The sequence below is a fragment of the Tenrec ecaudatus genome, chromosome 7 (genome assembly GCF_050624435.1).
Source record: "Tenrec ecaudatus isolate mTenEca1 chromosome 7, mTenEca1.hap1, whole genome shotgun sequence".
Taxonomy (NCBI): domain Eukaryota; kingdom Metazoa; phylum Chordata; class Mammalia; order Afrosoricida; family Tenrecidae; genus Tenrec; species Tenrec ecaudatus.
The window spans coordinates 133,347,221-133,474,962 of NC_134536.1; the positions used below are offsets into that span (position 1 = coordinate 133,347,221).

At 48.8% G+C, this 127,742-nt stretch overlaps 2 protein-coding genes across 2 annotated transcripts; one reads left to right on the plus strand and one right to left on the minus strand.

The window, feature by feature from the left end:
* Nucleotides 1-7,793: 7,793 nt before the first annotated feature.
* Nucleotides 7,794-26,138, plus strand: SAYSD1 (SAYSVFN motif domain containing 1). Its single transcript, XM_075555164.1, has 2 exons — nucleotides 7,794-8,072; nucleotides 22,426-26,138. Exons 1-2 carry the CDS (start codon nucleotides 7,899-7,901, stop codon nucleotides 22,789-22,791), a joined length of 540 nt encoding a protein of 179 aa, XP_075411279.1. The 5' UTR covers nucleotides 7,794-7,898; the 3' UTR covers nucleotides 22,792-26,138.
* A 35,953-nt stretch (nucleotides 26,139-62,091) lies between these two features.
* GLP1R (glucagon like peptide 1 receptor) lies at nucleotides 62,092-107,068 on the minus strand. Its single transcript, XM_075554112.1, has 13 exons — nucleotides 106,991-107,068; nucleotides 98,835-98,931; nucleotides 97,138-97,245; nucleotides 81,376-81,494; nucleotides 80,988-81,094; nucleotides 75,981-76,134; nucleotides 75,189-75,348; nucleotides 70,093-70,153; nucleotides 69,222-69,291; nucleotides 69,012-69,100; nucleotides 68,573-68,711; nucleotides 67,721-67,762; nucleotides 62,092-62,259 (listed from the first exon to the last, which is right to left on the minus strand). Exons 1-13 carry the CDS (start codon nucleotides 107,066-107,068, stop codon nucleotides 62,092-62,094), a joined length of 1,392 nt encoding a protein of 463 aa, XP_075410227.1.
* Nucleotides 107,069-127,742: the final 20,674 nt, after the last annotated feature.

A 127,742-nucleotide genomic window follows, 5' to 3' on the forward strand; every position in this document is an offset into this window, starting at 1 on the left:
GGCATGCAATATTGATATTATCGATGCTTTTTTTGGCATTCTGTTGGGTCACTTTTCTTGGAATGGACATAGATTTGGTTCTCTTCTAGTCAGTTGATCAAAGAGCTGGCTTCCAAATCTCTTGGCATAGATTAGTGAGTGCTTCCAGTTTTTTGGAAACATCTCAATTGGTATTCCACCAATTTCTGGAGCTTTGTTTTGGTGAATGCCCTTGATGGAGCTTGGACTTCTTGCACTACCATTAGTTCTGGAAATGGTTGACTGTTGACCAATTATTTTCGATACCATAGTTCTCTGTATTCCTTCTTCTGCTGCTGCTTCCTGACTTGTTCAATATTTTCTCCATAGAAACTTTCAATATTGTAACCTGAGGCTTAATTTTAAAAAATCATTTTATTGGGGGCTCGTACAACTCTGATCACAATCCATACATACATCCATTGTCAAGAACATTTGTTGCCATCATCATTCTCAAAACATTTTCTTTCTACTTTAGCCTTTGGTATCAGCTCATATTTTCCCCTCCCCCCAACCCTCCCTCCCTCACGAACCCTTGATAATTTATAAATTATTACTATCTTGTCATGTCTTACACTGTCTGATGTCACTCTCCACCCACTGTTTTGTTCTCCATCCCCTAGGGAGGGGGTTATATGTAGATCCTTATAACGGGTTCCCCCTCTCTACCTCACATTTCCTCCACTCTCCTGGTATCACCACTCACACCACTGGTCCTGAAGGGTCTTCTCTCCTGGATTCCCTATGTTTCCAGTTCCTATCTGGACCAGTGTACATCCTCTGGTCTAGCCAGATTTGTAAGGTAGAATTGGGTTCATGATAGTGGGAGGGGAAGAAGCATTAAAGAACTAGAGGCCCAATAAAATGATTTTTTAAAAACTAGAGGAAAGTTGTATGTTTCATCATTGCTACACTGCACCCTGACTGGCTCGTCTCCTCCCTGCAACCCTTTCATAAGGGGGTCCAGTTGCCTACAGATGGGATTTGGGTCCCCACTCCGCACTCCCCCTCATTCACAGTGATATGACTTTTTTGTTCTTTGATGTCAGATACCTGCGACACCTCATGATCACACAGACTGGTGTGCTTCTTCCATGTGGGCTTTGTTTCTTCTCAGCTAGATGGCCGCTTGTTTACTTGAGAGGCTTAATTTTTTTCCTTCAGTTGGGAAATTCTGAGTATGTGTTTTGTTTGGCTAATTCCTTTGCATATTATAATACTTAAATTTGTCAGCTCTTTTATTTCATCATTTCTTCCATTTGCATTAGCCACCTGGGAAAGATGAAGCTTTCTACTCCTGTGAAGATTTAGAGTCTCGGAAACCCGTGGAAACAGTTCTACTCTGTCCTATGGGGTTGCTGCGAATCAAAATCAGTTTTATGGCGGTTTTCTTGATGTCATCCCAAAACTCATTTGGTCTTCAGTCAGTAGTGTTCAATGTGTCAAATCTGTTGAGAAAGTCTCTAAATTCAGGTGGGATATAATCAAGGTTGTAGTTTGGCTCTCATAGTTTTCTTTAGCTTCAACATGAACTTGCCTAAGAGCAATTGATCTATTCTCCAGTTGGCACGGGCCTTGTTTGGTCTTGTATTGAGCTTCTCTATAGTCTCTTCCCATAGATATAGTCACTGATTACTGTGTGTTACATCTGGTGAGGCCCATGTGTATACTCAAAACACAGTACTCATGGCCATCCAGTTGACTCTGACTCATCGTGACCTTACATAGGGTTCTCAAGGCTGTAAATCTTTAGGGAAGCAGATATCCTCACTTTCTCCCAGGGAACAGCTCATAGGTTTGAACCCACGATCTTGTGTTTAGCACTCCCAATGTTGACTTGACAGTGCCACCAAGGTATTGGCAGTAAGTTGCTGGTCTTATAAAATTCTACTATGCGATCTCCAGCTTAGCTTCTATCACTAAGGCTCTATTTTCCAACTAGCTATCTTTCTTCATCTCCAATTTTCCCCTTCCAATTACCCATAATTATCAATGCAACTTCATTGAATGTTTGATCAATTTTAGATAGAAAAGCTGGTAAGCTCTTCAATTTCTTCATCACTGACTTTACCGATTAATGCATACATTTAAATTATAGCTATATAAATTGGTCTCCTTTTCGGCAAACAGATATTATCCTATTACATTCAGCACTGTATTTCAAAATAGATCTTGAAATTTGATACTGTTATTCTTGAGTTTATCATTCTCCACATAGTAAATTTAAAAAAAAAATTTTTTTTAATTTTAACAATTTATTAGGGGCTCATACAATTCTTATCACAGTTCATACATATACATACATCAATTGTATAAAGCACATCTGTACAGTCCCTGCCCTAATCATTTTTTTCTCCTCTTTTCTTTTTTTACATTTTATTAGGGACCCATACAACTCTTATCACTATCCATACATATACATACATCAATTGTATAAAGCACATCCATACATTCCCTGCCCCAATCATTCTCAAGGCATTTGCTCTCCACTTAAGCCCCTTGCATCAGGTCCTCTTTTTTTTTCCCCTCCCTCCCCTTTCCCCCCTCCCTCATGTGCCCTTGGTAATTTATACCTCATTATTTTGTCATATCTTGCCCTATCCGGAGTCTCCCTTCCCCCCTTCTCTGCTGTCCCTCTCCCAGGGAAGAGGTCACATGTGGATCCTTGTAATCAGTTCCCCCCTTCCAACCCACTCACCCTCCACCCTCCCAGCATCGCTCCTCACACCCTTGGTCCTGAAGGTATCATCCACCCTGGATTCCCTGTACCTCCAGCCCTCATATGTACCAGTGTGCAGCCTCTGCCCTATCCAGTCCTGCAAGGTAGAATTCGGATCATGGTAGTTGGGGGGAGGAAGCATCCAGGATCTGGGGGAAAGCTGTGTTCTTCATCGGTACTACCTCGCACCCTAATTAACCCATCTCCTCTCCTAAACGCCTCTATGAGGGGATCTCCATTGGCCGACACTTGGGCCTTGGGTCTCCACTCTGCACTTCCCCCCTTCATTTAATATGGTATATATATACATATACACATATATACACACACTTATATCGTTGTTGTTTTTTTTTTTGCATGATGCCTTATACCTGGTCACTTGGCACCTCGTGATCGCACTGGCCGGTGTGCTTCTTCCATGTGGGCTTTTTTGCTTCTGAGCTAGATGGCCGCTTGTTCACCTTCAAGCCTTTAAGACCCCAGACACTATCTCTTTTGATAGCCGGGCACCATCAGCTTTCTTCACCACATTTGCTTATGCACCCATTTGTCTTCAGCGATCCTATCATGGAGGTGTGCAGTCAATGATATGACTTTTTGTTCTTTGATGCCTGGTAACTGATCCCTTTGGGACTACTCGATCACACAGGCTGGTGTGTTCTTCCATGTGGACTTTGTTGCTTCTGAGCTAGATGGCCGTTTGTTTATCTTCAAGCCTTTAAGACCCCAGTCACTATCTCTTTTGATAGCCGGGCACCATCAGCTTTCTTCAAAATGGTCAATATCAGTTCATTTCTGTTCATTAATGCCTAGAATATTGACCTTTATGTGTTGTATATCATTTAGGGGGATTTCTTCGATTCTTACTTTGTGTATTCTATATTTTGGTTACTAATGGATATCCACGGTTGTTTCTTCTCAGTTTGAGTCATGCTCCCTCAGCAAATGACGTTTTACAAGCTCCGCTCTATCCAGATCTTGAGGCTGCCTCTGCTCTGAAGAGGCAGTGCTTCGCCCGTGGCATTTTGAATGCCTTGCAACCCGAGGGACACATCTGTCTGATCTCAACAATGTTCTGCAATGAGTCATAAATCTTTCAGTGGTGAAGCCCTCAGAATTAGACCACCTCTTCCTTTTTCCTAGTATCGGTCTGGAAATTCTGCTGAAGTCTGTACAGCAATGGTGATCCTATTGGTATTTGAAACACTGGCGACATAACTTCTGGCATCACCGTCACGTGGAAGCCATGAGATTATGACAAACAACTGTTGGATGGGTGGTAGATAAACGAGCCTGCTTGATCTCAGGATTGCAAGGACTGTTTAACAATACAACATCTAATAATGAAATTGACCACATTAATGAAGAAAACAAGTCAAGCTCAATGCAGGAAAAAACATTTAGTGACATGTTCACATATGATAAAGAAAAGTTTAGGAACGGAGAATCAAAAGCTCTTCTTTAGCTACAGCAAGCCTCATACTTAACTTGTAAAGTTCCCTTGAAAATCAGTGATAAGAAAAAGATGTCCGCTGTGGAAGCGCTGGCAAGGGCAGTGATAAAACAAAACAAATAAAACCTTTAGTTGCTTGAAAAGAGTAAAGCAAAGCTGTCATTATTCATGGATGATATTATGCCTTCCTAGGTACTTCAAACTTTCTATAAGTTATTATAGTTAATAGGCATTTTAATAGGGTACTAGAATAAAAATCAATCATATTACTAACACATGATTGGGAATTCAATACAGAAGTTATCACTTAAAATTATATAAAAATATATGGCACATAGAAACATATCTAACGATATATAGAAGTTGTATAAAAAATAATTTTATTGAAAGATGTTATATAAGAAGTAAGTTAATCCAAACACATCATGTAAATAAAAAGTCAGTACTGTAAAACTGTCATTTCTTCCCAAAGGAACCCGTTTATTTTAATGAAATTAGATAAGCTGACTTAAAACTATATATATATATCAAAAGGTCAAGAACAGTGAATATACTCATGAAGATGAACTACTACAAGGGAGTAGTCTCCTTGCTAGATACCAAGCCAATAAATCCATAATAATGAAGACTGTGAGCTTTAGTATATGGATAGAATAGACCTAAAATAAAACTATAGTTCAAAAACAGCTTCTTGTGTATATGGAAGCCGAATACATGAAAACCTGGCATTCTCGATCAGTGGGAAGATGGGTAAATGATAGGCAACTCAATAGGCTACCTCACATCAAGAAGGATAAGAAAGAGTGTGGTCGTTTGGGCTAGACTGGTATCAATAAGTCAGTTGGTGATAATCTGTCAGATTAGACTCCTATCTACTCAACACCACTGATGTTGTTGTTGTTAGTTGATGTCAAGTTGATTCCAATTCATGACCTTCCATGTGTGCAGAGTGGAAGTGCTCCAGAAGGTTTCCAAGGCCTTGACCTTCTGGAAGAAAATCATCAGGCATCTCTGGGTTGGTTCAAATCACACATTTTTGGCTAGCAGTGGAACACTTAACCATTTTCCCCACCCAGGGACTCCTTCCTCGCATTGTAGGCAAAAATAAACTTTACATGGATTTAAAAAGATGAAGAAAATTTAAAAGGATATTAGACATCTAAGTAACAAAAACATAAAGAAACGAAAAGGTGTGATGAATATGATTGGCAATAGTAGTTACTTCTGAAGGTAGAGGTGGAGGAGGAGTCAGGAATGGGCATACAAGCACACAGAAGCCTTCAAAGAAAGACATTCTACGGGTTAGGATTAAGGTTTTAGGGTTAGGGTTACAGTTAGGGGGAAAAAGACATTCTAGGGAGACCCCATTAAAATTAACATTCACTTCTCAATGAAACAATGGAGGAAAACATATTAAAATTGCTAAAAAATAAAACTAACCCTATATTCACACCACAATCCTCTCTTCCTAGTCTTCCCTCAGCCAATGCATGGCTCCAGCCATCAAATGATGGATTCATGTACACGTAGGAGGGAGATCTGTCATTCTTGATTCCTATTTTTCTCATTCCACATCTTCGCATCCTATTGACAGTACCCTCAAAACATATTCAGAATCTGGTCAGTTATCACCAACTCATAACTAACAATCAAGCCCCTAACTACCATAGTCTCTCTTATATGACTGTATTTGCTAACTGTTTTCCCTTCTTCTTCTTTTTTTTTTTTTTTCCTGAGCCAGAAGTTTTATTATGATGGTAACTGGGTATCTTGGTGTTCATCACTAGGTGACTGAGCCTAGTCTTCTGCACATGTTCAGATGGGAAGTGATGAATGGAAAGTTGTCATAAAGATAGAATCTTGTTCAGCTTAGGAGCATAGGTGGAGTTATGGTTTGGGCCTTCTGATGTCAGAAGTTTAGGTAGAGGATCACTTGTGTGCATCTTACGGGGGCAGGTCTAATCCCAGTTGCATGACCCAGCTCCTTTTCTCAGTTAAGCAGGCTGTTGGTGGTTGTCCTTGGACGCACGGAAGAATACGACCAGTTGAGATGCAAAAGCGGCAAAAGGAGTTTATTAGCTAGCTCGAGCTAGGGCTTCTTCCCTTGGCTGCCCTGCGCAACTGGGATGCAGCGTCCAAAGGGAATCAGCCGCTTTCCCTTCTTCTAACCTTACATTCTTCCAGCACCCCATTCCTAGCAGGCAGTGTGCTTCTTTTAAACTATTTCCTATCTTGTCACCTGATAAAAAGCATCCAATTGCCTCATTACACCAAGAATAAAATGCAGGATTTCCCTCATGGTCTGTGTTACACGATCTGCTCCCTGGTCACTTGGGCATCTTATTTTCTCTCCTTCTCTTTTTCCCTCCCTTCCCTGTGCTCCAGGATCACTGGCCTCGTCAAAGTTCAATGAGCAGGCCACGCATACTACTTACAGTCTTACGGGTCTTTGTGCTTGCTGTTTTCTTTGAGCATCCCACTCCAAGTATCCACACCTGTCTCACTTGTTTCATTTCATTTAAGTCTCTTGTCTGAACGACTTTCCTTGGTAGTGACTATAAACAGCTCCACAGCTTCTGTCCTTTATATTACTTTGTGGCACTAATCAATACATTCAATATATGGGTATGCATTGTCTTGACCTGTCCCTTTAGGATAAACCCTAAGCGAAAAAGGCAGTTTCCTTCACTGAGGCACCCCCAGAAGAATACTTAACACTGCATCTACCCTTGGTGAATATTGGGTTAATTGGGGCACCATTCTAGATCTAGTTCTTAATTCAAACTCAGCACGATCCAATGAATTATGTGAGATCAGAAGCTAGCTGTTTAGCTCAAAAGCATATAAAACCTACCCATACTACCATGAAAAATAAAGTGCATAAAACAGCCCCTGAGCTGAGTTGAATGGTGGCTACCTTTTGGGTGGTGAATGATCAGTAGGGAGCCCTAGGATGTAAGAAACAATCTTTATCTAGGTGTTGGTTATTCACAGGGGTTTCAAAAAGTTCATGGAAGTGAAAGATCATGGAGTGCGTACAGGACCGCAGAGCCTGCTACCTGAGCAGTGGGAAAGCCACCTTCCAAAGTCCTAGGAGGAAAACAGTAGGCGGTTTTCCTTCTAATGCCCGAACTTCTCCGAGATCATGGCCTGTTTCGGGAAGGCTTTCTACGTGAAAAGTTTCAAACCCATAGGGGCAGTTCTCCCTATGCAATAGGGTCGCTATGAGGCGGATCGAGGGCAGCGAGCTTGTCTTTTTCTTTCTTGCTTAACTCTATGTTTCCATTGCTACCTGGGTTTTTTATTTTTTAATTATTTGGCTCATACAACTCTTATCGCAATCCACATACATCAATTGTGTAAAACACATTTGTTTATTCATTGCCCGAGCTTGTCTTTTTCATTTTGGGATCTACTGCGCCCCTCCAGCGTCCCCCCAGGGAGCGGTATCGCCCACTTCGGGGAACTGTTCTACAGCACGAGGTGGTGCACGCAGTGCTATTATTACGGGTGCTAATATGCCCGAATGGACGTCACAACTACAGAAAACCAACCCTGAACCACACTCGGCCCAGATCCCGAGTGCGCACGCGCAGCCAGGAGCCGCCAACGCGCAGGCGCACGACGGCCCGGCTCCGTGTCAAGTGGGAGAGAAAGTGTCCCACGGACGCGCGAACTCCCGGATGCGCGGGGAGAGGGGCGCGGGCCATGGAGCAGCGGTTAGCCGAGTTCCGAGCGGCTAGAAAACGGGCCGGTTTGGCGGCCGGACCCGACGCCCCAAACTCGGGCGAGAAGGCGGAAGTAGCCCGGCGCTGGCTAAAACGGCTCCTGGTGTGGAAAGCGAGGCCCGCAAGTCCGAAGGCCCAACCCAGCCACACTCAGGTGAGAGAAAGAAGGCTGTTCCCCCTCCCCGCCCCGCTAACCTGCCTTCCGTGCCACCGTCACGGCCTCACTGGACAAGGCAGCCGAGGCCCCGCCCCCGACCCAACCCGCAGCCCCGCCCCCGAGGCCCGGCCCCGAAGCCCCGCCCCGATGCCCGCCCCAGCCTCGAGGCCCCGCCCCTGACCTCGCGTGAGCACACTCAGATTCCGCCCCCTCTTAGTTCCCGGTGGGGCCTTAGCTGCTGGGGGCGGGGCCTCGCATCTCCTGCCTTTTTAGGGGCCGGGCTTAGAGGAGAGTTCTACCTCCGGAGTCCGCAGGGACACGTGGCACTCACTGCCAGTTTCTTTCCAGCCGGCCACTGCTGCAGCCTGCGATTTCAGGGAGGAAGCTAGGGACTCACTGCTGTTAAGTCGATGCCAACTCATAGCGACCCTAGAGGGCCGGGTGGAACTGGTCCCCGTGAGTTTCTGAGACCGTCACTGTTTACGGGAATAGAAAGCCCCGTCATCTTTGAGCTAGGACCCAGGGTCCTGGAAGAAGTCATGTTCACTTTTGAATTATCTATGGCAAGTTGAATTATCGTCGTGATGTGCTATAGCTTTGGAAGGGTCAAGGTAGAATCGAATACTAATATATTTTAAATGGCAGTAATTAAAGCTTCACATGATTCGCTCCTGGGACACATGTCCAAATAGCTTGTGTTCCACAAACTGGATTTAAATACAGTTTCCAAAACTGTCGACCATGGCTTGTTTATGTCTCTCAGACTAAAACGCAAAACCTCACTGCCATCGCGTGGATTCAGATTCATATGACCCTATGGGACAGGGTAGAATTGCCCCTGTGCATTTCTGAGACGCTAGCAGTGGTTCTCAGCCTTCCTAATGCCGGGACCGATTAATACAGTTCCTCATGTGGTGATTCCCTCAACCATAAAATTATTTTCGTTGCTATTTCATAACTGTCATTTTGCTACTGTTATGAATCGGGCGACCCCAGTGAAAGGGTCATTCGCCCGCCCCCTCCCCCAAGGGGTCGAGACCCACAGGTTGAGAACCGCTGCTCTACAAGAACAAACAGCCTCATCTTTCCCCCACAGAGATTGGTTGGTGGTTTTGAACTGCTGACCGTCTGGTTAGCCCAATTCATAGCCTTTTCCTCCACCAGTGCTCCTTATGCAGTTTCTGGAATGTGTATCTGGGGAGAAAACCATTGGGATCAGTACTCTAGCGTGTTAGCCCTTAACTTTTTAGTATGGTACTGTGGGCTAGGCTTTGGGCTGCTAACTGTAAGGCGGGCAATTCAAACGCAGCAGCCAACCAGGGAATAAAATGAGCTGTCTGCTCCTGTAAAAATGGACAGCCCGAAACCCTATATAGCGTCCCACCGGTCGGCATCCACTGATGCGAAGGAGTTTGGTTTGCATCGTACAAAAGAACATTATTCACATCTCTTTGCGTCTTCATTTAGTTTCCACGAGTGCAATGGCAAGATGATCACTAGGTGCGCTTGTAGTGTCACTGGGGGCATGCAGTACAAAACCTATCAAGAGAAAATGGGTGCTTTGAAATATGTGTTTCTTGTAGGCGTAATCAGAGCTTAAAAGCGCCTTTTCATAATAGAAATGTGCCACCATAAAAGCACATTGCGCCCTTAAAATCATTTCCCTTAATATCATTTATTATTAAATTATGTAATTTCAGGAAAAACATTTTTTAAATTGAGGGGAACTTAGAGCTACCAATTTTTATTGGTATTATTCTCCATGATATCCAGCGTTCCAACAGCCTTGCAGAGAAGGGAAAGAGTGGCACAGGGTTCAAACAATCCATTTCCTTGCGTGCAGTTTGTCACAATTGTCTTTGGGGAACTTTATTGTTGATTAGAACTCACTGAGCATAACAATTGCTTTAAGACTTTAGAATTCATTTCCCCTGCTGTTTCCCACTGCAGTTAAAAACAATGTCAGGCCCACACAATGTGTCTTTGACTCTGATGTCTCACTGCCAAAGGAACATGAGATCATTGAGTTAGACGCAGACACAGCAGCCTATCTAGGGAAATAGCACCCATGGCAAATTAGTTTTATATTCCGGAGTGATTTCTCCCAGCTGGCAATGGAAATGGTTCATTGGCCAACCCCCCTCAAATGTGCCATACCTGCCCTACCCCAGACAAGCCGAACTTGGAGAGAGCTGCTTAACATCCGAACCCCCAAAGCTGACAGCCTGACAAAGGGGAGAGCAGAACTACTGGACTGCCAGTGGTTATTGTTAGATGCCATCAGGAGGTTTCCAACTCAGAGCGACCCATGTACAACCTAAGGAAACACTGCCCGCTCACACTCCATCCTGGCAAACTGTTGCTGTGCTGGAGCCCGTTGTTGCAGCTATTGTGGCAGCCTGCTGATAAGATGTCCAAAGCCCGGGAGACCTTCCAGCTAACAAGTATCCTGGCTGTACTTCTTTCCAAACAGATTGGCTTTTTGCTTCCAGCAGTCCACGGTGTGTTCAGCATTTTTTACCAACACCGTAATTCAAAGATCCCTTCTTCAGTCTTCCGTCATCGTAGTCCCGCTTTCCCAGGCATATGAGGTGATGGAAAATACCATGGCTTGGGTCAGGCCCACCCCAGTCCTCAAAGCGCTAGCTCTGTTCTTTAACTCTTTAAAGAGGTCTTTTGCAGCAGGTTTACCCAATACAGTACATTGTCTGATTTCTTGACTACTGCTTCCTTGGGCATTGATTGTGGATCCAAAGAAGGTGAAAGCCTTGACTCCAATATTTTATCCATTTGTCATGATACTGCTTATTGGTTCACTTGTGAGAGTCCTCGTTTTATTTTAATCTAGATATAATCCATACGGAGGTCTGTAGTCATCAGTAAGTGCTGCAAATTCCTTTGGCTTTCAGCTGGTCAGGTTTCTAGCATTTGGATATCATGGGTTAATGAACCTTCCTCCCATTCTGATGCCGTGTTGTTTAGAGGATCCAGCTCCTTGGATTATTTGCTCAACATATAGATTGAGTCTGTGTAGTGAAAGGATACACCTTGACACCTTTTCTGAGTTTAAGCCAATGACAACTTCTTGGTCTATGCACTGATTCTGTATGAGCACAATGAAATGTTCAGGAATTCCCATAATTTGTTAGGAGCCACACTGTGAAGTGCTTTTGCACAGTTACAGGTAAACATCTTTTGGTATCATCTGTTTTAAGCCAAGATCTATCTGACATCAGCAGTGATATCCCTTGGTTCACATCTTCTGAATCCTGCTTGAATTTCTTGAGGTTCCCTGTTATTGTACTGCTGCAACTGTTTTTGAGTTATCTTTAGCATTCTACACGCATTCTACTGGATCACCTTTCTTTGAAACGGACACAAGTATGTATCCTACTCAGTTGGCCTGATCGCTGTCTTCCCGTTTTCTTAGCACAGACTAATGAGTGCTTCCTGTATTGCATCAGCATGTTGCAGCGCTTCATTTTGCGCCCCGTCAATTCCTGCAGCCTTGTTTTTATTAATGCCTCCAGTGTATTAATGAACTTCAGTGCAGCTTGAACCTCTTCCTTCAGTGTCATTGGTTCTTTATCACATGCTACCTCCTGAAAAGGTTGACGATCGACCATACATTTTTTATACAGTGACTGTGTATTCCTTCCATCGTCTTTAGATGCTTCCTGTGCCAGGCAATATTTCCCCATCAAACAAATAATAATAATTCTAAAAAATCTCACTGTCATCACGTAGATTCTGACTCCTAGAAACCCCCTTGGATCCTTCATAATTGCAACCCGAGGCTTGATGTTTTTCTTCCGTCTGTTCAGCTTGAGGAAACCACGCACGGCCTTTAGCTTTCTAACCCCCGTCTGGGTACATTTCAGTATAATGCTTTCTGCTCTCTTCTCGAGCTCCCCTGTGAAATCTCCCATTCAGCTCTCGGACTTCATCGTGTCGTCCATGTGCTTTAGCTACTCCATGTTTAGTAGTACGTTTCAGAGTCTCTCTTGACATCCACTTTCTTTTTGTTCTTTCCTGTCCTTTTAATGACCTTTCCTTTCTTCATGGATGATATCTTTAATGTTGCCCCACAATCATCTGGTCTTCAGGCATGAGTGTTCACTGCACCAGATCTATTGAGATAGGTGGAAGGTATTCAGAGTCATACTTTGGGTCTCACGGATTTGCTTTAGCCTTCTTTGGCTTTAACTTGAAATTGCACACAAGCAATTGATCATCTATTCAGAAGTTGGTCCATGGCGTTGTTTTGACCAGGGCTCCACCCCACTAATTTCCTGTTTGGGCTAGCATTCCAGGCCCTCACATTTTGTAAAGTTTAGCCCTTCCTCATTTCACTTTGCCAACCATGTCTGAGCCAGGTTGAACCCCAGGTTCTGACGGGTGATAATCAGCTTCTCCATCTTCTCTTTTAACAGATGTAATACAGTTGGTTCCTGTGTGTCCTATCTGGTAAGGTCCATGTGGATAGTTGCAGTGTGTGTTAGTGGGAAAAAATATTTGTATTAAATAGGTGGTTAGCCTTGCAAAATTGTGTCATTTCAACTTTGATATTATTCCTATCACCATACCATATTTTACAGCTACTGCTCTTTCTTTGTTTCCAACTTTTACATCCCAATCACCAGGCATTTTCAATGCATCTTGATGGTATGTTTCAATTTTAGACTGCAGAAGTTGGTAGAAATATTCAGTTTCTCTGTCTTTGGTGTTAGTGGTTGGTATGTACATTTGAATAATAGTTGTATTAACTGGTCTTCCTTATAGGTATGTGGATCTTATCCTTGACAAATGACATTGTACTTCAGGATATAACTTGAATGTTCTTTATTACAGTGATTGCAACACCATTCCTCTTGAATTTGTCATGCCCTAGTAGACCATATAATTGTTTGACTCAGAAGAGCTCTTGCCAGATCCATTTAAGCTCATCAATGCCTAGGATAGCAATCTTTATGTGTTCCAGTTCCATTTTGATGACATCTAAATTTCCCTGGATTCATACTTTCTACATTCCACATTCTGATTATTCGTGGAGCTTTGCAAGTGTTGCTTCTTTGGGGTCACATTAGCAAATGGAGGTGTCCAGTGCTTTGCTCCATGCACATCACTAAGGGCAACTCTACTTTGAGAGGCAGCTCTTCCCCAATCATATTTTGAGCGGAGTCTTCCTACCCCCATAAAGAGTCAGTCCCAGAAACCCACAGGGGCAGGGCTACCCTGCCCTATAGGATCACCACGAGTTGGAATGTGCTTGATGGCAGTGAGTTTGGTTTGGCTTTCCAACATGAGGGGCTCAACTGCCAGGGGAAGCCAGCCCCTAACACATCATTACAGGTCCGGTAAGTGAAATTGTGCAGCAATAATAAGTAAGGATTATAGCATGAGAGCATGAGAGACAGAAGAGAAATATTGAAATAAATGGAGTCAGACACAATTCATGGTAGCATGTTCACCTCAGCCCCACTTGGTGGTCCACGTGGAGAGAGAGAGAGAGTCTTTAATGCTAGCCCAGGCTTTTATATTCTCTGGGGACATATGTCATAGGAGGGGGTTGTGCTATAGGTAATACAGTAATGGGAGGGGGTGATCTAGGGGTATCCTCGTAATAGGAAGAGGAGGGATTGGGGGTATACATGTGGCAAGATGGGCGGATCCTAGATACAGAATGGCAGCCTAACTGCTCAACTGATAGAGACCATTATTGTCTCCAGCAGTAGGGAGCAGGCCCACCCCTGTGATGGGGCGAGACAGCAGTCTGGCAGTGATTGCCTTCAGGGATGTCTGTCAACATCTGACCTCCCCCACACACTCAACCTCCGACACGAAATCAGACAGCGTTCCTCTGCTTTCCATAAGGGTTTTACAGGACTTTTTTTTTTAACCTTAGACCTCAACTCCTTTTTCTTAGTCTGTTTTCGTCTGGAGGCTCCACTGAAACTTGATGACCCTGCAGGTGTTTGAAACACTGGTGGCTGAGCTTCCAGCATCACACTACCACACAAGCCATCACAGCACCCCCAGGTGGTGGTAGGACTGCACGTTGGTCCTTATTGAATGCTACTTTTCCTGAAGGCAGTGGTTCTTAACCTTCCTAATGCTGCAGCCCTTTAATACAGTTCCTCATGTTGTGGTGAGCCCCATATGTGGCGTATCTGCATGTGGGCCGACCCGCCTGGAGATGGATAGAGGAGTGGTGTCTCAGTTCCTAAGACCATCGGCAATAGGCGACACCCAGGTAAAGAGTCGTTGACTCCCAAAGGGGTCGCGACCTCCAGGTTGAGAACGCTGCCTTCAGAGCATCTGTCTTGAGCTTTTGTGACCGTTATTGTTCCTTGGTTTGCTCTGGTGTGAAAATTCTCATTACTTTGGTTTTTTTTTTTCCTCTACTTTTTCATCCATCTCCCAAACTTGTCATCCTGGAGACGCACTGTGGCTTGCCAGGCATTTCTCTAGCCTCAGCCTGTGGTTGTTTAGATTGGCTATTCATTAACGGGAAACAGCCACAGCCCTTCCCACCCCGCCACCTGGCAGTACTTAGTGAATCACGTTCGGGGAAAAGCAGCATCTTGCAACATAAAATTCCACCACTTTAGGGAGAAAATGCTGGTGGCAGTTCTTGTTTGTTTTAAATCCTACTGCAGCCCTCCACCTTTCTCCAAGGTCACATGCCAGCCAAACACCCGGTGCTCTGTACCTCGGGATATGCAAGCCTACTGTCCCTCTTCTCCAAGTCACCTGCTGTGTCGTCGCTTCAAATTTAAGAGTCATCTTTAATTTCTCCATTTCCCACCCTCCATTCATCTTTCCCTTACATTCATTCATCTGTCAGTTCATTCATTCATTAGAACCTCAGAACCCTATTGTGCAGCCTTTACAGTCCAGCTATGGCCCCGTATCCTGGGAGACAGGGTGTGAAACACAGATTAAAGCCGTGCACTGGGTTTGGTGGTGGTAGTGGGAGGCCGCTAGGAAGAAGGCACTTCAAGAACCAGATGTTAAATGCCACCAAGGAAGAAAACAAGGAGAACATCTAGGCTGTTGTGATATTACATTTGGGGCGAAGGCGGCAGAGTGCTACTTTAACTGGGGCCTTTAAGGAAGGGGACCCACTAAGGTGACATTTGACAAGAAAGAGCCGGTGTGCAAAAACATGGGAGCATCGATGTGGTTCCAACACCTAGTGCCCCTGTGCCCAACAGAACCGAACACCGCCCAGTCCCACGCCATCCTCACAAGTATCGTTCTGTTAGAGCCCATCGATGCAGCGACTGTGTCAGTCAAACTTGCTGAGGGCCTTCCTCCTTGTCACTGTCCCTCTGCTTTACCAAGCATGCTGTCCTTCTGCAGGGACTGGTCCTGCTGGGAACATGTCCAAAGGACATGAGATGAAGTCTCCCCATCCCCGCTTCTAAGGAGCATTCTGGCTGTACTTCTTCCGAGGCAGATTTGTGTATGCCTTTGGCAGGGCACGGTACTTTCAATATCCGTCCATCACCACACCACACAAGTAGTGTGGCACACTGACAAACAAGTAGTGGCTGGGTGACATGTTTTGCTGAGGGGCGAGCAGCTTGGTATCAGGGATGGGAAGGCCTTCCCCAAGCTCTACCCGTGTGCACCGTCAAGATCACAACACAGTTGTTACTGGTCCCAGCGGCGCGGGAGGCAAAGTGGTCTTGGGACTGTCCCAGAGAGGAGAGGAGTTTCCGTCGCCCTCCTTGACCTCATTTGTTCCCTTTCCAGTTGATCCCCTCCCGTCGCCCTCTGCCTCCCCCCCCACCCCCCACACACATTAAAAACAAAAATGCCAGTGGCCGTGGAGTGGACATTGACTCGGGTGACCCCATGTGGGTCAGCACTGTGTTTCTCAGGGCTCTCAGTGACTGACTTTCAGAAGGAGAGCCTCAGGCCTTTCTTCGGAGGTGCCTCTGGGTGGACTCCTGTTGGTTAGCAGTTAGTTCATGGTTTGCACCACTCAGGGCCTCCCTAACTAGAGGACGAGGGCTGGAGCGGGGTGCTGCCATAAGATTAGAACCTCGTCTCTTCCTGGGACCAGCTGCATGACTGTAGGGCAGTTCCTTCAGCTCTCAGAAGAGGCTCACCTGTAAGCTGGGAACAGTGCCTATCTTTCCGGATTATAGGCGATGAAGCATGTTGAAGGATCATAAAGTCAATACAGTTTGTTGGGCGTTTCAGGCCAGACCGGCCCCTACCGTGTCTGCTGGGTCCATCGGTTTTCTCCAGTTTCTCTGTTGCCACGCTTATCTCTGTGTGAACGTCTCTCACAGCGTCTGACGCTCTGTTTCTACTCATTCGCCACTTGGCAGCCAGGGTCGTCTTAAATATGCATGACACTCACGCCTCACTGACCGACGTGGTCATTATATCAAAATTGGCAAACTGGAGGATGTGGGTGTGGAGGATGGTGGCGTCATTATAGCTTCCACATTGCATGTTTGCATAACCCACTGCCAAGCCACGTGAGAACCATAGCCCAGCCAAACTGACTCATGACCTTAGCGGTCACAGCCAGCGTTTCTCTCCTCCACCACCTGCCAGATATACTTGGCTAAAGATGTAAGTTGTTTTGTTTTTTTACTGTTTTTGTAAATAACAATATTGGATAATGAGATAGTCAATAATGAGTAGGTGTCCCCTCCCAAAGCCTTCAACATGGCTTCCAGTTTCCAGAATCCTGATTGCAACTGCCTGGTTCTAGCTTCCTCCCCCTGCTTCCTCCTTCCCACTCTAGCCTCCTGACCCCATGACACTCCACTCACTTTGTCTGCCCGCTTCTCAGACAAGACAGCCTTCCCACCTTGTTGCAGCCCTCTTTAGGGAGGAGAAGTCTTAACAGGAGACTCTGGTCAAATGTCTGGATGTGAGTGGTGATGCTAATGATACGTTCAGGCCTTTTCCAATCAGCATTCCCTAGCTAACAAGACGATCGTTACAGGGTTGATAAAAAATGGTCTTAACCAAATACAAACTCGCAAGCAACATACAGCAGCTGACCATTATTTTTTTATCAGGAGATCAAATACTTTGCAATTTCTCATGTCCAGAAGAAGACGGGCTCCAAAGGAAGGCATGAACTACATGACCAGCTGTGTGTTGAGTATTTGTGTGGGGGGTGCTGTGTCTGCTCGGGAGCTACCAAAAGAGAGAAACAAAGCAGGCTGTGACCTCACAGTGCACTTCCAGACAACCCAGGGATGCACGTGGCACATAGAAAGAGAGAGCCACTTCTCGGCGTGCTGGCTGGTGCCCTGGAAGCAGGTGGGAAGAGCTCAGGGGACACCGCTCATGAAAGGCGCTGGCCTGGAAGGAAGGCAAGGAGCTCATTGGAGAAGAGACTGAGGCAATGGCAGATGACAGTTGGGAATGTCTTTGGGTAATCAGACCGGTTTAACTGGAGATGGGGGAGTAAACATTGACGGTGCTCAACAGCCAGCTAAAGGTTGGCAGTTTGAGTTCTTCCTGAGATGCTGTGGAAGAAAGACCCAGAAATCTATTTCTCAGTCAGCTAGAAACACTCTTAGGGGCTCAGTTCTACTCTCTGTAGGAGCACCATGATTTGGCAGCAACTCCACGGCACCTGATGGCTAGCCAACTGGAGGAAAGGGTTCATTTATGGAGGAGCAGTAGATTATGGACTGTTTTGTACATAAAATCTATCTTTTAAAAATCATTTTACTGGGGGCTCGTACAACTCATCACAATCCATATACACATCCATTGTGCATTAAAGAACTAGAGGAAGGTTGTATGTGTCATTGTTGCTACACTGCACCCTGCCTGGCTCTCCTCCACCCCACAACCCTTCTGTAAGCGGATGTCCAGTTGCCTACAGATGAGCTTTGGGTCCCCAATCTGCACTCCCCTCATTCACAATGATGTGATTTTTTGTTCTTTGATGCCTGATACCTGATCCTTTCGACATCTTGTGATCACGCAGGTTTGTGTGCTTCTTCCATGTGGGATTTGTTGCTTCTAAACTAGGTGGCCGCTTGTTTACCTTCAAGCCTTTAAGACCCCAGATACTATATCTTTTGATAGCTGGGCACCATCAGCTTTCTTTACCACATTTGCTTATGCACCTGCGTTGTCTTCAGTGATCATGTCGGGAAGGTGATGGCATGCCAATTTAATAGAGCAAAGGGTTCTTGTATTGAGGGAGTACTTGAGTGGAGGCCCAATGTCCATCTGATACCTTAATACTAAACCTATAAGTATATGCACACAGATCTATTTCCCCATTGTCATATGTAAATATTGTTACATATGTACATGCCTGTATTTAAACCTCTATATAAATGTCCTTAGCCTCCTAGTTCTTTCCGCTATTTCCTTTGCCTTTCCTCTTGTCCCACTATCATGCTCAGCCTTCATTTGGGTTTCAGTAATTCCTCTCAGTTACATAGCCCTTGATCAAGCCCCATGAAAGCTTTCAAACCATTGTCTTTCTTTTTTTACATTTTATTAGGGGCTCATACAACTCTTATCACAATCCATATATATACACACATCAATTGTATAAAGCACATCCATACATTCTTTGCCCTAATCATTTTCAAAGCATTTGCTCTCCACTTAAGCCCTTTGTATCAGGTCCTCTTTTTTCCCCCTCCCTCCCTGCTTCCCCCTCCCTCACGAGCCCTTGATAATTTATAGATTGTTATTTTGTCATATCTTGCCCTGTCCGGAGTCTCCCTTCCCCCTCTTCCCTGCCGTCCATCTCCCAGGGAGGAGGTCACATGTGGATCCCTGTAATCAGTTCCCCCTTTCCAATCCACTCACCCTCCACTCTCCCAACATCGCCCCTCACACCCCTGATCCTGAAGGTATCATCCACCCTGGATTCCCTGTGCCTCCAGCTCCCCTATGCACCAGTGTACAACCTCTGCCCCATCCAGTCCTGCAAGGTAGAATTCGGATCATGGTAGTTGGGGGGAGGAAGCATCCAGGATCTGGGGGAAAGCTATATTCTTCATCGGTACTACATCGCACCCTGACTGACCCATCTCCTCTCCTAAACCCCTCTATGAGGGGATCTCCAGTGGCCAACAAAAGGGCCTTGGGTCTCCACTCTGCACTTCCCCCTTCATTCACTATGGCATACACACACACACACACACACACACACACATAGTCCTTTTTTTTGCATGATGCTTATACCTGGTCCATTTGGCACCTCGTGATCGCACAGGCTGGTGTGCTTCTTCCCTTTGGGCTTTATTGCTTCTGAGCCAGATGGCCGCTTGCTCACCTTCAAGCCTTTAAAACCCCAGACACTATCTCTTTCGATAGCTGGGCACCATCAGCTTTCTTCGCCACATTTGCTTATGCACCCGTTTGTCTTCAGCGATCGTATCATGGAGGTGTGCAGCCAATGATATGATTTTTTGTTCTTTGATGCCTGATAACTGATCCCTTCGGGACCACCTGATCACACAGGCTAGTGTGTTCTTCCATGTGGGCTTTGTTGCTTCTGAGCTAGATGGCTGCTTGTTTATCTTCAAGCCTTTAAGACCCCAGACACTATCTCTTTTGATAGCCGGGCACCATCAACTTTCTTCACCACATTTACCTGTTCACCCGCTTTGGCTTCAGCAGTTGTGTTGGGAGGGTGAGCATCGTAGAGTGCCAATTTAATTAAAGAAAGTATTCATGCATTGAGGGAGTGCTTGAGTAGAGGCCCAAGGTCCTTCCGCCACCTTAATACTAAACCTATAAATATAGACACATAGATCTATTTCCCCATCCTCATATATATATTTGCCTGTACATGTCTTTGTCTAAACCTCCATAAATGCCCCTTGACTCCTAGCTCTTTCTTCCATCTCCCTTGACTTTCCTCCTGCCCTACTACCATGCTCCGTCCCCACCTGGGCTACAGCTATCCCTCTTCTCTACGCATCCTTACCCTTGATCATTCCCCACCAGGCCTGCCACTCCCCCCTCACTACCATTTTGGGTCCCATGTTGTTCCCTTGTCCCTGTGTTTGTTGACACCACTTCCTTACCCCCCTACTCCCCCTACCCCAAGTCCCCCCCGGAATTGTCGGTCCCATTGTTTTTCCTCCAGATAGTTCATCCAGCCTGTCCTATTCAGACAGACGTGTGGAGACACTAACACGCATGAAAACAAGAGAGGAAAACAAAGCAACAGTATATAACCAGACAACAAAACAACAAAAACAAACCACTGACAGAGAACAAAACAAAACACTTCACGAAAAAGCTTGTAGTTAGTTCACGGATCCTTTGCTGGCCCTTAGGAGTGTTTTCCAGTCCTGTCTGTTGGGGCACCACGCCCTGACCCCAAAGTCCACTTTCAGGATTCCCTGGGGACCTTGCCACTCCATTCCCTTGCTGTTCCGTTGCACTTCCCCAGTGGTTTGCCTCGGTGTGGTGGGATCAGGTCAGGTGCAATTCCCACACTGTGTCTCCGGTGCTATCCCCTGTATCGCCCTTAGTCACTGATTGGCATCATTTCTCATAGTGGGGCCAGCCATGTTGTTCTCTCTGTGGACTGGCTGCTCTACTCAGGAACATCATCCTCACAGCCTGGTGGGCCAGGCTGTGCTCCACTGTCTCCTCCTGCCCCTTCATCTGCTCCCGTGTGCTCTGATCAGATATGTCCATCTTCCGGAGCTGCAGAATCAATGTCGTTCTTTGAAACAAATTCTTCTTGGGGGAGGGGCAAGCCATTGTCTTTCATGCTGCACGTTGGGACCTATTAGCAGGTGGCAATGTCCATTTAATCTTAAATTCCATTAAACATAATTTTAAAAAACTAAAATAGAACAGAAAATATGAGTGCTGAAGGGTAAGTAAAGGGTAAGTATTGCTATAGGAAACACTTGTTTCTGATATATTTGTATGTACAAGGGGCTTCAAAAGGTTTGTGGATAAAGAATGAAAACGACAATATAGGTGAATATAAAATATATTTCTTATCAAAGGTCATGGTCGGAAGCTTTGGGAGATACCTGACGAGATCAAGGGATCAAGCTACGTCACAGAACCTCAACCTCACTGCCATCATTTCAATTCCAACTCCAACCGACCCTATAGGACAGGATAAAATTGCCCCTGTGCATTTCTGAGACTTTCTAGCAGTGGTTCTCAGCCTTCCTAATGCCGGGACCTATTAATACAGTTCTCATGTGGTGGTGACCCCCCCAACCATAACATTATTTTCATTGCTACTTCACAACTAATTTTGCTACTATTATGAATCGGGTGACCCCTGTGAAAGGGTCATTTAACCCCAAAAGGGTCGAGACCCACAGGTTGAGAACCGCTGCTCTACAAGAACAAACAGCCTCATCTTTCCCCAACAGAGCTTCTAGTAGTTTAGAATAGCTGCCCTTGCTGTTAGCAGCCCAACAATTAAGCACTATGCCGCTAGGGCTCCTATTCAAGTTACATAAAGCTACCTTAACACCCCTGTCTCCTGATAGCACCCATCACAGGGCCCTGGGTACTGGCATTTCTATTTGTTGATGAACTTGTATGCAATGAAAATCTGGTGTAGGTCCGTGAGCAGGCAGTAATGGGTAGTGTTTAGAAAGTTGAATTAGTAGCCGGATGGGTTAAAGGACCCTAGTGGCACAGTGGTTAAGTGCTCAGCTGCGAACTGAAAGGTGGGCAGTTCCAGCCCATTCAGCAGTTCTGTGGGAAGGAGACCTGATGATCTGCTTCCGTGGGAGTACAGCCCAGAAGACTCCATGGGGCGGCTCCCCTCTGTCAGATGGGGTCGACACGAGGCAGAATGGCTTGGGGAGGCAAAACCAGGTCAGATGCATGCCTAAGCCCAGGTTTGAGTGGCGAGGGTCTGTGCCGGGTATTTGCAGCATTAGGAGGTGGTGGGAATGGAAGGGGACCCAGGAATGGCTATAGCAGTGCTTCGTTTTTTTAAATACACAAAAGGAATTTTTGTTTCCATTTTAGAATCATGTCACGGCATCTTAGCCCAATGAATCAACGCCACAGTGTTTATTGACACCGTCTGTGAAGCAAATGTTAAGGCCGGTGTGTTATCAATGCTGGGGAGTTTTTGTATCGGGCACAAACGAGCTCATGTTGGCAGCAGATTAATCCGAGGAAATGTCTCTCCCAGGCATGGGAATCCAGCCTAATGTCATGAGGTGGTGATCAGTTCTGAGTCAGAGCTAGAGAAGGGCACATAAGCTCTTAGGAGATGATGGGTTGAGAGAGTAGGGCAAGGAACCAGAAATCAGTGAGCCGCCGACAGCCTTCCCAGAGCACTGAGACCTGTCCCTTCATACCTACACTTAACTTTGCTTTGCCCCGTCTACCCTAGGCAGCGGCTCAGCCTGGGGGCAGCACGACACAGCCACCACAGCAGACCTCAGCCAGCCCTCCGCCACCCTGCCAGGACCCGCCACCCCCCCAGGACCCATCTTTCCGGACGCAGATCACCCTCCTGAAGGTTCTTCTCTGGTTGGTCCTACTGGGACTGTTTGCAGAACTGGAATTTGGCTTGGCCTATTTCGTCCTGTCCTTGTTCTACTGGATGTATGTCGGAACCCGCGGCCCGGAAGAGAAGAAGGCCGGTGAGAAGAGTGCCTATTCGGTGTTCAACCCGGGCTGCGAAGCCATCCAGGGCACCCTGACAGCAGAACAGCTGGAGCGGGAGCTACTGCTCAGACCCCTGGAGGGCACATAGGGCCCCGTGCCGCTGCCACGAGGCCAAGCCCCGCCACAGCCTTCCGAGCCTCAGGCCTGGACTTGACACCGCGTGTGCTCAAGACGGAGCTGTGGTGACCCAGCAGCTCTTCAGCGATCTTTCCCTCATCGGCTGGGATTTTTCTCTTGGGTTTTGGTGAAGCTAAATCACTGGCTGGAACAATCTTATAAACATGTCATACTCGAGAAGGGGCCTTGTTTGTCTCATTCAAGAGAGATGATTTCAGATCTAAAAAGGCATTGTGGAAATTAGCTGCTAAAAATATCCTGCTATGTGAAGTCGTGGTTAGGCACATAAGGGTTGTATTAAAAGGAAAGCTCTCTCTAGGCCTTATATACATATATGTATATGATATATATGTGTATATATGTATGTATATATATTAAATAAATACAAGTTATCATCCAGTTGACAGCTCCGACTCAAGGGGACCTCCACGTGGGTCAGGCTATAATTGTACTCCATGGCGTTTTCAAGAGCTGGAGTTTGGTAAATAAACTGCCCGGCCTCTCTTCTAAGGCACTTACTTCTTGAGTGGGCCTAGTTGCATTCACCATGTTCACCACCCAGGGCCTCCTTGACCATTTCTAGCATGTGGACAGTTGTAAGCTGCAAGAGGTTTTGTGTATTTGTCCTTGTTTTTGCTGCCAGCGGCCATTCTCAATTTTCCTCCCCCCATCATATTGAGAAATAGTAGAAGATCTATTTTTTTTCAGAAGCGGGTCCCCACTGCCCACCACTATCTCAGCTCTCCCGTTCTTCTGCTCCGACTCAAAGAGGCAGCCAAGTCCCAAGTGCCAGGTTTAGGGAGGGGTCAATAGTCAATATGAACGGAGCTGATAAGCAGTTATTCGTGATACGGTCAGCAAGGAAAAAAAGATGAGTGTGTACACAGGGAGGGCTAGGAACGGTGTTCAGACCCATCAGCTGTTTGGCTTGTTGCTTATTTTCCTAGGACTTTAGAGCGAAGCAGCCCCTTTGCCCCCAGCCTCCGGTGTGAGACTCTGTAAAGAATGATAATAGACATGATTTCTATGCTGCTTTGCCTTTCAGCACGAAGGGGAAGTTTGGGTTGGTTGGAATCGGGCCAAGCAAACCATTACGACCTTTTTTCTGGCTCATACTGATGAATGCGAGGACTGGAGTTTTGAAAGCACTAGACTGCCCCAAGCCTGAGAGTTTAAGAAATGAATGATGCTTTCAGTAGGCTGAGCAACTTCAGAGCCCATCTATCGATTCTTATATTGTGAAAGAGACTTTCATCTCCGTGAGGCATTACTAAGCCTAATGGTGCCCCAGGGTGACAGAGCAGTGACTGCTCTTGGCTGCTGACTGAAAGACTGAAGGCTCAAGCCCACTCAAGGTGGGCTGGCAATCTACACCCCCCAAAGCCTGCCTTTGAAAGGAGCGCAGTTCTGCTCGGCGGGGCACCCAGTTGGGGTTGCCATGAGTTGTTGACTCAAGGGGACCTGGTATTGGTAGTAAGTCTAATCCAAACTCACTCTCATTAGGTGGTCATGTCATTCCAACTCATGGCAACCCTAGAGGACAAAGCAGAACTGCCCTGTGGGTGTCCGAGATGGTGGCTCTTTAAGGGAGCAGAGAACCTTGTATCTCTTCCACTAAGCCCAGTACCCGAACCAAACCAAACTGCAGCCATGGAGTCCATTCGGACGCCTAGCACGCCTGTAGTTCATGCTAGAACTGCCCTGTTAAGTTTCTGAGACTATATTCTTTTAAGGGAGTAGAAAGCCAGCCTCTTCCTCCTGGTTAAGCCCATTGGAATCTTATATTTATTTATTTAAACAGTTTTATTGGTACTTCGTCCACATATATAATTCGATAGTTCAACCATATAATGAATAGTTGTACCACAATTTTTACCACAATTAATTTTAGAACATGTTTCTTTTCTCCCATACTCATCGTTAGTCATGTATTTCTTTTAAATTTTGGCAAAAACATGCACAACAAAACATTCTCCAGCAACTTCTACAGGCATGATTCCGAGTCACCAATTACACTCCTCGTGTTGTACCCCATGATTGATAGCCCTTTCAAATTGTTCCACTGCCATTAAAATCAACCACTGCCCTTGAAGCAAGAACTCTTCCTCCTTCGTTTGTGGTAACCATAGGTCAAATGTAGTTTATTTTTTTTAAGTCGTTTTCTTGATATAATATTCACATATCTTACACTTCCATGGTTAAATTGCTTTTAAAAAGAGTTGTATATCCTTTATCACCATTGTTTTTTTTCTTTACAGTTTTATTGACACATAGTTTACATATCCTAAAATTTAATAGTTCAGTCATTCAATCATATCAAGGAGAATTGTACAATCATGACCACATCTATTTTAAGAGTATCCCCCCCCCATGGTGAAACTGCCTTTAAAATGAGTTGTGCACTCACAATCCAATTTAGTGCTCCCTCCCTCCTTCATTATTTACTCCCCAAATCCCCTTGCCCTCCCTGTCACCCACCGCACACCCTTGTAATCCCTGCTTCCCTCTGTACCAGTTGATATCACGATGCATCTATTCCTCCTGTGCTTTGCAGCTGAGAAACCCAACAGAAAACAATCTAAAAGATGCACTAAGGTGGCAAGGATAAAGTCATAATAGTGTAAAGACAAAAATACAAATGATGTGTAAGAAAGGAAAGCCCCCCTCCAAAAAGCTAAGGAAGCACTTTTAGTCCTGGAGCAAGTAAGAGATACTTGCAACTTGCACTCAGAACAAATTTAGGTCGAGTCAATAGGGTGGTCAGGAGGCCAAGTGTTGAGTTTGATCCTGCATAATCAAGATTACAATGGTCTCTGCCTGATAGGAAGGCTGTTTGAGGCCTTGGCCTGTGGCGAGAGAGGATCTTAGTGGCTGGGTCTGACTAGATACTCTTTAGATGGGTTTTGGGTTCCCACTGTCCCCCATAGCCCGATACAAATTGGGAGTTCATAATTTTTGCTCGGATGCTTTGCTCCTCACCATATTCGAGGCTTGTAATTGTCATCTTTGGATCACACAAGCTGGTGCGCTTCTTCCATCTGGACTTAGTTGACTCCTCACTCAGATGGCTGCTTGCTTGAATACAAGCCTTTAAGACCCCAGACACTATTCTGCTTGATAGCCAGGCACCATCTGCTTGTTTCACCATACTTTGCTGTAGCACCCTTATCTTCAGTGATAATTTCATGAAGGTGAGTATTGAGTGGGGCCCTGATTAAGTTGAAGCTAGGATTTATTGTGAGCCCAAAACCCATTCATGAATATTTTGGGGGTTTTTTTGTTTTGTTTTAATTTGCTTTAAATTGGGAGTTAATACATGTCATATCATTCCATAGTGTAATCATGTCAAATATAATTGTATAATCATAGAGGCCTATTATTAATTGTTTTGTTCCTCCTTGTCAGATTTACTTATTTTAGCAAAAAAATTATTCATCTCAATTAAAATTTGGCTTTCAAAGCTTGAATACCAGGTTAACACCCCCCTCCCACCCAGCCATTTCAGATGTGATCATGAAACAAAGCAGACTGACTGAGTTCCAGTTTTTTGAGCATGCAGTTGTAAGTGGTATGGGACAGCTGAAGTAGTGTGAGAGGTGTTTAGACAGACTAAAACCCACAATAGCAAGAGGGAAGGTGTGGGGAGACAGGGGGAACTGATCACAATGATCTACATATAACCCCCTCCCAGGGGGACAGACAATAGAAAAGTGGGTGAAGGGAGACAGTGGTCAGTGTAAGGCATGAAAAATATAAACAAACAATTTACAAATTATTAAGGGATCATGAGGGAGGGAAGGTGGTGTAGGAAGGGAGGGAAAGAGGAGCTGATATCAAGGGTTCAAGTAGAAAGAAAATTTTTGAAAATGATGATGGCAACATATGTGCTTGCCACAATGGATGGATGGATGGATAGATGGATGGATGGGTGGGTGGGTGGTGATGAGAGGTGTACGAGCCCCCAATGAAATGATAAAAAAGACAGAGTTGACCCTGGCCATAGGAGGAGCATGGAAGAAGAGTTATTATTCTCGTTCTGTGTCAGACTCACTCTGTTTTGTCTCAGGCCGAGTGGAAGTCTGCTGACCGGTGTGGCTGCCCATCCCAACCCTTTGCTGCTCGGGAGGTTGGCTGTGTCTCAGGTCCTCCTTCCTGCGCTAAACGGTCTTCTCTTCTGCAACCGCTCTTTGAACTAGCTATGCAGAAAGTAAATGCTTAGATGAATGATGGCAGCATATGGACAAATACGCTCGATGCAGTTGATGCCTGGATTGTTAGAAGAGCTATAAGAGCCCCCAATAAAGTGATTGTTGAATTTTAAAAAAGAAGTCATTTAAAGTTAAATGGAAACTTCCCCACCAAAAAAAATGCCCATAACTCTGATCCAAGGAGGTTTGGTTAAACAAGTCCCAGAAGAAAGGTAGAGACTTCTTATAAGGAGAGAAGAAATTTATCCTCTGTGGGGACCACTTCAACAGTATTCTTTGAAAACGTGGTTGTTGTTTTTTTCAATCATTTTACTGGGGACTCATACAACTCTTATCACAATCTATACATCATGTATCAAGCACATTTGTACATTTGTTGCCATCACCATTCTCAAAACATTTGCTTTCTACTTGAGCCCTTGGTATCAGCTCTTCATTTTTAAAAAATCATTTTATTAGGGGCTCATGTAATTCCTATCACAATCCATACACACATCAATTGTGTATAGTATATTTGTACATTCCTTGCCCTCATCATTCTCAAAACATTTTCTCTCCACCCAAGCCCCTGGCATCAGGTCCTCTTTTTTCCCGCCTCCCTCCACACTCCCCCTTCCCTCATGAACCCTTGATAATTTTTAAATTATTATTTTGTCATATCTTGCTCTGTCCCACGTCTCCCTTCCCCCACTTTTCTGTTGTATGTCCCCCAGGGAAGAGGTCACATGTAGATCCTTGAAATAGGTTCCCCCTTTCCAACCCACCCTCCCTATGCCCTCCCAGTATCGCCACTCTCACCATTGGTCCTGAGGGGATCATCCGCCCTGGCTTCCCTGTGTTTCCAGTTCCCATCTGCACCAGTGTACCTCCTCTGGTCTAGTCAGACTTGTACGGTAGGATTCGAATCATGACAGTGGGAAGGGGATAGGGTGGGAGGAAACATTTAGGAACTAGAGGAAAGTTGTATTTTTCATCGGAAAATGTGGTTGTTGACAGCCAAGTGGAAGCCCTCACCCCCCCTTTGCCCCTTGCTTATAACAACAGCATTAGCTGCTGCACACAATAACAGCATTAGCTTCTAGGCAATGTGGGCGTTGAACCGTTTACATGCCTGGAAGGGAGGACAGGAAAGGACAGTAGGCATTTGCTGTTCTTATCAGACCATTAATCTTTAGGTCCAGTCTTGATTTCCTGACCTTGGAAATGCTGACTGGATCCCAGAACTTCCACTGGGGGTCTGACCATCCATTAGCCCAATCAGTAATGCCCATGAAAGGCTCCTCCTGTCACCAGGGAACTTGCCAGCCCAGGGCTTGTTTGGTCCCTGTGACAGCTATGGACATGCTGTGGCCATTTCTGTTGAAGCTGTACGGGTAAATTGGTTTTTGCTTTTATTCACATGATCCCTTCTTGTATACCCACAGGGACAGCTAAAGAACCTGGGCTGGAAAGCACCAGGTAATGCCATCAAATGTGCACCCCACTGCTTCAGCAGGGCCATATTGATTCCTTACTAACCCAACCTAAGTCCACTGCCAGCTGGCCAGCTCCGTGTCCTGACAGAGCAGAACTGCCCCAGCCAAGGCTGTCACCGCTGCAGAGGCAGACTGCAATCTCCATCTGTAACCTTAATTCTTAACATATTGATATGAATACATACTTCTATTCCCTTCTCATTATATACATATATTTACATATGCATATGTCTATATTTAGATCTCTAGAAATGTTCTTTGCCTCCTGATTCTTTCCTCTATTTCCTTTTACTTTCCTCTTGTCCCACCATCATGTTTGGCCTTCATTCTCTTTGAGTAATTCCTTGCTGCTACATTGCCCTTGATTAAGCCCCACTAGACATCCTACGCCCTTCTCTCCAATGATTTTATTTCATTTTTGTTCCCTTATCCCTAGGTTGGTTTCTCCCCAGCCCCTTCCTTTCCCCCACCTCCCCTTCTCCCATACCCCCCAGAAACATTCATCCATTCTTTTCATCTCCGAATTATTTATCCCACCTATCTTATCTAGATAGAAATGCAGATGCATTAATAAGCACAAAAAACTGGCAAAGCCAAATAAAACAACAAAGGAAGTCAAGACCAACAAAAACAACAACAACAACAAAAAGAAAGTCACTGGTAAAAGTGGAAAGACCTGTAAATAGTTCAGTCTTTTGGCTTTTACGAGTGTTTTCCAGTCGAGTCTGATGGGATGCCACACTCTGTCTCCAAAACCTATTTTTGGTATTCCCTGGGGATTTCATTATTTTGCTCCCCTTGCTGCTCTGTTGCATGCCCTTAGTGTTTCGCCTCAGCATGATGGGTCAGATTGTGCACAGTTCCCACACTGTGTCTCCAGTATTGTCCCCTTCAGTGCTATGGTTTAGTGAGGGACGCCGGGTCTCATGGTGGGGCCGGCCTTACGATCCTCTCTGTGTGTTGTCTGCTCCAAGCAAGATATCATCCTTGGGCTTGGTGGGCTAGGATGTCCTGCCCTTCCTCTCCATCCCTTTTCGTTTCTCCCACGTGCTCTAATCAGTTGCACCCCTCTCCCAAAGCTGTAGCCCCAGTGCTGTCCCCTGAAGAACATTATTCTGAGGGTGGGGTGGGGTGTCTACATAGTTGGTATTGAGGCCGGCCCTGCAGACCTCTCTATTGCTTCCCTGGTACATGCAGGTATGTGGTATGTTGTATTCACATCCTGGAGCATCTCTCTCCGTCTCCTGTGAAGATATAAACAATACCCTCCCCTTGGGTGGGTTAGTGCCCTTCTCCCACCCACCCCCTCTTACCAATGACTTTTTCCCCCATCTTTCTTTCCCTCTCTTATTATTTGGCTGCCATATGTGTCCCTGGATTGGGTTTGACCCATGCCATAGTTGCTGGCCATCACCCCAGGGATATATGTGTGTGTGTGTGTGTGTGTGTGTGTGTGTATCCCCTATGCCCAATTTTTTTTAAGCTTACCTCAGTGGACTCATGTTGTACTTGTACTTTTGTGCTTGGCTTACTTTGCTTAGCATGATTTCCTCCAATTCTTCCCATGCAGCAGTGTGCTTCATATGTTCATTGTTGTTCAAGGATGCATAATACTCCATTGTATTTATGTATCACAGTTTTTGATCCATTCGTCTGTTGGTGGAAATTTCGGTTGTTTCCAACTCCTTGCATTTGTGAACTGTGCCACAATGAACACTGGAGCACAGATGTCTAGCCTGGGGTTGTTTCTTGCTTTTTCTGGGTATATGCCCAGTAGGGGGATTGCTGCGTTGTATGGTAGCTCTATTTCCATCTGTTTTAGATATCATCAAATCTATTTCCATAATGGCTGTATGTACCTACAGGTCCACCAGCAGTGGGCAAGAGTTCCTGTCTCCCCACAGCCCCTCCAACACTTGTTACTTTCTGATATTTTGAATTGGGCTGTCTTTGAGGGTATTAGGTGGTATCATAGCTTCTTAATTTGCGTTTCTCTTATGGCTAGAGATATGGAACATTTTCTCATAAGTTTATCAGCCATTTGGATTTCTGCCCCTGTGAAACTTCTGTTCAGGTCCTTTGCCCTCCTCCTTAGTGGGCAGTTATTTTTTTTCTTATTGTAAGCTTGCAAAGTATTGTAGATTTTAGTAATAAGGCCTTTGCTTAATGTGTCATTGCTAAAGATCTTTTCCCAGTCTGTGGGCTCTCTTATTACTCCCTTGGTGAATAATTTCGATGTACACAGGTGTTTTATCTTCAGTATATCCCACTTGTCAATTTGTGACTCCTCTGTGTTTGTGTCCTTCCCTATTTCTGATAGCCTGTGTATTCCCTGGGCCAAGGTTCTCAGGTTTGTCCCAACTCCCTCATTGATGGCCCTAATAGTGTGGGTTTTATCTCAAAGTCTGTGATCCACCTTGAGTTTATTCTTAGAGTGAGGGTAAGAGTCTTGCTTAATTTTTCTGCAGGTAGATATCCATTTTTTCCAGCACCGCTTATTGAAGAGGGCATCCACTTTCCATTTGATATTTTAGAGCCCTTATCAAAAATCAGTTGTTTGTATGCTGATGTTCTTATTTCTGGGTTTTCAGCTCTTTTCATTGGTCTGAATATCTGTTGTTATGCCAGTACCACACTGTTTTGACCACTGTGGCTGTATAATATATGCTAGAGTCAGGTAGAGCAAGCCCTCCCATTTTGCCCTTCTTCTTGAGTTCTGTGCCAATTCTGGGGTTCTTCCCTCTCCATATAAAGTTGATAATCAGTTTTTCCAGTTCTTTGAAGAAGGATGATTGTATTTGTATCAGTATAGCATTAAACTTATATAGTGTGTTGGGCAAAACTGACATCTTTACTATATTGGGTCTTCCAATCCACGAGCATGGGATATTCTTCCATTTGTTGAAACTCTTGGTTTATTGTAATAGTGTTCTGTAGTTTTCCTCATACAAATCTTTTGAGTTTTTTTAATCAGGTATATCCCCAGATATTTCAATTTGTGCTTGGCTATTGTAAAAGGTACTACTTTTAAATTGATCTTGTGATGTGATCTTGCCTCTTTTGTGATCTTGCCTGATGTGAATAGCAATCCGATAGACTTCTGTTCCTGCCACTCTGCCATATTCTTCTATCCCTTCCAACACTCCACTCGTGGAGTTTTGGGGATTTTCAATATATAATCATATCATCTGCAAATAACGATAGTTTCGCCTCTTCCTTCCCCAGATGAATACCTTTGATGTCTTTTTTTGACTTATGTTGTTAGCTAGGACCTCCAGTACAATATTAAATTGGAGTGGGGACAAGGGGAAACCTTCTCTGGTCCCCTTTTTCAGTGGAATTGTTTTCATCTTTTCTCCCTTGATTACAATGTTGGCTGTTGGTTTTTCATATATAGCTTGTATAATTTTGAGGAATTTTTCTTCCATTCCTATATTATCAGGTGATTCTTATAATTTTTCATATCAATGTGACAAATACTACTAATGGTCTTTCGTATGTTGAACCATCCCTGCATCCCTGGTATGAATCCCACTTGGTCATGATGAATTATTTGTTTTATATACTTTTGTATTCTATTGGCCAGTATTTTGTTATCGTAGTTCTGTATCGTAGTTCTGTATCGTAATTCTCAATTCTTGTGGAAACCTTGCCTGCTTTAGGTATCAGAGTTATACTAGCTTCATAGAAAGAGTTTGGGAGTTTTCTGTCTTTTTCTATATTCTGGAAGAGTTTGTGTAGGATTAGTGTCAGTTCTTCTCTGAATGCTTGTTAGAATTATCCTGTGAAGCCATGTGGCCCAGGGGATTTTTTTTTTTTTTGGTAATCCCTTGATAACAGTGTCTATTTCTCCTATTGCTATGGGTCTGTTGAGATTCTTGATGTCCATCTGGGATAGGCTAGGGATGGATTGTTTTTCCAAGTATTTGTCCATGTCTTACAAGTTGTTGAATTCCTTAGAGTACAGGCCTTCAAAGTACTGTATAATTATCCTTTTCATCTCATTAGGGTCCCTTGTAATGTCCCCTGTCTCATCTCTCCTCCTTGCTGTTGAAATTTGTTCCTTTCTTTGGTTAGGTTTGCCAGCAGTTTATCAATTCTGTTAATCCTTTCAAAGAACCAACTTTTAACTGCATTAATTTTGTGCATAGTTTTCTTGTTTTCCCTCTCCGGTATCTCTGCTCTGATTTTTATTATTTCTTTCCTTTTGCTATTAGTTGGATTGTTCTCTTGACTGCTCTAATTGGTGTAAGTTTTGTGTCAGCATGTTAACCATAAGTCTCTCTTCCTTTTTCATGTGTGCATGTATTGCTATCAGCCTTCCTCTGATAAATGTCTTTGCTGCATCCAAAAGGTTTTGGTATGTCATATTTTCATTCTCATTGGTTTCTAGAAACTTCCTAATTTCATCTCTTATCTGGACCAATACCCATCCTTTTGCAATAGTTATTCATCCTCCAATTGTTTGCCCTTGTTTTCTTCATCATCCTTTTGTTGATTTCCAACCTTAAGGCATAGTGGTCAGATAGAGAAATCGGTATAATCTCTATGTGTTTGAATTTACTCAAGTTCGACTTGAGTCCCAGCACGTGGTCTATCTTCAAGTATGTGCCATGTGGACTTGAAAAGAATGTGAAGTTTTTGCATTTGGGTGGAACGCTCTGAAAATATCTATCAGGTCAAGTTGTCCAATTGTGCTGTTTAGATCTGTAACTTCTTTGTTAAGTTTCTTTCCCTGTGATCTGTCTTTTTCAGAGAATGGTGTATTAAAGTCACCTACTATAATTGTTGAGCCTGTGATTTTTTTTTGTTCATCTTTTGGAGTGTTTGATTTATGAATTTCATGGGTCTCATTGGGAGCATATATATTTATTATGTTCACTGGTTCTTGGTCTACTGTTACCTTGAGCATTACATAGTGCACCTCTTTGTCTCTTGTTATGGCCTGTACCTTGAGATCAGGTTTGTCAGAGATTAAGATTGCTGTCCCTGCTTTTTGGCAGTGCCATTTGCTTAGTATATTTTTCTCCAGCCTTCAATTCTCAACCTGTTTTTGTCTGTAAGCTTGAGATGTGTCTTCTGTAGGCAGCAGATCAATGGGTTATGTTTTCTAAGCCAGTCTGCTAGTCTCTGCCTTTTAATACCTGAGTTTAGTTCATTGATATCCAGTGTTATTACATTCATCCATTGACTCTGTGATGTCATCTTGTACCTTTTGTGTTGAGTGTTTTCCTACCTACCTATCTTATCAGTTTGTGTTGTGTGTGTGTGGTTCATTCTTGCCTTCTTTCCACTATTGAGCCAATGCTATCTTGGGGGCTGTTTTCTCTTTGTCACCCTGTGGGTGAAGTTGTTTTATGTGACGATCTTATTTGTGCTCTGTGAGTGTTGATCTTCTGCCCATTCTGGGTTGGCAAGGATCTTTTGTAGGACTGGGTTTCTTTTTATGTATTCTTTGAGTTTTTCCTTGTCTGGGACGACTCTTACTACTCCATCTATCTTAATAGATAATTTGGCCAGATATAGTATTCTTGGGTTTGTGTTATTTTCCTTAAATTTTTGGAATACATTACTCCACTCCCTCCTCTTTTTCATGTGTCCATGGATAAATCTGAACATATTCTTATTTGGGTACCTTTATAAGTGACTATTTGTTTTTCCCTAGCTGCTGTTATGATTTTCTCCTTTTCCTCATAGTTGGATAATTTAACAATTATGTGTCTTGGTGACTTCTTGGGATTCAGTATGGCTGGTGTTCTTTCAGCATCCTGAATGTTTGCCTGATTTTCATTTATTGTGCTGGGGAAATTTTCCTCTAAGAATTCCCTTGTTTTTTTTTTGCTGTTGACTTCTTTGTTGTGTCTTGTTCTGGTAGTCCAATTATTCTAATATTATTCCTCTTCATAGCATCAGACAGGGCTCTCAGCTTTTCTTCTCAATCAGCTTCACTGATTGTCTTATTTGACTGCTTTTCCTGTTTATTGAAGTCTGCCCGGTTATCCTCTAGGTCACTTGTGCGATTCTCTACTTCCTCACATCTGTTGGCAAATTATATTAATTTGCTATTGGATTTTATTTCATCCCTTAGATCTTATATTTCCCTTTGGTGCGTTGCCTTTATCTCCTGTATCATTTTATCCTTTTTCTGTATTGCTTCCCTCATATCCTGTATGATTCCAAGAAGCATTCTGAAGCTTTATTTCTGTGGCAGGGAAATGTCTGCTTCTTTTATGTACATCGTTAGGTTCATGCCTTCTTCTGGAATTGTCTTCTGTTTCTCCTGCTTTTTTGTTGAGGCTGTTGGGGCTGGTTTCTGTTTACATGTTGTTTTAGAGGAGCCTGGCACCATCTTCCAGAGTCGAAAAGCATAGGGCTCTCTCGTGGGGTACTCTTATGAGTGCTTCTTTGAACTACCTGTAGCTAGCTGCACTTGCGGGCAGTCAGGCTACCACTGTATCTTCCTGTGATTTCACTCTTACCCTAGTCAACCAGTATTCTGTTATTTGGAATGTGAGTTGGATAGTCCTCTCATGGGACGCTGGTCGGGTTATTGTGGGCCCACGAGGAAGGTGCTTCACTGGCGGATCTCCAAGGAAGTCATGGTAGTGTGTCTCACGGGGCTTGGAGCCCCTCAAATGGTGTTTCCCTTTGAAACTGGAGTTCCATGGAAAGCACTGTGGATGAAGGCGGAATTACCCTTGTGGGAGAGATTTGTGGAAGTTGGATGGATGTACCCGGAGTAGTGTGGAGCACCACAAACAGTGGGCCGGAGTTCCCCCAGTCACTTGTAGGGCCTTGGGGTGTAGGTTGGAGTTTCCCCAGCCATTTAAAGGGGAGAACCCCAAGCTGCTTGGGATATAGTGGAGGGTGGCCGTGACTGCGTGTAAAGCCAACAAGTATGGGTGGGAGCTCCCTCAACTGGGCCGTCATAGTTGCCCTAGGCAGAGGGGAGTGACCTGGAGGCCAGTAGTGGCTTGTGAAAGGAAAGAGAGGGAGAAGAGAAGAAAAAGATAGAAAGGAGAAAACAAAGACAAGATCAAGAATAAAAGCCAAACTAATACATATACACCCAAAAAAGCAAAGACAACAACAAAACAAGTCAAAAAAAGAAAATAACGAAAAGAGAACCTGAATCTGCTGAGACTGTGGTGGTAAAGAGAGATGAGATAGAAGAGGAAAAAAGAAGAAAAACCGAAAGAAAAAGAATAGAAAGAAAGGGAAAAATGATAGCTGAACCCTGTGCCATGCCGTGTGTAGCACTGCCACAGGGGGCAGGTTGGAGCTCTCCCTGCTGGGTGGGCAGAGTTGCCTTAGGCAGAGGGTAGTGGGCTGGAAGCAAGCAGTGGCATGTGGGAGGGAAGAGAGGGAGAGGAGAGAAACAGAAAATAAGAAAAAAGAAAAAGGAGAAAGAAAGAAAAAGAAACAAAAAAGAAAGAAGGGGGAAACATAACTGCTCTCTGAGACAGACTGTGATGGGAAAGCGAGAAGACAGAGAGAAGGAAACAAAGAGTAAGGAGATAGCTGAATCCTGAATGTGGGGCCAGAGGGGTTTAAACCCTGCCCCATGGTGGCAGGTTAGTGTGCCCTCTTGGTGCAGGGTACCACCGGTCCTGGGTGAAATTGCCCTAGTTGGCAAGATCACCGTAGAGGCCAGACAGAAGATTCCTCAGCAGCGTGGAGCGCTATAGAGGGCCACCACAGCTGCCTTGCATGGTGTACACTGCTCCCACAGATGGCAGGCTGGAGTTCCCCCTGATGTTTGGGCGCCGTTCCCCTAGACAGAGAGTTGTGGCCCAGAAGCCAGCAGTGGTGTGTGGAAGGAAAGAGAGGGCAAGAAGGGAAAAGAAAGAAGAAAAAGAAAAAAAGAGAAAACAAGAAACCAGAACTGGGCTCGCTGAGACTGACTGTGGTGGGAAAGATAGAAGGGAGAGAAGAAAAATAATAGTAAGTAAAGAGATCGCTGAGAACTGATTGCCTCACCGTGTGGCTGAAGGAGTTCCAACCCTGCCTCAAGGTAGCACGATGGTGTGCCCGCTTGGTGTAAGGAACCCATAGATGCTGGGGAAATTACCCGCAAAGGCAAGATCACAGCGGAGGCCAGGCTGAGGTTCCCTCAGTGGTGTTGAGCACTGGAGATCACTGGTATAGATGCCTTGTGACGTATGCAGCACTGCAGCAGGTGGGGGAGTTCCCTCAGCCATACATAGGGTCCCAGGACAGGCAGGGGATCCCCCAGCCACACGGAGGACAGGCAGGGCCTCCCCAGATGCGTGTAGGATCACTGAGGGCGGACAGTAGTCCCCCACACCACCACCACCCATTCGGCTTGTGGAGTTGCCTCCGCTTGTACCAAGACCTCTGATGCCCCAACAGCTCAGAGTTTTTTGGTTTTTGCTCCTGGTCAGCTGGCGCTGGATTAAATTGGACCCCAGGCTCTGGACTCTGGGTATGTACTCATTGAGATATTCTGAAACTGAGGCTCAAGCCAGAGGGTCTTTCTTATGTTGAAAGCCTCTGGGCTCAGTAGCTAACTTCTGGCATTCCTTAGCATTGGCTCCATTGTTATGCTAATGTATGTCAAAAGACTCCTTCTGCCAGTTTGTCTTGGAGTTAAACAGTGAGCCTGGGATTTACAGTTTTCACTGAGAAAAATATTTTTCTCTTTTCATATTGGGCTTACGGGGTGCCCTGATTTCAGGGCTGTCATGCTGACCCCCAGAGGAGGAGATCTAGCTTATCAGAGAAGTTGCTTCTTTATCGGCCAACTGGAACTGACTTTGCCACCCCCACACCCCTTCCTGGCTATGGCTACTGCTTCTGCTCTGCCACGTGGCGAGCTGACTTGGGTAAATTTCCTGCCGTCTTTTCAATTGCTCCAAATCTATGGCTTCCTGTGCGGACCCTGTGCCCCAGGCTGTGCGTGCAAGGCAGCTAACAGTGGGCAGCTCTGGGGTGGGGTCCTGTAACTAGCTTTCAGAGGTTCTCCTCGAGTCTGGGATGATGACCCCTTTTGGACATCAGCCTGGGGAAATCGCTGCTCACTGCCAAACTAGAGCACCGGTGGCTGCTCTGTCTGGATCCCATGATTCCAGCCCAATGAACTTAGAGTGTTTCAGTGAGTTCTTGGTTCTGTTAGGTAGCTTAGCCTAGGGAATTGGGAAGTCCCTTTACGCATGCCCAGGAGAGCCAGCAAAGGACAAAAGCTGGATTTTCCCGCCGGTGGGCTCCAATGGGCCTTACACCTGGAGCAGCCCACCTGGGCCAGGTGATTGCAATTCAGCCAATGGGATCGACCTGGGGTAGTTCACCACACCTCCCCCGGGAACCCTTGAAAAGGCAGGGACCGGAAGGGAGAGGGGCTCTTGGTCTCTTGGTCTTGGCTTGCTTGTGCGGTCTGGTCGTCTTCGTGGTTGGGGAGAGATCCTTGCGTGTCCCAGAGCAGTCTCTGCCAGGCCGCATGGTCAAAGGAATCCTATGGGTGCCGCGTAAAACCTGAAGCTTCTTTAACACTCATTAAATTCACTTGGATCACGAGCCCGGCTTCGGCGTGAAATCTTTCTCGCGCGGAGCCAAGAACCAAGGCTGAGATTTAGGCTGGAGAGAGAAACCTAACAGTTCATTTTGTGATTGAAAATTTTTTAAAAACAGGGTTCAGGACTCCGCCTCCAAGTCTCCTTCACCTTACTCCCAATTTTCTGGCCTGGCAGCAGGACCTCCAGGTGGGTAAATCTAACTGGATGCCATCTTCTTCGTCTTTCTCGCCCTTCGCTCCGTAAGGTGTTCAACGGCTGGTTTTGTAAGATCTCTGTCTCGGGGCTAGAGTTACACCTTGGTCGTTGGCTCTGCACCAGAAAGAATTCACGCCGAATCCTGGCTCGTGATCCAAGTGAATTTAATGAGAGTTAAAGAAGCTTCAGGTTTTACTCAGCACCCATAGGATTCCTTTCGATCATGCAGCCTGGCAGAGACTGGTCCGGGCCATGCAAAGATCTCCCAAGTTTTCCTCCAAAAAAAGACTGTCTCAAGTTCTTTCTCAAGTTCTTGTTAGGTAGCTAGCATCAGGGACGGGAAAGTTCATTAACGCATGCCCAGGAGAGCCCGTTTAGGACAAAGCTGGATTTTCCCGCCGGTGGGCTCGGGTGGGTGTTACACCTGGAGCAGTCCACCTGGGCCAGGTGACTGCAATTCAGCCAATGGGATCAACCTGGGGTCGTTCACCACGCCTCCCCCGGGAACCCTTGAAAAGGCAGGGACCGAAAGGGAGAGGGTTTTGGCTTGTCTGGTCCTCTTCTTGGGAGGAGAGAGATCCTTGCGTGACCCGGAGCAGTCTCTTCCAGGCCACATGGTCAAAGGAATCCCGTAAAACCTGGAGCTTCTTTTAACTCTCATTAAATTCTTTTAACTCTCATTAAATTGGCGCGGAGCCAAGGACTGAGGTTGGAATTTAGGCCGGAGAGAGAGAGACCTAACATTCTCTCCCCAGTACCTCCTCACCCCCCTTCCCCCTCGTGCCTGCCTTTTCAAGGATTCCAGGGAGGAGGTGTGGTGGACGATCCCAGGTCCATCCTGTTGACTGAATTGCAATCACCTGGCCCAGGTGGGCTGCTCCAGGTTTAACACCCATCCGTGCCCACCGGCGGGAAAACCTAGGCTTTTGGTCTATGCTGGCTCTCCTGGGCATGCGTCAATGGACATCCCATCCCTACCTATCTGCCTAACAGTTTCCCAAATAGATCACCAGGCCTTCCTCTCCAGGCACCTCTGGGTGAACTTGAACTTTGAACCTTTTGGATGGCAGCTCAGCACATTAACCACCTGTGCCACTCAGGGACTCTGATTAGGCCCAAAAGTTCTGAGCTCCCCCCTCCCCGCCAAAAAACAACCTTAGGAGGTAAACATGATTTTTTATTTATTTCAATAAATCATTTTATTGGGGGCTCTTACAGCTCTTATAACAATCACACATCAGTTGTAGCAAGCACATGTATACACATGTCACTCACCATTTCCAAAACATTTTCTTTCTACTTGAGCCCATGGTATGAGCTCCCCTTTTTCTCCTCCCTCCCCTACCCTCCATCTCTGGTGAACCCTTGATAATTTATAAATTATTTTTATTTTCATATTTTACCCTGTCCACTGTCTCCCTTCACCCATGTTTCTATTTGTCCTCCTGGGGGTGGGGGTTGTATGTTGATCATTGTGATCAGTTCCCCCTTTCTCCACCTTCTCCCCCTACCTTCCCCTGACCCTCATGGTATTGCTGCTCCCATTATTGGTCCCCAAGGGGTTTATCTGCCCTGGATTCTGTGTGTTGAGACCTCTTATCTGTACCAGTGTACAGGCTCTGGTCTAGCCAGATTTGTAAAGTAGAATTAGGGTCATGATAGTGGGGAGGGGAGGGGAGAGGAAGAATTAAAGAACTAGAGGAATGTTGTGTGTTTCATCAATGCTATACTGCACCCTGGATGGCTCATCCCTTCTTTGAGGGAATTGGACATCCCCTCACAGAAGGAGGTAAACATTATTGGTAGAGACTATTGCTCCTCAGCTGCGCAGGAGAGAATAAAACTGTCTTTTGTTTGTTTGTTTGTTTGTTTGCCTGCCATTCACACTGTTAGCAATCTACTAGGGCAGATTTGGTGGTCCCCTGAGCTTGGCACTGCTGGGGATACAACAGTCAGCCTGAAGAGCTCCAAGAGCCAGCCAAGCACAGGGCTGGGCCAAGGGTGCCACGGAGCATCTTACCACCAGGGGATAGCATAGAGCTGCTGGGACCCAGGCGAGGGTGGGGGAATTGGCACCACTCTCTGCATGTTTCTTAGACCCATTCGGGCAGCTTTTGCAGGTCTTCCTCCCACTCTATGATTCTCAAAGACTAGAGCTCATCAGTTGTTGGTCGGTGCCACGGAGTTGGTTCTGACCCATAGTGACCCAGTGCACCACAGAAGAATGCGCTACCCAGCCCTGCACCCTCCTCGTGATCATACCTACATCTGGGCCCGCTGTTACGGTCACGGTGCCAGTCCACTGGCAGGCAGCATGATGCCTTCTCCAGGGGCTGGTCTCTTCTGACAACATGCCCAAAGTACGTGAGACGAAGTTCGTACCTTTGGTTCTAAGAAGCACTCTGACCATACCCATCAGAGGTCTCGGGAAAGACATAGGAAGTCTTCCAGAAGAGATCTGTACACACCTTTCAAAATGAAACAAGGTCCCCTCTCTGGACTGAGCAGGCGGTGTAGGACACAATACTGTGCATCGGAGTTCAGGTAAGGGGCGGGGGGCAGGAAAACACTAGAGAGTTACACGGGTGTCAGAGAAACTTTATCCCTGAAGCAGTTGGTTTCTCCCCCACACTCTCTCGTCACAACATTGGTGCATGGGACTAGCTGGAGGTTGAGGGAGAAGACAAGGTGCAGGCACCTAAAGAATTTGTCACACAGGATTTTCACTTTTCTGTGGGAAACGCCAGGTGTTCTTAACCACAAGACATGGATGAATGGTTTACGAAGGGGCCTGTGGACCACCGGCACTGGAATTGCCTGTACTCCAAACACCGATCCCAGCTGTGACGCTGGAATGCAGCCTCCTAGAATGATCTTCAGCTGGCTGAAGATTAGGAGCTACGGACTTAATTCATAAGTTGTAAAATCAGAACAAAATTTAGTGATCATTCAAACTCAAAAAACCCTCAAACTCACTGTCATGGAGTCGATTAACTCTTAGTGACCCCACAGGATGGGGTCAAATACTGCCCATGTTGGTTTCTAAGACTGCAGGGAGCTCTTTATGGGAGTAGAAAGTCTCAGCATTCTCTCCCAGAGGGGCTGGTGGTTTCAAACTGCTGAGCTTGTAGTTAGGAACCCAGTGCATAACCCACTATGCCACCAGGGAGCTTGGACCACTAGATCCAAGCAAAGAATTGGTATGTGTTTTAAAAGATGAGGGCACCAAGGTTAAGCTACAACTGCTAATCCCAAACACCCAAGTCTCTCTCTCTCTCTCTCTCTCTCTCTCTCTCTCTCTCTCTCTCTCTCTCTCTCTCTCTCTCACACACACACACACACACACACACACACCTTAAAAGTAATAAGCAACAACTATCTCTAGAGGGTATACAGTAATTAAAGTTGCCTTCTTTTTGAAGTTTCTCTTTAAAAGCACATGCTCATTGCAGAACGTTTGGGAGATACAGAAAGGAATTATAGAGAAGACTACATTTGTACTTTATTGCATGTATGTAAGAATTGGGCGTATAGTGAGACAGCTTTCCTCCACTCGCTGAAGCCCCCAAATGATAGCAGAGTATATGTATACACTTCTGCCCTTGGCTTTTCTCTTTTTCTAGGACTTTGGAATTTATGGATGTGCATTTGAAGAGTTTAAGTAAGGAAATAGCGTAATCCAATATTTATTTATTTTTAAATCACCCAGGTTATCAATGGACATGGATTCGTGGTGCCATCCATTCATTCATTCATCCATTTTTTATGGAGCCCTGTTCTCTGCCAGCCCCCATGCTGCACTCAGAGCCCACAGAAGTCATGTACTAAGCTTGCTGTCTTAAAGGAGCTCACAGTCTAATCATGTGTGTGTGTGTGTGTGTGTGTGTGTGGCAGGGCGGCAGTGGGGCAGCGGCAATAGTTGGACAGACTTGGTATAATGTGATAGACCACTATCAGAGAAGGTATCTAGACAAGGCATCTAGAACAAGATATCAAAACATTTGGGGATTCAGGGAAGGCTTTCTGGAGGCTGTGGCACATGCTGAGTTTGAAGGAAGATGGGGCATTTTCCAGGGAGAAAGGTGGGGCATGAGGCTGTGGCATCTCCATCAGAGAGCGCTGCCTGGGAAAGAGGTGAGAGTCGGGAAGGAGAGTAGCTTGCTTGCACCAGGGTGATGCACCACCAAGGAGAAAGATGAGGGCATTAAGGAGAAAGAACAGGAAGTTTAAAATTTGATCTGTGCCATTTACTGCTGTTCTCGTGTGTTTGTATCTACTTTGGACCTCCTGAGCCTGTTCTGTTGGACTTGCTTCTTCACTTTCCACTAATGTAGCAGCAGGGTATGTTCTAAATCTGGGCGACACACCTCTATTGTTCTTATATTTGTTAGTTTTCTCGTTTCCTTTTTTAACTCATTCTTCAATATTTGTTTTTCATATGAATTTTAAATTTCAACTGATTGGAATTGAATAGGTGGAATTTCTGCTGGTCTCACATTAAATTTACAGATGACTTGGGAGAGAGACCTGTAAGCTGTTGCATTGCTATCCAAGAATAAGGTATGCCTACCACTTATTTTTGTTTTTATTTTTAAATATACAATCATAGAACCCTTTATTGAACCAACTATCAAAATATGAAGCCATTGTCTCTCACGGTATCTTCTATCTAGGTCGATACGGTTTTTTATTCATATATCATACGATTTACATAATTCACATATCAGACAACTCAGTAGTTCAATCATATTATTAAGAAGAGTTGCACGTTCATCACCACAATCAATTTCAGAACATTTTCTTCTTTCATGTACTCATTGTTATTAGCTCCCTCTTTTTCGCCAACCTCTCCTGCGATAACCAGAAAGAACCATTAATCTGGTTACTGTCTCTATAGATTTACCTACTCTGGATCTCATCTACAGAAAAACATACAGAAAACAATATAAAGCGAAACCCTAACAACAATAACAAAGTAAAACAGAGAAAACCTTCCATCGAAAAGACAGCAGAAAATGTATTTTAAATAGAACAAATTTAAAAGAAGTCAAAAGGGAGACAAGAATGATGAAGTGTTACATTTTAATCTAATTGCAGCTACAATAACCCGCTCTCCAATGCACTCTGAATGACAGTAGGACTATTCACATCCCCAGGTTGTGGGCAGAGGGGATCCACCAAAGACTAGATCCAGGTGTGTTTCCCCTTCACTGTTTTTTTTTCAACTGTAACAATTTTAAAATGAGTCAAAAGAGAGAGAAAATGATAGGACATTACATTTTAACCTAACTGCTTCTGCCACAGCCCATGTGACAGCGCTCGCTGTCTGGTCACAAAGCTGTTGGCATCCCTGAACGATGACCAGAGGAGGCTCACCGGGGCTTAATCCTTGTGTGACCACTCTTTAGTGTCCTTCAACAACACTTGCAAGTTTGCTTTATCTTGCTCTTGCTGCTTCCTGTTTATTCCCGGCTATGTTTCCTTTTATGAATGCAAATTGGGTCTTTTCTTCATTCTTCCAACCAATCGCTATTTTTGTCTAAGAGAGTTATTGATTTTGCCATAATAATTTTGTACTTTGCCGAGTTCTCTCGCTAATTATAATGCGTTGATTCCCCTGGGCATGCCACATAGCTATTATTTCATTTCAAAGCAATGTAAAATTGGGTCTGATTATTTTCAATCGTTGTACCTCTTGTTTTGTCCCTTTGTCTAATTACATTGACGAGAACACTCAGAAACATTAAATCAGAAGAGTAAATGGACTCGCTGTGCTCCATGCCCCACCCTGAAGCCCGTGCTAGGTTTGAGCCCATTGCTGCAGCCACTGGGTCAATCTGTCTCATCGAGCATCCTCTTATTTTGATCCACTCATACTGGGCTGCTTCATTTCCTGTTTTTCCATTAAGCACGATGCTGGCTTTGAAGAAAGTGGATAGAGAGATGGATGGAAGACTGGTGTATATATATATAAAATCATTTTATTGGGGGCTCATACAACTCATCACAATCCATACATAACAGACTGATATTTCAAAGAATCATTCCCTTCAACTGTTCCTTTACATGACATTAAGAATGGATATTAAATTTTGTTCAGTTTTCTTCTAGTTACAGTGATGATTGATCATCTGCTTATTCTCTTGGATCAATAAATATAGTCAATTATGCTATCGGTCTCCTAATGTCAGATCATTCATCTAATGGGTGACAGGTTCTGTTTGTGGATATTTTATGTTCAGCAATGATTTTTCATGAGTTTAGAGTATTTCTGAGCTTAGTTTTCTCTCTGATTTTCGGACCTAGAGACAGCATATGGACCACCTGGGTACCAGGGACATGTACATTCAGCCGCAAACAAATGAGAAGCAAATAGGAAATATCCCTACTGCCCCGGCTTGCACTGAGGAGGGATTCTTCTTCTCGTCCAGCATGAAGCTGCAGGCCTCCACCCAAGATTGGAGCGGTTGCTTAGGCCTGTCTGGGAAGACACAGGCTCTTTCTTCCATCTCATTTCAATTTTTTTAGCATCCTCAAGACGATGGCTGAAGTTTCAGGTTCCTATTCCTCCCAAGAAGCTGGCAGGCTGGAGGGGGCAGAAGGAGGTGGGCCAGGCAGACCTGGCCCCATGAAGACGCTTTCCTGGGACCCACCAGGAAGCTCCATCGTCACACTGTTAGCCACCTCTCAGCCATGACTGGAAAGTGACCACCGCGTAAGGCTGGTGACTAGCAACACCTGCAGCAGGCCTTTCTTGCTTCCCTTCCATGATCTGGAGCCTGAAAGGCTCTGGCTCCTGGCTTTGGTGGGGAGGTGAGGGGGGAAAGGCAAGAGGGAGGTTAGCTTTGCCTCGGTGGCAAACCCCAGCTGCTCCTTGGGAGGAAGTTGAGTCTGTCTACTCCTGCATAGATTTAGTCTGGGAAACCCAAAAGCAACAGTGTTTATCTGCCCGGTAGGGTCATTATAAGTCTGAACCCACTTGTTGGTAGTGACTTTTCTTTCTTTTTTTTTTTTTAAATTAATAAATCTTTTTATTGGGGCTCATACAGCTCTTATCACAGTCCGTATATACATCACTTGAGCAAAGCACCCTTATACATTCGTTGCACTTGTCATTCTCATAATTCATCTTCCACTTGGGTTCCTGGAATCAGCTCGGTTTCCCTTTTTTTCCCCCTCCCCCTCCCTCCCCACTCCCTCCTTCCCCATAGTGACTTTTCTGCTGGTGCCATGAAAGTGCTCACACAACAGGTTGAGTAATGTATTGCCACAAGGTTGGTAGTTCAAATCCATCCAGTGCTCTGGGCATAAGGGGATAAGATGAGGCTCCCTGCACCTGGAAAGTTTACAGTCTCAGGGATTCTTGTTTTGTTTGAAACACTACCCTGTCTGTCAGTTTGTTGTCCTGTGGCTACTTGCATGTTGCTGTGATGCTGGACACGATGTTCCCAGTATTTCAGCAGAGTTTCCAGACAGATCTGACTGGGAAGATTTAGTCTGTCACCTTCTGAGGGATTAGTCCCTGAAGGTCTAATGAATAGCAGCAAAGCACTGTCAGCTCCTCCGGTTGGAAGGCACTCACATACGACGACTGGAGAAGAGCTGACTCCTCAAAGTAGACTCGACCTGAATGACGTGGATGCAGCAAAGGTTTAGAGGGGAGGGGCATAGGGAAAAAGGGAAACCCGCAGTGAGAGGGTTGACACAGTGGCTGCAACCATGGGAGGGGATCAAGCACGAAAACATGGAAATGGCACAGGACCGGGCAGTGTTTTGTTATGTTCTGCACAGGGTTGCTATGAGTCAGAATAGACTCAGGGGCACTGCGTTAGTCTGGATTGACCAGAGAAACAAATTCATAGACACTCACATATGCACAAGAAAGAGCTTCAGATAAAAGAGCAGTTATATATTGAGAAAACATCCCGGCCCAGTCCAGATTAAGCCCATAAATCCGATATGAGCTCATATGTCCGATACCAGTTGTGTTAGTCTGGGTTGACTAGAGAAACAAATTCATCGACACTCATATATATGTAAGAGAACTTTATATCAAAGAGTAATTATATATTTAAAAAATCCCAGCCCAGTCCAGATCGTCCATGAGTCTAGTATGAGCCCATATGTCCTATACCAGTCCATAAAACTCTTCAGGGTCACACAACACATGCAGTGGAAGATCACAGGCCAGTGGGTGGAAAATCTTGTGGATCCAGTGGCAGTGGAAGCATCTCAGTGCTGCTGTGGGTCTCCACGTGGCTCCTCCAGCTCCAGGGCTTTGGTTCCATCAACATAGCTCTATGTGGCTTGTCAGCAGGAGGATGAGCAGAGTGTGTCCCGCCTCCAGGGAGGAAGACAGGAGTTCCCAGAATCCTCAGGAGAAGGCCATGCCCACACAGAGATCTCATTGGCTCTGACCTGATTGACAGACTAAACTCCACTCCTTCACTCAAGTTCATAAAAAGATTATGTAACTGCCACACCAGTCTATAAATTCCTCTGCAGATTCATGAAAGACATGCAATGATGCCGAATGCAGGATGATCACAGGCCAGTGGGTGGAGAGTCTCCTGGGTCCAGTGGCAGTGGGAGCATCTCCATGGTGGTGTGGATCTCCACGCGACTCCTCCAGTTCTCTGAGTTCTGGCTGAGGTCAGCGTGGCTCCATGTGTCTTGTCAGCCAGATGATGAAGCAGTGTGTGCGTGTGCGTGTGTGTGCGTGTGTGTGTGTGTGTCCCACCGCCCAGGAGGAAGACAGGAGTTCCCAGAATCCTCAGGAGAACGCCATGCCCGTGCCGAGGCCTCAATGACAAGCTAGACTCCTCCCTTTCCTTCAAGTGGACAGTAGATCATGGAACTGCCACAGGCGCCTAAGAGCACCATAGAGCTGCTAAAGGAGCCCTGGTCATGAAGTTGAGTAAGTGTTGGGCTGCTAACCTCAAGGTCAGCAGTTTAAAAACACCTGTCTCTCCTTAAGAAAAAGGTGCAATTCTCTGCTCCCATAAAAACCGACAACCTTGGGAGCCCTGTACAGGGTCCCCGCGAGTCAGGATCAACCATAACAGTGGGGCAGGGCTGCTATGAGATGGACTTGACTCCTTGGCAGTAGGTGTGGATGGTGGCAGGGGATCCCTGGTGATGCAGAGGTTAAGCACTCAGCTGTCAGCCCCAAACTAAGCCATTCCAACCCACCGGCCCTTCCATAGGAGACCTGGCAGTCTGGTTCTGTGAAGCTGTACAGCCTCGGCCACTGCACAATCAGAATTGTTCGGTGGCAGTAGTTTTGGGTTTGGTGGAACCGACCATTCAGCTGCTCCCCAAAAGGTTGGTTGTTGGAATCCACCCGTCCACTTCTCCGGAGAAAAGTCCTGGTTATCTGCACCTTTAAATATCACAGCCAGGAAGCCCCAGGGGGAAGTTCTCCTTGGCCACTCGGGATGCCTATGATGGAGACTGACTCATGGGCTCCTATTTCCTTGAACGGGGTTAATTTCATCCAGTTCCTCAAATGTATTTGCATTGAGTTGACTTTGCATACTTTCTGTATCTCTGATTATTATCATCATTCCCTATTTGTACATTTGGTGCAATTTCCCCCCAAGAGTCAGTTTGTGGATTTATTTATTAGTTCTTTCATCTTTATGCTCTCTAACTAATAGGTTTTTATTGTAATTACTCCACCCCTTTTTAAATGTCCTTATAAGGGGTGTGTGTGTGTGTGTTTGGGAGAGGGAGGCATCTTTTCTGCAAGTTTTTCTTGAGTTAAATGCTTGATATAGTTATTCTCATTCTTATTTTTAAAATATAATTATTTAAAGTCATGGAATTTAATCTGAGCACTGCTTTATTGATGTCCTCTAGTTGCGATATTTAATGAATACTTGCAGTACCATTAGTCTTTCCTGGATAATCTTTAATTTCTGTTTTGATGTCTGATTTAATCTAAAAGTTGCTAAGGGACAATTTTAATTTCAAGGTTTTCATGTTTTATTGCATTACAATCAGAAATTGTCCTATCTATATAATATTTTACATTTAGGATTTATTGAGATTTATCTTTATGGCCTAATCCAAGGTCAGTTTTTGTAACTGATCAACAGCCCTTGCAGAGAAGGTGGAGTCTCTAATTTCCGGGTATAGCTTTTGATCAATGAGAAGCAAGCCCGTTATTTCTTCTGGATCGGCTTCCTTTGTTCCTATTTGTTTTTCACCTGCCGGATCGGTGGATGGGGAGGCGAAGGCTCTTCTGTGTCTCTCTCTTTCCTTTGCTTTTTCTTCATGAACGTCAACGCTGCTTTTCCGATGAATCAATATTGATATTAGTAGCTGCGAGAGCTTCATTATGGATTGCCTCCTTGATAAAGAGCCCTTCTTTCTTTATTGCTTTTGCCTTGGATTCATCCATATCTGATATTACAATTATTCTCCTGATTAATTTTTGTTTGTATTTGCTAAGCGTGTCTCCGTCCAAACTGTGTTTTCATCTGAGTAGCTTTTATGAGTTGCTTGTATATAGAGAAAAGTTGAGTTTTGCTTTATAGTCCACTTGAAAATATGTTTCTTTGGTAGTTTAGTTTAACTCATTTATCTTTTTTTTTAAAGAAATAGTTTTATTGGGGACTTGTGTTAGTCTGGGTACTTTAGAGAAACAAATCTATAGACACTCATGTATAAGAGAGAGTTTTATATAAAGGGTAAGTGCACATCAAGAAAACATCTCAACCCAGTGCTGCCCAAGCCCACAAGTCCAACATTCACCCCCAGGGGTCCTCAAACTTTTTAAAGAGGGGGCCAGTTCACTGTCCCTCAGACCTGTTGGAGGGCCAGACTATAGTTTTAAAAAAAACTATGAACAAATTCCTATGCACACTGCACATACCTTATTTTGAAGTAAAAAAACAAAACAGGGCAAAAACACCCGGCAGGCCAGATAAATGTCCTCGGCAGGCCACATGTGACCCACGGGTCATAGTGTGAGGACCCCTGTGTATTATCCCATATGTCCAACACCAATCCACAAAGTCCTCCTCCATCTCACAAAACACACGCAATGATGCTGACTGCAGGAGGAAAGTCGAGTCAGTGAATGTGTAAGCATCTCAGCACTGGCAGGGGTCTCCACACGGCTGCTCCAGCACCCAAGGCTGCATCGGGGTAGGTCCATGTGGCTTCTCCTAGGGTATGTCTTGCAGGAAGTGAGCCTTGTTAGCTAAAGCAGGGAACTGGCTAAGGCAGCTGTACCCTTGTCTGACCATCAGAAAGCAAGAGACTGAGAACTAGAAAGGTGAGGCTCACTGAGCCATTTATCCCCTCACCCTTCAATTAACCCCACATGTGTTTATAGGCCAGGTTGGCACAATAAACTAACTACCTCAGGACTCTTACAGCTCTTATATCAATCTATACATCAATTGTATCAAGCACATTTATACATATGTTGCCATCATCACTTTCAAAACATTTTTTTCCTACTTGAACCCTTGGTGTCAGCTCCTCTTTTTCCCCTCCCCCCAATTTACCTTTTTTAAAAGTTGCATCTCTCCTTTTCTTTGTGTGTACAAGGATATATCTATTTATTTTCAATAGCAAATATAGTTGTCTTACTCAGAACATTCTTCCTCAAAACATCAACATAGCAACTGTTTTGTTGTGCCTCTCTCTCTCTCTCTCTCTCTCTCTATCTCTCCCTTTCTTTCTCAGAGGAAGCCCTCATCAATGATGGCCTTCATATTCCACCCCCCCCCCATAAATTTTTTATTGTGAATTGGCTTACAGAGCAGGACCGGTTCTCCATTCCACAATTCAGGTCCCATGGTGTTTCATCTCATTGCCTGAAATCCCCACAATGCAACATCACTTATCCTCTCTGTATCCTCAGTTACGGTTTCTCCTTCTTTCCTAGCCCTTCTGAACGCTGTCCTTGGGCCAATGCTGTCCTGTGGATCGCAATGGTTGATGATTCTAAGGTGTGCCCACCTCCCCCATGTTACTGTTTTCCTTGTAGAACTTTCCATTGTTTGGCTAGAAGCTGAGCCACAGGGCAGATTCACTTCCTGACCTGGATGGTCACTAGGGGCCATATACTCAGGGATTCTTCCAGTCCATATCCAACCAGTAAGCCTGGTCTTTCAAAAAATGAATGTGAGTCTTGTTCCAAATGCTTCTCCCACTCTGACCAGGATCTTCCAAAGTGATTCCTTCAGAGTGGTGGCAGCAAAGCAAGCTTTACATTGGAAGGAGGCCCCACCCTTGGGAGACTTCCTTTCAATTGCATCAGGGCCATGTGACCCGAAAAAGGGTATTGCATTCCACTCATCCCATCATGGAGGCTTACAACCAATTGGCTGTGATTACACTGTGTTAACTCAGGTCTCAACTGCCAAACCACTGAGGATCCTGGCCCAGCCAAGTTGACACAAAACCTTAACTATCACAGCCTTGGCAAACTTTTTTTTCCTGTTAAAGGCCGTGAAAGCTGCACTGAGGCTTAGCTGACCACCCTGGTCTATACTATCTCTGTTGCAACTACTTACCTCTGCTATTATACAGTGTAAACTGCTGTAGGTGCTATGTAAATGCACAAGTGTGCCAATAAAACTTTATTTGTAAAAAAGAAATTTTAAAAATTTATTTGTAAGCCAGGTAGCAGGACATTGAACTCTGACACCCCCCACCCCTACACAAAAATATACTTTGTTCAAGGGACTTTGCACCAGCTGTTAGTTCGGTTTATAGCTCCCTTCCCCTAGATGGCCCCGCAGATACCGTTTCATCAGAAAGGCCTTACCTTCCACATTCTCACGATCCTCTCCCTCCCACCGTTCGATTCTATTTAATTACTTTGTCTATAGCCTTGTTGTGTGACTGAATATAAATATACTTAAACCAGTTGCCATCGGGTTGGCTCAGCCTCACGGTGACCCCACTGCGGTATCAGAGCAGAACTGCACTGCTGCATAGGGTTTCCTTTCGTGGCGTTTAGTTTGACTGTTGCTGAGAATATGTACCTCAGAACACACACCTGCTCAACCGCTCTTCCCTGTACAACGGACTGAAGTGACATTGAGCACCGTCACCCAGGGGAGTGAGCATTCCCGGCCCCTTCTGAGTTGTTCCTCACTTATTAGCATAAACTCACTGACCCTTAAGGGTCCCCTCTCATCTTTTGAGAGGCTGTTGTCAATTTGACCCTGGGTAAATTGTACTTAAAAGAGCAAAATGCTCAAGGCAGACCTTTTTTCATCCAGGGATATTTTGTAGTTGTTGTTTAAGTTTTAAAGATGATCTCAGGGCAGTTACTTTCAGGAATTCATCCACCCTCCATGACCCCAGAAAGTCTAGACTCAGAGAATGTGAAATTCTGTTGTGTGTCCCCCCCACCCCCTTTTGATTAGGATTCTTATATGGAATCTATGGTTAAATGGTTAATAATGGTAGCCAGTCAATATCCAGTCTGGGTCTCATGAAAAAGAAGGTGATTAGCCACATGTTTCATGTCCTTCTCCTAGTCCTGACTCTCCTTCCTTTCTTGTTACAGGGGAGTAGAGGTCAATTGTTATGCCCATGATGGCCACTTTCAAGATTTGGAGACCCCTGGCACGATACAATGGACTGGGCGGTAGAACACGTTATTATGCCAATTAACTGGGATGGCCCATAAAACCATGACCCTAGACCTCCAAACCAAGAACCCAAACCCCATGTGGTATTTGTACATCGACAGGCTCATTAACTACCCTTCGTCTTGGTCATCGTTGTAAATATATCTAACGCACAACTCTTGTCAATTCAACTGTTCACATTCATAGGGTTTCGGCGACTGACTTTCGGGTCGCGACCTTCCAGGCCTTTCTTCTGAGGCACTTCTAGGTGGGTTCAAACCTCCAACCTTTGGGTTAATAGCCAAGCTCATTAATTACTCATACCACCCATTTCCTTGAACATAATGCCGTCTTCTAAAATAATATCCCTCCCGCACCACTCCATGTCTTTTTCTGTCTCTCTGCTAAGTACTCTAATTGGTGCTTTTGTTAATATTCCTGATGTTATTTTAATAATTCCTCAGGGGAAATTGCCATGTTTTTATAAACAGCGGGGTTTTTTTGCTTTATTTTACATATATAGCAGTACATTTACAATGTGCTATCTCTAGGGCCAAATATAGTTTGAGGATTTTTTTCCCAGCGTTTAAATCATACCCATTCTAATGACGATTCCCCTGAGACTTAGACGAGGCTGGCAGTGCTAGTTAGATACATCGGTCACCCCAGGAAACAGTACTGGCTGACATGCTCAAAATTGCCTTCTTCTGCTTCCTCGTCGCTGCCAAAGTTCCGTCTTTTACTCTTGCGGCTTTTCTCACAGATTGTACCAAGTGCCACCCCTACGTGTGATTTCCAAAGAGCTGCTCATGGAACGAACGGGAGTGTTTCCTACACACACTGTATCTTTTCCGAAGAAGCCTCCTGGCCTAGTGGAAGGCTGATCAATAGAGATTGAGTGACGGCACTGGGTGAGAGAGTTCCTGAAGGAAGATGATGCTTTTGGAGGATCCGGACTCAAGGAAAAGAGAGAGGTTGGATTCTGAAGTGTCCACAGAGGGTGTCTGTGATCTCAATTTGCAACTCCATGTCACCGCATCGTTTGAATGCAGCCGAGCTTTTTCTCCACGCCGGTGGGCTTATAGAGATAGTGCATGAGCCCCACCTGCCATTGGAGGGGCAGAGTCCTAATTTGGGGCCATTACTAGGGAGTGTTGGGTGTGTTAGGCTGGGTACTTTAGAGAAACAAATCCTTAGACACTCATGTATAAGAGGGGGTTTTATATAAAGGGTAAGTGCACAGCAAGAAAGCATCCCAACCCAGTGTTGCTCAGGCCCACAAGTCCAACATTAACCCATATGTCCAACACCAACCCACAAAGTCCTCCTCCATCTCACAAACCAGACGCAATGATGCCAACTGCAGGAGGAAAACCGAGTCAGTGAATGTGTAAGCATCTCAGCGTTGGCAGACATCTCCACACAAGTGCTCCAGCACCCAGGGCTGTGTTGGCGTAGATCCATGTGGCTTCTCCTTAGGGGATGTCTTGCAGGAAGTCAGCCTTGCCAGCTGAAGCAGGCAACTGGCTAAGGCAGCTTCACCCTGATCCAACCATCAGAAAGCAAGAGACCCGAGAATTCGAAAGGCGAGGCTCACCGAGCCATTTATCCCTCTACCCTTCAATTTAACCCCACATGAGTTTATCGGCCAGGTTGGCACAATAAACTAACTACCTCAGTGGGGTTAGGCATGCTCTTAGTGGGTCTTCATGGAGCTCTTGCATTTCTAATGTGATGTACGACTCCAAAACTAACCTTGAGAAGGTGCTAAAAGGCAATTCACTCCACCTATTAGAACAGGGGCTCTAACTGAGAAGCAGCAAGAGTTCAAGGTCAGGAGGTTGGGCAGGAGAGAGCTGCTGGTGCTGAGAGTCTGTGGCTGGAGCGCCTTTCCAGGACTACTGACCCCATCATGCTTTTGTTGGTAATATACGATCTTTATAGATTTCTGGAAGGAGGCATTTGTAAACATCTTGTATAAGCAGTGGTGATCTGGATACCCTTCTTGAACGCCAAGGGCATTTCAATACAGTGCAATTCAACAAGATCTGTGCTTCTGTTATGTAACCTGAGCACACACAAGATATCTTTTCATCGAAATTGTCAGTCAGTCTATTTAGTCTCTGTTTTTTAAGGGTATCTTTCCTTTGGACAGAGGACACTGGCTTATTCAGCCAGAGTGAGGTGTCTTTGATTTGGGGCATGGCCCCTGAACCTTAGCCTTCTAACGGCCACTTCCTACGTGAGTATGGCAAAGACGAACCGCTTGAAGATGTTTCCCTGGGGAGGTGGCATCTAATTGTGTGCCCTGATGAGGTTTGTCTTACAACTTCAAGTTCAATGCCCCAGGAATGTAGATGCTTCTTCAGCTTGCTGGAGGGGGAACCATGCTGTCTCTGTAAGCTGGGACTAGACACACATCATATCAGGTGACAGAAGGTTGGGTTTAAAGCTAGCGTTGTCACCGCCTTTGTGGTGGCAGCCGTTAAGTTTGTGTAGTCAAATGTTTTCGAGTTCTGAACTCTTTTTTGGATTCCACGCCTGGGGTCACTAGGGCTGAGAAGTAAGTCCTCTGTAAACATCATTTACTGTCTGGAGTCCTTGCCCTATCACTCAGGGGATGTGCAAAAACAAAAACAAGAGCAAGATTTTAATGGCCTGCCAATCCCCTCCAGCTGTTACCAGCCAACCTCACCTCTAATCCAGCCTGTCTCCTGGCATGGGGCGGCCCAGCGTCCCTGATTCTCAGTTATTGATTTACTCGTGGAGGCTGTAACAGAGATAGAGGCTGGTCCTTCATGAGGAGGGACCGCAGTAATTCATTCTTATACTAGTGCCTGATGTTGGTGGGGAAAAAAACGAACAATAGGTTTTGTTAAATTTATGATAGGCTGTGGGATTCCCCACCCCCCTCTTTTCTCTCTCTCTTGAAAATCACTGTGTTAGTTAAAAGAAGCCTTTACACCAAAGAAAGGATCCATCACAGCTTGAGATCAGAGAATCCTACAGGGAAGAGTTCAGATTGATGGAAGAAGGACTCTGTACTTTTGCTGAGAGGCGGCCTCCCAGCCTGGTTGCCTGTAGCTTGTCATGTGTAATTCTCATCAGTTTTTCCACCTGGACAACTTCTTCTTCTCCCTCAAAGCAGCTCTTTTCACTTGTAAACACTCTATTTTGCCTTTTTTTTTTTTTACACCCTGTGTCTATTTCTGGTGTCCTGGCCTCTTCATCCTCCGTTTCCCATTCACCCTTCCTGACCTTGGGGTCACTCAGTTCCCACACCTCGTTGGGTCCCTTTTGCTGTTCTCGCCAAGTGCCTGCCTGTATTTGTTATCTATGCCAGCCGGTGCCGTTACTTGGAGATTTTTTCATTACTCCTGATGAGAGAGGGAGATGATACTTTCAGTTTTCCTCTTTTCTGTATAAGAGAAAGGGGGGTGGGGGGAGAGACAGACAGAGAGACAGAACGGTACACGCTCGTGGCATGGGATTTTGAGAGAATGGGGGAAAGTTTCCTAACCATTCTCAACTCACTGACATTGAGTTGATTCTCATAGTGACCCTAAGATGAGGCTTTCTACTCCCGTAATTCAGTGGAATTTCCAGACTAAGACAGACTAGAAAGAAAGGGCTGGTGTTCTTCCCCACACCAGTCAGTGGAAACCCTATGGAGCTCAATGGTCCAATCTGACCACTGGGGGCGGTGCAGGGTCAGGCGGCATTTGGGGTCACCAGTAGTCAGGGGCCTGCTTGATAGCATTGAACAACAAATGTGGTAACAATCCATTGATTTGGGGAAGAGATTTTTCCTAGGGGCGGGATGGGCACGAGAACAATCCCCGAGTTTTAGTTGGCTCTTACTGAGTGGCTAAGGGAGGCCCAGAAAGGTGAGTGAGTGAAGGACGATGAAAGCACAATTGGAGCAGACCCACAGCCTCCGAGTCGATTCCAGCTCTCAGTGACCCGCCAGGTAGAACAGAGTCGAACTGCCCCACGGGGTTTCCAAGACGGTTGTTTTTATGCAAGCAGACAGCCAGCCACAGCTTTCTGCCATGGAGCGGCTGGTGGGTTTGAACCATTGACCATTTGGCTAATAGCCTAGCTCCTTAAGATTGAGGCTATCTGCTCTCATAAATGTCTATACCCTTGGGAACCCTCTCTAGAGTTGCCACGAGTCAGGTTGGGACCCAATGGCAGTAGGTGCCTGGCTTTCCTCAAGATTGTTTCTGACGCATTGGAATACAGGGACAGAGCAAAGTCAGAGCTAGAAGTTTGATCTCAGGGTGAAAATGATGATGATAGCTGAAAGGGACAATTACCACAGCTTATCTGAAAAACAGAGAGAGAGAGAGGTGTGCTGAAGGAGGGCATCAGCGAACCCTGCACTCAGTAAATGAATCTCCAAACAGGTCTCTGAAATGGTGAAGGAATCAGGGAGGATCCCAATCAATCTGATTTTCTGTAGGGTGACCTGCAAATCCCAAGAGGGAATGGCTTTGTTTGCTTTTGTTTTTGAGTCCGACAAGGATTCCTTTTCCTGAGGGTGAATCTCTGAAGCAGCAATTCCCTTCAATTCCGGAGCAACAAGGCTTGTGCTTTTATTGCTTTTTTTTAAAATGGATTTAATGGACTGAGTTCATTTAGACAGGGGAGATCAAATGAATGAGTGGAATTAGAATACACATGCATTTGGCCGTCAGTCATTGTCTAAACCACTGGACCACCCAACTTCTTTAATTAAACGACTTTGCAGTCCCTGCATAAAGACTTCAGGGGATAAATTAGTACTTAGTAAGTGCTTTAGAGATGAAAATAATAAGATGAGTAATGAATGAGGATTTTTTCCCCCTTTGAGATGGAAATGGCATATGTTGTGCTTTCCCACTGCACCCTGAGTCACCCAGGCTGACGGACATTGCAGGGCACTTCATCTCTCCAAGAGAAGAGTCAACCAAGAGCCTGGGACCTGCAGTCCTGGTGGGCTTGAATTCGACTTACAAGGCAAAGGAAGGAAGTAAACAGCCATTCACATCCATACAAAGAAATGAATCGCACATATCTGCTGCCTGAAGTCCCAAGTCCTATTTTACAGGAACCAAATGAGCATGATTGTGTTTAAGCATTCATGAAGAGCATCCCTCTCCCAAGAGCACTGGAGAGAAAGTTCACTTTGCCCATCTGGAGGACCCCTCTCCTTTGGTGAATTTCCAGATTTGCTTCCTACCTCCCTACAGCCAACATGAGGAGGAGGCTTATCTGCTCTGAGAATAGAATCCTTTTTCCCCCCTAGTAGGAGGAGCTGAGAGGAAATGTGAGCAAGACCCAGCCATGTCTGCCTTGAGTGAACATGGTCCCGTTTGGACAGGCCCCCCCCAGGCACAAAGACACAAGACCCAAGGAACCACGCCTGTCCCAACTCCGTGGAGGAAGCTTCTTTCTAGCTCCATTCAAATATTTTCTCTTATGAATGAATACTTTTCTTCCCCTGCTTTGCTTTTGACACTGCCGTGGCAATTAGTGATGCCAGACTGTCGGGGGCTGACTAATCACCGATTGCTTGACACGCTCCACAGGGAAGGTGGCATGACCTCGCTGTAAGTTAGGATCAGGGCCGCTGGCTCCAACACTCCTCCCTGCACTGGAAGGTGGCACGGGGGGCGGGGGGCGGGGGGGGAAGCGCCTTTCGACCCTGCCAGTGCCTCCCTCTCAGCCGCACTCCTAAATTGGTCACAGTCGGGAGGATGGCATTCACGGCCTGTCTAGCCGAGTTGGCCCTGATTGAGGCAAGAGTGAAGGCAATGTGAGGACGCTCACAGAGTAGGGGTGGTGGGAGGATGCTTCAGAGGGGAAATGCAGCCCTGCTGCTAGGCCAGGTTCTGCAAAGCATTGGCTAAAATGGCCCACAGTGGGGGGTGGGAGAGAACACGTTCCCCTCTGAAAGACTCAGAGGCAAAGCCCAAGACATCTCAGGGAGTGCACTGGAGAACAGTGACATGTAGCCCAATTCCTGCGGATCTGTATTCCCTGGCCGAGCAGAAGTAGTGATGGCCGCCGTGGACACGCTGTGGCATTAAGCAAAGTGTAACGCTGCTGAGCCACACTTCCTGCTGTCGCCGCCCAGGAGGGGCCCAAGAGGCGTCACCCTGTAGAGGCATGGCAGTATGGTGTGCAGAGGGTTCCCACACCGGACATTTTCCTTTCCCAAGAGAACACACTGCAGCTACAAGAAGGGAAAGAGTTACATAGGGCTGATGCCAACTTGATTTCTGTTGAATATTTAGTATGCTCTCTACAGAGCTGTCTTCGTAGAGTAAGCTGACATATTTTATTTGAAGATTTTTAAAAAAATAAGAGTTTGCCTCACAGGAGCCCAAAGCAGGGTCAGCACAACAGATCAGAATCAATTCAGCAGAGGGGGAAATAAACCTTTGGAATATATTTTGCCTTCCCCGGGCACGTCGCAGGCATTAGTAATAATGGGAACCCTGTCTGTGCATGGAGAGGCAGCATCTACCTCCCAGGCTCCCAGCCATCCTGGCCCTGGGCTGCGTGATATCATGACCTTCGCAGTGGGGGTGAGGAGCCCCGATTCATCATCTCCTAACTTTGTATTGCTATGCACAAGGCCAAAAGATAAATCCAACATTTCCTGTGGAAGACAGCAGGAGGGGGATGGGATGGTGGAGAGGATGGATGGGAAAAGGAGGTCTTCTGCCTTGGAGTATGCCGGTCACATTGGTCACTGTGTTGACCCTTCCTGGAGGGCTGGTGGCATAGCTGGTTACACGCTGGTGGGCTGCTAACAGCAGGTCGTCAGCAGTTCAAAACCACCAGCCGCACTGTAAGAGAAAGACGGGGATTTCTATTTCTGTAAATGGTTACCGTCTCGGAAACCCACAGGGGTGCGTGGGGGGCAGTTCTATCCTGCCCTATGGGGTCACTATGAGTCAGAATCGACTTGATTTCCCCCCCCCAAGTCCACCCTTATGTCACTTTTGATAGCTGTCGGTGGATTGATGGCCTTTGCCCACTTCAGAAAGGACGAGAGGGCAAGGCGCTGTTGCGGGGTCTTCCGCTAGGTTCTTTCGGCTCGCGTTGGGTGGATACAAGCACGAGTTCTGAGACAAACACAGATGTGTCCTGGGGAAATCGGAAGGGTGTGGACTTGCTATCTGAGAGGGCTGGTGCGCCGCTTCCTTTTTTAATGTTAAGACCAGGATGACCGAGGTCCCACGTAGAAATAGTAAAGGACACCCTTTCCCCCCCTTTACCAGTGTAAATCACCCGAGGGAGCTGAAGTCACCACCGGCCACCTCTGCCTTTATTGTGTTCCCCCTTGAAGGAAAGTCCCAGGTAGCACAGTGAGTGTCACTTGAAATATGCTGAATGGCTATTTGGACTTTTCCACCACGCCTTCCCAGCGGCCTCCCTGGACTAGGATGCAGGAGTAGGCCCAGGGACTTGGGCCAGGTCAGCCCCCAGCTAGCAGTGTAACCTGTGGCAAGTCACCTCTGTGGGTCTCCTTCCCTAGCCTTCCCTGCTCTGAGCCTCGGCGAACTCAGTTGACACGTGTTCTTCCACACGAGGTGCTTCGAGACAGCTGCAAACACCGCCTGCCATCTAGAGCCGTTTTCCGGGGGAGGCCACTTTGCAGCGTCAGTCGCTCATTTCCGTTCTAGGCTCTCCCCTCTCCGAAGACAGAACTGGCCAACACAAGAGTTAACAGGATTTAAGCCCCAGAACAAGTTTGGGGAGCTGTCCAGAGTGCTGAACCCCAGCCTCCAGTCACCAAAGCCACCCCAGAGCTTGCTGGCTGTCCAGCTCAAACTCGCGCAGTGCCCGCTCTCCGAGGTCAGCAGTAGTGGGCCCAGAACAGAGGCGGAGCGGAGAGGTTTCCCAAAGCTGAGGCTGGGGCACGAAGCGTGCAAACAGCGAGTGGAATTTCAGAGTACACTGCTCACAGTAGTTCCCAGACCCGTCAGAACTATATTTAGGAGAGTCTGGGAATAGCTCTGCGCGAGTACAATGTCATTCAAATGGATATTAATAGTACTGAGTCTCGGGCCACAGAAACCAGCTCTTCAGTTCCGTATCTACTGTGTATTGTGAAGGAGCAACTTGCGGAGTTTTCGAACGCTTACGAAGAGACAGTGTGCAGTGAGGCTTCTGAAATCCGGTACCACCAATCCCAGGTGGGAAGAGAAATCTCTTTACAGCTTGAACCACATTGTCCAGCTTCCCTGGAGCCTTATGAAGCACTCCCTCACCCCTACCGCCTCCTCTTGCTGATTGATTTCACTCAGGTTCTATCAATCGGTCCCTTTCCCTGTCACTGTTGAGTATATCCATGCTTGCTCAAACCTTCCAGTTTGCCCCAAAAGGAAACCCTTGCACAATGGCTCGACCCCACACCAAGCCACCCCAGTTCACCTTTGCCCTCTTCCACCCCCAAGGGAAAGTTAATCAAATGTTGCTTACTGGGAAGCCGGACCTTGTTCTGGGGAAGCAGAAATGCCTGTCCCACCAACCTCTCTATTATCTCTGTCAATTCCTTTCTCTAGCCTGAGGTCCAGCTTCCCTATTAACATAGACACAACACTTCACTGAAGCTGGAGTCTAAGAAATTTTCTGCTTGGTATGTTTTATGTCCCATTATTATCTTCTCTGCACATCACAGGCCTCTCTGAGGGTACGGGACAATGTGTCTGGTGCCAGGTTTGGGGGAGGGCCTCCCCCCATTAAAAAAGGAGGGAGAGGCAGACTCCTAGAGGAACTCATCCGAAGCTGCTTCCTCTGCCTCCCAGGAGGTCTGGACACCAAGAGTTCTCCCCTGTTCTGGAAACTTCCTTCACATGCTGGGGCTCAGTTGCTGGCCTCCCCAGGACGGCCGTCCCCTTCTCGTGTGGGTCTCCACAGTGCTGCTACGTGGCTGTGCTCTCGCTAAGGGGGCTGGGAGTGGGGAGTGGGATTGATGGGCTTTGCAGTCTTGCCTTTCTGTGGCTCCTTATTTATGGGATGAGACTGGATTCAGGGCCAACATTAATTAGCTCCCACAGTGGATGAGCCAAATCAATCACTCCCCCATCCCAAATCAGCACCACAACAGCCATGGTGATTTAGGTCTTGTTTTCACCAGGTAGGCAAAATCAGAACGGCACATTTGCACATGTAGACTAGTCACAGCAATCAAGACAAATGAATCAAGTATATACAAGTCGTGTGTGTGTGTTCAAAGGGAGGAAGGCTAGGGCAGATGGAACCTGCCTTCACGGTAGCTATGGGCACTGGGAGCTTCCCCAAAGAGTCTCTTCTTGGCCACAGCCCCTTGCGTTAGAGGGTGCATCCAAACCCCCAGTGCAAAGCCCAGGATCTGGTCACAAGTAGAAAGCATTCCCATGGAGCATGGAGGTGAAGGATCTCTTGGCTCTCTGGGTTCCCAGCAGGTGTGGGCAGTCAGCCCCCATGGTGAGTGAATGGCTGAGCATCTCAGGGGAACCCCAGAGGATTCTTGGGCATCTTTAGAACAGAATTGAGAGCGATGACCCAGGGCCCGCTGGCAGCAGGCCTGGGGCACAGTGGAAGCAGGCACCAAGGCAACTCACATTCCCAGGACAGAAGCAGGCTGGCACCGGCAAAGAAAACCTTCCAGCATCTGCTCGACTCCTTCTCAACACCGCCGGCAGCCCCATGCAGAAATGGCTGCGGCGTGACCCCGACGAGGACCCCTAGGGGAAGCTGAGTAGTGAGAGGCAGGGGCAAGGCGAGGGGAATAAGGTGCCCTTGGTGAGCAAGCAGAGGAGGGTGGGGACCCCAAGCGAAGGCCAGCAGAGTGGGCTCTTGTTACCCAAGCCGGATGTGCGCCTGAGGTGCTGCAGGCTTCTTGCAAGCCCACCCCCACTAATAAGCCATTGACCTGGGGTTCCAGCCTGGGCTTGATTGGCTGCACCGTCTGGGGGAACCCCAGGGGCCTTGTGGCTTAATGGGAAGAAATCCTCCTCATTTTCTCCACAATTGTTTTCTCCTTTCCTCTAGCACGACAGTGATCAAATTAGCAAGCTGCTTTTCCTCTAAGGAAATGTGTCCCCTGGTTCCCGGAGGCACCGCCCCTTTGCCTGTCTGATGGGTTTAGGAAGGGAAGGCGGATGTGCGTGTGTGGCGCCTTTCCTCCATCCTTCCCCTCTTCCCCAGAGGGTCTCTTCCACTTGGAGGGGCCACTCAACCCACATGGAGCGCGGCTGGTGTGGGTGGATGCTGGAGTTTCAGCTGCAGGAAGCCTGGCAGGTGGCCGCGTACACACTGCTGCCCACGGTGGCCCCGCTGCTCAGGCTGTGGGTGGGACACTTGAGGGGCTTCATGCTGCTGTCCCTCTGGATGTGCAAGTGCTCCAGGCGCCAGCGCTCCCAGCTCTTCCGAAACTCCAGCTGGACCTTCCTCGGGAAAAGGAGGGAAGCAAGAGCCATCATGCAAAGCCCCTGCCCACAGACTGGCCCCGCGATGACGTTAGCGGGGAAGGGAGCAGGGAGAAAAACCCAGTGCATTGTATTAGGAGACACAAGTCAAGGCCTCCGGGCACCTAAATTAATATCCCAATAAAATTGTTTATTGTTGTCTCCTCTTTTCTGCCTCTCCTCAGAGAGAGGAGGAGAGAGAGATGGACATGATGACCTCATTGGTCTTTTCCATCTCTAAACTCTGCGATTCAGCTAAGTACCTTTTCCCATCCATCACCGTGCTATTCAGCGGAGGAGAACGAGGAGGGGAGAGGCATGCCAGGTAGCAGGGGATGGGGAGGAAGAGAAGGGAAGAGACGCTGACTCTGGAGAGCACTCTTCTACTCCCTGAGCCCCTCAGGGCACCCACCTCAGACCCTCCTAACCCTGCCCACTTGCTTTCATCCTGGCCCCTTGCTGGGGAGGAAGCAGTGCCTGGGACTAGTCATGATGGGGGGATGCAGCCAGGGGATTCTCAGTCTAGATCTGAATGACGACCATCCAGGGAGACTCTGGGGGTGACTATGAGGGTGCACCCAGATGAGCTCAGTCACCCCAGATCCCTGCTGGACTGCTGTCTGGCTTGACACACCAGGAAGAGCTTCGGGAACCAGACTGTCAGGGCAGAAAGATCTAAGTCCCAGGCATGTGGCAGATCCTGCCACTTGAAGGCTTGTGGCAGCACTGTGGCTCTCTGGGATGGCCAGAGAGTCTCATACATGGCTTATACATGGCAACCCTGCTCGGTGTCACCTCTGGTGTCCTAGTGGTCAGCAGTTCGAAACCACCAGCCACTCCTCGGGAGAAAGACCAGGCTTCTATCCTCATAAAGAGTTACAGACTCGAAAATCCACAGGAGGTAGTTCTCCCCTGTACCATGAGTCTGCATCGACTTGATGGCAGTGAGTTTGATTTCGAATCTTTTGGCACCTGCTTCTCAAGTTCAAAGGGGTCCAGAGTGCTCCCACAGGGTTGCTAACCCATGACCTTCCCTCACTGGATTGCCAGGCCTGGACTCACCCTCCCAGGCTTCCCGTTCTCCCCAGCTGCCAGGCAGCCAGCTGCCAGCAGCCACAGGTGAGTGGCCTGCAGCCAGTGCCCACCCCTGCCCCCACCCCAGCAGCCCTGTGCAACAACGCCCCCCAGGAGAGTTGCCATCCATCTCTCAGAACCCAGCGTGACGCCTGGCACAGCCGCATGCCTTCCCTTAAAAGAACTTTGCTCTGTGCTGAGATTGCCCAACGCCTGCTTACCAGGACAGCCCCAGTGCCGTGGGGCAGCCTCACCTCTCCCAGGCTTGGGTGGGGGCTGGGAGGCTGGACAGACCCCACCTGTACCCCCTTCCCCCTGCCCCCATTGGTGTCAGCTCCCTGTCCTGCAGAGTGTGCAGCCACTCCGGCCTCACTGCCCTTCAACGAGGGGGCTGTGGTGGGGGGATGAACTGAGGCCCGTCCGCGGGAAGCCGCCTGGGTGGCTGAGGAGACTTCACAGTCAGAAATGGGACAGAGCTGGGTCTTCTCAGAGTGCTGACATATTGCGTCCAGTTTCTGCCCTGGGCTCCCTCAGCACTTAGCCTGGGTCTCTGCTGTGGCCCAGTGATCACAGTGATCAAGCAGCATTCATCCAGCGCTTGCCACATACCAAGCAGCTCCCATCACACAACGCCGACTCACAGCAAAGCCCCGGGACGGGGCAGAAATTTCCCCTGTGGGTTTCAGAAGCAGACAGTCCCTTTTTAGCCACTCCCTTGGACTGGCTGGTGTTTTCGAACCGCTGGCCTTGGGGCTAGCAGCCTAGGGTGTAACCCACTCTGCCACCAGGGCTCCTTCCATGGGGGAGCTTCATGAGCTTCCCATCCACACGATGAAATAGCTCCTGCTATTATTTCCCACGTAGAGCCACAGTGTCCTCGTGGGCTACGCGTGGGGCTGCTGACTGCAAGGTCAGCAGCTCCAAACCGCCAGCCGCCCCTTGGGAGAAAGACGAGGCTTTCTACTCCCATAGAGTTATAGTCGGGGGTGGGGGACAGAGACAAGGCAGCGGAGGCTGGAGAGAAACGGGGAGCTAATAATGAGTACAAGAAAGAAGAACACGTGCTACCATTGACTGGGGCGCTGACTGTGCAACTCTATTGAATAGGATTGAACTACTGACTTTCCTGATGTGAATTCTCTGCCTTTAAAGGAAAAAGACTTATGGTCTTGGAACTGCACAGGGGAAGTACCTCCCCCCCGCCAGCCCCATGGGCTCAATGGCAGCAACTTAAATGCAAATGCGGAGAAAACCGAGGCACAGAGGATTGAAGCCTTTGTCTGGGTCTCTCAGCATAGACAGAGTGCAGCGTGGGATTCTTGCCTTCCATGCGGGAGACCCAAGTTCGATTCCTGGTTCCTGCACCTCCTGCACAGCCACCACCCATCCCTTCCTGGAGAGTCGTTGTGATGCTGGACAAGCAGGTTTCAGCTGCGCTTCCAGACACAGACAGACTAGAGGGAAAGGCCTGGCACCCAAGGAAAACCCTGGGGTTCACAAGGTCCCACCTGCAATCCAGTGTGAGGATCGGGCTCATTCCATCACGCACGGGGCACCAAGAGCTGTGGTGGACCAGTCAGGATTTGAACCACATCCGCCCTGACCTCAATGCTGGTCTCCTAAAGACTGGCCTTCTGTCCTCCAAGGGCTGTTGGTGCTTGCTCACACCTGCTGTGTTTCCCCCTCCCTCAGCAGGGAGCACCAGGAGGACTGGATCCACACCTCAGTGAAGTCTCTCTGTCCCAGCAAGGTCAGCAGTTCAAAAGCACCAGCTGCTCTTTGGGGGAAAGACAGGGTGGGCTTTCTACTCCCGTAAAGAGTGACATTCTCAGAAATTCACAGGAGCTGTTCGAATAACGGAGTCCTGTCCTCGGGGGTCGCTGTGAGAAGTCAGCATGGGCTCGATGGCCGTGAGTCTGGTTTTGGTTTGGGGTGCCTAGCATAGCACCCAGCAGGCCCCGGAGTTTCAATGAGCCGAGTGAATGAATGAGTATGTAACATTGGGTTCTTTCTATGACTGACTTATTAGCTATAACTTCAAAGACAATGGCATGGGGCCTGGACCCTGGGTCCTTCAGTCAGGCACATCCTTATAGAAAATTCCATGCGATTTGCACCCCCTTCCTGCCTTCAGAGGTCTGCAGTTCAGCCAATGTTTCCCAGGTACTCCTTCTGCCCAGTGTGGGCTGATTCAGTAAGACACACACACCTCTGTTCATATTTGGGGAGGCAAAGTGACTTCCCCAGAGCACACCGCTGAATAGTGGCAGAGCGGACCCAGGCACTCAGGACCCCTGAGTCAATGAGCCTGGGTCTCCAGCTGTGGTGGGAGGCCAGGAGGTACAGTAAACCCATCTCCAGGTCTCTCCCATGCCTGTCATCACTCTTCGGCTGCCCCCAGCAGCCGGGGAGGCCCTTGGCAGCCACTAGAGACCAGTGACAGGGCCATCTATTCTCCTCAGGTCACAAGTATCTGGCGTTGCTATGGCAACCCCTTGGGAACAGAGGCCTCGGCCCAGGAGTCACGTGTGCGGCGACATGTCCGTCCTTGTGCCTGGAGGAGTCAGGGCAGGAGAGAAGTTGAGTGGGTTTATGGGAACCAGTAATAGACCCCAAGGCAGCAGCCCTCAGGGAGGGAGAGGCAGACTGGACTGTAGGCAGCTCTGGCCAGAGAGGTCGAGGTATTTTCCAAGGGCCGAGCAAGGTACCGGGCCTCAGCCTGCCTCCTTCGAAAGTGGGGCCAGCCTGGGAGTGGTGGGGGAGCGAGTAGTGCCTGGACTCTGAGAAACAGAATCAGGAGAGGGTCGGAGACGGGCTCTGTGCAGGTGCAGCACCTGGGGCAGGTGCATCCTGGTGGGATGGAGGGTGAATGTGTTGCTGACAGCGCGGCTTTGAGGGAGAGGGAAAGAGGAGGAGGGAAAATGAGGCTCAGGGGCCTACGGGGTGAGGAGGTAGCAGAGCAGAGCTGCCTTCTTTCCCCACAGCCCTAGTGGGACACAGGCTGCCCTGACTCCCTCTCAGAGCCGGACCTGCCTCCCTCTCAGAGCCGGAGCCGCAGGACAAAGATGCTGTGGATGCTTACGGCTGTGTAGCACATCACCTCCTGGCTGGGAGCAGTTCCTGAAGGGAGTGACTTTCCCTGCCCCTAGGGACCCATGGATCCTGTATTTCAACCTATGCAGCCATTAGCAAAGGCACTCTTTGAGGGGAGCCGGCCTCCAGGGAGAACTGGGATGGTGTAGGCTGTTCCTTGGATTGAGGACCAGCCTGTTGCCTAAGCGTCCTTTGTTTTAGGGTCCTGGCCTCCAAGCTGAGCCTGGCAGGGCCTCTACAACCTGCCCAGGGGCAGTTATTACAGACCACCCTTTGCCTGGCGTTGCCTCCACCTCCCCACTCGCTAGCTCACCCACCCCCTCTAGTTCTGAATTGTTGGTGCTGTGCGCCCTGGACTCAATCCCAACACACAGTGACCACGTCCAAGGAGCTCTGGTGGCACAGTGGGTTAAGCCTTGGGCCACTGCCCGACAAGTGAGTGGTTCAAACCCACCAGCTGTGTCTCGGGAGAAATACGGGGCGCTCTGTTTGTGTCAAGAACTACAGCCTGGGAAATCCTATGGAACACTATCACTCTGTCCGACAGGGTCATGAGGATTGGACTCCACTCCCCGGGAGTTCCGCTGGAGGTGGTGACCCTATAGGAGAGAGAAGAACTTCCCAAAAGGGTCTCACCAGCCGAAATCTGCAGGAGTGGATCACCGCCCCTTCTCTCTCTCTCTGAATCACAGGTGCATTTGAACTGCTGACCTTTCAGTTAGCAACCAAACGCTCAACCATCATGCCCCTAGGCTTTCTCATAACTGCTATTAGCAAGCAAAGCAAAGAAAAACACGGCCAACAAGTTCCAACTCACAGCCACCCTACAGGGCAAATTAGAACTGCCCCTCTGGTTTCCCAGTCTGGATGGAGACAGACTGTCTCATCTTGCTCCTGCAGAGAGGCAGGTGGGTGTGAACTGCCAAATTTTTTGGTTAGCAGTTGAGTGCTCATTCACTCCATCCCAGAACTCCTTGCTCTTAGTTTAAACACCTTCAAGTAAGCAGTTTATCCATTTAAGTTCACGGAAGCTTTGTCTAAGAAGTCTGTGCATAGAAAACAGAATCTGAAGGGGGCTTCCAAAAGCTCGCGGAACGTGGAATCAAAAGGTAACAGCGTTACCTTCATTAAATCTTTTTTTGGACAAGATACAAGCTCCGATTGAGGGCACCGTGAAGTGAGGGATTGGGGCTTCAGCTGTCTGGACTGCGCAGCCAATGGCAAGAGCAAGCCGCCTCTGGGGCCGCCCGCACAGCCCCTCCTCCGGCCTTACCTCGTTGTTGACAAAGCAGTACAGGATGGCCACCATCAGCCCCTGGAAGCAGAGGGGGCAAGTCAGCAGAGGGGAGCCCTGCAGGCAGACCCTGCTCTGAAGCTTTTAGGGCTCCAGTCCCAACACCCCTCCCTTCCTCACATTGGAAGGGCCAGGCAGACCGGAGATGGTGGGGTGGAGGGGGGTGTTAGAGGCTCCTTCTCATTTCCTTCCTGGAGGAAGCAGAGCAGAGGGCCCCCTGCTCAGGCCCTGTGAAACCTGTGCATGTGGCGGTCTGATGGGATGAAGACCACTGGCCCCCACAGCCCCAGTTAGCTCCTCCTCAGTAGACCCAATCCTCTGGAATTGTGTTTGTTTTTAGCTCTTCATGTGTTTGTGCCTATGTGCACACACGCAACGGCCCATCACCCCACCGGAGGGGCTGGGATCCATTTCTCAATTGGTTTCTACCCCGATTGGCTCTGGCACTCCCTCCACATGGTGTCCACCGGGGAGGAGGTCCAGTCTTGGAACGAGGGGACCCTGCAAGTATTGGAGCCTCGGTTTTTTCATCCCTGGGGGATAACCCCGCCACCTCCTGGGGTTCTCTGAGGACTGAAAGTGGGTAAGACACATGGTGGGTGCACACCTCTCCCCCCCCCACTCTCCCACCCATACCCCCTCCCCCCGAGTGGCTTAATAAGCAGCAGCAGGCTGGCTGCTCACATGCTTCACTGGCCTGGGAGGTGGGGCACCTGGTGACACTAGTTCTGGTTCGGTTCCAACCATGTGACCCGGGCCAGCTGCCTGCTGCAGGCCGCCCTCTGGCCCACCCTGCCTCCGGGGTTTCCCAAGCTCCCTCCATGACGTCACCTGGAAGGAGGTGAAGGAGAGCTCTGTGAAGAGCTTGATGAAGCGCAGCGTGCCCCGGGCGTGCTCGTCCATCACGAAGGCAAAGATGACCTCGTGGGTCCCCAGTAGGGGGATGAGTGTCAGCGTGGACTTGGCAAGTCTGGAAGGCAGAGGAGATGCCATGCTCTACTCCCTCCCTAGAAGCCTTTGGCACCTAGGCCAGGGACACCGTCCTACTTCAAATACTTGGTACAGGCTGCCTGGAGGGGAGGAAGTCAGAGATCAAGACCCCCCTCCACCTCCCACAAGCTCAGGGGGCTGCCCAGGAGCAGTGATGAGGGGAGACCTTGCTCGCTAGGTCAGGTGGGGGGAGGGGGTGCATAAATTCAGTGCCGGAGATCTTGCTTTATTGTTGAAAGGAGGGGTTGAGGGCCCCCAGCAAACCAGTGCTGTGTGTCACCTGCACTTGATGTCTGTCTTGCACATGAGATTGGCCTTCAGTTTGGCTACCACGATGCAGATGACTCGGACAAAGATGAAGAAGTTCACCTGCAAGGCAGATGGGTAGTGGCTGGGAACCCTCCCACGGTGCCCACTCGACCCCGGTCCTTCCCCTGGCACCATTCTAGGCTGATCATCACCCTCACCCCACCCCCATGCAGTCACTCACTCCAATGGCGAAGAGAATGGGCAACCGGATAATAAGCCAGTAGTTCATGTTTGAGTTCCTGGTCCAGCACCTGGGAGGGGGAGAGAGGCTCACACACATCCATTTCTTTCTCTGTGGTTCCGTTAGCACTTAGCTGCTGACTGCCAAGGCGGTAATTTGAACCCACCCAGGGTCTCCGATGAAGAAAGATCCGGTGATCTGATTTTGAAGATGAAACCAAACCCACTGCCCTCGCACCCACTCCGTAGGGCAGGGTAGAACTACCCACGTAGGTTTCGGAGACCGTAACTCTTTACAGGAGTACAAAGCCTTGTCTTTTTCTCTCAGAGCAGCTGATGGTTTTGAACTGCTGACCTGGCCATTAGCAACCCAATGCACAACCACTACGGCACCAGGGCTCCACTTTGTAAAGATTACAACCTAGAAAAGCATGTAAGGGCAGTTCTACCCTGTCACATGGGGCCACTATGAGTCAAAACCAAGTCAATGGCACCCACGAACAACATACACACGGATACACACACACCTGCCGTGATTACCCATTAAACTGTCCAGAGACCCACACAGTCACATGCACACACACACTATCAGGACACGTGGACACATACACACACTTCTCCAAACAAGCTGTCATAGACCTATAATCCCTCCCAGTCAGTCATGTGCAGTCAAGGGCCACACAGAACCTAACACCAGCATTCTAGTCACAGATACTATAGAGCAGCCTGCTGGAAGACATCACGTAGCCACACACAAAGCCACCCTTGTCACTACACAGCCCTCCAAAGGGGGACTACGTTGGAAGCCACACACCCAGGGACTACCGAGTCCTATGGGCTTTGGGACACCCAGCACACTCAAAGCCACTCACCCTTCATCCTCATAGAGGTACTTGATGATGCCCCAGGGGATAACGAACAGCAGGGGGACACCTAGGAGGAGAGGGAGAGAGAAGGGGGACCGGGGCTGGCAGGCTGTGGCACATCAGAAGGCTCTCGGTTGGAAGTAGGCTGGTACAGGGGCATGGGAGAACAGATGGCAAGAATCCCACCTTGACTCCCACAACCCCTCTGGAGAACCCCCCTCCCATCATTATGGCTGTTTTACACTTTTCACCAGTTTGCTTCCTCCCCAGTGGCAGGCACACTGTCCCAGCCTGAGCTGGAAGGATACAGGCACCTGAATAGCAGAGGGGCAGGGCCAGAGAGAATGGTTGGATGAGGTGAGGCGCAGGTGGGCCCTCCAGTGCCCTCTCCTCCCTTGGTTTGTCCCACACATCCATCTCAGGGGGCAACTTCAGGCACTGAGAATCCCTCCAATCACCCACTCTGATCCACGTGCGCCTGAGACTGGTTGGGGCAGAGGTTTGGAGTAGAGATGCTGGAGCCCTGTCCTGATCCAACTGACTGTCCATAGTAGCCCTCAATAATGCTTTCCATTTGGCTGAGACATACTTGGGGTGATAGGAAACAGCTCAGATGGCCCCAAGGAGCCCCAACTCCAGTATTCACACCCTTGTGTAGCGTACAATGCCTGTGGCAGAAGTGCTACAGCATCACTTCTGAGATTAGGTCATAAGAGATCTGGTGGCTTCTGTCTTCAACTCTCTAGGACCACCGGCTGTGGGGGAACCAGCTGCCATGTCACGAGGGCACTCAGGGAACCTCTGGAAAGGCCCTGTGGTGAGAAGGGAGGTCTCTAGCCTGCAAGGACTTGGAGCTTCTTGCCAACAAGCTCATTGGGGAGCTCAGAAGTAGATCCCCACCCCTCCCAGTTAAACTTGACATGGCAGCAACCCTCTTATCAATCGGAAGCCAGCAGTATTATGCTCTATTGAACTCAGATTTCCGACCCCTAGAAATGAGGAGATAATGAATGCAGGTGTGTTGTTTCAAGTGTTTAATTTGGGGACTGAGGTAGTTTATTGTGCCAAGCTGGCTGATAAGCATATGTGGGGTTAATTGAAGGACGGAGGGATAAATGGCTCAGTGAGTCTCACCTTTCTAGTTCTTGTTCTCTTGCTTTTTATGGTCAGACCATGGTGCAGCTGCCTTAGCCAGCTCCCTGCTTTAGCTGGCAAGGCTCACTTCCTGCAAGAAGTCACATGGACCTACCCCAATAAAGCCATGGGTGCTGGAGCAGCCATGTGGAGACACCTGCCAGCGCTGAGATGCTTACACGTTCACTGATTCGGGTTTCCTCCTGCAGTCGGCATCACGGTGTGTGTTTTATGAGATGGAGAGGACTTTGTGGATTGGCGTTGGACATATGGGTTAATGTTGGATTTGTGGGCTTGGGCAGCACTGGGTTGGGATGTTTTCTTGATGTGCATGTAACCTTTATATAAAACTCTCTCTTCTACATGAATTTCTGTGGGTTTGTTTCTCTAAAGGACCCGGACTATGTGTTACACAGCAACCGATGACCAATGCAACTGACTTCCGTTCCTTGAGGGCAGAGCCCTGACCTTAGTGAGTGGTCCTCCACCTTCCTCAGGCCGCGACCCTTTCATAGTTTCTCATGGGGTGGTGACCCCCCCAGTCATAAAATTATTTCCGTTGCTACTTCATCACCGTCATGTTGCTACTGTGATGAATTGGGTGACCCCTGTGAAAGGGTCTTTTGACCCCCCCAAGGGGTCACGACCCACAGGGTGAGAACCGCTGCCTTAGTGTCATCTTCAGAGCCTGGGTACTCAACTTAGTGTACATGGGGATGTCAAAAAGTATCGCTACAAGCCTTTATTCCTCAAGCCATTCTGCACTCTTCGATCGACACCGTGTCAAAGTGACAGTTTGGGCATCTTTGAGGGATCCAAACCCGGTTCCTTTTAAAGGCTCTTTGAGTTTGGGAACCAACAACAGGAACAAAAGCCTGAACGAGCAAGATCAAAACCACAGGGCGATGGAGTAAGCGTCCCCGACGACCTTCTCACAGGGCAGCCCCGCCTCTCTATGAAGAATAAGCAGGTTCACTGTCACGGGGATGGGGACAATGTCTGGGTGCAGTTTCCCTAGTCTTTCCCTTCCCAATGCCACATTCAATTTTCTTAAAATTTCTTCCTCGTCAGCTCCCATGATCACCCTGTGTCCTGTGAGAAAATCTACCAAGATTACTCCTTCGGAATTCCCCAAAATAGCCCCCCTCACTCCCTGAGCTGACCTCTCGGCCTTGAATTAACTGGCCCCACAAATCACCCCAGAAGCCACTGTTTGCATCAGATATTTGGATTTTGGGAAGGCGCAGTCACACACTGACAGCAGAGGCTTGTCAGAATATGTGTAGTTGGGAATAAATTCATGCCTGGGTGGACTGGACCCAGCGTGGCAAGCCATTTCGACTCATCCTTGTCTGTTTGTAGTTTCGACTCACCCTTGTCTAGCACGCCCACCTCACATGGCCGATACGGAAATGGATCAGAAGCTCAGGAGGGTCAAGATGGGATTCGAGCTCAGAGTAGCATTGCCCTGCCAAATTCCAATCACCCTCAATAAATAGCTCTCTCGCTCCTGGTTCTCCGCAGGCTATCTCTGTGGGTGCCCTCAGAGCTGGAGATGTGGGTGTCCGAGAGAGAGGAAAGGGTGTGCATTCAGTGGGAACTAGTGAGCACCCCACATGCCTGACTGTGGGGCCTGACCACGTACAGGCAGGGAGGGGGGAGGCCGAGTCGGCTGGCGAGGCGCTCACCGCAGGCAGGCACAGTGCATCAGGTACCTCCCTCCTCCATCACTCACTGCCACCGGAGCCAGGCCTGGGAGCATCCACAATGCTTTCATCAGGGGCTTCCGTGCGATGGGATGAGGGGCCAGATGACCCCCAAAGGCTCCAGCCCCACACCTTGTGTGGGGGTCAGCCACCCACTGATGTTCAGTGAGGGCGGAATGAGTGACGAAGTGACTTAGTGAATCAATACTTCAACGAGAGAAGGGAAAGGCTTTTCTGGCAAAAGCACGTCCCCTCCCTGAGGGCCCCCCCACATATGGACACCTCCCTCTCGGGCACACCCAGTGTCCCTGCTGTCCTTTCTCTCGCAGACCACTCTCCAGAATGTAGGGCGTCTCCCATGCGTTGGGCAGACCCAATGAACTCTGCTCATCCATCCGATGAATGGACTGAACGGTGTGCCACCCCCTCCACCCACCCCATTCCCGAGTGTGTGCCACATGCCCAGGTGGGACTAGGGCTTGTGATGTGACTGAATCCATATCCGAGAGGGCGGGGTCTTAAAAGCGAGCCACTTTGGAAATGAAGAAAGAGCAGATGAGCCGAGAGCCAGTGAGCACAAGTGGGGGTGGGTGGGGTGGAGGGGTGGGGAGATCCCCACAGGGTGCAAGGAAGCGCTTGAGAGAAGCTGAGACCAGGGTCTGCTTGCAGAGCAGAGAGCAAGCCTTTCCCCAGAGCTGGTGTCCTGAATCGGGATGTCGAGTCTTCGGAATGTGGGCAGCTCACGTGCCGTGTGCTAAAGACATCCAATGTGTGTCATTTGTGTTACGGCAGCCCTCGGTCACTAGGACAGTCTGTGTCTCCTGAGGCAGCCGAAAGGAAAACCGGGAAGAAAAAAACCAAAATCAAAAAACAACCATCACGCAGGCCAGCCCAGCCATGTGCAAACAGCGTTGAAACAGGAGCAGGGCCAAGGTGGGAGCTGCAGCTGTGTGCAGAGGCCAAGGCCGCCTGCTGGGGGCTGAGACCCAGGAGCCCAGGGGATAGAGTCCCAGCAAGAGAACGTCACAGAAAAAGAGGGCAGTGGGCACCCAGGAGGTCCAGGCTCCGGTGCCTACTGCACCTGCAAGGCAGAGGCTCTCTGTGGGCCCTGGACCCTGCCAGCCTCTCGGGTCTTCTCTTCAACACTGGGGCAGGACAGAGCCAACGGGCTGTGGGACAGCTGGGAACAGGAGCAGAATGCAAGGTGGAATGGGCAGAGAGGGCACAGCCTCATGGGGCGGGTGCCCTGGGCACTTCCTGAAGAGGTGAGCTGGCCCATGACCAGGTGTGCAAGGTGCAGAGGCAGGAGCCAGCATGCAGGCGGACAGGGCACCCACGGAGGTGTCCTGCCTGACCTGGGCATTAGTTCCTGGGGGTAGAGGGCTGGCCCAAGGGGCGAGCAGGCTTCTCCCGGGCAGCAGTGGTCACAGCAGCCAGAGCAGGGGGAAGAAGTGGTGAGTGTGAGCTGGGAGGCTGGGGAGCAGCATCCCATGGCAGGAAGCAAGGAAAACGGTGGGAGATTGGGGAGCACCCGAGAGCCCCCTCTTGGTTACCACCTGCTGGCTCCTCCTGAGGAAGGGCTGTCAGATAACATCCGGTTCCAGGCAGCTTGCGGCAGGGAGGCTCCAGCCCCCTGCACACCTCTTGCCCCTGTGCCCTTCATTGAATCCCACGTGGCGAGAGGCAGAAGCACAACCAGAAATGTTCCAGCAAAAAAAATAAATAAAACCCAAACAGACGATGGTTCTCCACACACTTTTTTTGGCTAGAACATTTCCAGCTGGGCTCTGGGCATGTCCGCGCTCCATCCTTTCGGTGGTTGACCTTCAGTCGCCCTCCTCGTTCCTGCCCTAGCATGGCCTTCCTCCCGACTGCCCCTTTCGCCATCACATGACCGCCAACCTGAAGCCTAGGACCACCCCCCCCCCCATTTCCCTCAGGACCACAGCTCCCCGGGACTGGAGGTGGAGGTCTGTCCCAGAGGGTCTCATGTATTTGAAGCCACTCCAATGGGGCATGGGGGGTGAAGGCGGGTGTGTTTGGCCATACAGGGGACAGGCATCTGTTCCCACCCAGGAAGAGGGTGGCCGGGACCCTCTAGGGCTTCAACAGACCAATTGGCAATAGGCCCCGGGCGCAGGAGAAGCCTACTCCAGGGGGAGACTTGTCCTGTGTCCCACATGGGCCTCCTCAGGAATTGCCAGATGGCAACAGGGCGAGAAGGGGGTCAGGGTGAGGGAAGAGAGTGCTGGTAGACCTTACCCCAGCCGATGCTCAGATAGAGCCTGAACACCTGCTGCTCCGAGAAGACGGAAAGGGCCAGCAGTGTGTACAAGTACACGCCCTCCACCAGGAGCCAGTAGTAATTGGCCGCCACGCAGTACTGCATGAGCAGGAACACCAGGCGGCAGCTCAGAGAGTCCTGGGGGCAGAGGAAGGGTCTGCAGGGGGCAGCATCTGACACCCGCCCCGCCCCAACCCCCAGCCCCACCCTGTCCTTCCCCAACTGTTATCCTGTGCAGGGGGAAGGCCTGCCTATGGAGCTAGCAGCATGCACCAGGGCTGGCGCTCGCACACCCTGACTCCGCCCTAGCCCGAGTGGAAGAAGCCCCGTGATCAGACAGAGTTGAAGACTGAGGTCGGACTTGCCCCAAAGAACACAGCAAGTAAGTGGCGGAGCTGGGAATTCCAGCCCCGAGCTGGAGCCAAAGTGTTGTTGTCAGATGGAGAATGCTGGAAGGCGGGGCCGGGTTTTTCTCCCCAGACTGGGACTTCCCCAAGGGGGAATGCTTCTTCCATCCCACTGGGGTCTCCTGACACTCAGGACTGGGTCTCCATGAGACAGGGGCTCCATGAGGGCCAGCCTGCCTCCTTGAGGGCCAGCCTGCCTCCTTGAGGAGATTGGGTGTTCCCCATGGTGAGCCGCCCCTCCCATCAGACCGGGGAAGGGGGGGTCTCTCTGAGAGTGGGGCGGATTTCACTTCTTGCCGCAGGCCTGGGTGGGATGGGGTAGCAGGCCTTCCCTGGTCATCCATCTTGGAGAGGCGCACACACCTGGTAGGAGAGGAGCCCTTGCCACTGGTGCTGCTGGGCGGCTGTGCTGTACATCCACTTAAGGGCGGCGTCCTTGATGAAGACAGACAGCGCGCGGAGGATGAAGGAGGCAAACAGGTTCAGGTGGATGTAGTTCCGGGTGCAGTGCAGGTGCCTGAAGGAGCAAGCAGGGCCCTTCTCTGACCAGACGGCCAGCTGTCAGGCTAACACACACTCATGCACGTGTCCAGCCCGGGGCTCGTGCTCACCTCTTCTGTCCTCTCCAAATGCCCCCTTTCCTTCCGTTTTGAAAATCCTTTGGGCCCAACTCAGGTTCTGCCGGTCCGTGAAACCTACAGTTGTGTGGTCACTGTCTCCTCCTCCTCCTCCTCCCACCCTAGACTCTCCCCTTCTCTGTGCAGTGTCTTCCTTTATACGAAGCCATGGTTAACCAAAATGATTTAGGGGTGAGGATCAGTTTCTCCAACTGGGCTTTGCTTCTTGGTGTCGTACATGTCCCCTGCCTACCTTACAGGGGCCAGGCATGTGGTAGGAATAAAAAGTATGGGATATAATTTCAATATCCTTCCATGTAAAGAGCAAAGTGGAAACACAAGGGCATTTCTTAACCTGATGTAGGGCATCTGCCAGTACCAGAGGCAAGCCTCGTTCTCCGTGGGGAAACTTTGGAAGCATTCCCTTTTAAGATCGAATTGCAGAAATGTGATTAACGAATACCAGAAAGATGGGTGAAGAGAGAGAAGACACAAAATAACAATAGTAATATATGATTGATCAAGGATTCACGAGGTGGGAGGGTGGGGGAGAGAGGAGGAAAAAAAGAGGAGCCGATATCAAGGACTTAAGTAGAAAGAAAATTTTTTGGAAATTTTGATGGCAACATATATACAAGTGTGCTTAATACAATTGAATGATGGATTGTTATAAGATTTGTAAGAGCCCCCCAATAATATAATTAATTTAAAAAATCAGAATCAAAGAAAGGGTGATTGATGTTCAACATTATATTCTACCCACTGTAATATGGCAAGAAGATAAAATGTAAAGGATTGTAAATAAGGAAACAAAACTACATTATGTGTAGACAATAGGACTATCTTCCTAGGGCAGTGGTTCTCAAACTTCCTAGTGCTGCGACCCTTTAATACAGTTCCTCATGTTGTGGTGATCCCCCCCCCCAACCATACAATTATTTTTATTGCTACTTCATAACTGTCATTTTGCTTCTGTGATGAATCAGGGGACCCCTGTGAAAGGGTCAGTTGATTTCCAAAGGGGTTGCGACCCACAGGTTGAGAACCACTGTCCTAGAGCATCTGAAAATTACTAAAACTAGTAAGAGAGTTCAGTAAGATTACTGTAGAGCTGTGTATATACACCAACAATAAATAATTAAACTTTGTGTTTAAAGAGAATTCGTTCATACTATTTTAAGATTAGTTGCCTAGAAACAAATCTAATAGAAGATGGGTAGGTCCTCCATGGAGAATCGCCTGAGTCAGACTACGAAGCCCTAGCCGAGACTTAGATCAATGGAAAATATGCCACATTCATAGATAGGAAGACGCACTCTCTTACCTCACACCACGGGATACATGCAAAATCAAACTGAGTCAAATCAGAAAGGTCATAATCAAAATTCCAAGAGAAGGTATTTTTCATGGAATATTTCAAGCAGAATACAAAATTTATAAAGAAGAGCCAACGGCTAACGAGAGCGAAGGCACTTAGGAAGACCACAGGTAGGTGCCCTTGCTTTGAGAAAGCCAAGCTGTTACTATATCTGGAGCAATTCAGGTGCCCTTAGAGGGCAGAGTAGAACCACTCACGGGCATTCCCATGCTGTTGCCTGCCTCATCTTCCTCCTGCAGATCAGCTGGTGGGTTTGATTGCCGACCTTTTGCCACTGATGGGTCTCAGGTAAGAATGTTCATCGTTCCAAGGCTCGCAATGCAGCTCAGTGCTCACTGCGCCACACCACCAGGATCCTCTCTTATTGCCATCAACTCACTCATTGCCATCAAGTTGATTCTAAATTATAACCAACCGATCTAGGTCAAGCTGGCACTGCCCCTGTGGGTTTCTAAAGCTATATACCTTGACAGGAGCAGAAAGCCTCTACTTTCTTCAAAGGAGCAACTGGTGGGTTTGAACTGCTGACTCATGGGATAGCAGCCCAATGCATAATCCACTATGTCACCAAGACTTCTTTAACATTGTCATAGGGACAGATAAATAAACCGATAGAAAATCTAGATGACAGAAATAACACGTCAATACATGAGCGTGTAGGCGCTGGGAATTAGAGAGAAAGGATGAGGTATACCAATGATAGCGAGGCAATGCATGGTATGTATAGATAGGGGGAGAGCTCTGGTCGTGTTAGGCATCAACACTTGGCTGATGACCAAAAGGTTGGTGGTTCAAACCAACCTGTCCGCTCCCTGAGAGAAAGACTCGGTGCTCAGCTTCCATAGAAATGACGGCCAAGAAGACCTACGGAGCAGCTCCACTCTGCATAGAGAAATCCAGGGGATGACAAACCCGATGGGTCGTTGTGATGTGAAAATCAGCCCAACGGCATCTAACAATGCCAACATCATGGGAACTATGCAATTAAAGCTCCTATTTCACATCATGCACAAAAATACATTCCAAGCGGATCAAAGAACTATAAGCCAAAGGCAAAGCTCTGACACTGTTCAGGGACTGTCTTTATGATCCCAGGATCTGGAAGGCCTTCTTAAGGAAGACCATAAAAGGCATCCGGAAGTTAGGGAAAAATAAGTCACATACTAACAGACTATATTTTTGGCTTATATTCAAAATATATAACAAATACTTAAGACCAAATAGTGTGTGTGTGTGTGGGGGGGGGGTTCATCAAAAAGACAAGTGACCCAATAAAACAGCAGGCAAAGGGTCTGAACCAGCAGTTTACAGAGCACAGCATGAAGAAGTCAGATACGCAGGTTAAAGCCATGGTAAGGAACTGCACATGCCACCAATGATCAACAATTTTTCTGAAAACTCAAAATAGCAATGGGGAGGCTATGCCAAGGGAATTCTCATTTACTTTCTGCTGAGAGGGCAGGTGGGTACGGCCCCTGTGGAGACCATCATCAGACCAGCACCTGAGAAACATGCACGTGCACCCGGCGCTCAGGCACCTGCGTCAGAGACACGCTTGGGCCCACGAGGGGTCTCAGTCAGAACATTCATTGTGGCAAGATTTGTAACTCAGGAAAAAGAAAACAAAGAGAAACACCTCACATGGCCCTCAAAAGCATAAGCGATACATTTCTAGTATAGCATAGGTTTTAGTCTGTCTCACGATGGAAGTATGGAAAACCAGATAGAACAGTGAACTGGGGTGACCAGCATCCACAAGGACACAAGGCAGTATCATCTGCACCATAACATCCAAAGCGTGCAAAGGTCAAATCATATCCTTTTTATACGTTCACAGGTATTTACTGAAAGAATAATGAATGAGTCACTGCTAGCGGGTGTGGGGTTGAGACCCGGGGAGGACTTGACTAGAGAGGGTGGCGGGAGGATTCTAATTCTATGGCTGCCCCTCCCAGGCTGGCTGGTGCATAGGCGGGTGTTGATATCGGTCACTCTATGTCTGAATCCTGAAACACCTCATCCTAAAAGCAACGGTTTCCTGAGTTCAGTGCATTGACGAAGCACAGACTGTGTGCCGAGAGCCAGCCCGATGGCACCAAGGGTGAATAATCCAGCTCCTAACTGAAATCTTGGTGGTTTTTGTCCACCCAGCAATGCCTTAGAAGCCCTGGTGATGCAAGGTCAGCAGTTCGAAACCACTAGCCACTCTTCAGGAGAAAGATGAGGCTCTCTAATGCTCTTCAGAGTCATAGTCTTAGGATCCCACAGTGCCTGTCTACTCTGTCCTACAGGGTGACCAGGAGTCGGAATCCACTGGAACTCCATCGATCAGCATTCTACTTTGACGCATACCAGGAGGGGCTTCAGGGAGTCCAGGATCATTTTTAAAAGTCCATTTGCTACTGACTTTTGGAAGCCCCAGGGATGGGGTGCCCCGAGCATTCTTGTGTTTATGAGATCCTGAGGGTGCTATCAGTCTACCCTCTCAGCAGGAGGGAGGGAGAGCTCCCCGTGCTCAACTCTCGTCAATATTGTGGGTGCTCGGACGCTCATTATCACTAATCTGAAATAGCTTGTAGGTGCGGGAACCTCTGCCCCCAGCACTGTGCCAGGTACCTTGGGATGGCAAGGGGACTGCTGCCTCTTCTGTTCCCACTGGTAGTGTCCCCGGGTCCCTGACTTAGGATCCCTACCCCAGCTTCTCTGAACCCACTAGATGCAGAGGGCGTGGCAAAAACTCAGTGCTTAGATCACAGCTCCTGGTCTGAAGGAAGTGGCCCATTAAGGTTAAACCTACTCACTCACTGCCACTGAGCATTCAGAGATCCTACAGGACAGGGGAGAACTTCCCCCTGCGGGTTCCCGAGACTTTGAAGCTTTACAGGAGTAGACGGCCTCATCTTTCTCCTAAGGAGCAGTTGGTGGTTTCGAACAGCTGACCTTGTGCTTAGCAGCTCAGTATGTAGCCCGGTACACCACCAGGGCTCCTGCTTAAACCCCAAAAGGGGTTTATTCACTAGGGCTGGCAAGCTCCAAAGAGAACGTAATCTCTAAGTCCTGAGGCCTTTCCTAAAACCATCGGAAGCTCTGCATCCACATTGAAGAGGATTCCCCAGGGTTTGCAGTAATCCTACCGTCCTTGTTAGGATTTGGAGGCAGGGTGTTTGCAGTACTCTATGCAACCATTAACATAGACTCTACCACCTGCACAGTGTATTTGAAACTTGATCTTCTACGAATAACAAGCCAAGAAGGAGGGCTGCCCTGGGGTGAATCTGCCAGTATCCGCTGCCCTGGTTTGGTGCAGAGTCACTTCTTCATTTGGGAGACAGACCACAAAGCAGCAGCCCCCTCCCGAGGTCTGGGGCCCCTTACCTGAAGCCTAGCAGGATGGCCGAAGCTATGACCAGAGCGGAGAAGGAGAGTGCATAGCCCACCGTGTAGATGATGTACAGCGACAGGAGCTGCTTCTCCGGGGGACTCTGTGCACACAGGGGACACGCGTGTCTGAGGGACAGCAAAGACCCCCTAGCCCCACCCGCCTTTCCCATGGGCCAGCAAGAAAGAGAATAAGCCGTTAGCAATGAGCTCCAGGATTGCAAGGCCAGAGGGATGAACATCCTCCACCTTTATCCTGAAAGCTTGGGATGCGGAGCCCCCAAAGGGAGGATGGGTGCCATGGCCAGAGGAAGCCAAGGGTCCTGGCCTGGCAGAAGCTGGGACTTCTGCCACCCCCTCCCTGGCCCAGGTCCCCTCAACTCACTCTCTCCCCTGGCTTAGACTCCTCGCACTCCGACAGGTCCCTCCAGGGCTGGGTGGAGTTCTCTTTGGGCAGCCACAGGCCCTCGGGGGTGCAGTACCGGTACACGTGGCCCTGCAGCACTGGGGAGATCAGGGAGCCAGCTTAGCCTCCCCTGGGCTGGGTGACTCCTCTAGATGCCTGGCCTCCCTCCCCAGGGGGCCCCACCTGCTCTCCCGAATGGAACAAATCCCTCTCCCTTAGTAATACTCTCCCAGCCCCAAACACACACACACACACACACACACACACACACACACACACACACACACACACATTTCCATCCCTGCCATATCCCATCCCAGACACAGGAATGGATACACTAAGCTGGGGGTTCCTAGCTCCAATCCTTATCCTATCCTCCGCTCAGCCACCCTAGGATGCTGCCTTGAGCCCATTTCCACTCCCCTGTCTGTAGCCTCAAGTCACACCCCTGACAAGGTCTCTGTCGCCGACCAGTCCTGGCCCCGCCAACCCCACAGTCACACACTCCCAGTTCTGATTTGAGCACCCACCTCCCTGCCACATTGCTCAGGCAACGTCTGAGGGGAGAAGCATGGTCACAGGCTTCAGGTATTTAGGACCCTCACAGAGAGAATGAAGACATCCTCACCAAGGAGACACATGAATGCAAATGAACAGAGACAGCACACCCGGGCCCTGCAGAGCCAGGTGGGTGGGGCGGTGTCTGCCTGTCTCCACACACATCACAGCTGAGTATCTGGACAGAGCACCCCCTCACTGTGCCCCATTCTCACTCACCCAGGGAGGTAGGTCACAAATGGCCCCAGGTTTGATGTGAAGCCAAGAGGGGGAAGATGGTACTTAGCTGAATCAGAGAGGAAGCACTGGTTGCCACCCTGAAGGAGAACTTGGGCGGTCACCAGAGCCCGCAGAACGTGACGAAGTGGGGAGAGTTTGGGGAGATCAAGGAGAAATACTGTATGGAACCAGGAAAGAAATTCGGTAGAAGATTCTGAAAAGCAACTTTCCCGGCTGTGGGAAGAAGATGCTCAGGCCAAATGTGAGGGAGCAAGGAGAAGCCGCACTTAGATGTCTCAGGAGTGGGAAGACACCAAGACATCTGAACGAGGGCGTGAATGCCAACCCCTGGGCCCAGGAGCACAGCAGCCGTCTGGTACAGGGCCTTTAGTTTACAGACCCCAGCGCCGGAGACGTCCTAGCCCAATGAGCAAGTATGAGGCTGGTTGGTGGAGAAGGCTGCCTCCAGGCACTTATCTGGAAGAGTTAGGTTTGCTGACCCACAGAGCGACGGCTAGAGCTGAGCATCTTCAGAAGGAGGCTTATTGCGGAGTGGTGTGCCCTGTGAGCATTTATTGGCACCCCTAGAGAGCTTTGTAACATCAGCTATGTGGCCGAGGGGCTCAACACCAGAGAGAAGCCTGCCTGTGGGCATGGCTGGGAATAATGGAGCTTTCATAACTTGTGGACATCCTTAATGAACACCATAAGTATATGTATTTCCTACCAGTCCTGGCTAGCCAATGCTACGCACAATCAAAGCCAGCTGAAGTAGAGAGCGCTGTGGGAGGGAGAGCTGGTGTCAGAGTTGGTAGGATGGCTGGAGGGTGGGGCATGTCTGACTTCTCACTCAAAAAATCTCACTGTCACTGAGCCTAGAACTGGCCTGTGGGTTTTTAGACTGCAAATCTTATAGAAGTAGAAAGTCCAATGCATAACCAACGATGCCACCAGGGCTCCTGACTTCAGCCTCACAGATATCATCCTTGGGCAATGCAGAGGTGGAGTTTGATTTCCCGTCCCTCTCGATCTGGTAGAGGAGGCCAGATGCCACCTCCAGGTCACATCCTTTTTACAACCCCTCCCACCTTTCCCCTCCCAACATACATGGCTAAGAAGGAGACCAGAGCCCAGAGATTCGGACCTTCTCTACCCTTCCCTTGCCCTTCCTCAACATGGGTCCTTGCTGCCCAGTTCAGGCTCCCACATTTTCTTCTCTTCCTTCCCTTTGCCTTTCCATAGACAAGTCGTAATGGATTGAATGGTGCACCCCCGTTAAACAAACAAACAAACAAATAGAGACATGGACGTCCAAACCATTGTGCTTTTAATACAGTCTTGTTTGGACATGTTTGAAGATGCTCTCGATTCATGATATGAGGTCACGTGGGGGCTAGGGTAGGGTGGGCTCTAGTACAGGATGGTGGGCTCTGATGAAAGAGGGGGACAGATAGCAGACACACCAAGGAAAGATGCTCGGGAAGAGATATCCACAAGCCAAGGGCTGCTAACACCCAGGGTGACCAGAAGTTGGAGGAGACAAACATGGATCTTCCCCGGTGAACTGAGAGAGCACAGCTGTTGCGAAGCCCTGAATTGAGACTCCGGCCCCATGAGACAATCACCTTCTGTTCTTTAGAGGAATCCACTATGTTGCATTTTGTGACAGTGGCCTTAGGACACGAAGGCACAAACCCTGAGCCTGGTCCCTCTCCAGGGGACAAAGGCCATCTGGCCATCCAGTGAGGATAACTGACTTGCAGTATGACACCCCTCCCCTCCCCACCGGCAGACTAAATTTTAAACAAGACTTGACCATGGAACAAAACAAAGCTTGGAAGTCTAAGACGCTGGCAGTGGGGAGCATGGTGGGCGGGGCTGTCCCGATGCCCATCTGATACATTTGTGGGCCAAATCAGGCATTCACAAAAGCAGTCAAAGGCAGGGTAGATTTTATTTAGCATCGTGAAGGTCCTCTTGGGCCTCGAATGCCTGGCTTCTGTGCTGTGTGGACGCCGGAAGTTCATCTTTGCCGGTGTGTCAGTTCTTCTGATACAAGGCAAAACCTGTTTGGGGCTGTAGATGCCCCCAGAGCGTTGATCCGGGAGCTGGGCTGACTCCATGGAAAGGGAGCGAGGTCAGAGACTTCTCTGGGGGAACATGTAGATGGGAGGACAACCCTTGTTCCTAGGGGCTGTAGCTTCCTCTCCGACTCACAGAGACGAAACATTGCCGGTCCTGGGCCTCACTCGCCACTGTGACCGCTATTAGACAGTGCTCTGCTGCTGGTCATAAGGTCTTCCGTGGCTAATCCCACAGACGTGGACTGCCGCTCCCTGCGTCCTAGTCTGTTCTTAGTCCAGAAGCCAGACTGAAACCTGTCCACCCTGGGTAACCCCGCTGGTATTTGAAATACCAGTGGCATAGTTTCTAGCCTCACATCAACCTGCAAGCCGCCACAGTATGACAAACGGACAGCCTTCGGGCATGGCAAATGCATACCAGGTAACTTTTGATTGACCCCAGACTCAGGGCTAGTCAAAACACCCACTTTTCAGTCGGCACCAGCTCTGACAAACAGTGGAGAAAGAAACAAAACAAAACCCAGTGGCCGGGGAGTCAATCCTGACTCAAGGCAGCCCCGCATGGATCAGAGCAGAACCGTGTCCTCCCTCGGGTCTTTGAGAAGGTTGCCAGACCTTTCTTCTGAGGGACATCTGGATGGGCTTGACCCACCAACCTTTCAGTGAGTACTTGAACGCCTATCTGTGGATGCCCCTTGGGGTCCCCTGACAGACAGTAAATGAAAACAATCCAACCCACTGCCCTGGCACGGATTCCAAGACATAGCTACCCTCTCTAGGGCTTCTAAGGCTGTGCGGTTTTGAACCACCCACCTTGCAGTCCTCAGTGCAATACTCCCCCAACGGTGCCACCTGGGCTCCTTTTGACATACAGCACATTCCCTGTCATCGAGGTGATTTTGACTCATAGCAACTCCGCGGAGAGAGCAGGACTTCCCCATGGGTTGCTGAGGCTGGAAATCGTTAGAGGGGGACAAACACTCTCCTCTTTCTCCCAGGGAGACACTGGTGAGCTTGAACCTCGGACTTTGTAATTAGCATCCCGGCACCTAGCCCAGTACACCACCAGGGCTCCCTGAGGCACAGCAGACACTCTGTGACTGCTGGTTCTCTCCCTGCATGCCCCATACGTGCTCTCTCTATAGGCTGTACCATCTCAGAATTGGTGTTTGCGTACCTGCTGTCCTTCTGACACCCATGAACATTAACCACCTCACCAGGTAGGCAAGGTTCACCTCGGTGGGATGATGAGGGAAATGCAGGGGGTACGGATCATGCCAGGTGACACACTGTCCAAGGAGGTGACATCAAAATGACTTGTCTGTAACTTTTGTGTGCAGAATATCAGCAGAAATTTATCATGTTACAGTATCCCTGTAGTTAATTATAAGAACAAACACATTCTTTTTGCAAGCCCAGCTTAGATGTGTCGATCTATACACAAGGTGGAAATTCTATGCTGACTTGCTTTTTGCATCTTCAAATGCGCTCTGGTCAGAGCTGTCCTTATGACCCAGGGACAGTGACAGGTTGAATTGTGAGGTTTCTTCAGCACATCCTAAAAGCATGTGCAGTTGGGGTTTTCTTTTTATAAAAAAAATCATTTTATTGGGGGCTCATACAACTCTTAATCACAATCCATACATCCATCCATTGTGTCAAGCATATTTGTACATTTGTTGCCCTCATCATTCTCAAAACATTTGCTTTCTACTTGAGCCCTTGGTATCAGCTCCTCATTCCCCCCCCCCCTCCATCCCCATACTCACTCCCTCACAAACCCTAGATAATTTATAAATTATTATTTTGTCATATCTTATACTGTCCAATGTCTCCTTCACCCACTTTTCTGTTGTCCGTCCCCCAGAGACGGGGTTATATGTAGATCCTTGTGATCAGTTTTCCCCTTCTCCAACCCCACCTTCCCCCGACCCTCCTGATAGCATTATTGGTCCTGAGGGGATCATCTGTCTTGAATTCCCTGTGTTTCCAGCTCTTATCTGTACCCATGTACATGCTCTGGTCTAACCAGATTTGTATGGTAAAATTGGGATCATGATAGTTGGGGGAGGAAGTATTTAAGAACTAGAGGAAAGTTGTATGTTTCATTGTTGCTACACTGCACCCTGCCTGGCTCGTCTCCTCCCCACGACCCTTCTGTAGGGGGATGTCCAGTTGCCTACAGATGGACTTTGGGTCTCCAAACTCCCCCTCATTCACAATGATATGGTTTTTTTGTTCTTTGATGCCTGATACTTGATCCCATCGACACCTCATGATCACACAGGCTGGTGTGCTTCTTGTGGACTTTTTGCTTCTCATCTGTAGATGGCCACTTGTTTATCTTCAAGCCTTTAAGGCCCCAGATGCTCTATCTTTTGATACATAGGCACCATCAGCTTTCTTCACCACATTTGTTTATGCACCCATTTGTCTTCAGTGATGGTGTTGGGAAGGTAAGCATCATGGAATGCCAGTTTAATAGAACAAAATGTTCTTGCATTGAGGGAGTCCTTGAGTAGAGGCCCAATGTCCATCTACTACTTTAATACTAAACCTATAAATATAGGCACATAGATCTATTTCCCCATCATAATATAAAAATATATTTACATACGTACATGCCTATATTTAGACCTCTACAAATACCCTTTGCCTCCTAGTTCTTTCCTCTATTTCCTTTTACTTTCCTCTTGTGCCACTATCATGCTCAGCCTTCATTTGGGTTTCAGTAATTCCTCTCGGTTACACTGCCCTTGATCAAGCCCTACCAGGCCTCCTACACCCTTTTCACCATCGATTTTGGATCACTTGTTGTTCTCTTGTCCCTGGGTTTGTTAACACCCACTTCCTTGCCGCAGTCTCCCCCTCTCTCATATCCCCCAACATTGTTGTTTTTATAGTCATGGATTTTGCCTACTTTTCTGGTGTTTACGCTACAATGTTTCTATGTTGTTTGTGAACATATATCAATACTTTTTTTTTGAGAATGAAGTAGTAACTAAAGGACAAGGAGAAACATGTTTTAAAAGCTTTCAGTCAGTTACTAGTGATGTTATAACTAACACTATTTTAAAACAACATAGTTATATAATCCGAGACTATTAAGAGTGAAGGGTGGAGCATAGCCTATCAATCAGGGTGCAGCTTGATGACCTCATTTGGAGGTTCTATATAACCACCACAGGCCACCCCTTGTCAACTTGACACTTTCACACAACTCTTTAGCCATAGAGAATTTTCAAACAAACAAGAATAAAATCATATCTGTACCTAGCAGGATAAAACTAAAATGCATACAATTCAAAACTGTACCAGCCACCCTCATTTAAATATAAAATTCTATAAGTGAGCAAAACAAAAAGATTTTATACTTATGTGAACACCTACACCTTAATCCTATGTCTATATTCTAGCACCTATGAAAGTGTGTAAGCCAACCACTTCATGCCTTTACCCTCCCCATTTTGGGTATAAGATTTCTACACCGACCACTTACATCAACCCACTGCTCTAAGGAGACACTCATATTCTTTGATGTGAAGAATCTTTATTCCAGTTTGAACCTTGTGAAGTCCGCATCCATAAACAAAGTCAAATCAGGACAGGCCATTCATAAAGTTAGCAGCAATATATACCAGCTCATAGGCTCAAAGATCTTCTCTACATCTAGTCAGGTTCTGGTCAATTCCATGTAGACTGCCTCACTAAGCCTCACCAGGGTGCGCATTGGCTGCCTTGCCTTTAGACCATGGGCCCCATCACAAATTCTCAGCAACTCTAGTCCCCTTATGCTAGGTCATGAACTTCAGACCAATCAGCCTGCTCTCGTCTTCTCCTCTAGTTCCTGTAAACCAGGTCCACAGGTGCCAGTGGACAGACTCAACCCATCTTTCTATTGCTGCTTTTCTCCCACTTCCACCCAACAAGTGGATCCAGGTGGTCACCTATCAAGCATTTCAGGCTGCCCACAGACTCTCTTTAATGTTCAGTCCTAGCGAGGGTTGTTTTTTCCATGGTTCTGGATTTTTTTTCTAGTTTCTGACAGAAACCACTAGTTCAAAATTTTAAAAATTCAAAGAATTCCTTTATTTCCTTCAATCTGTCAACAGCCCCCTAGGCAAATCTCTTCACCTTTGAATGTCGTGAGCACTCAAGACACTGGGTGAGGCTTATCTTTTCAAAGCCTTCTTTGCAGGCCTGTCCTAAACCCATTTAAGATCCGATTTTAATGGCTGAACATAAGCAGGCTTACAAGCTCTCTATTTTCATACTTCCCAATAATCATTTCTATCGATCATTATATCAATGACAATAAGCAGAGAGAAAATCAGTATAAACAAAGTAGAATCAGATACTAAATTCAATTCTTTAAAAACAGTCAAGTTCAATTCTTATCTAACTTAGCTTAATCCTTATCTAAACTATTCAATTGATACAAAATATGGGATTAGGTCTCTTGACTACATCAAGCCATAACCAGGCCATCTATAAGCCATTTTGACCTTCTACCAGCCATTTTCACTAAGCAGCATGGTCTCTGAGAAGTTCAAGAGGCGATTTTTCCACCTGAGCTCAAGATTCACATTTATCACAATCATTTCACCATTTCCGACAGGAATAACCAAAGAAAATAAGCAAAACTTTAATTATTCTTTCCCATATTCTTTCCAGAAACAACCCAGTAAACTGCATGGCCATATCTGACCTCTGGCTAGCCACAAAATAAAAACTACCACGAGGCAGAGATCACACAACCATCCACTCTCCATCTTTACGATTTGTTTCTCTAGTACCCCACTCCTGGTACCATAATGTGTTAGTTTGGGTAGACTAGAGAAACAAATTCATAGAAACCCATATGTGTACAAGAAAAAGCTTTATATACAAGAGCAATTGAATATTGAGAAAACATCCAGCCCAGTCCAGAGCAAGTCCATAAGTCTTATATTAGTCCATATGTCTGATACCAATCTATAAATTCCTCTTCAGACTCACGAAATACATGCAATGGTGCCAAATGCAGGAGGATCACAGGTTAATGGTTGGAAAGTCTTGTGGATCCAGTGGCAGTGCAAGCATCTCAGCACTGGCATGGGTCTCCATGTGGCTCCTTCAGCCCCAGGGCTCTAGCGTAGCTCCATGTGTCTTCTCATCAGGAATGTCAAGCAGAGAGTGTGTGTCCTGCTTCCAGTAAGCTATTTATCTCCTTAGCACCCCCAAATGAGGTCATTAAGCTGGAACCTGATTGACAGGTCAAAAGCCACCCCTTCACTCTTAAGCTTTTCAAGTTGACACCAGATTATGTAACTGCCACAACTGCTGGAATTGTTTGTCAATTCTCTTCAGCCAAAATTTACTTGCGTGTGATAGTAAAGATATGATTTAATCATTTCTGTAATATGTTCAATTGTTCTTCTTTGGAATGGACATAGATATGGATTTCTTCCAGGCTGTTAGCCAGGTAACGGTTTTCCAAACTTTTTGGCATAGATGAGTGAGCTCGTCTAGGATTGCATTCATTTGTTGAAATATCTCAACTGGTATTCGAACAATTGTTGTTTGTTTTGTTTTTTGGTGAATTCCTTCACTGTAGATTGGACTTCTTTCTTCAATACCATCAGTTCTTGGTCATATGTTAGCTCCTGAAATGGTTGAACATCAGCTACCATATACACTCACGTATAAGCCAAGTTTCTCAGCACATTTTTAATTCCGTTTTTGTGGTAAAAGTCGGTGCCCTTGATGGTGCCCGGTTATTGAGATATAGCATCTGGGGACTTAAAGGCTTGAAAGTAAACAAGTGGCCATCTAGCCCAGAGCAACAAAGCCCACATGGAAGCAGCACACCAACATGTGTGATCATGAAGGGCCAAGGGAACCAGGTTTCAAGCAACAAAGGTTGGGGGGGAAATCATATCATTGTGAATGAGGGGAGTACATGATGGGGCCCAATGCCCATCTGTAGACTACTGGACATCCATTGCAGAGGGGTAGTGGGGAGGAGATGAGTCACTCAGGGTTCAGTGTAGCAATAATGAAGCTCACAACCTTCCTCTAGTTCTTAAATGCTTCCTCTCCCCCAATTATCATGATGCTAATTCTACCTTGCAAACCTGGTTAGACCAGAGGATGCACAGCGGTACAGATGGGATCTGGAAACACAGGGAATCTAGGACAGATGAACCCCTCAGGACCAGCGGTGAGAGTGGCGACACCGGGAGGGAAAGGGGTGTAGAAAGGGGGAACTGATCTCGGGGATCGACATATAACCTCCTCACTGGGGGATGGGCAACAGAAAAGTGGGTGAAGGGAGACGCCAGGCAGTGTAAGATAAGATAAAATAATAATTTATAAATTATTAAGGGCTCATGAGGGAGGGGGAGTGGGGAGGGAGGGGGAGGGGAGAAAGGAACATGACCTGATTCTAGAAACCCAAGTGGAAGGCGAATTTTGAGAATGATGAGGGCAACAAATGTATAAGTGGCTTTACACAATTGATGTATGTATGGATTGTGATAAGAGTTGTATGAGCCCCAATAAAATGATTTTTTTTAAAGTAGGTGCCTTGGCTAATATTTGGGTCAGCTTATACTCGAGTATATACGGTATTTCTTTTTGGTATGGTGACTCTGTGTAGTGCTTCTGTTTTTGTTGTTGTTTTTAATGCTTCTGCTCTGTTCATATTTTGTCCATGGAATCCGGCAATATTGCAACTCCAGGCTTGAATATTTTCTTCAGTTCCTTTGGCTTGAGAAAAGCTACATGTGTTCTTCCCGTTTGGTTTCTGACTCTGGGACTTTGCACATTTCATTACAGTACTTTATTTGGTCTTCTCTAGCCATCTTTGAATTCTTCTGTTGAACACGTTTACTCCACCATTTATTTCTTCCTTGCACTTTAGTTACTCTCTGTTCAAGAGCAGGTTTTAGTATCTTCTGACATCTACTTTGGTATTTTTAAAAATTATATATATATATATATAATCTTTGATTTTTTCCCCTACAAGTAGTCTGGCCTTCAGTCATCCGCTGGGGATATATTCAAGGCTTTGCTTTGACTCCCATGGATTTTTTCGTTTCCTTCAGTCTCAACTTGATTCCCTAGCTGAGCAATTGGTACGATCCACAGTCAACTCCAGCCTTGTTCTGACCAGCACTTTGACCAGTCATTTTCCCCATTTAGTTATTACTCTAAGCACCCACTCTTGGCAAATTCTAGTCCCTCTTAGTTTCACTTGTCAGTCATGATTGAACCCGTTCAAAGTCCTGGTTCGGGTTCCATCATCTCTTTCCAGAGATATAGTCTACTGGTTCCTGTGTATCCCATCTGGTGAGCTCCACATACGTAGCTACTATTTATGCTGTGGGAAAATGGCATTCCCAATGTCTAGGTCGCTGGTTTTGCAAAATTCTACCATGTGACCTCTAGCAGTGTTTCCACCACCAAGGTCATATTTCCAACTACTGACCCTCTTTGTTGTTTCTAACCTTTGCAATCCAAGCACCGGTAACTATCAAGGTATCTTGATAGCATATTTGATCAATTTCAAACTGCAGACATTGGCAAGCTCCTGTTTCTTCTTCATCCTTGGCATTTGTGATTGTTGCATAAATTTGAATAATAGTCCAATTAAACTGGTCTTCCCTATAAACTCACTGCCATTGAGTTGACTCCTCAATAGACTCACATCAACCTTATATAGAGTTTTCCGAGGCTATAAATCTTTATAGGAGCAGATGGCCTCAACTAGTTCCTTTGGAGTAGCTGGTAGTTTGAACTGCCAATTTTGGGTTTAGCAGACCAATGCCTAACCCATGTAGCTGCTAAGACTCCTTGCTATACTTTTTACGTATAAGGATATTATCTTGCCACGATCAGCATTTATTTTAGGAAATATCTTAAAATGGTCTTTTTAAATAAATCATTTTATTGGGGGCTCTTACAGCTCTTATAACAATCCATACATCAATTGTATCAAGCATCTGTACATATTTGTACCTATGTTGCCAAAATGTTCTTTTAGACAATGAATGTGATCATATGATTGTCTTATTCTAAAATGGCCGATTCTAGTTTATTTCAGCTCGCTCATTCCACTCCATTGTGACAGCGTCCCACTTCCCTTTGAACAGTTCACATTTCAATTGCTCATGGATGTTTGCAGCCCTTTCTTCTCGCTTTGCATCGAGCCATATCAGCCAGTGAAGGTCCCACTCCATCCACATCGTTCAAGTGGACTTGACTTTGAGGAGGTAGCTCTTCTCCAGTCGTATTTTGGGTGCCTTCAGATTTGAGGGCCTCGTCTTCCAGCACTGTATCCGCTGTAGCGGCCAACATTCTGCTGCTATCCATAAAGTGTTCACTGTCCCCCGCCCACCTTTTCCCCGAGAAGTAGATCACCAGATCCTCTACCCAATCTGTCTTAGTCTGGAAGCTCTGCTGAACCCCCCCACCCCCCCACCACGTGTGACCCCGCTGAGAGTTGAAATACTGGTGGCAGAGATGCCAGCATCAAAGCAACATGCAAGCCATCACAGGACAACAGTCTGACAAAGGTGTTCTGGCCCGGAAGGAGCTGATAAATCACCACTGGGGAAATGGTTTAAGTCTTGTTAACACAGAGAGGTGGCCAAATGCCAGGAGGCCCAGGGATACTTTATTAAGTCAGACCCTGGTGCTGGAAATAAAACTCCCAATTAAACACTTCCTCTCCCGGAAACGGCCTTGGCATCTGTAATCAAGCTAACAGCCGCCCTTTCAGGTGGATGTGGGCACTCAGGGCTGTGGAGAGCTGCTCATGAATCCATTAGCTCCTGCACCCTGGCAACAAGGGTGACCAGTAAAGTGAGGTGCCTGGTACATAGTAAGCCTTCAATATGTGGCCACAGTGGTGTCCCTGCTGCTGCCCGCACCCTGACTTATCAAGTGGGCACATCTTCACTGCAGCTGGAGATGGAAGCTTGGCATCACCCCAACCAGAACTGCTCCGGGTCCCCCTCTCCCCTTGGCAACCCAGGCCTGTGGTAAACGCTCCCAGCTGAACATCACGCAGGGGAGGCACCTGTCAGAGTTTCCAAGAATTATGAATGACTGGTGGTTTTGAAAGTATTTTATGACTCTCATATAATTAGAACTAAACCAACAAGCAGGTAGGGATCAGAAGGGGGTGCAGCTAATGAGGCTGGGATGATTTGTAACGAGCACATCAGCTGTTTGTGGGTAAACTCGGCTGCTGAAGGGCCCTTAGGCAGCCAACAGGCTCTCTGCAGCCACTCAGCCCTTCTCCGGGAAAATCTTGTTTACGCTAGGCATTTCCTTTGAAAATCTCCCTTCCTTCCTTGACTCATCTGCTCTGCCTCTCTTGGCATAAACCTGACTCTCACGGGTTTGGCTAGTGTCTCTGGGGCACTGGATAATCCTGAGTATGGAGACCTGGCTCTCTATCTCCATCTGCCTGTCCTCTCAGGCCAGGTCCAGCATCACCTCTCCCTGGAAGGCTTCCTGAGGCCACATCCCAGGCAGAAGAGCTAGCTCTAACTCCCCTCCTGGGAAGTTATTATGGCTCCCATTTTATGGATGACAACACAGAGGCTTGGAAAGGTCAATGGGAGCTGTCCAGAGTCCCAAAGCTCAGTGAGAGCAGAACCAGAAGTTCTCATTTCGTGACCTGCCATTTTTGGGGAGGACTGTCTGAACTGCTGACTCACTTAGAACTATGGTAGAAGGAGAAGGAGGGATCCCCCTTCTCAACACACACACACACACACACACACACACACACACACACACACACACACACACACACACACACCCCTTCCCTAGCTCCTATCACATCCAGAAACTGTTTTGACTCTAATTCTTTCTCTACTTGTCTCTATCTTCTGCCTTGCTCTGGACCCCAGAAGGCCAGCCTCTTGGATAGCATCCTTTGAGCTCCCTGCCTTCCATTGAGGAGCTCTGGTAGCATAGTGAGTTAAGCATTGGGGTGCTAAGCACAAAGTCAGCAGTTTGAGCCCACCAGAAACTCCATGGAACAATAATAAGATTTTTCTATTCCTGTCAAGAGTTAGTCTCAGAAACCCACAAGGGCAGTTCTACTCTGTCCTACAGGCTCGCCATGAGTCAGAATTGACCACACGGCAGTGGGTGGGCCTTCTACTGGGTTAAGCCCCTGGGATGCACCAGCGGGAGGCAGGAGGGTGGGAGAGGAGAGAGGCGGGGGTATTTATTTGTACCCTGGGGTATTTATTTGTACTGCTGAGGTTCTGGCCGTGGTTTCTCCTCTCTGTGGTCACAGCCTCGCAGGCCTCTATGTCTGGCTCCAGATGTTGTGGGGCTCCCCTTAACCCTGTCCCTGCCTCCTTGCTTCTCAGGTCTGGGGATGGTAAGGCTTCCCATTACTGCAGCACGTGGATATGTAATTCTTCCCAGTCCCCTTTCAAAATCTCGGTAGATTTTCTGTTGCTGTCTCATCTGATAGGGTCCCTTTCTTCCTCCTCATCCGCAACCTACGCTCTGATGTTTCTCCACAGGTAATTCCCCTGTCTAGACTAAGAAAGCTCCAGAACCACCTTACCTGTTCCCACCTCCCCCAGGTGGGAGTCAGGGAGTCACGGGCCAGCCTCTGCCAGAGGGAGCAGCCCAAACAGGCCAGAGACAGCATGCCCACTACTGCCTAAAGGTGCAGCAGGTGTCTCTGAGGGTCCCTAACTCAGGCTGAGGGGAGGGGTAGGCTGGGCAGGTGGTGCTGAGTGTCACTGAGGAGTAAATTAGTTTGGGGAGCTGGGTGCAGGGAGGGGGGCTGCAGAGCCTGGCAGGGGGCCTGTGCAAGGCCGTTATCTTCATGGAGAAGGCAATAAAACCATGTTCGCTCATAAACGGGCACCACCAGGACCTATTTCCTGCTCAAATAAAATTAAAGGTGATGGATGGAGCTGCAGGCAGCGGGCAGAGCTGGGGGAGGCTTAGTGCTGAGTGATGGACCCTGTCCTGGGTCTGGCTCCCTGGGGTCTAGAGGCCCAGCAAAGGCTGGACAACTGTTAGTCCCAACCTTCAAGATCCAGAGAGAGAGAGAGAGGGAGGGAGAGAGTTGGGGGTGAGGGGCCTGAGGAACAACATGGTGAGAAAAAGGCTACAGTTACCATTTGATGAGGACCTACCATCCACCCAACTCCCTCAACGTCATCCTACTTGGCACCCATCTCCCAGACGCACAAACCGAGGCTCAGAGAGGTCTGGGAAGTGCCTGAGCTCACACAGAGCCATCAGGCTGCAGGACCCAAATGCTTTTCCACTTAGGAAGAGGGAGAGCAGGCAGCTCATGGTCCTGCCTAGCCAGCAAGACACTCGCCTGTCTCCATGTCCAGACACACGCACAGCCAGACAGTCAGCCCACATGACATGCAGGCGGGAGCCTGGGGAAGCAGTTCAACACACTGACTGTGAGCCAGACGCCTGGAGTGACAGCTGGGGGAGCTCGGGAAGGTCACTTTGCATCTCTGGGCCTTTGTTTCCCCATCTGCACAATGGAGGGATAACAAGTGTTTACCTCAGAGGGTGGTTGTCAGGAGGAAGTGTGTGTCTGTGCGGAAAGGGCTTTCCACAGGCCCTGGTTCGGGAAGACCCATGTGAAGGGCTGGGTCGCCCTCTGTTTCACGGAGCCTGCCCCCAGCCAGGCTTGAGGCCGGCTTCTGTGGGGGTGGCTGGAGCACAGCGCCTATTCAGGGGTTCCCAGTCCCGTATGCTAAGGGGAGGCACCTGTCAGGCTCTGCCAGGTCCCTTGATGTTCCACAGAGTCCGCCTCCTTCAGGAAGACCTTTGACAACTCTTGGACCAGCCTCATCCTCACCCCGGCTCTGGGCGGCAGGCTTCTGCTAGCTCTCAGGCCCTTTCTGAGCACCGTGGTGAGCACACAGGCCGGCCCCCGGGCTTTGGTTCTGCTACTCGCCACGCCACTTGGAGCAAGGGACTCAGACCTTGCAGGGCCTCAGCTTGCTCCTCTGCACAGCGGGCACCACCTGAACACTGCGTCTTCGGTCAAGGTGGCATCCCTGGGAGGGGTCTGTGGCTAGCACACTCATCTGGTCATTGAAACTTTGGACGTTCGAGTCTACCCAGCGGCGCCTCGGAAGAAAAGCCTGGCAACCTCATTCTACTCCGACACCCATGGTGACTTGATGGCGACTACTTCGCTTTAGGACAGGACCTGGCACAAAGGTATATATCAGCTCTGGCTGCCATGTAAGAGAGGGTCTTATCATCTCCTGCTAGCCCCCCTGGTGTCTGGCTGGGGCCGGGCTCAGTATGGGGACCTGGGATAGCTGAGTAGCAGTATGTGTGTGTGTGGGGGGGTAGCACATTAAGTTCCCCTATAGTCAGAGATCTGCTACTCCAGCTTCCCTCCCACGATCCAGGTTCTCTCCCTTATCAGCTGGAATAGGTTGGGGAAGGCCTCACGAATGTCCTGCCCCCATCTGGTTTGATCAGCAAATCAGCGAACCGCCGGGAGTGCGAGGCGCCCCTTCCAGGTAGTGGGTAGCCGCATACATGCATCATAAACACACGCAGACACACACTTCAAAGTTCTGACATCCCTATGCCTCCCTCCCCAAAGATCTGTCCTGATTGGCTTGACTACCGATTAGGGGAGCTGCATTGCTCTTTTAGGCAAGTCTTCACACAGCCCCTCACCCCTGGCACGCACACCCTTGCTGACTTCATGCCGCCACTCCACATGCCCCGCCCCCACCCCCCAGGAAGGCAAGCAGAGCACCCACTGGGCTGTGTGTCAAATGAAAGGAGCCCTCCCCGCCCGCCACCTGCCAGCTCCCAGCCTCCTGGATACAAGGGAAAGGTGAAGTGTGGTCAGGGGACTCACCGCTGCTGGCCCAGGGCAGGTACCAGGGGCAGCTGACGTTCACGAAGGAGCCGGGTAGCCCATCCGGCCAGCAGGCATAGTCGTCAAAGGTCCGGTTGCAGAACAGGCCTGGGTGGAGAGGGACAGGCTTTGAGTTCCTGCCTGGGCAGCTGTGTCCAGCCAGCCCCTCCCCACCCGTCCACCACCGAGGCCATCAGCACTGGCTCACCTCTGCTGAGCCCAGCAGGAGAGGAGCAGAGGGACTCAGCACTTCTCAGTCCTAGGGCCTTGCAAGTTACTTCTCTGTGTCTCTGCCCTGTCTGCGAGATGGGCGAGAACCCTGGCCCACAGGGCTTTGTACGGATAAATAACTGCTTTGTAAGGATGCATACTGCAGGGATACAGACCCTCATCTCACAATAATGCTCAATAAACGATCCCCGAAGGCCCGGTGTAACACGACCCTTCGCAGATGACAGGGAGGCGGCAGCTCACAGGCAGGACATCCCGGGCTTTATCATTGCCGCGGCAGGATTTGAACTTGGGCCTGTCTGGCTCCGATCCTATGCCTTGTCAAACTCCCCACAAACTGCCCCCCCAAAAAACATTTAGTCCTGTTTCTGTCGTTGTTAGGACGACAAAACAAAACACTGCCGGTCCTGTGTCTTCTTCACCATCTGTTTGGGCCTCTGATCGCTGAAGTCACCACTGTGATCCGTCTTGCTGAAGCCTCCCTCCTTTTATTTTCCTTTAGCCGATCCTGTTTTTACCAAGCAGGCTGTCCTTCTCAAGGGGCCGGACGGAAGACCCATTTCTAAGGAGCGATCTGGTTGTTTTTCTTTCGAGTCAGCTACTGGCCATTACCACAAGGCAAACGCACCGCGCACCCTTCTTCAGGCTTCCCCCTCACCGCCCAGCTTCCACGTGCAGACGAGGAGACTGAAAATGCCAGGCTCGGTCCAGGGAAACATCCCTCCTGAGGGGGGGCCGCACACACAGCTAGTCCTACAAATACGTTTCTTAGGCCTCTAGTTGGTGCGGATTGTTCTCACTTTCCATGGACCTCGTGAGCAGCCACCACCCACCTCCCCGGGGGAGGCTTAGTGCTGGTATGATGCCCAGCAGGTTTCAGCCCAATCTGAAGACTAAGAGGAGACGAGGAAGAAAGAGCTGGCGGTCCACTTCCAAAGATCAGCTAACGAACCCCCTCCCCCCCCACGGGTCACAAATGGTCCAATGAGCATGCGCTCTGGGTGGGGGGTGGAGCTCAGGACCAGGCGGGGTTTTGTTCTGTTGGGTGGGAGAGTCACCATGGGGGGGGGGGGTCGGCTGCTTGTCAGCTGATGACAACAGCTCGGGGCAGGGAGATGTCACGGGATATGATGAAGGGAAAGGGCCAGGCCTTCCTCTTTGGGGTGTAGGATTAGCACCTCTAAAGCCAACTTGCAGGGCAAATGGAGAAAAGACAAAAGCCAGTGGCGAGCCCGCGGGGTAAGATTTCCTGGAGGAGGGAGCCCCATATAAGCCGGACATGGAAGAAGTTGTGATTTCATATTAGGGGAAAACAGGGCCGGTAGACACTACAGGTGCAGGCACAGCTTGGACAGGGAGCAGGTTTTCAGAAAGGTATGGCATCCCAGAGAATCAAAGGACACCCAGCCATGGATTTCCCCAAAGCGCCTTGGGCTGGCTGAGTGGGGAGCAACATGCAGACTCACCTGTGGCTGGAAACGGGGCCTCCTTCAGAAAGCGCTGGCATTCATGCTGGTATTCCCGCCATCTCTGCACGGTCTCCGAGAGGGACACGGTGGCACCCTGCGGGGAGCCAGAAGGGGGGAGGTGTGGGTCCACACTATGCCATGCCTTCCCTGCACCCCCAGCTTCTCCCCCACACACTTGGTTTCTTTATCTCCTGCTACCTCAGAAGCCCAAACCTGGCCAGGTGCCTCCAATCTCTGAAAGAAGGGAGAGAAGGAGCCACCGTCACAAAGGAGACGTGTCTCCGCCCTCGTCTTGTCAGGGATGCAGGTGCTCAGCAAACCCAACCCGTGGCCGAGGACTCCTGCAGCCTGATAGGACAGACCAGAGAGAGCCGCCCCAGTGACTTTCCAAGGCTGTGAGCCTGATGGGAGCAGACGGCCACGGCTCCCTCGGAGCGGCTGGTGGGTTTGAACTTTTGACTTGTGAGTTGACAGCCAGGCATTTAACCAGTGGGCCACCAGGGGGCCTTAGTGGGTACCTGGCCAATGTCTATTGAATCAACACTTTGGGGGAGTCAGTTGGAAAACGAGGGTGTGTATGGTTATACTTGAGGGTGATAACAGCAAAGCCAGCCGTTCCAAACCACCAGGTGCTCCCTGGGAGAAAGATGGTGTTCGGCTCCATCACGAGTTAGCCTTGGAAACCCACAGGGCTGTCCTACCCTGTCCCCAAGGGTTGTTCTGAGTCGGCATTGACTTGATGGCCGTGAGTTTTGATCTTATTCCTGAACTCATCGGATGTCACCTAAGAGAGGGAAGACTTCCTGGGGGGCCCAGGGCCTCCCCACGGTCATGGGCTCCTCTCTGTCCATCGCCCAGTCAGCCCACCTGAGAGGTTCTTGCACTTTGTGTCATCGTAGAAGGGAAGGAATCCGCGCGTCCAGAGTGGGATGAGGACTTACACAGGTCCCTCAGCTCGTTGGGGAACTAGGGCTAGAGCCCGAGCATCCCAGATCAGGGAATGGGATGGGATGTGGGGTGGGGTGGGATTCAAAACTGCAGAGCCTGGAGTGGCCTCCATTAGCCTCCCATGTGCAAAATATGCACGCAAGTTACGACCGCCGGTGTTCTCTGCTGGTGTCTGCTTACAGCAACACAACCAACCACCTGCTCGGCCCTCTTTCTACCAACCGGGAGGAGGAGTCCCCAGAACCTGGGGGAAGGGGTCAGAAAGTTCGAGCACATCGAGGGCAGGTCTGCAAGGAGAGGGCTCCTCATCTCTGTGTGTAGGGGCATGTGTGCCTTGATTTTCCGAGAAGGGAACAGGATTCTGAGGACACAGCCCCCCAAAAGGCCCACCTGGGTGAAAAACGGTCCTTCTGACGTGCTTGTGCATTTTCTTTGGATGTGCTTTTGGGATTGTGGTTTTAAAGAGTAATGCATTGATTTCCGAAAGGCTTTCAAGTTGGTATTTCGGCTTGGAGGCTGCCGACGCCGAGGTGACCGTGGATGGTTTCCTGTACGTATGTCATACAGGACCTTCACCAAAAGGGAGGCAGTGGGACCCAGCTAGTGGTCGGTCACTCTCGAGAAAGACCCGGTGCTGGGCTTTTCCACATGGGGTCGCTCTGATTCCGAATCGACTTGCCAGCAGCCAGCCACAAAACGCGGGGCTTACAGCACAATGCCACGTTGTAAAATGACACCTTAAACGCGCACATGTGTGCCGAAGGGAAAATCGTTCATTTTTCAAAGCCCACCGCCTTGACTCGTGGTACCTGGAGAACAAGCTGGAACCAGTGTCCAGGGAACCTTTCCTTCCCTGGTCCGAGCTGGGTTTATAAAACTCTCGCCCCGTGGCCTTGCCTGGGGCCTGAAAGACACAGGGTGGGATTTCTCAAGGGCTCATCCCTAGCTGTGGAGGAAGCCCCAGAGGGGCCAAGCTTGTGTCCAACCTCCTTGGACTAAGCGTGCTGAGGACACAGACGGGGGCTGCCCTGAGGACAGTGCTCTTTTGAAGGCAAAGGTCAAGTGTATTTAACCAACCCCCCTGCCATTGGGTTGATTCCGACTCACAGCGACCCTACAGGACAGGACAGAACTGCCCCTGTGGGTTTCCGAGACCATAACTTTTTATGGGAGCAGACGGCCTCGTTTTTTGTCGGCAGAGTGGTTGGGGTTTCACGTTGCCGACCTGTGGCTGGTAGCCCAACAGATGACTGGCTATACCACCAGGGCTCCTAAGGAATCAAACTCAACAAAGACAGCGTCACCGGTTCAGCCACAACAGAGGGACCATCACTGCTTCCCAAGAGCCAGTCCTGATTGGTCTGCATCAGCCCCCTCCTCCCTGTTTGCCTTCTCCCTTCTTGGTCCAGGTAAAGGTGTTCTCCTCACATCCCCTGAAGGCAGCAGCTTCTGGTGGGAGGGCTAAGAGATGGGAGAAATTCCCCCTTCCTCTCAGTTTCTTACAAAGGAGAGCAGGCAGGGCATAGTGTCTGTGCTGGGAACGGGCGGACGGGCCAGTCTGGGGCAGAGAAACCCAGGTCTCCTGATGGGGGTGAGGTTGTTAAGAGGTTCAGGGCAGCACTGGGAAGAGTTAAAGACCAATCTGCTCAGCCACACCCCAGGTAACCTTCCTGAGGGCAGAGCTGTGTCTCCCCTCAGACTGGGGCTCCCTGAGGGCAGGGCTCTGTCTCCCCTCAGACTGGGGTCCCCAGAGAGCAGGCTCTGGTCTTCTCCCCCCACCAGCTCATGATTGCCAAAAATTGTTCACCAACCTTCCCTTCACCCCAACCCCAGCACCAACTCCCCAGACCTCTGCCCTCTCCCCCATGCGGCGCTCACGGATGCCCTCACCATGCCAGTATTGAGGGTACTGGGTGCAGAGTCTAGAGGCCTGGGGCACACAGGGGACCAAAAAGGGGGTGACAGGGTGGGAGGTGTGGGAGAGATGTGGGTCTAGTGAGGAGGGAGGTAGGGGCTAAGGTGCAGAGAGGGAGGACGCTCCACTGCTCTGACTATGCGGGCATTCAGAAAGAAATTTTGGAAGAGATAGAGAAGGACAGAAGGGACCTGGTACATATCTGAGGCTCTGGCCTGGGACAAGGTTGGGTGAGAGTGTCTGGAGGCTGCTCAGTGCCAACACGCCCAGGAGCCTGGTAACACGATGCAGGTGAACCGCTCAGGACTGGGGACTCAGAGCTTCATCTATTAGACTTGTAACGTCACACAGAGTTTTACCTTCTTCCAGCCTCAGCATAAATGACAGATGGGGAAATTAGCCCTCCTCTCTGCCCCCAATGCACGCACTCAAGCATGCACACATGCGCGCGCGCACACATGCACACACACGCGCACACACACACAGAGTTTTTGTCGAGATAACGAAAATAAGAAGCAGGTGGCACGTGCTGCATCAGCGGCCGTCAATCTCATCGGCCCTGCTCTTTCAGGGAGAAGGGAGGGTGGAACAGGGTGACCTGGCCTCCTGTGGAGTCTGGGCTCCAGGCATCTCTCACGGCAAAGAGCGGCAAACTCCCAGGAGGAAGAAGGGGCTATATTTTCATGCTCAAGAACCAGCCATCTCTCTTAATTACTGACAAATTCCAGCAGCAGCCCGGCCGTTGGTGGGGGGAGTAGAGAAGCCCTGGGCCTGTGCCCTTGGCCAGGGGACCCTGAGGAGACATGACCTCACCCCCTTAACTCTACAGTGGGGTCTCCCCGTCCTGACCCAGATGGCCTGTCCCTCCTACCCTGCCTCTCTCGGCTCTGTGGCAAGTGGAGCACGATGTGGGGTGGAGGAGACCTCTCTTGTTCACCTGCTACACACAGGAGCTCAGGTGAGTTATGTGAGGAGGAGGAGGAGTGGGAGGAATGGGGGCTCTCAGAGGCGGTGGGCATCCCAATACCCTGGGAAGGCATTCCTTTAAAGACTGACTGGCTGCCCACCTATAGGAAGAATTCCTCCTATATTTTTTATTTCTCAGTGTGAATAACGGCAGCTGAGCCTTTGCTCTTGTAGGAACCATTGCAGTTAAGGAGGAGAAGAAGAAAGAGACCCTGCCTTTCTGAGCTGAGGAGAAAATGGGGGGGGGGAGAAATCGGGGGAAGGCCTTCTAGCAGGAGTAAGATGGCACCCAAGTCAGACACGTGGGTCCTCCCAACTTGGCCCTGGCTCTTAAGTTCCTCAGCCCCTCTTTCCAGGACCCCTAACCTCCTTACTGTCTGCTATCGCCCAGAGCCCAAACCAGGCCCTGCACCCTGAGGGGGAGAAGGGGGTTGCTGTGAGGCCCTGTCTCCCACCCATTGTTTTTTCTTTGGGTTTTAGGTCTTTGAGCACAAGGGCTGCACACACGTAGACACACTGTGACCCACACATGTCATCAAGCACATTCTGAGAGGCACCTCTCTGCCTCACACACTTAAAACACACAGACTGTCAGACACACACACACGCACACACACAGAGAGAGACATTGCCCTCTCCCCACACACACACACACACACACACACACTCCTAACTGACATACCCTCAACCCCCACTGCCACATGCATGCAGAGTGACACCACACACACAGACACTGTCACCACCATGCTGCCTCTCCGGCACTCCCTGGAAGACACCTCTTCACACACTAGATGCCTGCACTCAACCGCAGTGACACAGTGCCCTAGATGCAGTATCTCACACACAGGGTCACACACGCATACACTACTGAGACGCTGTTGCTTTGCACACAATAACTCTCCCACCCACAGCCTGTTGGGCCCAGGGGCATGCACAACTGCACAGAGACACGGGGTCTCCTACAGACCACCCCTCCTGTTCCTGCTCGCTCTTCTCTGTGTCTCTGTCCATATCTCTGTCTGTATCTCTCTCTCTCTCACACGCAGACACAAACACAACACACACCGGTCTGCTCAGGGGCGGGCCGCAGCTCAGGAAGGCCCTGTGCTTCCACCAGTGAAGGGCAGGAAGTGGGTTCTTGGTCAACTCTGCCCCAGCTCCACCCTGAGTCCGTGTCCGGGAGAGAGCCGGCTTGGAACAAAGTCCAACCGGCGGCCATTCGTTGCCAGCATGGGTTCCCTCCACCATTCACTAGTATGCCCCCTCCACAGCCTCCTGCTGCCCTCCTGGAGAATGCTCCTATTCTCCCAGGGATTAGGTGACTAAAGCCCCGCTTCTGGGTGGCAGTGTTTCAATCCTCTCCACACCTTTCTGTGCTAGAGCTCGGGGTCCCTACTTACAGAAGAGGAAGTGGAGAAGCAGGAGGGCCAAGTTAGGTTCTCCCTTGGGTGTCAGAGGTTTGTCTTTCTCCTCCGCAGACATCTTCCTCTTAAGGAAGTAAGATCCCGCAGGGAAGGAGCTCTTCCCAGCCACAATAGACACCCTTGGCACCTTCTTCCTGCCCCCAGGGACACTGCTTCCAGCTGTGCTGGGCCTCTGGTAAGCAGCTCACTCTCAGCCCCTCCTGTCCCACCTAAATGTGAGGGCATCTCAACAGGACCCCAGACCTGCACCCCCTTCTCCTCCAGTTCCTGAATTGCTGGATCACCATCTACAAGGAGCCCTCTTGTTCTGAAACTGCCCTCCCACTGGTGACATGGAAGGAAGAGCACTAGTCCTGCCGTCGGCGTGGATGGAATATGAAATGCAGGCGCCACCACGTTTAAAAGCCCTCTGTGGGAGCAGGGGCGTCTGGCCCTAATGATGCACCAAACCAAACCCACCACCTGCGAGCTGGTTCCACACGGGACAGAGCAGAATGTCTCCGCAGGGCTTCCCAGGCTGTGCATCTTCTCAGAAGTCCACGGCCTCATCTTTCTCACACAAAGATGCTGGGGGCTTCCAACCACTGACCTTCTCATTTGCAGACCCATGCTCAGTCCACTGCACCACAAGGGCTCTTTCAATGACTGCAGCCTCACTGCAAACAAACCTACCAGCTGCTTCGAGAGACAAAGAGGAAGCTGACCATTCTGGTAATGATTTAGAGTCTCAGAAATTCCAAGGAGCAGTTCCAGTTTGTCCTATCGGGTGTCCTATAGGGGCCCGGTAAGTTAGAACTGACTCAATGGCTGTGGAGTGAGGAACCTCAAAGGAGGTGTCCTGATGGTGCAGGGGTTAAGTGCTTGCCTGCTAACTGAAAGGTCGGCAGTTCGAGCCTGCCAGCTACTCCAAGGGAGAAAGATGTTGCAGGCAGTCTACTTCTGTAAAGATCTGCAGCTTTGGAAACCTTTTAGGGCAGGTCTACGAACTCATTGGTGCGGTTTGGGTTTTAACCTCAAACTCACCGGATCTCTGTGGTGGCCAGGTATGCACAGTGCATCCCCCCGCCTATTCCCAGAGCCTGTCTCCTATCTCTCTGCCGCCCGAGTTCTGCCATGCCCTGACACACTCAGCGTGTACCCTAAGCCCAGGGTTGAGAAATGAAGGTGACCCCCCAAAAGGGCAGGTTCAAGAAACCCGATTCCTCTGGAAGCCTTGCTCTTCCATGTCTTCTCTTCCCTAGACCCAAAGTGTGGAGTGGGAAGTCGAGCCCCCATACCCCACCCTCACCCAGTTCCAAATCACAGGGGAGATAAAGGGGAGCGAGAACATGATGATGACTCTCTAGTCCTGGTCCCAGAAAGACCCCAAACACACCTGCTCCCAGAGGAGCACTAAAGCTTTCAGGTGGGGAGAGAAGGTGCCCACAGGGTATCCCCTGAAGCTAGGGGCAGTGACTGGGCCAGGGGACAGGGAAGGAGAAACTGAGTCTGCAAAAGAATTTGAGGGACTGAAAATGTGTCCATATCTTAGCTGAGAGGCACATCAGGATTTTTGTCCAGGGCTGGAGTCTGCCCTCCTCGGTATCGAGGCAATGACCTCTTATCCTACCTCCTATCTGCTCTGGAACACATGTCAAGGCCTACACACGTCCACTCCCCCAGAGACCTCAGTTCTTCTGGTCTGGGAGAGGTGGGAAGGAGCCCCGGTGAAGAAGTGGTTAATTGCTCAGTTGGCGATGAATAGTTGTCCATGGTTCGAACCCATGAGGCAGGCCCTCCTTGAGAGAAAGAAGATGCGGTATTGGGCATCCCTAAAGATTTACAACCTTGGAAAATCCACGGGGCAGCTCCACTTTGTCCTAGAAGGTGGGTTCCTATGCGTTCTCATGGCAATGGAGTAAAAAGGGGAAGGGAGGGAGGCGGCCATAGAAGCAGTAAGCCCCTGGCACAAACCACCCACTAAGCCTGCAGCTCCTCTCTGCTCAAGCATCTCAGCATCTTTGGACAAGCTCCCTCCGCAGACGCAGACTGACCCTGCAAAGGGGGTTGGAGTCAAGGAGGGCCACGAGAAGGGGCGCACCTGTGGCCTGCTCCCATATGGCTCGACAAGAGGCCCCCAGTCTGTGCTCTGGGGTGTGGTGTTCTAGGGCGAGTGAGGGGCCAGCCAGGTGTGCGACAGGGCCTGAATGCTTCCGGAGGAGGCAGGGCCTCCTACGCATTTGCTGCAGGGGCTGGGGTGATGAGACACCAGTCCCATCAAGGAGGTCACTGGGAAGGACAACACGCCGCCACCGCAGGTCTCCTGGGATAGAGTCAAAGGCTGTGCGGGGCGGTGGGCGGGGTGGGGGGGGGCTGGTGGAGGAGGTCGGGGCGCCGCGGTTACACTAGGACCCTTTTCTTCCGCCAGAGCCACTCTGGGTCTCAGACTGCGGGGAGGGGAGAAGAGGGGCGGGGGCGGGAAGCGCCGCGGGAGGAAGCCCAGGCGCAGCAGGGGTGGGGGGTTGTTCTGGGGCGCAGGGAGCAAGAGCCAGGCTTTGCCGGGGCCGCTGTCTGGGCTTGACCAAGAGGAGGAGGAGTTGGGAAAGTGGCTTGGGGAGGACGGAGACCCCACGCAAAAGTCAGCGCGGAGCAGCTGCTTCCCCCGGGCGGCGCAGAGTGGGCGCTTCGCCGGGGTGTCGAGGGGGTCGTCCTTGGTCCGCGTCTCCCCACCCCACCCCAACTTCAGCCCCTGAGCCCACCTGCACCCAGCTCTCCACTCCCCGCTCCCTCCGGAGCCCTTGGCTTCTCTCGCCAGCGGTCGCGGAGTTTCGCTCAAGTCCCGGTCGCCCCCGCCAGGGACACTGCGCCGGCCGCCCCCCACGCCACCTCCCTCCCCGCCGTCCCCGGGCCCCGGGGCTCACCTGGGGGCGGGGGCCGGCCCTGCTCACCGCCCCAAGCAGCAGGAGCGCCAGGCGGAGCGGGCCGGGGGTGCGGGCCATGGCGGGGTGCTCAGGACTGGGCCATCGCGGCCACCTGCGGAACCGCGCGCCGCGACGAATCCCCGGCGGGCGGCGGGCGCCGGGGGAGGAGCCGGCGCGGGGCCGCCCCGCCCGCGGGAGGGGCCGGGTCGGGTCTCCGGCCTTCCGCCCTGGCTACCCGGGCCCCTGGGCCACCCGGCCGGCCGTTCCCCGGAGTCTGCCCCGGGCAGGTCGACGGCCCGGCACTGCGCTCCGGACGAGCGCCGCTCGGGTTTATAATGATGAGCGCGCGGGCGGTCGCTTGGCCGAGTGTCAGCGAGAGCCCAGCCCGCCCACATCCCTGTCCCCTGGATCTCCTCCCAGGCCCCCCCCTAAAACGCCACCCGCCCTCCGCTACTCAGACTCTCTCAAAGGAGACTGAGCCGAGTAGTAGATGGGACGTGAACAAGGTCACACTACCTGTCTTGGAAAGTTATCCCCAGAGCTTCCTATGACTTGTCACCCACCTAGTAGGGTTACCTTCTCCCAGTAGTGCTCCCACCCGGACCCCAGGCTCGGTCCTCAAGGCAGGCTCTGGACAGGGAAGCATGTGCGCCAGAGGCCTCCCTCCATCTGGGAATTTTCCAAATTGCAGGACTAGGGTGGGTGCCCCTGTAGCTGAGCTTCCCCCTACCCCACCGCTCACAGCTTCCACACACACCCTTAGCTCTTGGAGTCCGTTGTGTCTCAGATTTAACTGTGTCTGATAACTGGAGCAGCTATTCCATATACCTCCAGGATCTTTGTCTCCCTGATTTCTCTCTCTCTCTCTCTCTCTCTCTCTCTCTCTCTCTCTCTCTCTCTCTCTCTCCATTTTACATCATTGTTTCTACACCTACCCGGAAAGGGAGGTTCAGCCTTCCCTTCTTAGTTCTGGGATGTGAGACAGACTCCTAAGATGGGCATTGGGTTTGCTAAGGCCTTTGAAACATGGAACTGATACCTCCCGCCCTCCTATGCCCCACTCCCCCAAAGAACACAATACACCAGACGGCAGCTGCAGCCAGGCGGGGACTGGCCATGGTCATGCATGGATTATTCCCACGGGAACTGCTGTTTACACCTCCGGGAGAAAGAGCCTCTTCTCAGAGCCTCCAGGGAGGCTGGTCCTGTGTGAGCTCAGTGAGGAGCCAGCCGGGAAATTCCTTCTTCCAAGAGTGATACCTCTCCCATCTGGGAGTTGAGTGTTCCTTCCCCAGTCCAGATGTCGGCCTAGCCAACATCTGTGTGCCACTTAGGATTGGGTGTTGAGCTGTGCGAGACCAAACCCTCGACCAGCTGTGTAACTCAGTGCTCCCTCCTACAAAGCATAGGAAGAGGCTCAGCCTAGCACTGCAGTGGGCCTCTCTGGCTAGCGGACTCCACGATTCTTCTGGCTGGTGGCTGCACCCTCCTCTCAGCACCCTCCTCCCAGCGCAAGGCCTCCTCCACCTAAGGAGGCAGACTGAAGGCTGCCATTCCCCTCCTCTGGCCTCCAGATCCAGCCAGCAGCAGCAAGGAGGAAAGAGCAGGTGCCTGAAAGGAAGGGGAAATAAAAACATCCTCACTGCTACCAAGCCCATGCCGACTCATAGCGACCCTAGAGGACAGCCCCAAACTCCCCGTGTGAGTTTCTGAGACTGTAATTATTTACGGGAGTAGACAGCCACGGTAGCCTTTAATTCCTTTCCCATGGGGCCAGAACTTAGTCACATGAGCGCTCCTAGCTACAAGGGAGGCTGGGGAAAGTTCACTGTATTCCAGGTGGTCATGACAGACAGCTCTGTCTCATACATCAAATCAGTTCTGAGTTATAGCCATCCTCTAGAGCAGGCATCTTCAAACTATGGCCCACGGGCCACAAGTGGCCCGCTGAGGACATTTATCCCGCCCACTGGGTGTTTTTGCCCCGTTTGTTATTTTTATTTCAGAATAAGATATGTGTAGTGTGCTTTTTTTTTTTCTTAAACTATAGTCCGGCCCTCCAACGAGTCTGAGGGACAGTGAACTGGTCCCTAGTTTTAAAAGTTTGAGGACCCCTGAGGTCTTCTAGTCTCAGGGTTTTCCTCTGTTGCCTTCAACTCTGGCTTGCAATTTTCCCAGTGTCTCCATCATTCTTTGTTAACTTTATTATATAATGCTTCCCCTTCACCCAAGTTCTTAAAATCAGCTTGGTTACACGTTAGGCTGATATCCACATGGTTAGAAGTTCAAAACCACCAGTAGCTCCTCATGAGAAAAACTGGGCTTTCTAATCCCATAAACAGTTATAGTGTTAGAAACCCACAGGAGGTCACTATGAGTCAGCATTGACCCAATGGCAGTCTTGTAGGTTTATCTTACAAGATATGGAGTTAGTCTGGGTAGACTAGAGAAACAAATCCACAGAAACTCATATGTGTATAAGAAAGAATTTTATCTAAAGGGTAATTGTACATTAAGAAAGCATCCCAACCCAGTGCTGTCCAAGCCCTTAAGTCCAACATTAGCCCAGATGTCTAACACCAATCTACAAAGTTCTCTCCAATCTCACAAAACACACAAAATGACGCTCACTACAAGAGGAAAGCTGAATCAGTGGGTGTGTAAGCATCTCAGCGCTGGCAGGGGTCTACGTGTGGCTGCTCCAGCTCTCAGGACTGCATCAGGGGAGGCCCATGTGGCGTCTCCTTAGGGATGTCTCACAGGAAGTGAGCCTTGCCACCTGAGGCAGGGAACTGGCTAAAGCAGCTGGTTCGACCATCTGAGAGCAAGAGACCGAAGAACCAGACAGGTGAAGCTCACAGAGCCATTTATCTCCTGCCCTTCAATTAATCCCACATGTGTATATTGGCCATTTTGGCACAATAAACCTTAACTATCTCAGGTACTTCTCTATCTAGTTTGGCTTTTGGGTGGGGTTGCCATGTATCTAATCTTAGGTTGTTGCTGTACATCGGGTCTCTGTCCAAAGAACTCTTTTTAGTACTTCTTGTGAGATTGGTCTGGTAATTTCTGCTTATCTGGAAATATACTAATTTCACTGTTGTATTTGAAGGACAGTTTCTGTTTTGCTGAGTATAGATTCTTGATCAGTGATTTTTTTTCTTTCAGTTTTATATATTTTATCTCATTGCTTTCTTGCCTGCATGGTTTCTGCTGAGAAATCAGAACTTTCACTTATTGATTCTTCTCTATAGGTAACTTTTAGTGTTCCTGGAGTTGCTGTTGGTATTCTTTCCTTGTTTCTGTTTTGGAAATTTTGATTATTATATGCCTTGGTGATTTTCCTGTGGGGTACATCCTGTTTGGAGTGAAGTCAGCTTCTTGAATACATATTTTTGCATTTTTGGTGATTTTTAAGGGTAGTTTTCTTCCAATAATTCTTCAAAAAATGTTTCTGTGCTTTTTTGGCCTCTTCTTGTTCTGGTTTCAGATCACTTGTAAATTATTCCTCTGGATAAGGTCTCAGATAATTCTTAAGCTCCTTGGAGTCTTCTTGTTCTGTTTTCTGATTGTTGCCCTAGCATGTTAGTATTGAGAGATTTGTCTTCCAGTTCACGCGCTTGGTCTTCCGTCAATATATTTTACTCCTTTATCCTTTCAACGTATTATCTATTTCTGAAATCTTAATTTTACTATTATGGATTTCTAGTTGCTGTTTTTGTGTGATTTCAAATTTTTCATTTAAAAAAATCAATTTGTATGGTATGTTTTCCTGAATTCTTCTGGTTTTTCCCTGCTTTTTCCTTGATTTCATCTGTAATTTTCTCAATCTTCGCACTATCCATTGAAAGTACCTAAATATAATTATTTTGACCTTATCAGTACTTCCAAAGCTCTTTATGCTTCAGAAAGGTCTTTTGGCTCTGTGCTTTGATTCTTGTTTAAACCACTCTATCTTGTGTATGTGTTCATGTGTCTGAACTAATATTATATTTTGCTTCTAAGATTGTAGTGTTTTGTATTTGTATGTAATTGATGATTACTCTAAGACAATCAGCACCTGTCTCCTGGTAAATATGATAGAGAATGTGAGTGTGCATGCAATCCACTGTTTGCTACTCATATAGCACTGTTCAGGACAGGTTTGGTTGATCTTGGCTGCTGTTCATGGATGACCAGTAGCAGATAATGTCTCTCACCTAGTTTGTGGGGCTGCACGAGGTACAAGTGTGCCTGAGCTGTGTCAGGTAAGACAGGGGGTGGGGGTGGGATGAGAAAAAAATAAACAGCAGCAAAAATAATTTTTAGAAAGCACAAGCAGAGGAAAGCAGGCAAACAACAGCAGAAAAGAAAACGGTAATTAAAAAAAGAAAAGAAAAAAAGGATTGAGAAAAAGAAAAGAGAAGGGAAAGGACAGAAAAAACACCGTAAGTAAAACTGGGCAGGGAAAGAAAAAAGAAAAGAGTAGGGGAAAAACTAAAAGGAATGAAAAATAGAAAAGAGAAACAGAAGCAAGGAAAAAAGAAAAGAAGAGAAAGAGAGGATAAAATCAGGGAAAGATCAATAGGATAAGGTATCAGGCATCAAAGGACAAAAAATCAAATCATTGTGAATGAGGGGGAGTGCGGAGTGGAGACCCAAAGACCATCTGTAGGCAACTGGGCATCCCTTACAGAAGGGTTGCGTGGAGGAGATGAGCCAGTCAGGGTGCAGTGTAGCAACGATGAAGCATACAACTTTCCTCTAGTTCCTGAATGCTTCTGTTCCCCCACCCCCAACTATCATAATCCAATTCTACTTTTAAAATCTGGTTAGACCAGAGGATGTACACTGGTAATGATAAGAGCTGGAAACACAGGGAATCCAGGACAGATAAGCCCTTCAGGACCAATAATGTGAGTAGTGATACCACAAGGGTAAGGGAAAGGTGGGGGGAGAAAGGGAGAACCAATCACAATGATCTACATATAACCCCTCCCTGGGGGACAGACAACAGAAAATTAGGTGAAGGGAGACATGAAAGACATGAAAAAATAATACTTTATAAATTATCAAGGATTCATGAGGGAAGGTGGAGGAGGGAGGGGGAAAAATGAGGAGCTGATACCAAGGGCTCAAGTAGAAAGAAAATGTTTTGGGAATGATGATGACAACAAATGTACAAATGTGCTTGACCCAAGGGATGGATGGATGGATTGTGATAAGAGTTGTATAAGCCCCTAATAAAATGATTTTTAAAAAATCAGGGGAAAGGAAAGAAAATGAAAAACAAAGAAACAGGGGAAAACTGGGGGGGTGGTGCAAGGCACCCAGTATAGGTTGGCCCTTTCTACAAACCAAAGAACTGACAGGGTGAGGGTGCCCATCTATGTGTTGTCTGGGGTCAGGGAACATGATGCGGAAGTCCTTTCTGATCGTGCAGATGGTAGCTGGGCTAGGGTGCTTATTTCCCAAAGGAATTCTTTCAGACCCAGAGGGCTGCTGGGGATGAAGCATCTCTTTGCAGAAGGATTTCCAGCCCCTCTGGCAGAGGAGTGGTGGGTGGGGAACCACAGACCCAGAACACTGGATAGTCTGCAGTTCTGCTGAGGCAGAGGTCATGCATCTCCAGGCCACAGGCTGATGCACCAAGCATCAGTGCTGATCTCCGGCAGAGCAGGGGCTGCACCTGGCGGTGGGGCTTGCTATGGGTTGTTGGGTTGGTAGGTGAAGGGTGGCCACGCTTCTGGTCACCAGGGGCTGTGGAAGACAAGGGAGGGTCTTATCTTTCAACAGCCACAAGTGCGCCAAGCTGTGTCTCAGAGTGCTGCTTGCAGAAGTTCAAGGTGGCTGAGCCGAGTCCGTTTCCCAACAATTCACCTCTTGAATCAGGTCTTTCTCTTCTTTTGCAGCTTCTTCTCATAGTCAGTTTTCAAACCCCTCTGTGTGGTTCTTTATCCTTCACCTTGGAGCTCAAGGTCCAGGATTATCAGCTCTGCCTGATTAAATTGGTTCTTATTTGTCTGTTGTAGAGGGTCCCTGTGGCCTGTCAGCCTGTCTCTACCTTGCCGGAAGTCCACATGGGTAGTTCTTAAGTGAGTCTAATGTTTGAGGCAGGGATTCTTTAGTTTCAGCTAAACTATTGATTTTTAAGAAGACTTTGGGGGATATTTTTGGTTTAATGTTTAAAGATGACATTGAGGCAATCATTTTGAGGGTTTATCCTGCCTCTAGGGCTCCCGAAGACCTTGACTATGAGAATTTGAAAATCTGTTCTGAATGCCCCCCCCCCATGTGGGTTATGATTCTTCTGTAGAATCTTTGATCAAATATTCAGTTCTGATAGCCTGATCGAACCATCCAGTTCTTCTCATGGCAAAGGAGGTGGCTGTTTAACTCGCCACATGTTCGCCTCCATCCTGATCCCCCTTTTTCTCCTGTTGCTCCATTAACTTTCCGTTTTAACAAGTGGGTGTCTAAATGGCCTCCACCTTTGCTCTTTGTCCACCGTTCCTCTCAGCACCCTGGATCATAGCTATCTTCTCTCCTGGGCGATGCAAACAGTTACTGTGCTCAGCTGCTAACCAAAAGCACCCAGTGTAGGGCTTGGCATATAGTAGGTGCTCGCCAAATATTGCTTAAAATAACAAATAGAATGAGCAAAAGCACCTGCCTTATTCTGTCACTGTCCTTGTGAGAGGTTCGCTCATGACACGGTAAGTTCCTTGCAGGAAGGGATGTGTCCTGCTTCATCTCTGGAGGTCCGGGACCAACACAAGTCCATGGTCCATAGGGTTTTTGTGGTTCTTAGCTGTCAGTGAGCCAGCCCAGGCACTGCATGGTCCTGAGCCATCCATATGGGGGGTTGATTGCAGATCGGATGATTGGGATCTATGGGTTTCTACTGGCTGATTGTCTGAAGTCAAGTCCTTTCTTAATCTTGAAGCTCTGTTGGGAGTTGTAGCAACATGCAAGCCCCACTGACAGATGGGTGGTAAAGCAGTGAGGCGTTTAGTAGGTGTTCAATAAATGTTTGTTGTCATTGAAATATAGCACTCTAAGTGTCTGGTGAATGTCAGGCTCATCATAGGTGCACAAAAATGTCCTGGAAGAAGAATGTGTCAGGAGAGAGGGCAGAGTGCTCCCACACTGCTATCAGGGTCTCTTCCTCAGGTATCCTGGAGCCAAGGGAAGGGTGACCTCCCCGAGGAGGACAGGGATTTCAATGGGATGATGGAATACCATCTGTTAAACCACCAGTAGCCATGACAGTGAAAGCAATAGCTGCTTATCAGGCCCCCATGATGAGCCATCAAGGCTTAGATGGGTGCTCAGATCTCAACAAGGCTTCCCAAGAAAGCAAGTCTTGTGCCTATTTGATGGATGAGGAGACTGAGGTTCAGGAAACTGTTCACATTGATTCCAGCTCTGCCTGCCTCCAGTTGGTGCTAAAGCTCCCAGCCACTGTTGGGACACAGAGGATTCACGCCTGCCTAGGGTGGGTCTACCTTGTACCACCTTCCTCTTCATAGCCAGCCCCTGTGGGTTCCGGCTCCTTATCCCCTTGCCCAGAGCTTCTTCTATGGACCTGGGCATTGTAGGTTTCCGTTAAGACAATGTGGGCCCCGTGTTATCTTCAGAATTGGATCTCAGAGGAACTGATAGGGCCACCAGAAGAAAAGATGCTGCAAAGCCTTGTCCCAGTGCAGACGGACAGCAGAACAGGCCACACACGCTCTTTCTCTGTCCCCGATGGAGAAAAACCCGGGAGATTTGGCCAGTGGGCAGGACAGCAAATTTCACTTGCAGGCCGTGAGTGGCAGGATGATGGAAGAGAGGGTTTGGTGTCCCAGGGTGGTGGAAACGGTTAATGCACTTGACTTCTAACTCAAAGGCTGGTGGTTTGGGTTTATCCAGAAGTGCCGGAGAAGGAAGGCCTGGTGATGCACCTTCAAAAACGCAGTCATCGGAGCCCTGTGCAGCACAGTTCTACCCTGACACTCCTGGGGACTTCCAGGGGAGAGGCTAGGGAGAGGAAGAAGAGGGGTAGAGAGAGGAAAGCTAAAAAGACCGGCGTCTCAGGCTCACACCGCTCAGGCTTCTTTCTGAGCTCCACGTCCCTAAGAAAGAGATGGATTCTTCCTTGTTTAGTTCTTTAGCAAAGGCATATGGTCTTGAGATTTGGGAGTTTCTTAGGGACGTGGAGCCTATCAACATGCAAACACACACACACACACACACACACACACACACACACATACCTTAGACTCTTACAAATACAGCTCAAGCATTCACTGTGACTCCTTGGAAAAATTCCTTCATGTCTCTGAGCCTCGGGTCCTTAATCTGTAAGATGAGAATAACAATAAGGGAAAACACTCATTGAGCAGTCGCCAGGAGCCAGCCATTGTCTTAGATGTTTTCTGCGCACTGTGTCACTCAGCGCTCACTCTTGTTTGCACCCCAGCTGGTGTCAGACATGAACCCGAGGACCTGTGAGAAGGAGAGCGCAGTAGGATCAGGAATCCCCCCTCTGCCTGGAGCCAGGCTGCCAGCAATTCCTAGAGGTGAGGAATATATCCCTGAGGAAAAGAGCTCCACTCTTCTTCCTCCTGCTTCTCCCCGGGAGCCTGGGCAACCCCCACCCCCACCCCCACCCCTACCCCGGCCAGGCCCCGGAACAAACAGGGGCAACTGCACTGTACTGTGTGGTACATCCTTATCCCCACTTTCCCAGAGAGGCAGACGCCTTTATGGCGCAGTGAAAGCGCTCCAAGAGTTGGTCATTTAAATTCATCAGCCGCTCCAGTAAAGATTTACAGCCTCGGAAACCTCTCTCCTGTAGGGTCACGATGACTTGAATTTGACTCGCGGGCAGCGGGTTTAGTTTGCACACGAGGACCCTTGAGCACAGAGCAGTGAAGTGGTCCAAGACGGCCCGGTGAGAGCCTGCGTGCCAACTCCACAGCACCCCCTTACCATTCTGCTGAATGGCTTGATGATCGGAAGCAGCTCTTGCCCCAGAACCTGACACAAAGAAGTCCTCCATCAATGGCACCATTAACACCACGGTTGCTCCCCACCGTCCTCCATCTTCCCTGCTGTCAGTGCACCAGCTGTGCCGGGACTCAGCAAGGCAGCAGGCAGTCAGGGCTGCTGATGCCCAGGGCTCTGACTCGGTACATCTTTCCCTGGGCCAGGTGGGTACAGCTTGATTCCCCAAGTCTGGGACTTTCTTGGTAGAGCACCATTATCATTGTCGCCGCCCCTTCCCACCCCCCTTCACCGACCCAGCCGCTGGGTCCCGTTTAAGTGGGATGCAGTCAGCTGGGGAGGATTTACAGCCTCTTGAGCTACCGTGATTATTGCTCTCCTGGGCAGATGCAGCGCGCTGTCGTTCCAAAGCATCACCGCAGCATTTTCATAACCGACTTCTGTGTTGAGGAAAATTAGTGGGATTTTATCAAAACCGGCTGCCTTCTAGCCAACCCTGACTCACGGTGACCCCAGCTACGTCAGAGAAGTCACTCTACTCCCGAAGGATTTTCAGTGGCTCCTGTTTGGGAAGCCCACCCCTAGGCCTTTCTTCTGAGGCACCGCTGGGTGCGCTGGACCCTCCTCAAACCTTTCCGTTGGGAGCTGGGTAAGGTTAACTCTTGGCACCGCTCGGGCAAATGGAATCTCACCAGAGTCCGGCGCTGTGCTCACAATTACTTAGCAACCTCTGGACCAAGGCAAACAACCAAAAAAGAGGACCCTGGGGTGAGCACAGTGACATCCTCCTCATCTCTCCTGGAGACCTGTGGCTGGAAATGGTCTCCATCTCCCCTGAGAGCAATTAGTGCCAGGAGCCAGGAGCCAGGGAGAGAAAACCAAGGAGCAAGAGGGGGGCGGGGCGGGGGGTGGAGGAGAGGGGCTGGGTAAGAGGGATCGATCCAGAGGGCATATGTCAGTGAGGGTGGCAGGTGTTGTCCTGCTCCCGCATTCTCTTCCTTTCTATGAGAATATGATGTCATGCCTCGCAGAGCTGGCCGATGGCTCCCCAAGCCTGGACTCACAGTGCAACGACACACACCGCCTGAACGTGAAGGGCAGCCAAGGGCAAGTGAAGGGAAGTCACAGAGATGACCTCCAGACCGGGCCGTAAAGCCTCCCACCCGCTCCTCCACCCTCTCCTTCCTCTCTGCTCATGGGATTCAAGCATCCAGGGTGTCAGGGGACACCTGGGCCACAAGGCAGAAGGAGGCTGGCTCCCAGCAGGACTGTGGGAAGCAGAGCTTCCTGAGGCGCTTCAGTGGATTTCCGTGAGGGAAGACCTCTAGATTTGGGGGCTGTTTGTCATGGTGGTGGGTCTGCTGTGATAAGCATGGGCCTGTCTAGGTGAGTCTGCGTTTTCTAGTGCTGTGGATCACGGAGGTATCCCAGGAGGGAAATCTGGTTTCTAGGAGGCTACAAGTTCAGGGCACTGACTAGTGGGCAGGTCTTAGTGGTCTCTGGGAAAAGGCCCTTGACCTTGCCTCAGCTTCTGTAACTTTGGTGCTGCCTGGCATCCTACACGGATCGGGCCTCATCAGCACAAGAACCCAATTCCCAAAGGGGCTGTAGCGCCAAGTATAGTGGTCCTGATCCCAACATGCATTTTGAGGGCAGTTCATCCAAGAAGGGGACTCTGAAAGCCTCCCCCCTCTTTTTTAAAGATAAGTTGGGGACTCTTACAGCTCTTATCACTAGCCATACATCAATTGTATCAAGCATATTTGTACACATGTTGTCATCATTATTTTTTAAACATTTACTTTCTATTGAGCCCTTGTTATCAACTCCTCTTTTTACCCTCCCTCTCCTGCCCTCTGCCTCCCCCTTGATAAATCACAATTATTTTTTTCATATCTTACACTGACCGCTGTCTCCCCCCACATTTCTGTTGTTCATCCCCCTGGGGTGGGGTGGATTATGCGTTGATCATTGCAATTGGTTCCCCCTTCCTCTCCTCACTGCCCCCACCTCCCCACTACTCTCCTGGTATCAATACTCCTATTTCTGATCCTGAGGGGGCTTATCTGACCTGGATGACGTGTGTTATGAGCTCTTAACTGTACCTGTCTACATGCTCTGCTCTAGCCAGAACTGCAAAGCAGGACTGGGGTCATTAAGGTTGGGGGTGGGGAAGCCTCAAAGAACCAGAGGAATATTGTGTGTTTCATCAGTGCTATACTGCGCCCTGGTTGGTTGACTCATCCCTTCCTTATGACCCTTCTGTGAGGGGCTGGCTATCCTATTGTCTGCACATGGGTTTCGGGTCTCTGCTCCAATTCGCCTCATTTTCAGTAATATGATTTTTGTTTGCTTGTTTTGGGTTTCCGAATGTTTGTTACCAGATCCTGTAGACATTTCATGATCACACAGGCTGGTGTGCTTTTTCCATGTGGGCTTTTTGCTTTTCTGCTAGATGGCCTCTTGTTTAACTTCAAGTCTTTAAGACCCCAGATGCCATATCTTTTGATAGCCGGGCACCATCCTTTTGTCTTGGGCAATCATGTCGGGAGGGTGAGCATCACTGAATGCCAGGTTGTTAGAACAACGTGTTCTTGCATTGAGGGAGGACTTGAGCAGAAGCCCAAAGTCTCTCAACTACCTTAATGTATTGGCATATAAAAATACATACATAGGTCAATGCCTCTACTTTTACGAATTAACATATGTACATGTGTACACACCTATGCTTATACCTCTATCCATAGGAAAACTCTCTTCTTGTAGCTACAGTTACATGAATGGGGCCATCTCTCTCTCCCTAGCTCAGCTTCCCTTGCTCAAAGAATCCAAAGAGGATGCTGGGTCTGTGCATCTGTGGCACAGGGCTGGGAAGCAGGTCCATTTGTTCTTGCCCACCTAGCGCCTCTCTGTCCACCATCCCCCAGCCCTCTCCCTACTCGGTCCTCAAGTGTCTTTCTTTCTGGAGAGAGAGTGGGGAGTTGGGGTGAGGGGGAGCCCACACTTTTTCTCCACAGAATTAAAGCTCTTGTGGGAAAAAAGGGAGATGTGTCAAATCTCACAGGTTTGGAAATCAAATGAAAAGGCAGTGTCACATGGGCCTGCTCACTGCTGTCTTCCAGCGCCTTTATCACGGCTAAGAAACCCACTGGACCGACATGAGAAATTAAACCCATATCAACCCAGGTCTAAAATGAGAAATTTTCTCAGACTAACACATTAATCAGCCCACAGGCAAGCCACTTCCTTCTTCGGAACTCTCCGAACCCTTCTCCATCCCTCAGGCCAATGGCCTTGGTCCTCACAAGGCTGGGGCCTGTGAATTTCTCCCCTGAAAGGGGATCTCAGAAACCAGATGACCTCTGGGACAGAGGTCAAGGTTACCGGAAAGCCTCCTGAGAGCCTCCCAAGGCCAGTGCAGAAAAGACTCCTGACAGAAGCCCCCAGCCTCACCTCCGAGCCTTCTGGAGCCTCCTCCCCTGACCACACTCGAGGTGGGTGAAATGATCTCCCCCAGTTCAGCATAAAAGACATCAGACTCTCCACCGACTCCCCTTCTTAAATAAAGCCAACACAGAGCACAACTCCTGAGTGTTCACGCCCCCTTCTCTCAGCAAATACACCACCATATCTTGGATCTCATAGTATGGACTCAGGTGCCACTTCCAGTCACCTTGGATGTTATGTATCACATCTGAAACCCAGCTTGAGGTGGCTACAATGAAGGTGAACCTGCGGGCATTTCCAACCCCCCCCCCAAAAAAAAAAAACCCTCATTGCCATCAAGTTGATGTTGACTCACAGCGACTCCATAGGACAGGGAGAACTGCCCCTGTGGGTCTCTGAGACTAACTCTTTACAGTAGTAGAAAGCCTCATTGTTTCCCCACAGAGAGGCTGGTAGTTTTGAACTGCTGATCTTGTGGATGTCAGCCTAATGTATCACCACTATGCTACAGGGCTCGTGCAGACATCAACACCTCTCTAAAATGCCAACCTAGAAGTTTCCATTCACATCTTTGGTAGTTTCCCAATCCAGAATGGCTTGTGACATGGTAGCTCTTCAGCACTTGGTTGGGCAAAGCTCAGAGTCTCCCTCTTTTGTTTTTGGTCTCACCTCTAGGCCTGGCTTCAAGTGGCATTGCCACGAGGTGCTATTTTCCAAGGAATCCATCTACCTCATTCTTTCCTGCTGCAAGGCCAGCCCACTTCCTTCCCTGTGTGGACATCCTTGCCCCCAACACACTCACCTCCCTGATGCCCTAGTTTCTGACTCATTTGCCAAACAGGATGACAAACAAAGCTGATGAGCCTGCCCAACACTAATGACACAGATGTCCAATCTGGGCTGCTTCACCAAGACGCCTGCCATTCCGTGTCCAAGGGCTGCAGTCCTGCCCTCTGCAAAGGGACTGTCTACCGGGTCTCCCTATCAGAAATTTATAGACCCAGGTGGACTAGAGAGACAAATCCACAGAAACACATATGTGTATAAGAGAGTTTTATATAAAGGCTAGTTGTACATTAAAAAAGCATCTCAACCCAGTTCAGTCCCAACCCATAAGATGGATATGAGCCCATATGTCTGATACCAATCTATAAAGTCCTTCTCAGACTCACGATACACAGGCAATGACGCTGAATGCAAGATGATCACAGACCAGTGGGTAGAAAGTCTTTGGATCTAGTGGCGCTGTAAGCATCTCAGCACTGACAGGGGTATCTATGTGGCTTCTCCGGCTCTGGAGGTCTGGTTGCATCAGGGTAGGTCCATGTGGCTTCTCCAGCTCAGGGCACTAGCATAGTTTCATGTGTCTTGTCAGCTGCAATGTCTCCCAGGGAGTGAGGAGAGAGAGAGAGAGAGAGAGAGAGAGAGAGAGAGAGAGAGAGAGAGAGAGAGAGAGAGAGAGGTGTCTCCTGCCTCCAAAGAGAAAAATACAGAATTTCCCAGAATTCTCAGAAGGCCATGCCCACTTAGAGGCCTCATTGGTTATATCTTGATTGACAGACCAGAACCCACCCCTTCACTCTTAATCCAATCAAGTCCCCAATTGACACCAGATTGTGTAACTACCACAACCCCCTTGAAGGAACCACACCAAGCTTCACAAAGAATTCCACAATCTCATACTTGGAGAAGGCCAAGTTATTAAGAGGTAAATTCTCTTGAAGGCCCCCTACCCCGTGGTTTAGGGAAAGGGCATTGAAAGACCTGCTTTCCAATTGTTCATCTGTTATTTGCCTTTTTTCCTAAAGCACATTGTCTAAACGTTCTAAATCTCATTTATCTAATAATACCTACTATCAACGAGTCCATTTCCACCTCATAGCAACCCAATACAGAATTTCCAAGACTGTAAATATTTATGAAGAGAAGTCCTGGTAGCCTGGTGGTTACACATTGGGCTACTTACTGCAAGATCAGTAGTTTGAAACCACAAGTGACTCCTTAGGAAAAAGATGGGGCTTTCTACCCCCATCAAGGGGCAGTTCTACCCTTTCCTATAGGGTCACTATGAGTTGACATCAATTCAATGGCAATGAGGTTTTTAAAAATCTTTATGGGGGCAGACAGACTCATTTTTTTCTCACAAAGCAACTGGTGTGTTCGAACTGCTGGTCTTGCAGTTAGAATGCCAACGCTCACCTGAGAACACGCCCAGGGTGCCTGCATAATAATCCCCGCTATTGTCTGCTTGAGAAGTTCTGGTGGTTATGTGTCGAAAGCCCTAGCCACTCCTCGGGAGAAAGACGGGGCTTTCTACTCCCATAAACAGTTAGTCTCAGAAACTCACAGGGGTAACTCTACCCTGTCCAATAGGGTCAGCATGAGCCAAAACCAACTCAATGGCAGCGGGTGTTTTGTTTGCCTGCTTGTTTTAATTTCTTGCTTACAGAGCTGTGGCGACGGCAAGATGCCATCCATCTGGATATAAGGAAGTGGCATTGCTGTACCCACGGCATTCTTGGTCCTCCACAAGCTCACGTCTACGGGCCTTCCTCCCAGCTCCTCCTGCCCCATATTTCCTGTGCTACAACCATACTGAACTCTTTGACATGGCTCATGTTTGCTCTGAAGGCAATGGCGGCAAGGTGACTTGGCAGGCTAGAGACCTGGGTTCAAATTCCAGCCACTGAACCTCAGGCTTATCTAGAATCGATCTGTCAGTTGCTATTGATGTCGAGCAGATTTCAGCAGAGCTTCCAGATTAAGACAGACTGAGAAGAAAGGCCTGGTAATCTACTGATATAAATCAACAAAACCCGACGGCTCACAGTACAACACTGTTTGTTCCACAACTGAACATAGTGCATGTACAGAAATGGGTAACATTTTATTCCACTGCACATGAAGTCTCCATGAGTTTAGGGGCCAGTTGGACAGCAGTTAACACAGAGTTGTCCTGTCTTGGCCTTTGTGGCTGCTGTTCCCTCCCCTACATGCTCTTCCCCTGTCTTCTTTTGACAAATCCCAGATAGCCCCCAGGAGCGCTGGCGGCATCGTGGTTATGTGTGGGGCTGCTAATCTCAACGTCAGCAGTTCAAAACCACCAGCCAACTTGTGGGAGACAGACAAAGCTTTCTACTCCCATAAAGAGCGACAGTCTCAGAAACCCACAGGGGCAGTCCTGCCCTGTCCTGTAGGCTCACTGAGAGTCGGAGCCAACTCTACGGCAGTGCGTTTGGTTTTGTCTTGGGAGCCATCTTTCAAGGCTCACCCTAAATCTCACTTCCTTGTGGTACTTTCCCACATCTCCACAGAAAAGGCAGCTCTGTCTCCTGTGCTTTGGTAGTTAAAGACCTACTAATCGGGTCCCATGATGGGATCTCTTTGAAGGTAGAGCTTGCTTCCAATATTAGGAGATTCCATGGAAAAGCTTGCTAGCTCCTTATGAGGTCTGACTCCTACATCCGGCTCGTTGACCTCCAGTTGTTTGGACAGGAGCCAACAGCTGCGGCGCTCCACTTCCACGTCATTGTCAGGGCGAGGGTCGCATTCTCGGTAACACCGTGAGTATTCCCGTGCACAGTTGGCATTCTCTGCTCCTTCTCAAGCTTGAGGACAGAGACTATGCAGTGTCTCTCCTGAGGGTCAGCATCAAGCTTGCTGCGCACAAGGAGCCCGTGCCGCCATCGCATTTGGACGGCAAAGCCTTGGAAAGGACCTCAAGAGGGAATCAATGTCTGCGGGGCCTGGAGGCAGGAGATGAGTGGCCAGGCTCCTGGGAGCAGGTCTATAAACATCTTTGGACAGAAGAGCCCAACTCCAGAGCCTAGCAATTTTGGATTATATTTGCACTGGAGGCTTTTAAAGTAGCAAAACTTTAGATTTATGCCTTCCCACACAGATGTGGAAAGGAAAATCAATTCCTCACAGGATTGGCTTATTTGGTTTTTTTTTATCGCAGCGCTAAATATTATGCACCAAGTGACAAATTAATACATAAATTGACCTAGAGATATAGGCACACCAACCTCCACCCCCCCCCACCCCGGCCCAACTCCCCACCGATGAGAATGGAATGAGGAGCCGCCCCAAGTTCTTCACGACTGGATGTGGGAGACACCAGTGACGTTGGAATTTCCCAAAAAAAGATGCAGGAGGCAAAGGCCACACTAATGGAGCGCTAGGAGAGCCCAGCCATCCCCAGAAGAGGGAACTCACTTGTCCTCTTGAATGAGAAGGCTGTGTACTTTGTACTTGAATGGGAAGTCTGGTGGTACTCAGGAGCTAATTAGAAGGTATCCTGAGAAAGGCCTGGCAGCAGCCAGTCCCTTCCTACCGATGCCTCCACCTCCCCCAGAACCACAGGATGAGTGTGCAGATAAACTACACGGAGGAGACCCTAGATGGTGTGAATATGTAAGTGATCAACTATTAGCCCCAAGGTGGGCCTGCCAGCTGCCTCTGAAAACCTCCTTGGCAGCCTACGAGCAGGTCTACTCTGTACATGGCCGTTGGGGGGGGTGGGGGAGGTGTTGATATGCGTTGGACTTGACTTGATGGTAGCTAACCACAACTACAACCACAACAAAATAGGGAATGGCCAAAAGTAACGCTTGTGATAGATTTTGAGTCCACTTGGCTGGGCCATGATGATCAGTGGTTTGGTAGTCAAGACCTATTAATCCACTCCCACAATGAGCATTCTTGGAAGGTATGGTTGGCTTCCAATATAAGAAGACACCATGGAAAAGCTTGCTTGCTTTTTACCAGGTCTGAATCCTCTATCTGGTTCATTGACTTCCATTTCTTTGGGTATGAGTTAGTAGTTGCCACATTGACTGCCAACTGTCATGCCAGACTTGGATTCATTTGTCTCTGCAGCCACCAGCCTGCCGTCTTCTTGCCAATCTTAGTTTTATCAGCTTCAGTAGCTATGTGAATCAGGAGAAGCCCCCAACCTAACATCTGACCCATAGACTTAGAACGTGCCTGCACTTTCCCACTTCTACAATTGTGTGAGTCGTTCTCTCAATATAAATGTCTCTGCTTATTAACATATATAAGCCCCACTGGTTTTGCTTCTCTAGAGAAGGCAGCCTACAAAGACCACTAGTCACAGACTGCTCCTCATGGTGGTGTCCTCTGGGGCTGGAAGGACCCTGCCCATCCTGAGTGACCACCTACCTGCTCATTCAGCCTTCCACTCGTGGCACGTCCCTCAGAGGAGCCTGCAGAGCCAAGTGGACAGGTGGGTCAGCCCAGTGTTCCAGGGGTGGGGGACACTTCTGTTGGGAGGTGGGGTCTGGCATCACACTCCCCCTTTGAATACTGAGCGGTCTGAGTACTGGCTCAGGCTTCTGGACGAAGCAGACCAAGCAGAAATGAGCAGGTCTATTAAAAAAAAAATTTTCCCATAAACGTGGAAAAAAACTAAAAGTGATTGCTTTCCCCAGGAGAGGAGATGACACATAGACAGACAAGCTTCTGACATGGTCTAGCTAAATGGAAAACAGCTAGTTCTTAGCTCTGGAGAGAGCGGGTTGGGAGGGGAGAGGGGAGAGAGGGGAAAAGAAAAAGAGGAGAGAGACAGAAACGTGAGTGTTTTCTATTTGTTTGGCAACCTCCCTTTCCATTTCTTATCTTGATGGGACACCAGATGTCCTTTAAGGGGACAATAGAAGAGGGAGGGTTGGCATCATCAGGAAGGAATACCGGAAACCAAAATAACAGATGGGTATCCTTATCCCCCAGGATACAGGCTGAGATTCCTGATCATCTGCCTGAGGAAGGTGGGGTTCCAAGGACAAGTACCTGTGAGGGTGTCCGCTGGGAGGCTAGACAAGAGCCCCAGCATTCAGAAACAGCCATCTGAGGAGGCTGTGAAGGTGCCAGGGAATTAGACTCCAGCTCCCAATATCTCCACCAGGCCCATGAGTGTTTTGCTTGGAGACGGAGAGGTGGTGCTTTAGTGAATCAGCCACGTCTTGGGCAGAAGGAGAGGAGAGAGGCAGCTTGCCTTCAAGAGAGGCAGAGAGCTGCCATCACAACACACGGGCAAAGAGGGATTTCCAAGCCCTCCAAAGACACAGAAACCACGGTGGCAGCACCACCCTGCTTCTGCTACCTTTCCTAGAAGGGTGGTCTTACAAAGCCTGGGGGGATGGAGGCTGCATCATGGATGGGGTGGGAGACACCAACAGCCTTGCAGAGCAATTGGCATTGATGCAGGGTAGACAGAGCATCCTCATTTCTCGAGTCACTCCAAGCTGTTTCCATTCCTCTCACGGGTGATCCAGGAATACGGTGCCTTTTGGCAGTCCAAGTCAGCCACTGGGTCTAGGAGCAAAAGCGTCGGTACAAAGGTAATGTTTCTGGGGGCAGAATGCGGCTACATCCCTCAAAGATGGTCCCGTGGTTTTTATGACTCCGAAAAGACTAAGCATTAAGAGAGGAGGCCGTCAGATTTCAGTTGTCTTTGGGTCACACTCCTGTCACTCCACTCACCTGGTGGCTCCCGCATTCAGGGGCCCGCAGGATCATCCTTTTCTCAGGTCTCTTTCCCACGCCTTCAGGTGCTCGGGAAAGCCCTGCCATTCAGGGACGAGGAGTCTGTAGGGGTTTATGGCTGTGGGAAGTACTCTGGCTGGGATGGTGGAGGGTTTTGAGGGGCCATAAGGAGGAGGCCAGCGAAAATCGGCTAAAGACTTGTTCTTATTGAAAGGAGGTGGGGAAAGAAGATGGGGGGGGCAGTGCTAGGAATGCTGGGAGCTGTCTACATCATCTGCCCTTGGGTCCCAGGTCTGCGTCCACCAGCTGCTGGAGAGATTGACTGCATTGGCTCCTTCAGTTGCCTTCACCCAACAAGGGACAGCTTTTTAGGGCCACCCCATTTTAAAAATTATAGAAACCTTTATTGAGCAACCATATCAAGATGTGAAGCTGCTGTTTCTTGACAGAGCTTGTGCCTGAAGCTGCATACAATTTTTTATGATATATTATCTCCAACTTTAATTTTTAAGATTTTTCTAAGTCATTGTACTGGGGGCTCGTAAAACTCTGATCACCATCCATCCACCCATCATGGTGTGTCAAGCACATTTGCACATTTGTTGCCCTCATCGTTCTTTCTACTTGAACCCTTGGTATCAGCTCCTCGTTTTCCCCCTCCCTCCTCGCCGTTCCTCCCTCGTGAACCCTTGATAATTTATAAATTATTATCACCTTGTCATCTCTTATACTATGTGACATCTCCCTTCACCCACTTTTCTGTTGACTGTTCCCCAGGAAGGAGGTTTTATGTAGATTCTTGTAATCGGTTCCCCCTTTCTACCCCACATTTCCTCTACCATCCCGGTATTGCCACTCACAACACTGGTCCTGAAGGGATCATCCTCCCTGGATTCCCTGTGTTTCCAGTTCCTGTCTGTACCAGTGCACATCCTCTGGTATAGCTGGATTTGTAAGGTAGAATTGGGATCATGATATGGGGATGGGAGGAGGAAGCATTTAAGAATTAGAGGAAAGTTGTATGTTTCATCATTCTTACACTGCACCCTGACTGACTTATCTCCTCCTTGTAACCCTTCTGTAAAGGGATGTCCAGTTGCCAACAGATGGACTTGGGGTCCCCAATCTGTACTCTCCCTCATTCACAATTATATGATTTTCTTTTTGTTCTTTGATGCCTGATACCTGATCCCTTTGACACCTCATGATCACACAGGCTGGTGTGCTTCTTCAGGTGGGCTTTGTTGGTTATGAGCTAGATAGCCGCTTGTTTACCTTCAAGCCTTTAATACCCCAGATACGATCTCTTTTGATAGCCAGGCACCATTAGCTTTCTTCACCACATTTGCTTATGCACACATTTATCTTCAGCGATCGTGTTGGGAAGGAGGGCCACCCATTTTCACAGTTCCTGTGGGGACAGCAGAGGCCTTTTCTGTGACTGCCCCACAGCCTACATTTTCCCTCTGCCTGATGCTGCCTCCCCGCTCTCCCTGATGGATGAATGGTGTTTCCATGTGTTGGTGTTCCAGTTAAGCTCCAGCACAAATCTCCACTCAGTCTTTCTCTAGAGAGCCTGACCTAGGCAGGGAAGAAAGACATGAGGCTTTGGGGGATAGACCGTTTTTGTGAAGTATGGAACAGGTCAATAAACCAATGTCCATAAAGCCTCAGAGACTGGTTGGGGGCATTCACTATCTATTACTCTTAGTGCACATTTCTGCATTTACGTTTTAGGTCCTAATTATTCCTAGAGTGTTGTTATGTGGCAAGTTTTTATCCCTAAATATGATTTTCTTTTAATTTAGGGGGGGGGGAAACAAAC

What these genes read in the sequence shown, in the direction of transcription:
- SAYSD1 (XM_075555164.1), top strand. Translation starts at nt 7,899, where the DNA reads ATGGAGCAGCGGTTAGCCGAGTTCCGAGCGGCTAGAAAACGGGCCGGT. An exon ending in CCCAACCCAGCCACACTCAG is followed by an intron (nt 8,073 to 22,425) that starts GTGAGAGAAAGA and finishes CGTCTACCCTAG; the next exon opens with GCAGCGGCTCAGCCTGGGGG.
- GLP1R (XM_075554112.1), bottom strand. Translation starts at nt 107,068, where the DNA reads ATGGCCCGCACCCCCGGCCCGCTCCGCCTGGCGCTCCTGCTGCTTGGG. An exon ending in AAGACAGACATCAAGTGCAG is followed by an intron (nt 68,712 to 69,011) that starts GTGACACACAGC and finishes TCTGCCTTCCAG; the next exon opens with ACTTGCCAAGTCCACGCTGA. An exon ending in ACTGCTTTGTCAACAACGAG is followed by an intron (nt 62,260 to 67,720) that starts GTAAGGCCGGAG and finishes TTCCCGAGGAAG; the next exon opens with GTCCAGCTGGAGTTTCGGAA.